The sequence below is a fragment of the Tachyglossus aculeatus genome, chromosome 4 (assembly GCF_015852505.1).
Source record: "Tachyglossus aculeatus isolate mTacAcu1 chromosome 4, mTacAcu1.pri, whole genome shotgun sequence".
Taxonomy (NCBI): Eukaryota; Metazoa; Chordata; class Mammalia; order Monotremata; family Tachyglossidae; genus Tachyglossus; species Tachyglossus aculeatus.
In genome coordinates this window covers 64,136,096-64,280,274 of record NC_052069.1, presented here as the reverse complement: position 1 = coordinate 64,280,274, position 144,179 = coordinate 64,136,096, and the positions used below count along the sequence as shown (strand labels likewise).

At 42.1% G+C, this 144,179-nt stretch overlaps 1 long non-coding RNA gene and 1 other non-coding gene across 2 annotated transcripts; both read right to left on the bottom strand.

The window, feature by feature from the left end:
* Positions 1–8,518: 8,518 nt before the first annotated feature.
* On the bottom strand, positions 8,519–8,646 carry LOC119927573. Its single transcript, XR_005450565.1, has one exon. It is a non-coding gene; the product is annotated as a U6atac minor spliceosomal RNA (small nuclear RNA).
* Positions 8,647–49,210: 40,564 nt separating this feature from the next.
* Positions 49,211–139,122, bottom strand: LOC119926489. The gene is made up of 5 exons (XR_005450336.1): positions 138,970–139,122; positions 100,363–100,469; positions 72,356–72,450; positions 55,376–55,480; positions 49,211–49,399 (listed from the first exon to the last, which is right to left on the bottom strand). It is a non-coding gene; the product is annotated as an uncharacterized LOC119926489 (long non-coding RNA).
* Between the last annotated feature and the right edge of the window lie 5,057 nt (positions 139,123–144,179).

Sequence of the window (144,179 nt, the reverse complement as noted above, 5' to 3'; positions counted from 1 at the left end):
ACCAGACCTCAACCCTCCCCATCTTCAAAGCCCTCCCAAAATTCCCCCTCTTGGGTCTTAGAAAATTGTCTCCTCCCAGTCTTCATTGCCTCTAAATTATCTACCCCCTCATTTTGCCCCCACATTCAAACTAAAAAGTTGACCTATTTTTGAGACTGCTTCACTGTCATTAAATGCATTTATCCTGCCCTCCCAGCAAACATGTAGCACCACCCCCTTTAATTTCACCTTATTGCATCAACTTATCCTGCTAATGTTCATTCTTTTTTTTTTCCTTATGGTTAAGTGCTTATTAGGTGTTAAGCATTGTTTTAAGTGCTGGGGTAGATTCAAGCTAATCAGGTCAAACACAGTCCCTGTCCCACATGGGGCTCACTGTAGAAGTAGGCAGGAGAGCAGGTTTTGAATCCCATTTTACAGCTGAGGAAATGTAAGCATAGAGCAGTCAAGTGACTTTCCCAAGGTCATGTAGCAGGCATCGGCAGAGCTGGGATTAGAACTCTGGTCCTCAGACTATCAGGCCCAGACTTCTTCCATTAAGCCTCATGACTTTTCCCTCTAGGCCATGCTTCTTCTCAACCAGTCCTCACCTTCTAGTCCAGCAAAGTGGTGTCATTGTGAGTAGCCTGATGTGAAATTATACCACTTGGCATGAATGAGAGAGAGTACTAGGAAAAGGTGTGTAGAAATGTCCTGGTTCCCTGGTAGTTTGCAATTGATGAACTGCAGTATGAAAATAAAGCAGAAAAGACACTAAGAAAATGACTTGAGTTTTCTGACATACATGATGATGATGATGAAAAGAGATCAGCATTTATCGGATTTGGTAGCCAATTCTGTTTTCAGGATCACAGGTCATATGTGTAATAGTTTTTCTAGTACTTCTGTAGTAGTAGTAGTAGTATTTGAGAAGCAGCACGGCTCAGTGGATAGAGCACAGGCTTTGGAATCAGGTCGGGGGTTCAAATCCCGGCTCTGTCAACTGTGTGACTTTGGGCAAGTCACTTAACTTCTCTGTGCCTGTTACCTCATCTGTAAGATGGGGATTAAGACTGTGAGCCCCTTGTGGGACAACCTGATCACCTTGTAACCTCCCCAGTGCTTAGGACGGTGTTTTGTACATTTATAAATGCCATTATTATGATTATTATTATAGTAGTCATATTAAGTGTATAAAGTGGGGCTGGTGGCACTTAAGGACAGCAGCGATTGTCTCTTATGGGAGGAACAGGGGTGCCTGGAGCCCAGTCAGGAAGACTCCCACAGGGAAGACTCATTCAAGGAGTGTGGCGGCCAGGATGTGCTAGGAAAGGATTGCTTCCTCACCCCTGGGAGAGTTAAACTTGGCCCCTCATAAAAATAATAATAGCATTCATTAAGTGCTTACTATGTGCAAAGCACTGTTCTAAGAGCTGGAGAGGTTATACAGTCATCACGTTGTCCCACGGGGGGCTCAGCCTTAATCCCCATTATACAGATGAGGTAACTGAGGCTCAGAGAAGTTGTGACTTACCCAAAGTCACACAGCTGACAAGTGGCACAGCTGGGATTTGAACCCATGACCTCTGACTCCAAAGCCCAGGTTCTTTCCACTGAGCCACGCTGCTTCTCCATGCTCATGAAGATTCATCCAAGTTAATGCACTGCTGCCTCCCAAAGCTGCAGTTTCGACAGCCTAAAATTGTGTTTGTGTGTGTATAAACATCTTCCACCAGAAAAGCCCCCTGCCAGGAACAGATGCTGATCAGTCTCCTCTCCCCCGCTACTCTCACACTGCATGCACACTCACTCTGTGTACAGCTTGGGAGTGTGTCCTAAGGACTGGTGAGTGAAGAGGGAGTTTGGACTGGGGTATAGTGAATACTACAGAGGGGAAGACTTCCAGGAGACTTTAAAGAGGGGGGAAAACCGCGGACTGGTGACTCTCGAAGGGAAGGGGTGTGTAGGCTGAGGACTGGGGGCACAGTCTGAACGAGGGGTGGGAGGCAGGAGAATTGAGAGTGAGGTTAAGTTAGATGAGGAGCCCAGAGTGCGAGCTGGGGGAAGCTGGTGAGAGGGAGCTGATTTGTAAACCAGAGGGGGCAGGAGGAGAGCCTACACTTTCCCCAGATGGGGCCAGCTGCAGATATTTCAGCAGAAGGTCAGAAGGACATGAGTTCTAATCCCAGCTCTGCTACTTGCCTGCTCTTTGACCTTGGGCAAATCACTTCACTTCCTTGGGCTTCGGTTCCCTCATCTATAAAATGGGAATTTAGGCTGTGAGTCCCATGTGGGACATGGACTGTGTCCAATCTAATTACCTTGTATTTACCTCAGCACTTAGTATGGTTCCTGGCACATTGTGCTTAACTATTATTATTATTTATTATTATTATTACACAAAATTCTGCACTAAGTTCTGTGCCCCAGTCTCATCTGTCTTGTTGCTGACCACTTTTCCAAATCCTCCCTTAGCCTGAAAATCCCTCCCCATCATAAACCAGATCAGCACTCTCCCTTCCTTCAAAACCTTAAGGTCGCATTTCCTCCAGGAGGCTTCCCCCAGTTTTTCCCCGATTTTCCTCCCCCACCTGGAAAAAGCACTGGCCTGGGAGCCAGAGGACATCGGTTCTAGTTCTGACACTGCCATGTCTGCTGTGGGACCTTGGGCAAATCACTTCACTTGTCTGTTCCTCAGCTACCTCACTGTGAAATGGGGATTAAGACTGCGAGCCCCATGTGGGACAGGGACTGTGTCCAACCTGATTACCATGTATCTACCCAGTGTTTGGTACATAGTAAGTGGTTAATAAATACCACAATCATTATCCATGTACTTAGATCTGTGAATTATTTGATATTTGCTCCATCCTCAACATGGATGAGATGTAGACGTGATCCCCGGACCTGAAGAGGCTCACTAATTTCAAGAATAAGTGAGAAAGGAGTTGGCAACAGTCATAAGGAAAGATAGAACAATATAAAAGGCAAGGACAATGATGAATATGCAGCAGGGGATTCATGTGCTTTATGATTCAAACCAATGGTCACAACTGATGGTGTTGGTTATGGTATTGGCCTTCCCAGTATTCTCAGTTTCAAAGGCTAATACTGATACTCCAGTAAGGAATCTCCATGACCAGCTCCTGGACAGGAGAGATGTCGTCTATGGACAATATTGTTCTTGCTTAGTATTCTGCTCACATTTGGCACTCAGTAAATATCATTGATTAATGGGGTGGGGAGGTTTCTTTCCTCTGTGGTGCACCCTAGAGGTCTCTTGGACTTTTCCTACTTGCAAAAGGGATATATAATAATGATATTTAAGTGCTTCTTATGTGCCAAGCACTGTTCTAAGTGCTGGGGTGGATAATCAAGTTGTCCCACATGGGGCTCACAGTCTTAATCCCCATTTTACAGATGAGGTAACTGAGGCACAGAAAAATTAAGTGACTTGCCCAAAGCCACATAGCTGATAAGTGGTGGACCTGGGATTAGAACCCACTACAAGAGCCCGGGTTTGGGAGTCAGACGTTGTGGGTTCTATTACTGGTTCTGCTGATTGTCAGCTGTGTGACTTTGGGCAAATCACTTCACTTCTCTGGGCCTCAGTTCCCTCATCTGTAAAATGGGGATCAAGACTGTAAGCCCCAAGTGGGACAACCTAATAACCTTGTATCTATCCCAGTGGTTAGAACAGTGGTTGGCACATAGTAAGTGCTTAACAAATACCAACATTATCATTATTACCTCTGACTCCCAAGCCTGTGCTCTTTCCACTAAGCCACGCTGCTTCTATATCTTAGACCTGTACAGATCTGTGTAGACTATAAGGCAGATTAGTACATCATTATCATAGGTATTGATCACTTACTGTTTGCAGAGCACTATACTGAGGATCTGGGAGAGTACAACAGAGATGATAGATACTTTTCCTACCCACAGTGAATTTACAGACTAGAGGGGGAGACAGATATTAAATAAATTGTTTATGATGTATGATTTGTGGATATGTACATAAGTGCTTTGAGGTTGAGGGTGGGGCAACTATCATATAGGTCACAGGTCCAAGTGCTTAAATAATACAGAAGGGAGAAGGAGCTGGGGGAAGAGGGCTAAATTGGGGAAGGCCTCCTGGAGATGTGACCTTATTAAGGCTTTGAAGAAAGGGAGTGAGTAGTCCAAGGCTAAGCGTGGTGAAGAGGTTCATTCATTCAATCGTATTTATTGAGCACTTACTGTGTGCAGAGCACTGTACTAAGCACTTGGGAAGTACAAGTTGGCAACATATAGAGACGGTCCCTACCCAAAAGCGAGCTCACAGTCTAGAAGGGGGAGACAGCCAACAAAACACATTAGCAAAATAAATAGAATAAATATGTACAAGTAAAATAGAGTAATAAATATATACAAATATATATATATATATATATATATACACACACAGGTGCTGTGGAGATGGGAAGGAGGTAAGGCTGGGGGGTAGGAAGGGGGAGAGGAAGAAGGGGGCTCAGTCTGGGAAGGTCTCTTGGAAGAGGTGAGCTCTCAGTAGGGCTTTGAAGGGAGGAAGAGAGTTAGCTTGGCGGATATGTGGAGGGAGGGCATTCCAGGCCAGGGAGAGGATGTGGGCAGGGGGTCAATGGCGGGACAGGCGAGAACAAGGCACAGTGAGGAGGCTAGTGGTGGCAGAGGAGTGGAGGGTGCGGGCTGGGCTGTAGAAGGAGAGAAGGGAGGTTAGGAGGGGGCGAGGTGATGGAGAGCCTTGAAGCCAAGGGTGAGGAGTTTTTGCCTGATGCGTAGGTTGATTGGTAGCCACTGGAGATTTTTGAGGAGGGGAGTAACATGCCCAGAGCGTTTCTGCACAAAGACGATCTGGGCAGCGGCGTGAAGTATGGATTGAAGTGGGGAGAGACAGGAGGATAGGAGATCGGAGAGGAGGCTGATGCAGTCATCCAGTCGGGATAGGATGAGAGATTGAACGAGCAGGGTAGCGGTTGGTGGTGAGATTGGGCTTCAGTGAGTAAACTGGTGCTAGAGAAATGAAGTAATAAGAATTGTGATATTTAAGTGCTTAAGTTCCAGGCACGTCTCTAAGTGCTGGGGTCAATACAAGCAAATAGGGTTGGACACACTCTGTCCCACATAGAGCTCACAGTTTTAATCCCCATTTCACAGATGAGGGAACTGAGGTGCAGTGACATGCCCAAGGTCACACAGCAAAAAAATGGCAGAGCTGAGATTAGAGCCCAGGTCCTTCTAACGCCCCAGCCCGTGCTGTACTCACTAGGCCACAAGTGTTTCTCTGCAAAGTGTGAAGGCTGGGCTGGAGACGAAATAGTGTATGAGAGGATGAGATAATTGAATGCTTTGAAGCCAGTGAGTTTGTTTGCAAAGGTGGATGATGGGTAACCACTGGGGGTTCTTGAGGAGTGGAGAAACATGGACTGAATCTTATTTATTTATTTATTTATTTATTTTTTATAAAAATGATCTGTGCAGCAGAATGAAGTATGGACTGGAGTGGGGAGAGGCAAGGAGTTCAAGAAGGAAGCAGATGCAGTAGTCAAGCAGGGTAGGATGGTGGTCTAAGACAAGACAGTTTTGGAAGGAAAATAGGGGAAGGAGGGCCGGGGGGAACCAGATCAACTTCATAAAGAGAGAGAGAAAAAAGAGGGTGTACCTTACATTTACTTCTCAGACACCATTCAGAAAGGATCTCTCAGTGGCCAGCCTCAATCAATCAATCAACCAGCCAACCAAGATCATATTTATGGAGCACATGCTGTGTGCAGGGCACCACATGAAGAGCTGGGAGAGGGCAGTAGAGGCAAGAGACACATTCTGTGGTGACCTGATCCCTGTTTGACACAAAGCTGGGTGAGAACACTCTGCATAAATCAGGCTAAGGAAGCCTAAGACCTGAAAACCAGAAAGAGCTGTAGGCTGTGAGAAAACAGAAGTTCAATGAGATCACAAGAACTAAGAAGGTCATAAAAAATGAAACTTGTGAGAGTGTATTGATACGTGGGCAGAACAAAGAGCTATTCTGGGACAAGGGTAAAAGCTATAGGAGCTTGTGAAAATAAGCCATTCTCTAGGCTAAGGACATTCTCCCTCTGTGAATGTAATGCTAACGGGGAATGCACAATTTTTACAGACACAGAAGTCTCATTAACTTTTAGGGCATTAGGGTATTGGGCTATTAGGGTGTAAGAACAGGAATATTTTTATTCTTGTTTGTGCAGAAATGTCCTGAAGGAGCTAAAGAGGCTCAAGGGAGAGAATGACCTTATTCCATTTTCTGAGCCATGGGAGTCTGGCCAGTTTTTCCAGGATACTCTTACTGTGGTGAGACTGTAGCTGTACAACTTCTGTGGCTTTATTTTACTGTGTTCCTAAATATTTGGCTTTTATTGTTTTACTGTGGGAAAAAGCACTTCTATTTTAGCCAACAAATTCATAATTTGTATTGTCACCAAATAATTTTCTCTTCCTTTTCCTCACACACTTTTATTTTCTGGTCTGCCATTATTGTATCCTATTCCCCAAAGGCATTAGAAGTTATTTAAGCAATAATTACTGTAAGGGCAGTTTAACAGAATTAGTGTTGTCCCTTGTCTTGAAGAAGTCCCTACTCTGAGAGAGTTTACAATCTGAAGAGGGAAAGAAACAACAGATTTACCAATGGTGAGAGCAGGAGAGAGGAGAATGCTTCAGCTCATTACAGGAATGGGGCAAAATAGATAAACTTAAATAAACATAAATCAAGCTCTGTTGTTTCTTTCCCTTAGACTGTGAGCCCCATGTGGGACCGAGACTGTCTGATTTTATTGTACTGCCTGCCCCACTACTTCACAGTGCTTGGCACATAGTAACAACTTATCAAACAGAGATTAAGAAGGAATATTTGGCTTCTTATCTCAGCCCCTCTCCAGACTATGCTGTCCTGGCGCTCACACTTTCACAGCCTTCTCACAGTTCTAACAGTTGAACAGAAATCATAATCAGTAGTATTTATTGAGCACTGACTGTGTGCAGAGCACTGTACTAAACGTTTGGGAGTACAGTACAACAGAGGTGGTAGACATGTTTCCTGCCCACAGTGAGCTTAAGGTCTAGAGGGATGAGCTTACAGAAATGTGGCTTCGCTGATATCTGAGGAGGGTGGAGATGACTCTGTCGTTTTGGCCTACACACATGAATCCCAATGCATCGTGTTTGAGCCGCAGGTAATCCATTCCCTGTTTGCTTCCACTAGACTCCATTGCAAAATTAGTAACCTCATTACCTTAGATACTGTTTAACCATTCACAAAGCCCTAACTTGTCTTTTCCCTTTCCCTTGCAAAAAAGACATCCCCCTGCCGACACACCCAATCTTGAGTAGGAATGAAGTTATTTATTAAGCATTTTCTGTGCCCAGAATAATGTACTGAGCACAGGGAGGAAATATACAAAGGGGAATGACATTGTCCCTGTCCCTTGGGCTCACAATCTAGGAGTATAAATGGAGAGAAGGGTCTGGAAACACACATCAGGAATGTAGAACATTAAAACAGTGCTGACAAACAAGTCACTCTGGGTATTAACACTTTCTCAAGTGCTCTAAATGTCGTTTTCGTCTGTACTAGTGAAAAGGGGGTGAGACAGGAAAAGCAAGCAGGTCTGATCTTTCTCTTGCCTGGGAGTTCTCTAGGCTGGAGCTGTAGACCACAAAAGAGTGCTCTGCACTCAGTAAGTACTCAAATACCAATGTTTGAGTAAACATTCATTCATTCAATCGTATTTATTGAGCACTTACTGTGTGCAGAGCACTGTACTAAGCGCTTGGGAAGTACAAATTGGCAACATACAGAGACAGTCCCTACCCAACAATGGGCTCACAGTCTAAACATGTGGACAGGTGTCAAGTTGTCAGAACAAATAGAATTAAAGCTAAATGTATGTCATTAACAAAATAAATAGAATAGTAAATATGTACAAGTAAAATAGAGTAATCTGTACAAACATATATACAGGTGCTGTGGGGAGGGGAAGGAGGTAGGATGGATGGGGGGATGGGGAGGAGGAGAGGAAAAAGGTGGCTCAGTGTGAGAAGGCCTCTTGGAGGAGGTGGGCTCTCAGTAGGGCTTTGAAGGGAGGAAGAGAGCTAGCTTGGAACTTGTGTGGAGGGAGGGCATTGCAGGCCAGGGGGAGGACGTGGGCTGGGGGTCGACAGCGGGACAGGCGAGAATGAGGTACGGTGAGGAGGTTAGCGGCAGAGGAATGGAGGGTGTGGGCTGGGCTGGAGAAGGAGAAAAGGGAGGTGAGTTAGGAGGGGGCGCGGTGACAGAGAGTCTTGAAGCCGAGAGTGAGGAATTTTTGCTTGATGTGTAGGTTGACAGGCAGCCACTGGAGATTTTTGAGGAGGGGAGTAACATGCCCAGAGCATTTCTGCACAAAGATGATCCGGACAGCAGCGTGAAGTATAGACTGAAGTGGAGAGAGACAGGAGGATGGGAGATCAGAGAGGAGGCTGATGCAGTAATCCAATCAGGATAGGAAAAACTTGGTTAAATGCCACAAAGTAGGTGGCAATGCCTTAACCATGTATGTGTTGTATAGGCCACTAGGACCTCTTCCATCCTTCTCAAGGGGGGTGCTAACCTTCTCTCCTTTCATACAACACAATCTCAAGGGATTGAATCTGTGAGCCCCATGTGGGATCTGGACTGTGTCCAACCTGATTACCTTGTAGCTACCACAGTACTTAGAACAATGCCTGGCACATAATAAGCACTAAAATACCATACCCCCCCAAAAAAAACAATGAAAACTGTTTTCTTCAAGGTCTTTAGGACATTTTAAAGGTTATGAAACATGATATGCCCTCCGCAAGGCTGCAGCCGCCGCCTCTGTTTTCTCCCTCCTTCCAGCAAATCAAATCCTCACCAGGTAGGTGGGCTGATGTTTTCACCAGTAAGAGCCTAGTAATAACAATAATTGTGGTATTTAAGTACTTAATATGTGCTCAGCACTGTACTAAGCACTAGGGTGGATAGAAGTAATCAGGTTTGACACAGTTCATGCCCCAAGTAATAAATAAAATGATGATACTTGTTAAGTGCTTACTATGTGCTAAGCACTGGGGTAGATACAAGGTCAGTAGGTTGTCCCACTTGGGGCTCATAGTCTTAATCCCCATTTTATAGATGAGGGAACTGAGGCACAGAGAAGTTGTGACTTGCCCAAAGTCACACAGCTAACAAGTGGCGGAGCTGGGATTAGAAGCCTCAGCCTCTAACTCCCAAGCCTGGGTTCTTTCCACTAAGCCACACTGTCCATCATCCCCATCATCTCTTTTGTACATTTAACTCCCTTCTCAGGCCCCCTGTTCCTCCCCCTCCTCCATCCCTCACCCACAACGATCTGGCCTCCTACTTCATTGGTAAAATTAACTCCATCAGGTCTGAGCTCCCCACAGTCACTCATCCCCCTTCTCCAACCTCCCTGCTCCCAACCCTCTCCGCTACTCTCCCATCCTTCCCAGCAGTATCTTCAGATGAGATCTCCTCCCTCCTCTCAAATGCTACTCCATCCACCTGTGCTTCAGATCCCACTCTCTCCTCTTATGAAATCTCTCGCTCCTTCCCTCCTCCTCTCCTTAACTTCCATCTTCAACTGCTCTCTCTCTCTCTCTCTCCACTGGTTCCTTCCCCTCTGCCTTCAAACATGCCCATGTCTCCCCCAACCTAAAAAAAAAAATCCTCACTTGACCACACCTCTCCATCTAGTTATCGCACTATCTCCCTTCCTTTCCAAACTCCTACAACCAGTCTACACTGGCTGCCTCAAATTCCTCAATGCCAACTGTCTCCTTGATCCCCTCCAATCTGGCTTCCGTCCCCTACACTCCATTGAAACTGCCCTCTCAAAGGCCACCAATGACCTCCTTCTTGCCAAATCCAATGGCTCCTACTCTGTCCTAATCCTTCTCGACCTCTCAGCTGCTTTCAAAACTGTGGACCACCCCCTTCTCCTCAACACGCTATCCAACCTTGGCTTCACAGACTCCGTCCTCTCCTGGTTCTCCTCTTATCTCTCCAGCCATTCATTCTCAGTCTCCTTTGTGGGCTCCTCCTCCCCCTCCCATCCCCTTACTGTAGGGGTTCCTCAAGGGTCAGTTCTTGGTCCCCTTCTGTTCTCTATCTACACTCACTCTCTTGGTGAACCCATTTGCTCCCACAGCTTCAGCTATCACTTCTACACTGATGACACTCAAATCTACATCTCTACCCCTGCTCTCTCTCCCTCCCTCCAGGCTTGTATCTCCTCTTGCCTTCAGGACATCTCCACCTGGATGCCAACCCGCCATCTAAAACTCAATATGTCCAAGACTGAACTCTTTATCTTCCCTCCATAATCCTGCCTTCTCCCTGTCTTTCCTGTCACTGTAGATGGCACTACCATCCTTCCTGTCTCACAAGCCGGCAGCATTGGTGTCATCCTTGACTCCACTCTCTAGTTCACCCCACACATCCAATCAGTCACCAAAACCTGCTGGTCTCACCTCTGCAACTTTGCCAAGATCTGCCCTTTCCTCTCCATCCAAACCACTACCTTTCTTGTTCACTCTCATCCTCTCCTGACTGGATTACTGCATCAGCCTCCTCTCTGATCTCCCATCCTCCTGTCTTGCCCCACTTCAGTCTATACTTCACTCTGCTGCCCAGATGATCTTTGTACAGAAACGCTCTGGGCGTGTAACTCCCCTCCTTAAAAATCTCCTGTGGCTGCCTATCAACCTACGAATCAAGCAAAAACTTCTCACTCTCAGCTTCAAGACTCTCCGTCACCACACCCCCTCCTACCTCACCTCCCTTTTCTCTTTCTCCAGCCAAGCCCACATCCTCCACTCCTCTGCCACTAACCTCCTCAACGTACCTTGTTCTCGCCTGTCCTGCCATCGACCCCTGGCCCACGTCCTTTCCCGTCCTGCAATGCCCTCCCTCCACACATCCGCCGAGCTAGCTCTCTTCCTCCCCCCAAAGCCCTACTGAGAGCTCACCTCCTCCAGGAGGCCTTCCCAGCCTGAGCCCCCTTTTTCCTCTCATTCTCCCCATCCCCCAGCCCTACCTCCTTCCCCTCCCTACAGCACTTGTATATACTTGTACAGATTTATTACTCTGTTTATTTTACTTGTATATATTTACTATTCTATTTAATTTGTTAATGATGTGCATATAGCACATCATTATATAGCACATAGAAGCACATGTGCACATAGCATATAGAAGCAGCGTGGCTAAGTGGAAAGAGCCCGGGCTTGGAGCCGGAGATTGTGGTTTCATATCCCAGCTCTGCCAATTGTCAGCTGTGTGACTTTGGGCAAGTCACTTAACTTTTCTGGGCCTCAGTTACCTCATCTGTAAAATGGGGATTTAAGACTGTGAGCTCCCCGCCCCGCCTCACGTAGGACAACCTGATTACCTTGTAACCTCCCCAGCACTTAGGACAGTGCTTTGCACATAGTAAGCACTTAATAAATGGCATTATTATTATTATTATAGCTTTAATTCTATTTGTTCTGATGATTTTGACACCTGTCTACATGTTTTGTGTTGTCTGTCTCCCCCTTCTAGATTGTGAGCCTGCTGTTGGCTAGGGACCGTGTCTATATGTTGCCAACTTGTACTTCCCAAGCGCTTAGTACAATGCTCTGCACACAGTAAGTGCTCAATAAATATTGAATGAATGAATGCTTCTCAAATGGGGCGCACAGTCTAAATCCCCATGTTACAGATGAGGTAACTGAGGTACAGAGAAGTTAAGTGATTGCCCAGGTTCACACAACGCACAAGTGGTGGAGCAGGGATTAGACCCCAGGTCCTTCTGACTCCCAAACTATGCTCTATCCACTAGGACACGCTGCTTCCTGTCCAGGAAACCAAGCAGAGGAAGCAACCCACTTCAGTCCATACTTCACTCTGTTGTTCATTCATTCACTCAATTGTATTTATTGAGTGCTTACTGTGTGCAGAGCACTGTACTAAGTGCTTGGGAAGTACAAGTTGGCAACATATAGAGATGGTCCCTACCCAACAGCGGGCTCACAGTCTAGAATGGGAAGACAGACAACAAAACATATTAACAAAATAAATAGAATAAATATGTACAAATAAAATATATACAATAATAAATACGTACAAACATATATACAGGTGCTGTGGGGAGGGGAAGGAGGTAAGGTGGGGGGGATGGGGAGGGGGAGAGAGGAGGGGGCTCAGTCTGGGAAGGCCTCCTGGAGGAGGTGAGCTCTCAGTAGGGCTTTGAAGGGAGGAAGAGAGCTAGCTTGGCGGATGTGCAGAGGGAGGGCATTCCAGGCCAGGGGGAGGACGTGGGCCGGGGGTCGATGGCGGGACAGGCGATAACGAGGCACAGTGAGGAGATTAGCAGCAGAGGAGCAGAGGGTGCGGGCTTGGCTGTAGAAGGAGAGACGGGAGGTGAGGTAGGAGGGGGTGAAGTGATGGACAGCCTTGAAGCCGCGGGTGAGGAGTTTTTGCCTGATGCGTAGGTTGATTGGTAGCCACTGGAGACTTTTGAGGAGGGGAGTAACATGCCCAGAGCATTTCTGCACAAAGACAATCTGGGCAGCAGTGTGAAGTATGGATTGAAGTGGGGAGAGAAAGGAAGATGGGAGATCGGAGAGGAGGCTAATGCAGTAATCCAGTCGGGAAAGGGTGAGAGATTGAACTAGCAGGGTAGCAGTTTGGATGGAGAGGAAATGAATTGTCTGGATTATCTCTCTACAGAAATGTTCAGCGCATGTCACCCCCCTCAAAAATCCCCAGTGGTTGCCTATCAACCTCCATATCAAACAAAAACTCCTCACAATTGACTTCAAAGCTCTCCATCACTTTGCCCCTTCTAACCTCACATCCCTTGTCTCCTACATTCCAGCCCTCACACTCTACTCCTCTGGTGCTAACCTTCTCACTGTGCCTCGATCTTGCTTGTCCCTCCATCCACCTCTGGCCCAGGTTACCTGTGCCCTGGAATGCCCATCTTCCCTCAAATCTGCCTAATAATCATCCTCTCCTTCTCAAGACTCCCTTTAAGCCCCACTGAAGGTACACCTCCTCCAAGAGGCCTTCCCAGATTAAGCCCCCTTTTCGTCAGCTCCCCCTCACTTCTGCGTCACCTCAACTCACTCCCTTTGCCATTCCCCCTCCCCTGCCACACAGCACTTCTGTATATATCTATAATTTTGTTTTTATATTGATGCCTGTTTGTTTTGATGTCCGTCTCCCCCCTCCAGACTGTAAGCCTGGTATAGGCAGGGATTGTCTCTCTCTATTGTTGAATTGTACTTTCCAGCATGGCTTAAGGGAAAGAGCATGAGCTTGGGAGTCAGAGGTCATGGGTTCTAATCTCCCCTCTGCCACTTGTCAGCTGTGTGACTTTGGGCAAGTCATTTAATTTATCTGCGCCTCTGTGATCTCATCTGTAAAATGGGGACTAAGACTGTGAGTCTCACTTGGGACAATCTGATTACCTTGTATCTACACCAGTGCTTAGAACAATGCTTAGCACATAGTAAGTGCTTACCAAATACCATTATTATTATTATTATTTTTCCAAGCACTGAGTACAGTGCTTTGCACACAGTAAGCACTCAAATATGATTGAATGAATGAGTTTTTGCCAATCATTTCCTCAACTGGTAGATGGGCAGAAATTTCCACCAGTAACGTTCTGCCCAGAGAGCCAAGCAGAGGAAGTAACCCATAAATGCTCTGTACCACCTGGTGGAATATAATCAGAGAAGGCCTCCCAGAGGCCAATCATTTTGAGATACTCAAGCATACCTTTGACATGTGCCCAATCTCATCTGTCCTTTCAACATCCATATAATGTACAGAATTATCTCTATTTTACAGATGGGAAAGCTGGGCACAAAGTTGAGTATCCTGCTTAAGGCCACACAATGAGTGCATGGAAAAGTTGGGCTAGAGCCCAGGTCATCTGGTTCCTTGCCAAGTGCTCTTTCCAGCGTATCACTTTGAAACAATTTGCTTTTAAAGTACATTTCCATCACTTCAGTGGAGGACGTTGTTGTCTACTGGAAATGATTGGAATTGGGAAAACTTCAAATCCAATGAGCCATTTTCCCCAGGCCTCTGAAAAGTCTAACTCTTCTAGGAAGCCCTCCTGAATTACTTCCCCAAATCTTAAACCATGTCAAACCAAGTCATATATATTTCATACCAACATATTTTTAGTACAATCTATGATAATACAGATGTTATACTCCAAGCACTGTGCTATTCTATTCTTGTTCTCCTTCCTCCCCAAATAATTTATCAGTACATTTCACCTTGCCCCAAACCAGATTAGTGCCTCGAAGCCAGGAAGTGTGTATTTTACTTCTGGTAATAAAGAGTAAATGTGAATGTAAGTATTGGGGTAGATGAAAAATGATCAGTTTAGACACAGTCTCTGTCCCACATGGGGTTCACTGTTTAGGAGGGAAAAGTGTATATTTAATCCTCATTTTACATATGAGGAAAGAAATTTAAAGAAATTAAATGACTTACCTGGAGTCATACAGCAGACAAATGGCAAAACTGGGATTAGAACCCAGGTCTTCTGGCTCCAAGATATGTTTTTTTAAATTTCTTATGGTATTTAAGCATTTACCATGTGCAAAGCACTGTGCTGAGTGCTGGGATAGCTAATCAGGCTGGATGCAGTCCATGTCCCACGTAGAACTTACAGTCTCCATCCCCATTTTACAGATGAGGTAACTGAGGCACAGAGATTTGTGCTGTTTTTGCTAGACCAGGCTGCTTCACCTAAGCAACCAGTACAGTGTTCTGCTCTTAATAATGATGGCACTTATTAAGCACTTACTATGTGTGAAGCACTGTTCTAAGTGTTGGGGGGGTACAAGGTGATCACGTTGTCCCACGTGGGGCTCACAGTCTTAATCCCCATTTCACAGATGAGGTAACTGAGGCTCCGAAGTTAAGTGACTTGCCCAAGGTCACACAGCAGACATGTGGTGGAGCAGGATTAGAACCCATGACCTCTGACTCCCAAGCCCGGACTCTTTCCTCTGAGCCACGCTGCTCTTAATAGAGACTTGACAAATGTCACTGTTTGAGATTTGGCTCCAAGCCCAAGTTCTGCTACTTTTTATGAAAGTTTTCCTATCTATTGTTAGCAGTTTTCTCATCTATAAAATGGTGATACTACTCATTTTTACTTCATGAGGACTTATAAAAAGAAATATAATACTGTGTGAGAGGGTTTTGATCTCTTGGGAATAAAGTACCATTATAGGGACCATGATAAATCATTAATATATTTCACATCTTGCATTGGAATAGTCAAGGTAAACACCACAAACTTGGCCTTAGGAATGAGGAGTAGAAAAATCAGAAGAATATCTTCTAAAATGTTAACTGGGCCACCACAGCAAGTAATGTAAACCCATAAATTCCTGCTATTTGAGTTGATTCTGAGTGAACTTCTAGCAGCGTGGAGAACCAAAAGTAAAAGCAAACAAATGTATCGTGGGATAATGGGAGTGGAAATGCACTGACAGATGTTTCACTTGAGAGATCTCTGACACGTGTCATCTGTGGGATCTGACAGATTCTTAACTGCTACATTATTATTTTCCTCCAGAAAGACACTTTATAACTTATGTTTCAGTCTTGGAACACATTACACTAAAGACAACTGTGGTAATTTCAGACTCCCATTAATTCATTAACCGCGTTCAGTTTTAATCTTCCCTGTTCATATTTTCTTCATCTAAAGACGAACAGTTTCTGACCACAGTCCGGAACACATGTCTCTAATAACTTTCCTGCTGTGCCAAGTATTTTTTCATAAAGATGGCTGGGTTGTTAAAGAGCTTAGATATTCCAAGATTAAACTACTGAGACCAGGCAAGCTTGTATGTTTTGTTTTCTAGTAGTCAACTAGGCTGCAGATTTACAGTATGTAAGTAGTTCAGTTAGACAGTGAGGCACCACTGGGGTAGACGATTGCTTATTATGTTCTTGGATTAATGCAGAAATAATGTGTGAAAGATTGCTTCAAGGGTTGAGGTTTCCCGTTGTGTGATCTGCCCTAACAATTGCTGCTGCTGTGAGATACCAAGACTGATGCAAATGGTCAGGCTTGGGACACTTAAGGATGCAGCAAACAAGCTTTCTTCTGTTCACATTTTTGTGGGTATTGAAAACAAAAAAAGAATATTCTGGGGACAGTTCTTCCGTTCTGCTTGAATGAAGCATTTCAGTGAGGACTAAAAGTTCGCTGGTTGTTTCAGTTAAGGATTCACACTGTTGAAGTTCTTCCATTTCTCTGAATTCTCAGTGTTCAGAGAGATGACGTGAAAGAAGAGCACCTGAGCCAGGCTCTCCCAGCCCTCTGGCTGGTCATGGGGTGAGCCCGTTAATCTGAGTTCCCAAGCTAAGCATGAAGGAGTCTTTCTTTTTCTCCCTTCCCAGGATCAGTTTTATTTCCTGGTTTTGTGGGAAGGCAGATTCAGCTAGTTGTAGTCGTCCAAATTCGCCTCTGACGGATGTTCCCATGATCGTTGCTCTGGGGGCAAGCCAGCATTGTGTAGAGGAGGTGTGCATCATCCCAGTTCGGCCACTGCTTAACTCACTGGGTGGCCTTGGGCTGTACCCTCCGAGTCAGTTAACTCTCCAGAAAAATAGAACTAGCAAAGCTCATCGTCTACTTATCTCGGAGAGAAAATGGAAAGACACGATCGCAAAACAGATGGGAAAGGCTTTTGAGGGAAACATGGTACATAAATCCAAGTATTTTATTGAGGTTATTATAGAAATGTACAATCTTGTAAACTTGTTACAAAGCCACATGACCAGTCATTTTTATCACGGTAATAGATGATTATTTTACACTTGGTTAGCTCTCCTTGTTATAAAGTGTAAGGACTAGATTCATCGGATGAATACCAATCTGTTGAGCTCGATTCTCTGCTCCTGGAAACTGCTGCTTGTGTAAGAATGGGGGAAGGGTATCGTTTGGGAAGAAAGCCATCCTAAGTTATTAAGATTGTCAGCCCATGTGGGACAGCCTGATTACCTTGTATCTACCCCACTGCTTGGCACCTAGTAAGTGCTTAACAAATACCATAACCATTAATTATTATTATTATTATTATTATTATTATTATTTGATTGAAATAGCCTTGGGAGCCCCCAGCAGAGGAGAATCTGGCTCAAAGCAATCGTCTTTGTGCCACAGGAAGCCTGTAACTGTAGGGGCAACCAAACACTGAGCTTCATCACCATGGCCCTGTTTATCCCGCAGAAGGATGCAGGGAAGAAGGAAACAGAGTAAGGCAAATGGAGGAGGAAGGGAATTTGGATTGGGAAGGAGGTTGTGTCTCACAAGGAAATACTTTCCAGAAGTAATATAAGTTGACTGGAACTTGGGTTCTATCCATGGAATTAGCTTTGACCTTCACTTTGGGGGAAAACTTTTTTTTTTTTTTTCCCTAGAAATGACTTTGAGGATCAACAAGGCTTGTTCCATTCCCAGTTTCAGATGGATGAGTTGGGGGTGGGGCGGGGAATGGCATGTTGTTAATAGTTTGGATCCAGTTGTGGGGTTTTGGCAAGTTCCCCACTGGCAACTCTCCTGAGAGGTGGGCAAAACCAGTTCATATTAGTAGAATGCAGGGAGGGAGTTATTAGCTGGCTTTTCTCCTGTAGCAGAGGTGCAGCTGACATTCTGTTTTAAGGCAGTGTCTTCGTGTTTTGTCATGAGGTTGACTGGGAAAGTGAAATCTTTAGTCAGCTGTCAGTCAATCAAATTTGAGCACTTTGTGCAGAGCACTGTACTCAGAGGTTGGGGAGAGTACAATGTAACAATATACAGGCACATTCCCTGCCCGCAGTGACCTTAGAGCCTAGAATATTTCAGGCTAAAGAGCCCGAGTAACTCTGGCCCCTCCTCTGGGTGATTGTGGTGCCATGTTTCGAGAAATTTGAATAGCTATCCAGCAGGAGAAGGAAACAGCACACTTTCTCATTTGGGAGAGGGTCAGCCCTCCAGTAGGGGCTATATAGTCCAGCTGGGGTGGGATTGCTACAGAAGAAGAAATGTTTCTTTTGTCTAAATTATTTTAATGCATTTATCATTGGAGGGATGGAATCAAATGCATAAAGGCACTGAAACAATATTCGTTCTTTTTGTAGCTCTCCCACAAAGAGATGATTCACCATGTCGACAATGTGAGCTAGAATCTAGCTTCAACCCCAATGTCAGTGATTCAATAGATGCTCACTCTTCTGCCCCAACTGCTACACGTTGTACATTTACTGTCATCAAAAATATCCTGCAGAAAGTTTCTCTTTAGGCTATGTACTTTCAAGATTCAAGCATTAAAAGTGACCTATAGATCTAGTTTTTATCTCTTTCCCTTTTTTCTTGACATGGATTAGTCTGGGATTGGTTGCTGTTGACATTAATTTCTGGGAACAGTGCAAAGAACATGGCAGATGATCCACAAACACAGAATTAATAAGAGCCTTACTTAATGAGTATACAGACTGAGCAAAAGTGAAGTCTAATACAACATTTCAGTGTTTCAGATGTCTGGACTCGGCCATTCCACAAACCCAACAGTGATGAGGACATCAAACACAGAAACCCTGTCTGCTGTCACTTCTCCAGAAACCAGGTCTGTGGTGTCAAGAAAAAGGGTACGAAATGCTCAGTCAGGTCAGCGCTACAATAACAAACTGCAGAACTGTTGGACATGAGTCTCTTTAGCTGTGAAGTTATTTCTCTTCTGAAGGAAAAAAAGATGCATTAAAAAAGCACAGTCAAAGACCACAATTTGGCTGGCTTCCCCCCAGTCTGGGGAGCTAAACCCTTCTCCTTATAGACTGTGTAGTGAAATAAGGTTTCTTTTTTTAAATAGTAATTGTTAAGCACGTACAGTGTGGTAGGCTTTGTACTAAACCAAGTTTGGAAACAATCCCAGTCATATATGGGGATCACAGTCTCACTCCCCATTTTACATATGAAAGAACTGAGGCACCTGAGAAATTACTTGCCCAAGGTCACACAGCAGACAAGTGGAGGAGCCGGGATTAGAATCCCTATCCTATTCACTTAGCCATGTTGCTTCCCACTGTACCTCAGCTCTTAGCACAGCGCTTGGTGGATGGTAAGCACATAACAATCAGGTAAGCCCCCGTCCTACATGAGAGACTCGTTCTAAGGGAGAGGGAGAACTGATATTTAATCCCCATTTTACAGATGGGGAAGCTCAGGTACAGAGATGGTTAAAGGGACTTGACTGAAGTCACAGATGACAAGTGGTATAGCTGGGGTTAGAACCTGAGTTTCCTGCCTCCCAGTCGCGTGCTCTTTCCTCTAGACCACATCTACCTTAGTACCTGGCCAGTGGTTGGAGGAAGAAGAATCCAGAGGCTAACTTAAGAACCTCCATTAGCCTGTGCTGCTATCACTACCCAGAATCAATCAATCATATTTATTGAACACTTATTTTATGCAGAGCAATCGATCAGTCAATTGGTGTTATAATGGAATGCTTAATGTGTGCAGAGCACTGTATTAAGCACTTGAAAGGCCAGATGGGGCATGCTCCCCTCCTCCCCCAAAGTTGGGCACCAGTGTTAGCCATCTCACAATCAATCACTGGTATTTGAGAGCTTACTAAGTGCAGAACACTGTACTAAGCATTTGGGAGAGTACAATACAACAGAGTTAGCAGACACATCCCCTGTCCACAATGAGTTTACAGTCTACCCATGCCCATCATCCCCATCAGCTCTTCCGTACATTCAACTTCCTTCTCAGGCTCCCGGTTCCTCCCCCTCCTCCTTCCCTCACCCCCAATGATCTGGCCTCCTTCTTCATTAATAAAATTAAATCCATCAGGTCCAACCTCCCCAAAGTCACTCCCTCCCCTTCTCCAACCCCCTGGCTCTCAACACTCTCTGCTACTCTCCCATCCTTCCCAGCAGTATCCTCAGAGGAGCTCTCCTCCCTCCTCTCAAGTGCTACTCTGGTCACCTGTGCTTCTGACCCCATTCCCTCTCATCTCATGAAATCTCTCACCCCGTCCCTTCTCCCCTCCTTAACTTCCATCTTCAACCTCTCACTCTCCACTGGTTCCTTCCCCTCTGCCTTCAAACACGCCCATGTCTCTCCCATCCTAAAAAAAAATCTTCTCTTGACCCCACCTCACCTTCTAGTTATCACCCCATCTCCCTCCTACCATTCCTTTCCAAACTCCTTGAATGAATTGTCTACACGCGCTGCCTCGAATTCCTCAACACCAACTCTCTCCTCGATGCCCTCCAGTCTGGCTTTCGTCCCCTACATTCCACAGAAACTGCCCTCTCAAAGGTCACCAATAACTTCCTGCTTGCCAAATCCAACGACTCATACACTATCCTAATCCTCCTCGACCTCTCAGCTGCCTTTGACACTGTGGACCACCCCCTTCTCCTCAACACACTATCCAAACTTGGCTTCACAGACTCCGTCCTCTCCTGGTTCTCCTAATCTCTCCGGTCGTTCATTCTCGATCTCTTATGCAGGCTCCTCCTCCCCCTCCCATCCGCTTACTGTGGGGGTACCCCAAGGGACAGTTCTTGGTCCCCTTCTGTTCTCGATCTACACTCACTCCCTTGGTGAACTCGTTCGCTACCACGGCTTCAACTATCATCTCTACGCTGATGACACCCAGATCTACATCTCTGCCCCTGCTCTCTCCCCCTCCCTCCAGGCTCGCATCTCATCCTGCCTTCAGGACATCTCCATCTGGATGTCTGCCCACCACCTAAAACTCAACATGTCCAAGACTGAACTCTGTCTTCCTTCCTAAACCCTCCCCTCTCCCTGACTTTCCCATCACTGTTGACGGCACTACCATCCTTCCCATCTCACATGCCCGCAACCTTGGTGTCATCCTCGACTCCGCTCTCTCATTCACCCCTCACATCCAAGCTGTCACCAAAACCTGCCGTTCTCAGCTCCGCGACATTGCCAAGATCTACCCTTTCCTCTCCATCCAAACCACTACCCTGCTCGTTCAAGCTCTCATCCTATCCCATCTGGACTACTGCATCAGCCTCCTCTCTGATCTCCCATCCTCGTGTCTCTCCCCCACTTCAGTCCATACTTCATGCAGCTACCTGGATTGTCTTTGTCCAGAAACGTTCTGGGCATGTTATTCCCCTCCTCAAAAATCTCCAGTGGCTACCAATCAATCTATGCATCAGGCAGAAACTCCTCACCCTCGGCTTCAAGGCTCTCCATCACCTTGCCCCCTCCTACCTCACCTCCCTTCTCTCTTTCTACAGCCCAGCCCACCCCCTCTGCTCCTCTGCTGCTAATCTCCTCACCATGCCTCATTCTCACCTGTCCCGCCATCATCCCCCAGCCCACGTCATCCCCCTGGCCTGAATTGCCCTCCCTCCCAACATCAATCAATCAGTCATATGTATTGAGCACTTACTATGTGCACAGCACTGTACTATGCGCTTGGGAAGTACAAGTTGGCAACATATAGAGACGGTCCCTACCCAACAGTGGGTTCACGGTCTAGAAGGGGGAGACAGACAACAAAACAAAACATATTAACAAAATAAAATAGAATAGATATGTACAAGTAAAATAGAGTAATAAATACGTACAAACATATATACATATATACAGGTGCTGTGGGGAAGGGAAGGAGGTAAGGCGGGGGAATAGAGGGGGGAGGAGGGGGAGAGGAAGGAGGGGGCTCAGTCTGGGAAGGCCTCCTGGAGGAGGTGAGCTCTCAGTAGGGCCCTGAAGGGAGGAAGAGAGCTAGCTTGGCGGATGTGTGGAGGGAGGGCCTTCCAGGCCAGGGGGATGACGTGGGCCGGGGGTTGACGGCAGGAGAGGCGAGAACGAGGCACGGTGAGGAGATTAGCGGCAGAGGAATGGAGGGTGTGGGCTGGGCTGAAGAAGGAAAGAAGGGAGGTGAGGTAGGAGGGGGCGAGGTGATGGACAGCCTTGAAGCCCAGGGTGAGGAGTTTCTGCCTGATGCGTAAGTTGACTGGTAGCCACTGGAGATTTTTGAGGAGGGGAGTAACATGCCCAGAGCGTTTCTGGACAAAGATAATCTGGGTAGCGGTGTGAAGTATGGATTGAAGTGGGGAGAGACAAGAGGATGGGAGATCGGAGAGGAGGCTGATACAGTAGTCCAGATGGGATAGGATGAGAGCTTGAACTAGAAGGACAGCGGTTTGGATGGAGAGGAAAGGGCGGATCTTGACGATGTTGTGGAGCTGAGACCGGCAGGTTTTGGTGACGACTTGGATGTGAGGGGTGAATGAGAGAGCGGAGTCGAGGATGACACCAAAGTTGCGGGCTTGTGAGGCAGGAAGGATGGTAGTGCCGTCAACAGTGATGGGAAAGTCAGGGAGAGGGCAGGGTTTGGGAGGGAAGACAAGGAGTTCAGTCTTGGACATGTTGAGTTTTAGGTGGTGGGCAGACATCCAGATGGAGATGTCCTGAAGGCAGGAGGAGATGCGAGCCTGGAGGGAGGGGGAGAGAGCAGGGGCAGAGATGTAGATTTGGGTGTCATCAGCATAGAGATGATAGTTGAAGCCGTGGGAGCGAATGAGGTCACCAAGGGAGTGAGTGTAGATCGAGAACAGAAGGGGACCAAGAACTGACCCTTGAGGAACCCCCACAGTAAGGGGATGGGAGGGGGAGGAGGAGCCTGCAAAAGAGACTGAGAATGAACAACCGGAGAGATAAGAGGAGAACCAGGAGAGGACGGACTCTGTGAAGCCAAGGTCGGATAGTGTGTTGAGGAGAAGGGGGTGGTCCACAGTGTCGAAGGCAGCTGAGAGGTCGAGGAGGATTAGGATAGAGTAGGAGCCGTTGGATTTGGCAAGCAGGAGGTCATTGGTGACCTTTGAGAGGGCAGTTTCTGTGGAATGTAGGGGACAGAAGCCAGACTGGAGGGGGTCAAGGAGAGAGTTGGTGTTGAGGAATTCGAGGCAGCGCGCTTCCTCTCTTCAAGGCCCTACTGAGAGCTCACCTCCTCCAGGAGGCCTTCCCAGACTGAGCCCCTCCTTCCTCTCCGCCTCATCCCCCTCTCCATCCCCTTGTCTTACCTCCTGCCCTTCCCCACAGCACCTGTATATATGTTTGTACATATTTATTACTCTATTTTACTTGTACATATCTATTCTATTTTATTTTGTTAATATGGTTTATTTTGTTCTCTTTCTCCCCCTTCTAGACTGTGAGCCCACTGTTGGGTAGGGACTGTCTCTATATGTTGCCAACTTGTACTTCCCAAGCGCTTAGTACAGTGCTCTGCACACAGAAAGCGCTCAATAAATATGATTGATAGTGTAAGCTACCTTGCTCTCAGATCTCCTTCTTTCATCTCTTCCTATGCTCCCATTTAATAATAATGATAATAAAAATAATGGTATTAAGTGCTTACTATGTGCCAAACACTGTACTAAATGCTGGGGTGGATACAAGCAAATCGGGTTGGACACAGTTCCTGTCCCATATGGGACTCACGTTCTCAAACCTCATTTTACAATTGAGGAAACTGAGGCACACAGGTGAAGTCATTTGCCCAAGGTCACACAGCAGTCAAATGGCAGAGCAGGCATTAGAACTCATAACCTTCTGACTCCCAGTTCCATGCTTCATCCACTATGCTATGCCGCTTCCCCCTTCAAACCTTTCTCCTCCCCTTTCCTTTTCTCTCTTCGCCACCATCCCCCTTCTCCTCTTCTCCCTACCCCACTCTCCAGTATTTGATAGAATTTGATTTTTCACTTTAAACATGGGCTTCCCAAAAGCACAGACTTATTCTGGGGAGGAGTAAAGAGCAGGGACAGGGCATTCATAATTTTCAATTTGCTCTTGGGACAAAAAAATGGTCTCGAACAATTGCAAAGCCCTCAAGCCATGCTGTATACAATTCTAAGTATTTGCTATTCTGCCACTTAATAACTAGAAGACATTTTAGAGAATTACATTAAGAAAAAGGATATGGGGTGGTGCTGAGCAGTCTGAATGGTGTTATGAGTTACTTTGTAAAATGAATGAAATTCATAAATTGTTTCAAGCTACAATCAAAGCAATAGTAAATGAGGTATAGGATGAGAGTTTATGTGAAAACTTGGAGACAAAAAGTGAGCACAAGCTTGTAGAATTACAAAAATGGGATTAACAAGTGTCAGAAAATAAAAAAAGAAAGCAGAATACCTCCAAAGAGAATGAAAAGCAAAGGATAAAATCTTTTGGAATTTTTTTTTCCACACTGGCAGTCAACCAAGCTATGTTAAAATACAAGAATACTAGGAGTGAGATATTATTACACTTTCTTGAGGGAAGAAAAAAGTCATTTGAAGATTCAAACTGATTTGTGGTGTCATCGAAAGAAATTGCTTTAAAACATTTCCAGATGTTACATCTTTTACTCTCGCTTTGGGGAGGAAAAAAACAGAATGGTGAGGTGTTGTGGATGACATTTTGAGGGTTTTTCATTCCTTAAACCTATGTGTTACAGTATTATTGCAGCTGTTTGAGGCATGTTTTTCAGTATTGAACTTCTAGCCTTGTGGAACACTAATGAAATGAACTAAAATGAATCAACTTAAATCAAGGTAGTGTAGCTAAATGCACTTGGAATTCCATTTGTGGAAAGCAAGCAGAACACCAATTCAGAATAAGAAATCAAGATGAACATGTCAATACCACTGTTTCCTGGTCTTCAGATAAAACCTCTCTCATGGGCTAGCAGACTTCTTGCTTCCTGGGATTGAGTTTGGACTGGCCATTGCTTCAAGTTGATTACCCTTAACCTTCGAGATGTTGGTTTAATACTCTGGCTTCAATAAATGGCATTACTTTCTAAAGGAATCATTGGTAGGGACACCATCCATAAGTCAATCAATCATTGATTGAGTGCTTCTATGTGCAGGGTATTGTGCAGATATCTTGGGAGAGTACAAAGTAACAGAGTTGGTAGATGCATTCCCTTCCCACAATGATCCATCTGATTCTATGCTGGACAGACTGGTTCTCAACTGGTCTGTCCCTTGCCCAGAAGGATATGCCTTTGTCTGGCATCTTTGTTTTCAGCGTGCAGCCTCCCAATGCCTCTGCCATCTGGTGCCACAGCTTGAAGGTGACCCCCAAATTCACAAGGACCTGGGGTGGGAGCACACAAGCTTGGGAGAAATTTAGGAGACCTAGGGATTCCCCCTGCCGAAGAAATGTAAGTTTGGATGAATTAAGATGGACTTTCACAAAATGGTCCATATGACATCACTACATTATGCTGTATGCCTATTGTAAAGCAACTGAAGCATGTCATAGTAGCTAGAGCACGGACGTAGGAGTCAGAAGGTCATGGATTCTAATCCCAGCTCGGCCACTTGTCTGCCGTGTGACCTTGGGCAAGTCACTTTGCTTCTCTGGGCCTCAGTTACTTCATCTGAAAAATGGAGATTGAGACTGTGAGCCTCATGTGGGATAGTGACTGTTTCCAAACCGATTTTGCTTGTAACTGCCCCAGCGCTTAGTTTAGTGCCTGGCACACAGTAAGCACTTAACAAATGCCAAAATTATTATTATCATTATGTGCACCCAAGCACCTTCTGAGGATGCTCATAGTCTTCCTAATCAGCATGCAGCTGTGTGCTGTTCACTCTCCTCTTAAGCAAGATTGAGGAACACCTAACGGATGAAGAAAAAGGAGCTAGATTAATGGCTGATGGTCCCATTTACGAATTACTTTAGGGACTGGGAATAGAGTAGATAAGTTCAGGATTGCCATTTCTTCTAACAAGGATGGGAGTCGTGGGGCCGCTATCATATGAACATCTCTTGGAGACAAAATACCAGGATGGATGGGTGGACCACTGGACTGATTTGTTAGGTGGTGTGCTATCTATGGGATGTTATATACTGGTGAGAACTCAGTTCTTTCAAATGTGCAATCAAAATGGAAAAGCCTTATCCATTTCCATTTTATCTCTGACACTAGGGTAATACTCCCCAGGTGTAAGTTCAGTGGAAATGATATTCCAGAGGGCACTAGGTGGTCTTTCCAGACCTGAAGGGTCTTCAACTATTGTTTTCCATTTGCTGTTTGCTTATCGTTTTTAAACCACCTCTTTATTGTTGCATCCCAGCTCTGCCAATTGTCAGCTGTGTGACTTTGGGCAAGTCACTTAACTTCTCTGGGCCTTGGTTACCTCATCTGTAAAATGGGGATTAAGACTGTGAGCCCCCTGTGGGACAACCTGATCACTTTGTAGCCTCCCCAGTGCTTAAAACAGTGCTTTGCACATAGTAAGCGCTTAATAAATGCCGTCACCATTACTATATGAGGAAATGTATCCTGCTTTCTTAGAGATGATGACCCTTGAATCAACTCCTCTATCAGTTTATTCTTGCTCTTCAAGGTGCACATTCCAAAGTCTGCCTTTCTCGATCTGTTTTGGCCCTGGCAGTTCCACGGAGCCAAGAAGAGGATATATCTGCAGCCCACCCAAATAAACAAGCGGTGCCAAGTTATGAACTCATTTATATACTGCTGTCTTTTCCTTCACAGGATGTGTAGCAATTGAGTCTGCTGTAAAGGTTTAAATGATAGGCCCATGTTTACTCAAGAAAGCTCCAACTGAGACTGTTTGTTACCTTCTATGGTGTGGTGTAAAAGCAACCCCACATGGGGTAGTCTAGGACACGGTATCACCTTTGCTTGCACATCTGAACACTAATCCCATCGTTCAAATGATGAGTTCCAGCAAGGGGGAGAGGAAATTGGAGTGGGCAGACTGGAGCCTGAGTTGTTATATTTATGACTTAAGATAGCTGATTCCCCCAGAGCCTCAGTGGCATGTTCTCATGTGATGTCTACATTATTACAAGGGTGTCTGGAGGCTTAATGAGCTGGTTCTGAAGGACAGAACAGAAGCTCGGTGCTCTCTCTGTTCTGTCAGTTTACCTGACCAGGCCTCAGGCTTTTTATAAGTGAAGAGGGCTTTCCCAATTAACTATTGACTAGGTAGAAAATCTAATACCCAGCAACTGCTTCAAAGCCTTTTCTTCTCAATTCTGTCCTGGATTTCTTCATGTCCCTTTCTTTCTACCTCCCCTCTCCAGCCTCAAAGCCACTTTTTCAGTGCCCTTTTTCTATGTCAATCAGTCATATTTATTGAGCACTTACTGTGTGTAGAGCACTGTACTAAGCATTTGTGAAATTACAATATAATAGAGTTGGTAGACATGTTTCCTAACCACAAGGAGCTTACAGTTCAGAGGATGACACTGCCATCATCATAATAATAATTGTAGTATTTAAATGGTTATTATATGTTGGGCACTGTACTAAGCACTGGAATGTGGATACAAGCAAATCGGGCTGGACACAGTCCCTGTCCCACATTGGGTTCAGTCTCAATCCCCATTTTACAAATGAGGTGAGGGACAGTGAAGTGACTTGCCCAAGGTCACACGGCAGACAGGTGGTGGAGGCAGGATTAGAACCCATGACTTTCTGAGTCCCAGGCCTATGCTCTAACTGCTATGCCACGCTGTTTGTCTTGAGGTGTGCTATGCTTCCTAGAATAATAATAATAATACTAGCATTTATTAAGTGCTTGCTATGTGCAAAGCACTGTTCTAAGCACTGGGGAGGTTACAAGGTGATCAGGTTGTCCCCTGGGGGGCTCATAGTCTCAATCCCCATTTTACAGATGAGGTAACTGAGGCACAGAGAAGTGAAGTGACCTGCCCAAAGCCACACAGCTGACAATCGGCGGAACCGGGATTTGAACCCATGACCTCTGACTCCAAAGCCCAGGCTCTTTCCACTGAGCCACGCTGCAAGAATGTAGAGTGACCTACATTCCGTTCACCCATTTTTTGCCATTCGACAACCGTGGAAATCCACCATTTCCCCTCTCCTGCCACACTCCAGCAACTGCTGAATATGTTTTTAATTCAAAGAAAGATAATGCCCTTCCTTAGGAATCCCTGGAGCAATCCTGCCATCTCATTAACACACTCTTTTTCACTTGCCACCTGGTAATATCCTGTAATAGAAAACTATCAGATTGACATACAACCCCTTTACCATGTGAGACGCACGGCCCAAGAGGTGTGGTTGTCAATATTCTTAATCCAGTTTTGCAGGTGAGAGCAGGTTTAGAGCAGATAAGTATGGAAGCAACATCAGTCAGTCAATCGTACTTACCGCGGACAGAGTTGTGGACTAAGCACTTGGGAGAGTACAATATAACAAACACATTCCCTACTGGAACTGAAAGTCAGAAGACCCTGATTCTAATGCAGTCTGCCCTACTCAGCTTCTGTGCTTCATTTACCTGTATATATGTTTGTATGTATTTATTACTCTCATTTGTACATATTTATTCCATTTATTTTATTTTGTTAATATGTTTTGTTCTCTGTCTCCCCCTTCTAGACTGTGAGCCCACTGTTGGGTAGGGACCGTCTCTATATGTTGCCAACTTGTACTTCCCAAGCGCTTAGTACAGTGCTCTGCACACAGTAAGTGCTCAATAAATACGATTGAATGAATGAATGAATTTACCTCATTGGTTTTCTTATCTCTTAAATTGTGCGCCCTACAGTGGGGCAGGGTTGGCGTCTGGGTAATACAAAGCTTTTTCCCTCATCTCTCAGGCTGGAATGATGCATGCTATAATCAACCAGGGCTAATTAAGCACTTAATATGCATAAGCATTGTACTAAATGTTCTCAAGCTTACTTTCTGTTTGGGGTTACAGGTAGAAAATGACATTGATTAGCGAAGGAGCAAGGGCTTTGGAGTCAGAGGTTGGGGGGTTCAAATTCCAGATCCGCCAATTAGCTGTGTGACTTTGGGCAAATCACCTAACTTCTCTGTGCCTCAGTTACCCCATCTGTAAAATGGGGATGAAGACTGTGAGCCCCCCTGGGGGACAATCTGATCACCTTGTAACCCCCCCAGTGCTTAGAACAGTGCTTGGCATATAGTAAGTGCTTAATAAATGCCATCATTATCATTATTATAAGTGGAAAAAGGGAATGGAAATACAGGTGGGTGTGAGTGCATTGATGTGAAGGTGCTTCAAGTGCCGAGGTAGTAATTAGGCGAATAAGACTTGGAATAAGGAAAAACTAATGGGAGGGAAAGTCTGATGATGGGGGTATGAGTTCATAATGGCTTTAGAAATGGGGAGAGCTTTGGAGGGGAGGGAGTTCCAGGCTGCTGTATTTTTGATTAATTCTCAGATTAGGTGGGAGTGCCAATGTTTTTGTCTTTTGTTTTTGTTGTATTTGTAAAGCACTTCCTGTGTGCCAGGCTCTGTACTAAGTGCTGGAGTAGATGCAAGGTTGTCAGATTGGACACAGTCCCTGTCATGTGTGGAGCTCACATTCTTAATCCCCATTTTAATAATAGTGTTGGTATTTAAGCACTAACTATGTACCAAGCAGTATTCTAAGCGCTGGGGGGGGGGATACAAGGTAATCAAGGTTGTCCCACGTGGGGCTCACAGTCTTAATCCCCATTTTACAGATGAGGGAACTGAGGCACAGAGAAGTTGTGACTTGCCCCAAATCACACAGCTGACAAGTGGCGGAGCTGGGATTAGAACCCATGACCCCTGACGCCCAAGCTTGTGCTCTTTCCACTGAGTCACGATGAGGTAACTGAAGCATATAGAAGCTTTGAAGTGACTTGCCCAAGATCACATAGCAAAGTAGTGGAGCTGCAATTAGAACCCAGGTCCTTCTGACTCCTAGGCCTGTTCTCTTTCCACTAGGCCAAGCTGCTTCTCTTGTGTTTGCATGTTGGGTAGGGACCGTCTCTATATGTTGCCAACTTGTACTTCCCAAGCGTTTAGTACAGTGCTCTGCACACAGTAAGTGCTCAATAAATAAGATTGAATGAATGAACCCAGGTCCTTCTGACTCTCAGGCCAGTTCTCCTTTCCACTAGGCCAAGCTGCTTCTCTTGTGTTTGCATGTTGGGTAGGGACCATCTCTATATGTTGCCAACTTGTACTTCCCAAGCACTTAGTACAGTGCTCTGCACACAGTAAGTGCTCAATAAATATGATTGAATGAATGAACACAATTTCTGGTGAGAGGCACTTCTTGTCGGTGTCAGTGATTTCAGAAAGAGAATCAGGTCTAGAATGTGGCCCAGAGAAACCTCCTTTCAGCAAGGATTTTGGTTATTATAATGCCCCTGCAGCAAAGCCAATTAGGTAATAATAATAATAATAATGATGGCATTTATTAAGCGCTTACTATGTGCAAAACACTGTTCTAAGCACTGAGGAGGTTACAAGGTGATCAGGTTGTCCCACAGGGGGCTCACAGTCTTCTTCCCCATTTTTACAGATGAGGTAACTGAGGCACAGAGAAGTTAAGTGACTTGCCCAAAGTCACACAGCTGACAATCGGCGGAGCCGGGATTTTAACCCATGACCTCTGACTCCAAAGCCGGAGCTCTTTTCCACTGAGCCACGCTGCACTTACCCTGAGGTGACTAGCAAGAACGAGTGTTCACCTGGGCAGCAGGCACCTGGACTCCTAAAGCCTCTGGGAGTCATGAGCTCATATGGGGAAGAAGAGAAGGGGAAAGAGTGGTTTTCTCTTCCATTTTCTCCATTTCAAGTTATTTATCTTCTATGAATCAATGGTATTTATTGAGCAGTTAGTGGGTACTTGGGAAAGTACAAAGAAGCAGAGTTAGTAGTCAAGATTCCTGCACACAGTGAGATTATAGTATAGGGGAGGGGAGGAGACATTAACATAGATTAGGGATTGGGTGAGTAGAGTGTAAGAATATTTACATAGGTATTGTGGAGCTGGGGTGAGTATCTGGGGTGAGCACTTCTGCTTAAGGTGTACAAAGCCAAGCGAATCATTGGTGCAGAGAGGGGAAAATGAAGGGCTTAGTCTGTAAAGTCGTCTTGAAGGAGATGTGATTTTAGGAGGGATTTTGGAAGAGGAAAGAGTGATTGTTGGATATGAAGTGGTGTGTGTGTGTGTGTGTGTGTGTGTGTGTGTGTTGGGGGGGTGGTTTCCAGGTGCAAGGGTTCACTGGGGGGATAGTTGAGATCCAGGTACAGAGAGTAGTCTGGTGTTAGGTTGGTAGTTAGAGAAGCAGCATGGCTCACTGGAAAGAGCAGGGGCTTTGGAGTCAGAGGTCATGGGTTCAAATCCCGGCTCTGCCACTTGTCAGCTGTGTGACTTTGGGCAAGTCACTTAACTTCTCTGTGTCTCAGTTACCTCATCTGTAAAATGGGGATTAAGACTGTGAGCCCCACGTGGGACAACCTGATCACCTTGTAACCTCCCCAGCGCTTAGAACAGTGCTTTGCACATAGTAAATGCTTAATAAATGCCATCATTATTATTATTAGCTGGGTTGTAGTTGGAAATCAGCAAGGTTAGGTAGGAGGGAGAGAGTTGATTGACCTCCCTAAAGCCCATGGTAAGGCATTTCTGTTTGATGCAGAGGTGGATAAGCAACCACTAGAGGTTTTTGAAGAGTGTTGCGATATGGGCTGAACAGTTTTTCAGCAAATGGTCTTAGCAGCAGACAGGAGTGTGGACTCGAGAGGGGAGAAATAGGATGCAGGGAGGTCAATGAGGAGATTGATGCAGTAGTCATGGTGGGAAATGAGTGCTTCCTTCTGTTTGGAGGCAGTCTAGATGGAGAGGAAAGGGTGGATTCTAGAGATGTTGTGATGGTAGAACCAGCAGGATATCATAACAGACTGTATGCGTGGGATAAGTGAGAGAGATGAGTTGAGGATAACACCAAGATTATGGACTTGAGACAGAGGATAACAGTACTGTCTATAGTCAGGGTGAGTTGATGGTTTTGGTGGGAAGATGAGGAGTCCTGTTTTGGACATGTTAAATTTGAAGTGTCAGTGTGACTTACAAGTAGGCATGTCCTGGAGAAGAGAAAATGTGAGATGGAGAGGAGGAGAAAGGTCATGGATAGAGAGGTAGATTTGAAAATCACCCATGAAGAGACTGTAGTTGAAGTATCAAGTTGGAATAAGTAATTTTCTCTGTGGAACTCCTGGCCCTCTGAGGCACTCCCAGGGAATTAACTTTGTCTCTGGTGGGTCTCAGCTACTTCCTGTTCCCTTCTCTCCTTCTTCCCCCTGGTGGGGGTTGGAAAGGCTTATGTGACCCTTGCCAGAGAAACTGAACGAGAAGCTTAGCTACAGCCATTTGTAGTGGACCAAAAATGCTTCCTAGAGGGTTCCGTGGTCATTCTCCAGGGAGTATCCTCTTCTCCACGCTCCCCCAGGAACATGGAGCGCAAGGTCGAAATAAGATGGGGGGATAAGGGAGTGTGTGCAGACAGGTGCTCAAGGGCCAGCTGCTGTGCCTGGGGCATAGGGAGCACAAACCTGGCAATTTTGCTTAATGTCATTGCCAGCAAGCCAGGGGCACAGGGGTTAAACACATGGTGCTATGCTTTCCAGTTGGCCACTGAATGCACGATGACTGGCAGGCTGGCACATAACTGTTCACTCTGGTCTTGTCAAGGACTAATTTTGGCATAATGGATAGAGCACTGGCCTGGAAGGATTAGAGCACTAATCCTGGCTCTGTCACTGCTGTTGAGTGACTTTAGGAAAGTCACTTGGCTACTCTGGGACTCAGTTACCTCATCTGGAAAATGGGGATTGAGACTGCAAGCCCCATGTGGGACAGGGACTGTGTCCAACCTGCTTTGCTTGTATCTATCCCAGCACTCAATACAGTGGCTGGCACATAATAAGCACTTAACAAATAACATTATTATCATTAATTGGTTCTAAAAGTGAAACATGGCACTCGTGAAATTGGCATCATGGTACCCAGAGTCACTGGAGCTGTAAGCCCATATGGAACCCAGGTCTAGGAAGACTCAGACATGGTGAACACATCCTGTTTTTCCCTACCTCTCAGCAGGGACAAGACACAGATGGATGAGAATATAGGAAGGAGTGTGGCCTTTTGGAAAGAGCACAGGTCTGAGAGTCAGAGAGCTTGGTTTTAATAATGATGGCGTTTGTTAAACGCTTACTATGGGCCAAGCAGTGTTTTAAGCACTGGAGGGATACAAGGTTATCAGGTTGTCCCACATGGGGCTGGCTCACAGTCTTATCCCCATGTTACAGATGAGGTAACTAAGGACCAGAGAAGTTAAATGACTTGCCCAAAGTCACACAGTTGATAAGTGGAGGAGCCGGGATTAGAACCCATGACCTCTAACTCCCAAGCCTGTGCTTTTTCCACCAAACCATGCTGCTTCTCTAAATAATGGTATTTAAGCACTTACTGTGTGTCAAGCACTGTTCTAAGAGCTGGGGCAGATCCAAGGTAATCAGGTTGTCCCACGTGGGTCTCACGGTCTTCATCCTCATTTTACAGATGTGGTCATTGAGGCACAGAGAAGTGAAGTACCTTGCCCAAAGTCACACAGCTGATAAGTGGCAGAGCTAGGATTAGAACCCATGACCTCTGACTCTCAAGCCCAGGCTTTTTCCACTAAGCCATCCTGCTCTACCACTTGCCTGCTCTGTGACCTTGGGCAAGTCACTTAACTTCTCTGAGCATCAGTTCCTCTTCTGTAAAAATGAGGATTCAGTACCTGTTCTCCCTCCTACCTAGACTGTGACCCCGTGTGGGATCTGATGATCTTGTATCTACTCCAGTTAGATGAAGCAAATGAAGCACAAGTGAGTTGCCCAAGCTAACCCCGAAGACAAGTGGCGAAGCCAGAATTAGAACCCAGATCCTTCAGAGTCCCAGATCCATGACCTATCCACTAGTCCACGTGGCTTCTCTTGATCTTTTGGCAATACCCAGACTGGGCAAAGGGCACTGGGGTGGCAGTATCTATCACCTCAGTGCTTAGCGAAATCAGACATTGGCACACCACTTTTGGATGGCATTCCTTTCTAGCTACATCATGAGGTCTAGCTTCTCACAGTTCATTATTTTACAGCAGATATTAGCACTGGATGTACTTTATGATAATTGCGAATGTGCTTTACAACATCAGATGGGTAACGTTGACTTGGGGGCTGCCACCTGTGTCCATCTTCCATCCAAAATTACATTTCTTTGCTTCTCAAAGTAGTGGGGAGTGCTTTAAAAATAACCTGCTGTGACCCAGAAAATTATCAATAAAAGGACACTGAAAGACCGAAATGTAATATACTGAACTGGCATTTTTGTGTGTGTCTCAGATGGAACTGTATTGTGTTAATTATGGATTGAGTTTAGAGATATTCAGATCAAAGTCCCTGTCCCACTTGAGGCTCACAGCCTGAGAGGCAGGGGAGAACATATATTTTATCCCCATTTTACAGATGAGGAAACTGAGGCACTCACAGGTAAAATCATCCTGCAGGCAAGTGTCAGAGCTAGGACTAGAACCCAGGTTTTCTAACCCTCAGGCCCATGATCTCTGTACAAGCCCACACTGTTTATCTCCAGGAATTGTCCTGGTTAATAACAATTGTGGTATTAAGTAGTAGTAATCATTTATAAAAATAATTATGGTAATAAGTGCTTACTATGTGCCAAACACTGTTTTATGCACCTGGGGTAGATACAAGGTAATCAGTTTGTCCTGTGTGGAGCTCAGTCTTAATCCCCATTTTTCAGATGAAGTAACTGAGGCACGAGAAGTTAAGTGGCTTGCCCAAGGTCACACAGCAGACAAGTGGGGGAGCTGGGATTAGGACCCACGTCTTCTGACTCCCAAGCCTAAGCCTGTACTCTTTCCACTAAATCACACTGCTTCTTATATTAAATTCTTATTGTGTGCAGAGCACAGTACTACGCACTGGGATAGAATGCACATGTGGGGAATTAGGCAATGATCCTGTACTGCAGGGGGTTCATGATCTAAGACTGTGCCAAGCACTTACTAAGCACTGGAAGAGATACGAGATAATAAGACCAGTTCCCACAAGCACCTCACCACTTTAGTTATTTAATTTAGGAGGCTTCTCTGCTTGACTGAGCCATCCTAAACATAGCCGTGTTTTCCTAAACGTTTATGGCAGCACCATTAGGTTCCTGCGCTTTGAGGTACTTGAATTTTCACATCTCAGAAGCCTGCAGTCTGCTTCATTATCAGGCTTGCTCTGTCATGAGGGACTAATGAAAACCTCAGAGAGAAGAGCAATTTGCACAGGGCTGGGGTTGTAAATGTATCATTTTGAAGGGTCCTTGCTTTCTCACCGGATTTTACAATGTCCTATGCCTACATCTCCTTTTTTTCCCCACCTTGCTCAAATCCCTTGTTAAAGGGATGTTGAGTGGTGGTGGGCACCAAGACCTACCCTGGCCCAACCTACTCATGACCCTTGACCTCTCCCCTCCCATAATAAAAATAATAATAATGGCATTTATTAAGCACTTACTATGTGCAAAGCACTGTTCTAAGTGCTGGGAAGGTTACAACATGATTAGGTCATCCCACGGGAGGCTCACAGTCTTATTCCCCATTTTACAGATGAGGTAACTGAGGCCCAGAGAAGTTAAGTGACTTGCCCAAAGTCACACAGCTAAGTGGTGGAGCTGGGATTTGAACCCATGACCTCTGATTCCAAAGCCCAGGCTCTTCCCACTGAGCCACGCTTCTCTTCTGGGGTGGCACTGGAGAAGAAGAGAGAGCTTGGCTTAGTGTCGCTGGGAGTGATGTGATCAGGTATCCTGGTATATAATAATAATAATAATAATGATAATGGCTTTTATTAAGCACTTACTATGTGCAAAGCACTGTTCTAAGCTCTGGGGAGGTTACAGGGTGATCAGGTTGCCCCACGGGGGGCTCACAGTTTTAATCCCCATTTTACAGATGAGGTAACTGAGGCACAGAGAAGTTGTGACTTGCCCAAAGTCACACAGCTGACAGTTGGCTTAGCTGGGATTTGAACCCATGACCCTTGACTCCAAAGCCTGTGCTCTTTCAGTTTTTGGTAGTCTTGTACTGTGATGTGAAAGCCGTGTGGCAGGAAAAAAAAGAGATGGAGTGATAGAACTGCTCCCATAATAATAAAAATAATTGTGGTATTAAGTGCTTACTATGTGCCAGGCACTGTACTTAGCGCTAGGGTGGATCCAAGCAAATTGGGTTGAACACAGTCCCTTGTCCCACTTGTGAGGCTCATAGCTTTAATCCCCAGTTTGCAAAGGAGGTAACTGAGGCCCAGAGAAGTGAAGTGACTTGCCCAAGGTCACACAGCAGACAAGTGGCAGAGCCAGGATTAGACCCCAAGTCCTTCTAACTCCCAGGCCTGTGTTCTATCCATTAGGCCACAGTGCTTTACCATGGCCAATCTTCATCCTCTACCACTTTTGCTCACTGCTGCTCTCTCTCCCTCATCATTACCTGACTCAGGTGGTAGCAATTGTCTGGCCCTGGACCCCTGACAGCAGCAGAGGTCAGAGGGTCTTGGGAAGAAAGAATGGCTCGGTGGAAACAGCACAGGCTTTGGAGCCAGAGGTCATGGGTTCAAGTCCTGTCTCTACCAATTGTCAGCTGTGTGACTTTGGACAAGTCACTTAACTTCTCTGGGCCTCAGTTACCTCATTTGTAAAATGGGGATTAAGACTGTGAACCCCACGTGGGGGAACCTGATCACCTTGTATCCCCCCAGTGCTTAGAACAGTGCTTTGCACATAGTAAGTGCTTAACAAATGCCATCATTATTATTATTATCAGGAGACAAATAGCTCTGCCATCTTCGTCTTTTCCTCCCATGGCCCTATTCCCGCTTGTACCACCTCTCTCCTTTCCCAATCCCCAGAGACTGATTTTTCCTTTTGATTCCCTTTTCCTCCACAGTGGTCCATTAGCAAGATCTGGAGATTTATCCAACCACATCCTCACCCTTTTCCCTCATCAGCATGGTTGGTTGGGAGGCTGACAGGACAAGAATAGAATAGCCGGAAAAGGATAGGTACTGCATCATCTCACTGCTCTATCCTTTATGTGGTAAAAATGAAGCTTTACATCAAAAACTCCAGGGGTGGTTTGTGATGTCCTATTTGTATGTAGACATATAGTTCATGAAAGTTGAAGATGCCGTTAATGATAATTGTCACTTGTTAAGCACTTATTATGGGCCAAGCACTGTGTACTAAGCACTGGGGTGGATACAAATAAATCACATTGGCCCCAGTCTCTGTCTCACATGGGGCTCACAATCCCCATTTTACAGATGGGGTAACTGAGGCCCAGAGAAGTGAAGCCATTTGCCCAAGGTCACACAGCAGGCAAGTGGCAGAGCCAGGATTAGAACCCATGACCTTGATGCCTAGGCCCATACTCTATCCACTACACCATGTTGCTTCTCAATGATTGTGAAATGATAATGATGGCACTTATTAAGTACTTACTATGTGTGAAGCACTGTTCTAAGCACTGGGGAGGTTACAAGGTGATCAGGTTGTCCCATAGGGGGCTCACAGTCTTAATCCCCATTTTACAGATGAGGTAACTGAGGCCCAGAGTAGTTAAGTGACTTGCCCAAAGTCACACAGCTGACAAGTGGCAGAGCTGGGATTTGAACCCATGACCTGTGGCTCCAAAGCCTGTGCTCTTTCTACTGAGCTACGCTGCAGAGTGTGTGTGTGTGTGTGTGTGTGTGTGTGTGTGTGTGTGTGTGAAAAAGCCAGTGTGGGACCCATAGTATTTGCCACATAGTGCACCCCAAAACGCTGACCTCTCTTTGCTTGTAGTTCCTGGAACTACCCTTAATCTTCTGTTCCAACCAATAGTATTTATCAGACACATGCTGGATGCAAAGCACTGGGTGCTTGTGAGAGATGCTAGAATTTGTAGACATGATCCCTGTCCTCAGGGGCCATATAATTTAATAAATCAATGGTATTTGAGTGCTTACTGTGTGCAGAGCAGCGTCCTAAGCACTCGGGAGAGTGTAATATCAATCAATCAATCATATTTATTGAGCTACCAATTCAGTGGCTACCAATCAATCTGCGCATCAGGCAGAAACTCCTCACCCTGGGCTTCAAGGCTGTCCATCACCTCGCCCCCTCCTACCTCACCTCCCTTCTCTCCTTCTACTGCCCAGCCCGCAACCTCCGCTCCTCCGCCGCTAATCTCCTCACCGTACCTCGTTCTCGCCTGTCCCGCCGTCGACCCCCGGCCCACATCATCCCCCGGGCCTGGAATGCCCTCCCTCTGCCCCTCCGCCAAGCTAGCTCTCTTCCTCCCTTCAAGGCCCTGCTGAGAGCTCACCTCCTCCAGGAGGCCTTCCCAGACTGAGCCCCTTCCTTCCTCTCCCCCTTGTCCCACTCTCCATCCCCCCATCTTACCTCCTTCCCTTCCCCACAGCACCTGTATATATGTATATATGGTTGTGCATATTTATTACCCTATTTGTTTATTTATTTATTTATTTTACTTGTACATTTCTATCCTATTTATTTTATTTTGTTGGTATGTTTGGTTCTGTTCTCTGTCTCCCCCTTTTAGACTGTGAGCCCCCTGTTGGGTAGGGACTGTCTCTATGTGTTGCCAATTTGTACTTCCCAAGCGCTTAGTACAGTGCTCTACACATAGTAAGCGCTCAATAAATACAATTGATTGATTGATTGAGCGCTTACTATGTGCAGAGCACTGTACTAAGCGCTTGGGAAGTACAAATTGGCAACATATAGAGACAGTCCCTACCCAACATTGGGCTCACAGTCTAAAAGGGGCAGACAGAGGACAAAACCAAACATACTAACAAAATAAAATAAATAGAATAGATATGTACAAGTAAAATAAATAAATAAATAAATAAATAAGTAAATAGAGTAATAAATATGTACAAACATATATACATATATACAGGTGCTGTGGGGAAGGGAAGGAGGTAAGTTGGGGGGATGGAGAGGGGGATGAGGGGAAGAGGAAGGAAGGGGCTCAGTCTGGGAAGGCCTCCTGGAGGAGGTGAGCTCTCAGCAGGGCCTTGAAGGGAGGAAGAGAGCTAGCTTGGCGGATGGGCAGAGGGAGGGCATTCCAGGCCCGGGGGATGACATGGGCCGGGGGTCGATGGCGGGACAGGCGAGAACGAGGTACGGTGAGGAGATTAGCGGCGGAGGAGCGGAGGGTGCGGGCTGGGCTGTAGAAGGAGAGAAGGGAGGTGAGGTAGGAGGGGGCGAGGTGATGGACAGCCTTGAAGCCCAGGGTGAGGAGTTTCTGCCTGAGTGAGTTGGTAAGTCCCCTGCCCACAGTGAATTTACAGTCTAATTCTTGCTCCTTTGTTTCACAATCCTTAAGGATCTTCCTCTCCAATAGAAGAATAGAGGATATTGCCCGTGTTTGAGCTATCCAAATGTTTCTAAAGTTCTTTAATCAAAGAGGTTGAAGGATATTAGCATAACATAGGAATATAGAATTCAGAAGCCTTTCCTGCAATACTACCTGGATTGCTAATTGGCCAGTCTTGCTTCCTCCCAGAGGAATGTAGATCCTTTGGATCTTGAAAGAGACAATTACTAGATGGAGAAGGTTAGAAGAATAAGCTTCCTACTCCTCCATCTCCCTTTCAATAATTGTGGTATTTGCTTACAACATTCCAGAAACTGTACTAAGCACTGGGGTAGGTAAAAGTGAATCAGGGTGGACACTATACCTGTTCCACATGGGGCCCACAGTCTTAATCCCCACTTTACAGGTGAGGTAACTGAGGCATAGAGAAGCTAAGTGACTGGCCCAAGGTCACACAGCACGTAAGCGGCAGAGTAGGGATAAGAACCCAGGTCTTTCTGACTCCTAGGCCTGTGCTCTATCCACTTGGCCATTCTCCTTCTTTTAATCCAGTTTCAATTATAACAGGCTCCTAAATGTTTCCCCATCTACTCTACGTCAAGACCAGGGACCAAACAATCTGGGGAAAATTCAAGATGTGTGATCTGAAACCAAGAGAAAGTTCCCTTCTTCTAGGGAACTAGATTCAACGGTATTCTGCTCCTGTTAACAGAAATCATTCTGACACATTAATATCCAAGGTTTCTCCACCTTTGGCTGAGTCAGAAGTCTGGTATTTAAAGAAGCCACTGCTTCAACTGAGGAAACCTCTTTGCTTCCTGAACTGCCCCTGGAACCCTGGGATTGGGAATGCCTCTTCCTTGGCCTTTACTTAGTGCTATGTTTAATCTGTATCAATGCTTAAAACAGTGCTTGACACATACTGAGCACTGAACTAATATCATAGTAGTAATAATGATTTAGCAGAAGGTCCTTGAGCCTTTCGCTCAGCGGACGCTGCTAGTAATTCATGCCGTTGCCGCCTTTGTTTCAGATGGCTGCGTGCTTGTTATTTCTTAAAACTACCCCATTCTGAGCCTTTTAGCAGAGGAGCTCTATGCAGGAAATGGCAATCTTGGTGTCAGGCTATATAGAGTCTCCCAGCCTCCTGCAGAAAGGGAGATGATGCTCCTCTGTGCTTAATACAGCCCTGTTCACAGACTTCTCCCTCTCCCTTCTGCATCCCCCTCTCACTAGGATTTGTACCCCTTATTCACCCCTCCCTCAGCCCCACAGCATTCACAGACATATCTGTAATTTATATAAATGTCTGTCTCCCCTTCTGGACTGTTAGCTCGTTGTGTGCAGGGAATGTATCTACCAACTTGCTTACATTGCACTCTCCCAAGTGTTGTGCACAGGGTTCTGCACACAGAAAGCACTCAGTACATTGACTTATTGCCTGACTGACGGTCTTACTGAAGACCGTGGAACCAGAGTAGGATATGGGAGAGTCACCGGTTAATTTGTTTTGCCAGTCTGGCCTGGGTGTGTAGGGGTTTTCATGGTCTTAAAAACAGCTGCTCACTTTCTCTCTGCCCTATCTCAGATAAGATCAGGGAGGACCCAAATTCAGGCTCCTGGGCTAAACTCTGTTCTGATCCAAATCTCTGACTCAAAGCACACACTAGAGTGCCTGTTATTATATTGTGAGGACCCATGACTAACTACCACCTGCATATTCTCTCCCTGCACTTAATAGAGCACTCTGCATATGGTAAGTGCTTCATTAAATACTATTCTTATGACTATTATGCAACTGCTTTTCTGCTGTGTGACCCTGGGAAAGTCACTTAATATCCTTATGCTTCAGTTTCCTCATCTGTACAACAGGGTTAATAATACCTGTTATCTCTACTGCTTAGACTATGAGCCCTGTGTGGGACAGGGGCTGTGTCCAACCTGATTAACCTCCATCTACCCCAGCACTTGACACATAAAAATACTTAACAAAGAAGATGCTTATTGTTGTTACTGCACTGTGTCTGGAACTCACAGTGGTCCACCTCCCATTTCATTGTAGACTTACTTGCCATGAAAGGTCATAGAGAAGCAGTGTGGTCTAGTGGATAGAGCACAGACTTGGGAGTCAGAATGACATGGGTTTTAATCTCTACGTTGCCACTTGTCTGCTCCGTGACCTAGGGCAAGTCCCTTAACTTCTCCGTGCCTATTACCTCATCTGAAAAGTGGGGATTAACACTGAGCTCCACGTGTGACAGGGACTCCTTCCAACCTGACAACCTTGTATTCATTCATTCATTCATCCTATTGTATTTGAGCGCTTACTGTGTGCAGAGCACTGTACTAAGCACTTGGAAAGTACAAGTTGGCAACATATAGAGACGGTCCCTACCCAACAGTGGGCTCACAGTCTAGAAGGGGGAGGCAGACAACAAAACAGAACATGTAGACAGGTGTCAAAATCGTCAGAACAAATAGAATTAAAGCTATATGCACATCATTAACAAAATACATAGAATAGTAAATATGTACAAGTAAAATAGAGTAATCTGTACAAATATGTAAAAGTGCTGTGGGGAGGGGAAGGAGGTAAGGTGGGGGGATGGGGAGGAGGAGAGGAAAAAGGGGGCTCAATCTGGGAAGGCCTCCTGGAGGAGGTGAGCTCTCAATAGGGCTTTGAAGGGAGGAAGGGAGCTAACTTGACAGATGTGTGGAGGGAGGGCATTCCAGGCCAGGGGAAGGATGTGGGCTGGAGGTCGATGGAGGGACAGGCGAGAACGAGGTACAGTGAGAGTATTTACCCCAGTGCTTAATACCATGCCTAGCACATAGTGCTTAACAAATACCATTTTTTTAAAAAAAGTTGTCAGTGTTGCAATTGCAACCAACACTTAATGGCTCATCAGATAGCAGACCTCTTCTCCCCCTCCTTTCCCTGCCTCCTACCCCCTCCCTTCTCTCCTCTTTTTCTGCCAACAATATGCTTATCCAGCTGTGCAATGTTGTCCTTGTGGGCAGAATTCTCTCGTGGAATGTACAGGTGATCGTGTTTCACCCCAGGGCGTGAGATTTGGTTACTCATAGCAGTGTACCTCATAGAGTTACAGACACCATTAACAAGTATTATGTTTCTCGGCTGTTCTTTCTGAACCAGGCTCCGACGATCTGTCCTGAGTGAATCCCACAGATTGCCCTTAGATTTTTTTTTTTTTTCAGAAAAGACCGTTTTATTTCACTATTTTCTACAGACTCCTGTGAAGTCCAATCACTGCAATGAATTCAGAGCAGGAGAAGTTAATAGTGGCTAGTGGACTGTGTGTGATTTTTGCAGGCGCTCCCAACTCCCTCCCATGTGGACTAGGGATTGAGTCCCCCATCACGTTTTAATCTGTACAATGTATTCATCCATGTGTAAAGCGTATGCTAGTTCTGAGTGGAGTTGGGGTGGGAGAAGGGTAGAGGAAGGAGGAATTGTCCTCCTTCCTGCATTTTGGAGTCCAGAGGATCCAAAAGAAAAACCCAGAGATGGTTCTAGGGGAGTAAGGCCCAGGGTCCAGGCTTGAGAGGACAGCTCTTCCCAGGGATGATGTGCAGAGTTTGGCTGCTCTCTGTGGTGAGAGGAGACAGAGATGGAGACTTGGGCTCTGTGACAAAGATGCTTTAACAATGGGCTATAAAGAGAGGAAAATGTGCAGTCACCAATAGATAACTAGATTTTTACAAAAAGAGATACAGGAATTACCGCAAGTAGATCAGGATTAAATGGCTGTATAAATAATTGAATGGCTCAATGGAAAGAGCACGGGCTTTGGAGTCAGAGTTCCTGGGTTCAAATCCCGCCTCCACCACTTGTCAGCTGTGTGACCTTGGGCAAGTCACTTAACTTCTCTGTGCCTCAGTTCCCTCATCTGTAAAATGGGGATTATGACTGTGAGCCCCCTGTGGGACAATCTGATCACCTTATAACCTCCCTAGCGCTTAGAACAGTGCTTTGCACATAGTAAGTGCTTAATAAATGCCATTAGAAAAAAAAAACAATCAAAGGACAATGGGATGGCCGAGGCCAAAGGGGACCCTTGTTTGGGAACCCCTGCAATGGGCTGAGACCTCAGGGGCAGGACTCGGTCACAGAATTGACTAGACGGTAGTGACAGATTAGTAGTTCAGTACAGAGCTGTGTACACAGTTGGCACTCAAATAACACTGATTAGTAATTCAAGTTCAATTCTCAGCTGATGGCTTCAGCACGATGGCAGAGGAAATATGCCATTTTGGGTTACAGGAGGTGGGTTTGCTGGGGTGATGGAACATAATACAATAGAACTGTTAGACCTGATCCCTGCTGTCAGGGATTTTACAGTCTAGTGGAGAAATTTACAACCATGTGGGACTGTGTCCGATCTGCTTATACTGTATGGATGTAATGGATCCTCCATTCTTTCAGTGCTCCCTTTTCTGCTCCCATGGCCCCCAGCTGGAAGGGCAGAGGTGGGTGGGGAGATGGGTGAAGGTGTACTCATGAATAGGGCTGGGGACTGACTCCAAGGGACAGCTCTGATGGTGTATGCCTGGTCACAGGGGACAAAACTGAGGAATTTCCTCCCCACTGGCCCCTCCAAATGGCTATATCAAGTTTGGCCTAGCTGGGGAGAGTCTGTATGTGTCTGTGATATTAATACAATTACTACTACTGCTACAATTATTTACTACTACTACCACTACTACTATTGAGAAGCAGCATGGCTCAGTGGAAAGAGCACAGGCTTTGGAGTCAGAGGTCGTGGGTTCAAATCCCGGCTCTGCCGATTGTCAGCTGTGTGACTTTGGGCAAGCCACTTAACTTCTCTGTGCCTGTTACCTCATCTGGAAAATGGGGATGAAGACTGTGAGCACCCCCGTGGGACAACCTGATCACCTTGTAACCTTCCTAGCACTTAGAACAGTGCTCTGCACATAGTAAGCGCTTAATGCCATCATTATTATTATTATTATTAATAATGATAGAAAAGGTATTCAGCCGTGTGACATAGTGTATAGACCACGGGCCTGGGAGCCAGAAGGTTATGGACCCTAATCCCAGCTCTGCCACTTGTCTGCTGAGTAACTTTGGGCAAGTCACTTAACTTCTCTGGGCCTGTTACCTCATAGCAGCATGGCTCAGTGGAAAGAGCACGGGCTTGGGAGTCAGAGGTCATGGGTTCTAATACCGGCTCTGCCACTTGTCAGCTGTGTGACTTTGGGCAAGTCACTTAACTTCTCTGGGCCTCAGTTACCTCATTTGTAAAATGGGGATTAAGACTGAGCCCCACTTGGGACAACCAGATCACCTTGTATCCCCCCCAGTGCTTAGAACAGTGCTTTGCACATAATAAGTGCTTAACAGTTACTATCATTATTATTATTCTCTGGGCCTCAGTTACCTCATCTGTAAAATGGGGATTGAGACTTTGAGCCCTACATTGGACAGAGTCCATGTCCAACCTGATTTGCTTGCATCCAGTCCTGTGCTTAGTACAGTGCCTTGCACAAAGTGCTTAACAAATATAATTAATTTATTAAATTCCTGTGACAAGCACTGCACTAAGTGCTAGAATAGTTAGTAGGTCAATATTAGAGTAGTACTAGGTACAATATAAGCAGATCAGACACAGTCCCTGACCGACATGTTTGTAAATTTCTCCACTATACTGCAAAATTCCTGAGAGCAGGGATCAGATCTAACAATTCTATCGTGTTGTACTTTCCCAAGTGCTTAGTACAGTGCTCTGCACACAGTAAGCACTCAATACGATTGACTTGACTGACTTTTGTAGTGCAGGAGTGGGTACACCAGGCCTGGTCCACCTCTGGTGTCTGCAGGAGCAGGCTGTCTGCTCAGCTCTCACCGCTTTCCCAGTTGGTCTCCAGGCCCTCATGTCTGCAAGTTTCCTCACCAATCCTGTGAATGTGTTTTCTCCCTGCCTCCCTCTACTACCCACCCCAGCCTCTGTACAGATCTGTGATTTCCCCTCCCTGAGAACTGACGGCACTCAAGAAAATAACCACTGAGATATGTGTGATGCCCTGTGCTGAGTGAAGACATACGGTGTGTCATTAGGTGCTGAGTTTGCCCAAACTCAGATGCCTACTGAGGGGGCTCTCCCAACCACTCCCATCCCAACTACTCCCAGAGGTGCTATTCCATATCCGGCTGGGTCTGTGCAGTCATGGTGTCACTTCTGAGTGAGCAGGAAGCTGGGATCCCCAAATAATTCCAGGCACAAAGGCATTTTCTGCCATATCCATTCCTGATGGGATAGACCAGCTGAAAAACCAGCTGTTTCAGTGTGGGTGGCCTATCCACAGCCTGGTGTGGATCTGTATCCTCAGCCTTTGCCCCAGAGATTTATGGGTTTTCCCCTGCCACGTCCCATTATTTTCCCAATTCCTGTCCAGATATTGCCTCCACACTCAAAATGAAGTTGGCACACTTAGATGATAAGCCCCTGGAGGGCAGGGATGGTGTCTACTATCAAACAATCATTTATTGAGAATTTATTGTGTGCAGGGCACCATACTAAGTGCTTGGGAGAGTACTCAGGACTCAGAAAATATGCAGTAAATACTTCTGATATTTTATCTGGAGGGGAAGGGAGATCTTCAGGTGCAGATATCATGCAAGTGGAGGTGAGGTTTTTTTTAATCAATCATGTTTATTGAGAGCTTACTGTGGGCAGAGCACTGTCCTAAGTGCTTGAGAGAGTACCATGTACTGGAGATGGTAGACATAATAGACTGCCCTCTATGAGCTTATAGACTAGAGGAGAATATAAACGTTTAAATTAATTATAGGTATGTATATAAATTCCGTGGAATTGAGGGAAGGGTGAATAAAGAGTGCAGGTGTGACAGAAGGGACTGGGGAAAGAGGAAACTTGAGTATTCACATATACTTACGTATATATCCTTAAACTCTACTATTTCCCCTTTCAGTAATTTATTTTAACTTTGTCTCCCTCTGTAGACTCTAACCTCCTTGTGGGCAGGGGTCACATCTACCAGCTCTAATGTAGTGTACTTTTCCAAGTGCTTAGTAAATCGCTCTGCATACAGTAAGAGCTCAAATAGCATTGATCAATTTAAGTAGCCTGAGTCTGTCTGATAGGTCCCACACACAACTGCCAATGATGTCAGTAAAATTTACTACTAACGGTGCCTCTATTTGGTGTCATGATTTTCCTAAAGGTTGCTCCATATTCATTCATTCAATCATATTTATCGAGTGCTTACTGTATGCAGAGCACTGTACTAAGTGCTTGGAAAGTGCAATTCAGCAACAAATAGAGAACAATCCCTCCCCAACAACAGGCTCACATATGACCACTCTATTTCTGATTGCTGTGCATTAGGCCTGGTACCCCTTCTGGAACCATGGGCAGTTAGATAAATATGTATGCTTATAGAAACAGCAACTTACGTACCCCAGTACCCCATAATGAGGGTCAGTAGGCTAGGAAGGGAAATCAAGAGAAAAAACAAGTCATAAGATTCATTTTAATTTTGAACACCTTTTATTTCACTGCTTGTATTTTTGTTCATTTCATTCACTCTTTTCCTAATTGTACATTTGGCCATTTGTTTTCTTTTATTCCCTTGTATGTTTCCAAGGGGCTTGTACAGGGCTCTGTGCAGAGGGCCCTCAGTACCATTGCTGTGCACATGGCAGGTGCTCAGTGCAGTCATCTGAACTTCATAAGCACCCAATATAGTGCTCTGCCTATAGTAGATGCTTGTAAGATTCATTCATTTTGAGTGCTTACTGTGTGCAGAGCAATGTAGCACTTGGAAAGTACAATTAGGCAACAGATTAAGACAATCCCTTCCCAACAACGGGCTCACAGTCTAGAAGGGGGAAGACAGGCAACAAAATAGGCATCAATAGCATCAAAATAAATAAACAGAATTATAGATATGTACACATCATTAATAAAATTAATAGAATAATAAATATCTACATATATACCCAAGTGCTGTCAGGCAGGGAGGGGGGTAGAGCAGAGGGAGGGAGTAGGGGTGATGGGGAGGAGGAGCAGAGGAAAAAGGGGGCTCGGTCTGGGAAGTCCTCCTGGAGGAGGTGAGCTCTCAGAAGGGCTTTGAAGGGGGGAAGAGAGCTAGCTTGGTGGATGTGAGGGAGGAGGGCATTCCAGCCCAGAGGTAGGACGTGGGCCAGGGGTCGACAGTGGGACAGGCAAGGATAAGGCCTAGTGAGGAGGTGAGCGGTGGCAGAGGAGCAGAGTGTGCGGGCTGGGCAGGGCTCCCACCCCCAGATTGAATTTGCAGGGGTCCACGTCCTTCCGGAAATCAGCAGTGAGATTAAAGACCAGAATGGGCTGAGCCTGCGGGACATCGCGGAAGAGGGAGGCCACTGCCATGAGATGCTGTTGATGCGCCAACCAATGTGGCCAGGCATTTCTTTACACCTTATGCCCCTCACCATTCCTACACACTGTCATACCATCGGCAAAAACTACACAGTTGAAAAAGGTCAAAAGAAAATTACACTCAAAAAACTTTGGTGGGGAATATTTCACCATCTTTTTAGCATGTTCTCTTTATAGTGAGCACCCTTTATTAACCTCTCCCTCAGGCTCATAGCACTCTTGTATATACCCATAATTTCTGTACATTAATCTAATTCTTTCATAGTATTAATCCATAATTTATTTATATTTACATTAATACGAATATAATGTCCTTCTGCAATCTTCTTGTGGGCAGGGAACATGTCTACCGACTGTGGTATTTTGTACTCTCCCAAGTGCTTAGTAGAGTGCTCTGAACACAATAAACATTCAATAAATATGATCAATTGAGTTATAGTTAAAACAGTTTTTTAATTTAATGTAGTGGTATTGAATTTTTAGGACTCTCCATTTAAGCTTGTATTTGAAAACTTCCTAGGATATGCATTTTCTTTGCATTTTTGATTGTCAAGGGGCAAGTGTTCAACCCTGTTGGCCTTATAGGCAGGGCCTTGGTTCCACCATGCACTTTTTGTTTTTTTAATCCACGCCCATCCTGATGAGTGTGGCTTGAGAAGCAGTGTTGCTCAGTGGAAAGATCACGGACTTTGGAGTCAGAGCTCATGGGTTCAAGTCCCGGCTCCACCAGCTGTCAGCTGTGACATTGGGCAAGTCACTTAACTTCTCTGTGCCTGTTACCTCATGGGTAAAATGGGGATTAAAACTGTGAGTTGCCTGTGGGGCAACCTGATCACCTTGTAACCTCCCCAGCGCTTAGAACAGTACTTTGCATATAGTAAGCGCTTAACAAATACCATCATTGTTATTATTATTATTATTATCCTCTCACCATCTACAGAGAGAGCAAGTGAGAGTATTCTAGGCTGGCATTTGCTCATCGGGAAAGTTATGCTGGACTTCATGGGCAAGATAATTTACCTAAAAGGAATCCCTATTCATCATAGGAAATAAAGAAAGAATGTCCATTTGTTAAAGAATCATGGATTAGACACAGGTTCAAAAAAAAAAAATCCTGAAAGGCCGTAGCTGTCTTCCAGAGGAAGCATTTGAGTGTTTTAGAGATGGTTTTCCTCTCGAATGTGGTTGCCTAAGGTGAGCCACAGTTCCATTCATTGTTCAGTGAGCTTGTCCCCAGAGTTAAACCCACCGACAGCAATGAATGTTCATTGGGACCTTTGTTAAACTCTGCAAGAATGGGGAGAGAAAAAGACTTCTGTCCAGTTTTGTTGCTGTCTTTAGCAGACAGGCGGAAAGCATGAAGAAAGGAGGGTGGTGGTTGCCGCAGGGTACAATCAACGGTCGATGGTTTCTACTTTAATTCCAAACTCACCGACAGCGTTGAATGTTCACTGAAGCAACCATTCAAAGCAGAATTCCACTGACTCGAAGGTGTCCTGAAATGCCTGAAAAGCCAGAAAGTTGAAAAGTGCCACAGGAGTTCTGATTATACAGTTTAAACAGAGTGAGTTACAACAATAGTATAAAGAAAGAGGGTAATATCTTCTAGGCTGGATTTGGCAGCGCTTCAGATCTCGTTGCTAGGAGAGAAAATAAAATAAAAGTGTGTCACTAATGAAAAAAATTATATATGTTTGTTGCATCTTTGGGTCCCTGTGTTAAATGATCAAATTTCCAATGAAGCGAGGCCACTCAAATTGATTTCATATATTAAATCAAAGCTCTAATATATACATCTGTATCAGGGGGATGTAATACTCCTGGAGCGTGTAATCCCATTAAAATTACCGTTAGGGATCAGTTCAGGGGAACTGAAATCAATTTAGAGTTTCTGAATGATGCCTCCTATTTCAATGGCTTTTCCTCTGTTTAGTCCTTTCTTTATTGGTATTTGTTAAGCTCTTACTATGTGCCAGACACTGTTATAAGCGCTGGGGTAGATACAAGGTAATCAGGTTGGACACAGTCCATGGGGCACTCAGTCTTAAACCCCATTTTACAGATGAGATAACTGAGGCACAGAGATGTTAACTGACTTGCGCAAGTTCACACAGCAGACAAGCAGCGGAGCTCGGTCCTTCTGATTCCCAGGCCTGTGCTCTAACTACTCAGCCATGATGCTTATACTTTATGCCTTAGCCTTAAACTTTCATTGAGGGATCCCAGACACAGATGCAATTAGTAAATGAGCTAATGGTTTAATGTGCTTGCTTGATCTTAAGGCTCAAATGGAATGTCATCATTACAAAGTGAAGAGGAAGACAAATATAGACTCCACTTGTACATTATGGATACTCTTACAACCCTCTTCTGGGTTAATTGACCTAGGATCTTTTTGAAGCATTATTCAAGCTAGCCATGTTCTCTTCACATCAGGATTTTTAAAATTAATGGAGAAGTCGACTATGATAAAACTGAATTTTTGTGCAATTCTGAATTTTTGAATGCACTGTTTTTAATGTTTTTCCAAACCAGGAATTTTTCTTACAGTATCCAACTGGGAAGACAGAATTAAATGTAATCACTTAAGAATTTAGTATTTAAAGTCCACTAACATCATTTTATAGTTTGGAACTCCCCTCAAAGGCACAAAGAGATTTTCTGGGAAAGAAATACAGAAAAATTATCTTGTTACTGATCCATTTGTTTACATTATCAACTCCAAGAGGATACATTGCTGCTGTGGTATTATACTAGTGGAAAGTCAGTTTATAGTCACTTATTAATCATTCCAAGCTTCTCTTGATAAATTTGCTAATATCTGTATAATGACCCCAAAGATAAAGTCCATACAACCTGTGTTCTATTTCCATAAATCCAACATGTGATTAGATCCAACTCATGATATTCTTGATAGTGAAGGGGTGACATATGAAAAAATATGATTTTTTGATTTATCTGATATTTTTCGGGCTTTAAAAGATTCATTCATTCAATTTTATTTATTGAGCGCTTACTGTGTGCAGAGCACTGTACTAAGTGCTTGGGAAGTACAAGTTGGCAACATATAGAGATGGTCCCTACCCAACAGTGGGCTCACAGTAGAAGACTGAGCAATAACAATAACATATGAGAAATAACAATAACTGAGCAATAACATATGATTATGTTTACTTACGGAATGGCTATGTGTGGGGCATAGTAAATGCTTAATAAATGCCATCATCAGTCAGTGTTAACTGGGAAATCACTTCATTTTTACAATAGAGGACATTAGAATTAAATTGCCATTGCTTCAAGAGGCTATTTTAAATTATCCAGAAATTTTAGATGCTTAAAAATAAACAGGGCCTATTTTTAAATAAACAAGAACTATTCTACAGACGCAGAATAATTAGCATCTGTAGGTTCAAATGTAGGTGCTTTTTTAAGTGCTTACTCCGTCAAGCACTGTTCTAAGCGCTGAGGTAGATATATTCGTTAATTAGGTCAGAGTCAGTCACTGCCCACATGGGGCTCACAGTGTAAGAGGGGAAAAAGGGTATTGAATCCCCATTTTACAGTTGAGGAACCTGAGGGGCAGGGATGGTGTGACAGAAATTCATACAGCAGGCACCTGGCAGAGCTGAGATTAGAACCCATATTATCTGACTCCCAGGCTAATTCTCTTGTCACAATCAATCAATTGTGTTTATTGAGCACTTATTGTGTGCAGAGCACTGTTCTAAGTGCTTGGAAGAGTACTCTGCCCATAACAAGCTTACAATCTAGAGGGACAAGTTAACAGACTAGAGGACACACAGTTTCTCTGGTGCTGTACCTCACGTTCATTCTTATCCCAGCTGAGCAAGGCACTTCCAGGTTCAAGCTGGCCATCGTGTTCAGGTTGGAGAAAGGCTCTATAACCTTCTATTTCCAGACTCTAATGAGGCATGTTCCTTCCTCATTTCACCAAACTCCATGGGCTCATGAAAAGGCGTGCGGTGAAACGGGGGTATCGTGAAGGTGTTCTGCTCGTAAAATGTCATCCTTGAAAGTTTTGGAATTCAGTCGTCTTGACAGTCTACATCCTATTTATGTGTAACCTTTAATTTGTGTGGATACAAGCACTAGAAATTGGAATAATCATCCCACTGATGAGTATGATACTCATGAATAAGGTATCTAATAATGAGTCATTCATGTACACTCTTCATGTCATAGAGTTGTATGAATTCTTTCCAACATGGATCTAAATTATTCTACTAAAATTAAGCCAGATTTATATTAAGAGGCTTGCTGGAACATTCAGTTTTGGGTTTTGTTTTTCTTTACTTTTTTGTTTGTGTAAAAGTTAAAAGGTCATAAATAAACCAAAGCACTTTCCTTCTTCGGAGAAACGATCTCAGCAAATGTGAAATGTCACAAAAAAAAAAGCAGAAGTCTAACATAAATTGACAGAGGAATTAGAGGAGGTGGTGTATTGTGCCACTGTTGAGGCCATAGGGACTTGGGCTGTTAAGTTGTCTGTTTTAGAAATAGATTAGAAATCTTGCCTGATGACCTGGACTTAATCTAAGTGACTGCCTTCGCCAGTCCTTCCAGAGGGCAAGTGTGTGAAATAGAGCATCTCACTCTCCGCTCAAGCCTTTCCTCTGGGTAGAGGATTGACCTAAATTAAAGATGTGGATCTAGTGCTGCACAATGAAACTCCATAACGCTGCCTCACCAGCTCTGCCTGCGCTTTTGAATAAGTTGGCTTGAACCTCCTTCCTGGGCCGTCCTGGAAGGTTCATGATTTGATCTCCTGAGGGTGCAGAGAGTTCAAGGCACAGGGGCAGCCTCGCGTTACGAGGTTGGTTTGTACAGCCTTACTTCCTTTATACAAAAATAGATCTTGTCTGGATTCAGAGGAAGAAATAGTTAACAGTTCTTTTCAAAAACCCATCCCTGCTGGTCACCTGCTTTCAGTCCTTTATCTTTTCTAGCTTGAGTCCATGTTTGGCTGCTTCTGCTCAAAGCTAATGTACCGGGTGTCCCGGTGGCCTGAAGAGATGGATGAATAATGAACAATCCATTTCTGATTGTGTATTTGTAGTCAGAAAGGGAGATCTGGCATGCCATACACCAAAAACTTTCAGGAACCAACATTTTGAGTTGCTTCCCCAGGTCGCCTAACCATCATGGCTAACAAGTTAACCTTCAAAACCGTTCAGTCCATGGTTCCCCATACCAACGGTTGCCCATCCACCCCCACATCAAACACACTCCTTACCATTGGCTTTAAAGCATTCAATCACTTTGCCCCCTTCTACCTTACCTCACTGATCTCCTATTTCAACCCAACCTGAACACTTCACTCCTTTAATGCCAGGGGACTCACTGTACCTCTATCTCATCTCTTTTTGCCTCCAACCTCTCGCCTACATCCTGCCTCTGGCCTGGAATGCCCTCCCTCTTCACTCTCTCTGACTTCATAGGCTTATTAAAAGCTCATCTCCACCAGGAGGCCTTCCCCCACAAGCTCTCATTTCCTCTTCTCCCACTCCCTTTTGTGTCACCCATGTCCTTGGATTTACCCCCTTTATTCACCCCTCCCTCAGCCCCATGGCACTTACATTCGTATTTACTTATATTAATGTCTGTCCCCCCCCCTAGACTGGGCAGCTGCATGGCATAGTGGACAGAGAACAGCCCTGGGGGTCAGAAGGTCATGGATTCTAATCCCAGCTCCACCACTTTGTCTGCTGCCTTGGGTAAGTCATTCACTTCTCTGTGCCTCAGTGCCCTCATCTTTAAAATGGGGATTGACTGAGTACAGCACCTGGCACGAAGTAAGCTCTTAACAAATATTATTATTATCATTATCATCATTATGGGCAGGGAACGTATCTACCATCTCTGTAATATTGTACTCTTCCAAGCACTTGATACAGTGCTCTTCACACAATAAGCACTCAAAAATATGATTGGAAACATCATCACCCTCACAAGAAGGGGGAAATCTAAATCAATCATTATAATAATACTAACGATAGCATTTATTTAGCGCTTACTTTGTGCAAAGCACTGTTCTAAGTACTAGGGAGGTTACATGGTGATCAGGTTGTCCCATGGGGGGCTCACAGTCTTAATCCCCATTTTACAGATGAGGTAACTGAGGGCCCAGAGAAGATAAGTGACTTGCCCAAAGTCACACAGCTGGCAATTGGCGGAATTGGGATGTGAACCCGTGACCTCTGACTCCAAAGCCTGTGCTCTTTCCACTGAGTCACGTTGCTTCTCTTTGACCGTTTCATATTGAGGGAAAAGAAACAGGAAAGTCAAGCTTTCAGGGCATTGTGTCCCTTTTCTAACTGTAGCATTTACTGCTGACCCACAGCTGTTGGGGAAGAGAAGTCCAAATTCTATTCAGTCATATTTATTGAGCCCTTCCTGTGTGCAAGGCACTGTACTAAGTGCTTGGGAGAGTACAATATAACAGTAAACATTCCCTGTCCACAGCAAGCTTACAGGTTAGAGGACTGTAAACCATGGGCGTAGAATTCAGAAGATTTGGATTCTAGTCCCAGCTCCACCAGATTCATTCATTCATTCATTCAATCATATTTATTGAGCGCTTAAGGTGTGCAGAGCACTGTACTAAGCACTTGGGAAGTACAAGTTGGCAACGTATAGAGAAGGTCCCTACCCAACAACGGGCTCAGAGTCTAGAAGGGGGAGACAGACAACAAAACAAAACATGTAGACAGGTGTCCGTTGTCAGAACAACTAGAATTAAAGCTATATGCACATCATTAACAAAATGAATAGAATAGTAATTATGTTGTGTGACCTTGGGCAAGTTGCTTAATATCTTTAGGTCTTGGTCTCCTCATCTGTAAGATGGGGATTAAATATGTCTTCCTTCCTTCTTAGACTCTGAGCCTCATGAGGGATACAGACTGTCTGACCCTGACCTGATTCTCTTGTGTCTACCACTGAGCTAAGCAGGACTGGGATTGGCTCATAGAAAGCTCAATAAATACCACTGATTGATTGAGTCTTTCCTCTTCTCTGTCGGAGAGTAAGCCCCTTCTGGGAAGGACGACTTCTCTGTTTTTTTCCCCTCAATTATTAGTCCAGTGCATTGCCCTAAGTGGGCATTCAGTGAATACTCTTACTACTTTGATTACGGCTACTACCCTGCAGCAAAATGGAAGAGTTACTTTTAACCCACAGGGGGATTAGCAAGAAGCAGTATTAGACTATTTATCACTCAGTGGATGAAGAAAAAGGTTTTAATACCCCTAGTCCTCTAATTCTTCCCTTATTGAAAGATAAATTACTTCAGAAGAGGCTTCCCATCCGAACCAACTATTAGTAGAGCTGAGACCTACACACAGTTTTCTCTGCAATCACCCACTAAGGTTGCTTCCTAGTTTCTTTCTTTCTTTATTTTTCTTTTCCTTCCTTCATTTTCTTCTTCCAGCTCCTTCCCTATACTTTCAGATATGGCAATGGTATTAAAGGAAAGATTATTCCCTATACATACGATGAATAATTAAGTGAAAAAAAATAATGGATCCAGATAGGAGAAGACACTATAATAAATCCAGTTAAAATACACAATCCATGTGTAGATCAAAATAGTTTACCTCTTCAGCAGTTCCCAGTTGGCTTTGTGTTTTTCTTCATTTAAGAAAACAAAATTCGTAGCTCCTTATTCACAGAGGTCCTAATATACACTGAAGGCATGCATCCTGAAAGAATAGGTAAAGTTGGCATTCTTACATTTCTATTAAGAATAACTAAAGATATAGTAGCAACATATTGTACTGAATTGAAATTACTAGACACCAAGCTGCAACTAGAAAATTATTTACTAAGCCAAATTATTTTGAGACCACTCAGAAGCAACCCCTTTCACAATGTGAAAAACATCCCAAAGCAGTTGTTGGCTTCCCCCTGCCCACCCCCTAAATAATCTGTTTTATGGTAACACCAGTGCAGGTGTTAGGGCACTGATTAATCAATCAAGTGTATTTATTGAGCACTTACTCTGCGCAGAACACTGTACTAAACCCTTGGAAAAATACAATGCAACTTAATAGTTAATAGACATGATCCCTGCCCACAAAGAGTTTACAATCTACAGGGGAAGACAAATATTAAAGTAGATTAGGGGTAGGGGAAAGAGTATATAAGAAAATTTATGTACATATTGTGGGGTTGGGATGAGGGGTACACAGGGGTACACAGTCAAGTTCACAGTTGATACAGAGGGGAGGGTGGATAAGAGAAATAAAGGACTTAATCTGGGAAGGATTCTTGGAGGATATATGACTTTAAAGAGGGCTTTGAAGGTGGGGAGAGTGGAGGATTGCAATTCTGTAAAATGTACAGTATACAAAGAGTTCTGAATATCAAAGCTGTTTAAGCTTCTTCTCAGGCCAAATTTTGGCTTCCCTTAACCTCAGATATCACATTGGTGGTTGCGGAATATGGTTTTCTCCCAGAGACTGCTGATGGAAAATTGACAGCAAACTTAAAATTAAACACACACACTACCATTACTGTGCCTGAAATAGTTTTCTGAGAGACAGGCTGTTGAATGGTCACACTAAAATAAAAATGGTACATAAATAGGGAAGAAAATGTATCTGCTTCATTAAAATTCTGGACGCCAGTTAAGTCAGTCAAGAATTTGCAACTCCCTTTAAAAGAAGCAATTTATGTTTGTTGAAGGAAACTAAGTCATTTGTGGAAGAATGTGTTAGAGAGACCATTGTAAAATGTTCACATATAAATGTACACATCAAAATATGACTTACTATACAAAATCATCAATTACAAAAAAAACCCTTCTTGATATATTTCCCAAGAATATTTTTGCATTTTAGACTATCGATGACATTTTTTTTTGCTAAGGTTTCTATTTGTCTTGGAAAAGAAAGTCCAGTTTAGCAATTGATTTCTTTTTGGATTACCCTTCCCACTTGTTACTGAAATCCCTTTCTATTTATGGAAAGTGTTGTGAATGTATTTTGGTATTCATAAATTAAAACATCTGTTCTTTCAATCAGCAGCAGAGCAAATGTTCTGTATACAATAACACATTTTTTCCTCATTTTACTTGGGTTGCCAGAAAGCTCTAACTTGGTAGGCAGAAATGAATTTGGGAAAGGAGAAATTAGAGGAAAAAGAATTTATGGCAGATGATTGAATGAGCCATTGAAATATTTATTAAAAGTTATCCTATAAGGGAGACCTTGTAGAGATTCAAGGAAGCTGATAATGTGATCACACTGAGCAAAGGAATTACAAATTGCCTTCCTTTAATAGGAAAATTTCCACTCTTCTCCAAGTCACCCAGTTAGATTTAAACTGACAAGAGAAAATATTTTCAAGTTAAAAATGGCAGGCATGAAAGCGGAGTCATCCATCAATATATGGGTTGTTAAATTTTCAGCTAACCTCTCCGTTGTGCAGCATTAGAAACTGCATTAGAATTATTTTGAGGTTTTTATTTTGAAGCCCCATATTTAAAAGAGAAATTTATTTCTAAACAAGGTTTTGGCACTTGTTTCTAGATTTCATGATGAAACAACCCTAAGCATGGACTTTGCTTAGTCTAGATTCGTTTGTACTTTGACAGAGGGCACACATTTCTAGCCCTCTGTCTTATAGTTCAAAGTACAAACGAATGTGTCTTTCTAGAAAAAGAAAGCTCTTTGGGTAAGCCAGGTTAACAGTGAGAAAACAATACATCAAGGCAGAACAAGACAACACAAGAGACTTTATTAATAGAGAATGAAGGCTGACTAAGCAAAGTCCATGCTTTTATTAAATGTATAACCAGGGGCTGGATGTTTTTACTTGTCACTCACCATCATCCTGGATTCCCTAGCTGCTCGAATAAAAGGTTATCAGCAAATTCTTAAACCATTTACGAGGGTAGCAACCAAGATGTAAAAATGGAAGGGAACACATTCGGGCCGTAACTAAATGTTCACTACATCACATTAGGTCAGGATATTACACCTACGCTTTCCAAGGACATAAAAGATTAGCGTGGACCAGAATGACAATCCTGCTGCAGTTGTGATTTGGAAGATGTAATCATTTTCACCATTTTGGTGCCATTTCTTAAAAATACTGTAGCTTTAATTTTCCTCCAAGACAAACTCACTTAACTGGGTTCCTGGATTAGTTCAAACCAAGGTGCCTGCTTCTATTCCCCCCTCGGCCCCCCACTGTAGTTTCAATTGGATGTGGTATTCTGTCTCGTTTCCTGTCTTAAAACTGCTATTTAAGGTTCCCGGGCAGCTGTTGAGCAGCTGCAGCTTTCCGAACATGAGGTAAATGCTTTTCAGTGGTGAGTGAAGTCATTTCTATAGAGCAGGGAAAAGGAGGAAAGCTCAGTAAAATGCTTCTGGAGGAGAGTCCCATATCATCATATTGATATTGGATTGTTATAAAACCTCATATCATCCTAAGTACTTAAAGTACTCTAACCACAAGAGCTCATAATTCCACGAAATACATTTGTGAGGTGAGTTCAATTGCTAATCATTGGTATTTATTGAGCACTTACTATGTGCAGAGCATGGTACTCAACTCCTGGGACAGTACGAAGCAGAGTTAGCCGACGTGTTTCCCACCCAAGATAATATTAATAATAATGGCATTTATTAAGCCCTTATATATTGAAAGCACTGTTCTAAGCGCTAGGGAGGTTATAAGGTGATCAGGTTGTCCCACGGGGGGCTCACAGTCTTCATCCCCATTTAACAGATGAGATAAGTGAGGCACAGAGAATTTAAGTGACTTGCCCAAAGTCACATACCTGACAATTGGTGGAGCCAGGATTTGAACCTGTGATCTCTGACTCCAAAGCCCATGTTCTTTCCACTGGGCCACGCTGCTTCTCAAGATGAGAGTGAAGCATACTTTTCTATCTATAAAACCAGTGAGATAAATCATTCACCCAAGCTGATGCTTTGTCTGTGGACAGCCAGCTCTGCCACAGCTAATGTTTCCACCACATGCTTTAGATAGACTCAATGTCAGAATTATAACATGCTTTCAAGAAAGCTGAAGCTGCATGGATGCAGTGTAAAGGTATGTGGGCTTGACAACCATCTTGGCTTGAGTTTTCTGTAATGTGGGATTTCCAAGAATGGAACCCTTGTGGCACAGGAGAACCGGGAACATTATGGTCACGTGTTGTCTGTCCCACTTCTGTTTCATTATTACCAATATTTTTTATGGCATATATTAAGCGCTTGCTATGTGCAAAGCACTGTTCTAAGTGCTGGGGAGGCTACAAGGTGATCAGGTTGTCCCATGAGGGGCTCACAGTCTTAATCCCCATTTTACAGATGAGGTAACTGAGGCACAGAGAAGTTAAGTGACTTGCCCAAAGTCACACAGCTGACAACTGGTGGAGCTGGGATTTGAATCCGTGACCTCTGACTCCAAAGCCTGTGCTCTTTCCACTGAGCCACGCTGCTTCTCAATATTCAAACTGTGAGCATTGTAAAATGAGAACCTGAATTATTTTGAATTGGATATCCTATAATTTGGGATTCAGTGGTCTCCAGTTACCTTTCTACTAAAAATATTCGGTCAGGGAGTGGTGTTCTGTCAAATTGTATTTAACAGACTAATCCTGTTTTTCTTCATGCTAGAGCAATATGAGCAAAACCCAAACCCATTATAATCTGTTACTGAGGTCAAAATTTCCTCTGGGTAATGTGACATGTATCCAGAAGTTCAACCTTAGGAATTGGTTAAGTGTGTAATGAATCTCCATTATCTTTAGAGGCATGCAGAGCCGCCATATTGATTTTTCTGGGGGGGTTGTGGTAATAGTAATGTTTTGCATTGATTTAGTACCATTGCTTTTAAGAGTTCAGGTTAATGCATTAAATTTTCTATGTGATAGGTTGATTCTAAAAGTCTAGAAAAGCTACTTGATTGAGTAGTCCAGTCCATGTGAAAATAAAGGGTATTAGGTCAGTATCATACAGGCAAGCCTCATTTATTCAGTCCCTACTTAATTACTTAATCTATAACCTTCCTAAACTGTACCTAAGTTTTTTACTTTCCTACCTCTGTTCCTTCTTTCATGCTGGTCGCTCACTGGGAATGCCGTACCTCCCCAAATCTGACTTACCACAGCTCTCTCCTTTTCTGAGTCCTCCTAAAATTCCACCTCCTCAAACAATCCTTCTCTAATTAATCCCCAATGCCCCACGGGCTAATAATAATAATCAAGGCATTTATTAAGCACTTACTATGTGCAAAGCACTGTTCTAAGCACTGGGGAGGTTACAAGGTGATCAGGTTGTCCCACGGGGGGCTCAGTCTTCATTCCCATTTTACAGATGAGGGAACTGAAGCCCAGAGAAGTTAAGTGGCTTGTCAAAAGTCACACAGCTGACAATTGGCAGAGGCAGGATTTGAACCCATGAACTCTGACTCCAAAGCCCGTACTCTTTCCACTGAGCCACGCTGCTTCTCTGACAGTCTCTGCCACAGCTAGTGTTTCCACCATATGCTTTAGATAGACTCAATGTCAGAATTATAACATGCTTTCAAGAGAGCTGAAGCTGCATGGATGCAGTGTAAAGGTATGTGACCCCTCTCTAGCACATATATATATAACAATCCTCAACACTTGTAGGTATTTTCATTTCAGTTGTACAATTGATTATTCTGATTACTCTATTTGTAGTTAGTTTCTTACCTTTCTCTCCCCACTAGTGCAAGATCTTGTGGGCAGGGAATATGTTGTTCTATTGTCCTTTCATAAGCCTTTAGTGCAATCTCCAGCTTGCCTCTGCCAGCTAGTTCAAGGACTCAGAAGGGGTGCCCATATTCACAGGGTTTTGGGAGGGGAATAAAATTGCTCTGGAAAAGGTCACCATCAAGATGGATCCTCCTGGGAAAATGTTCTTGGTTAGGGTGGCCTAGGGTGTACTTTGCACATAGTAAGCGCTTAATAAATGCCATCATTACTATTACTATCATTACTTCTGCAAAATTGTGTATGTGACTTCTCTGCATTATGCTGCATGTCTGCAGTAATGCAAATGATGACCAGCTCGTCTTCGCAAGGGCTGTTAGTGACCACCCTAACTGAAGGAACAGATAATGATAATAATAATAATAATAATAATAATAATAATAATAATGGTATTTAAGTACTTACTATGCATTAAGTGCTCTTCTAAGTGCTGGGGTAGGTACAAGGTTATCAGGTTGTACACAGTCCACACCCCGCATGGTACATTCATTCATTCATTCAATCGTATTTATTGAGCACTTACTGGGTGCAGAACACTGTACTAAGCACTTGGGAAGTACAAATCTGCAACATATAGAGACGGTCCTTACCCAACAATGGGCTCACAGTCTAGAAGGGGGAGACAGACAACAAAACATGTAGACAGGTAACAGATCAGGTAACTGAGTCACAGAGAGGTTAAGTAACTTTGCCCAATACCACACAGCAGTCATGTGGCAGAGCTGGGATTAGAACCCCCATCCTCTGACCCTGAGGCCCATGCTCTTTGAACTAGGCTATATTACCACCCTACCCTGCAGTAAATGGAGCTTGATCTAATTTAAATTTTCACACTATTTTCTAATGGAGAAGCTTCTGTGCTCTAACCAAATCTGGGTGTCAGAATTAACAAGTACAAATATTAAAGTTGCTAGTATTTTAAAAGAGCTATTCCTGCATTCTGTTATCTGGTTATTCCATTGACCAATAAGGCAAAAATTGACCAGGAGGTGTACAGCAGAATAAAGAAGGTTGTGTATTCTTTGGTGGAAAACAAAGATAGTGGGTGGCACCAACATGGCCTGACAATTCAAACTAAACCGAAGGTATATGGGGCAATTGTCACGTTCAGTTTTCCTTATGGTCATGAATCCTGAACTTTCCTGAGGTATCACTTTAAAATTCTACAGTGATTTTATCATCCAGAGTTGCACAAGACTGAACATCAAGTAAGGAGATCACAAACAATGAGATCCTGGAACATAGTGAAACCACAAGCATCAAAACACGGTTCATCATAATGCACCTAAAATTGATAATTGTGGTATTTGCTAATCATTTACTGTGGGCCAAGAACTGTTCAAAGTGCTTGAGTAGATTCAAGCCATATGGGGCTCACGGTCTAAGTAGGAGGGAAAACAGGGATTGAATTCCAGTTTTGCAGATGAGGAAACCAAGGTCCAGAGAAGTGAAGTGACTTGCTCAAGGTCACACAGAAGGCACGTGGCAGAGCTGGAACTAGAATCCAGGTCTTCTGACCCCTCTACCTGTGCTCTTTCCACTGGGCCATACTGATTTTCACCTTTCCTAGGAGGGACAAATGAGAGGGAAGCAGCATGGCTTAGTGGATAGAGCACGTGCCTGGAAGCCAGAGGATCTGGGTTCTAATCCCCACTCCACCACTTGCCTGCTGTGTGCCCTTGGGCAAGTCGCTTCACTTCTCTGCCTCAGTTTCTCCAGCTACAAAATGGGAATTCAATACCTGTTCTCCCACCTACTTACACTGTGAGCCCCATGTAGGACAGGCATTATGTCCAACCTGACTAACTTGTAACTACTCCAGCTCTTAGAACAGTGCTTGTCACATAGTAAGTGCTTCACAAATACATTAAAAAAATGGAGAAGAGCAAAACCACCAAATAACCGCTCTGTTCTCCACTTAGAGAATTTTCCGTGAAACATTTTATAGTGATTTTTCTTTCGGTGTGAGGGGAGTAAATCTCATGCACTGGTATAACATGTTTAAAATGTGAATTCAGTTAAAAAATAAAAAGGCTTACAATGGCAGTAAGCTTTTTGAAATGCCGAGGGCATCAATCTTGAATAAAAATTTCTGGAGGTAGTTTCTATCACATTATGATTTCTATATGCATGTGCAGAATTTCAGAGAATGCTAATTTCTGTGTCCAAAACCTTCTGAATTATTTTGGGCATTTCAGTGCTTTTCTTTTCACACCTCAAAATTAATCACCAGACAGGAACTACTGCATTTTGGTTGAAGACTGAACATTTAAAGGACACCATACATATTCACAGGGTTCACCAGGATTAGTGGGCTGTCTGGTAAATTATGTGAACCATATCCTGTTGTTTTCTGGTAAATAAAAGCGAAAAAAAATTTTCTTTAGGTGTTTCCACTTCCTCTTTCAAGATCCCAAGGAAAAGCCTGAGGTAGATGGGGATTTTGAGCTCTAGGCTAAGGAGTCGGCACTTCCCCTCACATTGTTCCAAGTGTTTATGGACATAACCAGAATGCTGCAAGGATCAGGTCGAATGAAAAAGCCAAAGAGGCACAGCACGTTGCGAAACCTCACCTTTAATGGGATTCCTGCAGCAGATTAGCTTAATTATAAGGCTTTCCATAAGCCTGCTGATTTATTGCGTCTTTTCCAGTAACACGCTGTAAGCAGAAAACTCAACCTAAACATTTCTGGGCCCCCTTGAGAATTTTTACAGTTTCATTTAAGGAACTAATTAGTCCTGGATGGCTAACCACTGCTGTCTGGGGCAAAGCTTCTCACCATATAATCTTTCATTTCCATTGTGGAAAATGACCTAAGGCATAGGGGGAGGAGGTGGTGAGGAGGTCAGTTTTCCTGCTGTCTTTTTAATAAAACTTTTATTCGAGTTAAAGTTGGCACTCTATTAATGGTATAGTGCTCTGTGAATATCTGGAAAATTATTTCTCTACAGTGGTCAGGAGGGAATTTAAGAGGAAGTGGAGGGATTGTTTCTAGATTGTGTTAGAGAGATAAAGTATTCAAAGTTGACTAGAACTGATTTACCAATAGTTTTATTACTTTTCATAGTTGCAAGAATCCAGCAATGAGGCCTAGTGGATAGAGCACAGAGTTGGGAGTCAGAAGGACTGGGGTTCTAATCCTGGCTCTGCCACTTCTCTGCTGTGTGACCTTGAGCGAGTCACTTCACTTCTCTGTGCCTCAATTGCCTCATCTGTAAAATGGAGATTAAGACTGAGAGCCCTATGTGGGATAGAGACTGTCAAACCTGATCACCTTGTATCTATGCCAGTCCTTAGAACAGTGCTTGGCACATAATAAGCACTTAATAAATATTATTATAATTATTCCCAAATCCACCATCTCACCTATAAGGGAGTCTGGGGAAGAAGTTATCGACCTAAAACTGGGTAATTGAGGAAACTACTTTGCATAATGTCACCTTTTTCAATCCCAGTATTTAAAGATTCTTATTTCCTCTTCAATATTTGAATGGAGAAGGCCCTTAAGATTTATAACAAATTGACGAATTCTGGATGGTCTGATTTTTTTCAGTGCATCATGTGCAGTTTCTGAGGTCATTCAAAATAACATTTGCATGTTCAAAAGGAACTGGCAGCAGAAGCATTTCTGTATGCTCAAGAGTGGTTTTTAAGCACTTAAAAACAAGCACTAGCTAAGCAGTGCATTACATCGTCATTATTCCTGTAAGATTTTCACATTTTGCTTTTGGTCTGTTGTGGAATCTAGACAGACCCTCTTAGAAAAGCTTAAGGAACCTTTAAAACCTTAAGAACTCATTATGAATGTTCATAGTTCAAGCGCACAAGCAACCAATTTTCCCAAGCTGTAAAAATCACCCCTTTATCAATCATTTATTGTGGCTCATTTAGCAGGCAGTTGCCAAAAGATAAAGACAACATTGTGGAGTCAGTGTTGCAGCATTTTTTCCAAATCCCAGTGTCCACCTAAACCCATCCTTGCTTAAAAATCTGGGCCTCCATTAAATGAAGCAAAAAGGACTTCTAAATGGGCAGCGTGCCATGTGAACAGATGGGCACAATTGTCAGCAACCCGGAGACGATGTATGTACATCAAAACTGTGTGTGTAGGGTGGCATTAGGGTTGATCTGGGACTATCTAAACATCTGTCTCTCCTGATATTGGACACTTAAATGAGAGCTGGGAGAACATTATTACTAATGTATGCTGAGTGTTGGAAAGAGGCAGTTATTTGAATGGTCATGACTGAGCCTATAATCTCTCCAAAGGGTTAGCTTTAGATTCTATGCCTCATCTGAATTTGACCTCACTCTTTTGTAATTATATGGCTCCTGAAAGTATTGGTAATTGAATTATAGTGCGTGGTATCCTATATTATGAGTCAACAGGTTTTATTTTTGATCAGATATACACTTTTCAAAATCTTGGGTTTAGAAAAAAAAAAAAGAACCCACCAGGTGGGCTATTTTGGTCTGGAGGGAGAAAAGGAGGGGACAGTCTGAGATTCCCCCAATTACCTTTCCTCCCATCACTCCTCTTCCTGTCCTCAAAACTCTTCTAAAATTTCATCTCCTTTAGGAAGCCTTCCCTGATTCTCTCATTTTTCCACCTCCTTCTGCCACTTCAGCACTTTTATATTTCCTACATACTAGGATACTCACTCCAGTAGCATCTAAGTATGTATCTTTAAAATCTGTTGTTGCCTCTTATCTGCAATTCATTTCAGTATCTGTTTCCCCTGCTAGACTGCAAGCTGCTTGAGAGCAGGGATCATGACTTGTAATGCTATTGTACTTCCCAAAGTGCTTAGTATAGTCCTACACACAGGGTATATACTCAGCAAATATCATTGACTGACTGATTACTGTGCCTCCGGCAATCATGGATAGGGAGGGAAGTCCATACCCTCTTTCACCAGGGTCAGGAAGCTTGGAGGAGATATCTGAGGCCTTGGACCTCTCTCCACGTGGCAACTTCACATGATCACAAGAAATCTTCCCTAAGCCCTCATTTCCCCTTAGTCCCTGTCACCTATGTGCTTAGATTTGTACCCTTTAAGCACTTGATATTCACTTCACCCCCCCAAGCACTTATGTACATGTCTGTAATTTATTTTAATGTCTGATTCCTGATCTAGACTGTGAGCTACTTGTGGCCAGGGAATATATCTCTCTATATTGTACTATAGTGTCCCAAGCACTTACTTCAGTTACTACTTAGTGTAGTACACAGTAAGTGCTCAACAAATACCACTGATTTATTGATTCAACATAATGGCTCAGAGACTCCCTGCCAGAAAGGGAGGAAAAGATGGGTGAAGATGAACCTATGAATCAAGCAAAAACTCCTCACTCTCGGCTTCAAGGCTGTCCATCACCTCGCCCCCTCCTTCCTCACCTCCCTTCTCTCCTTCACCAGCCCAGCCTGCACCCTCTGCTCCTCTGTCGCCGATAACCTCCTCACTGGGTCTCGTTCTCACCTGTCCCACTGTCGACTCCCGGCCCACGTCCTTCCCCTGGCCTGGAATGCCCTCCCTTCACACATCCGCCAAGCTAGCTCTCTGCCTCCCTTCAAAGCCCTACTGAGAGCTCACCTCCTCCAAGAGGCCTTCCCAGACTGAGCCCCCTTTTTCCTCTCCTCCTCCCCATCGCCCCCCCACCCTACCCCCTTCCCCTCCCCAGAGCACTTTTGTATATATATTTGTACAGATTTATTACTCTATTTTACTTGTGCATATTTACTATTCTATTTATTTTGTTAATGATGTTCATATAGCTTTAATTCTATTTGTTCTGACGACTTTGGCACCTGTCTACATGTTTTGTTTTATTGTCTGTCTCCCCCTTCTAGACTATGAGCCCATTGTTGGGTAGGGGCCGTCTCTATATGTTGCCAACTTGCATTTCCCAAGTGCTTAGTATAGTGCTCTGCACACAGTAAGCACTCAATAAATACGAATGAATGAATGAATGAGCACCTGGTGTAACAGTGTCTAGGGAAGGTTGTAGCAGTTTCTGCCAGCAGACAAATGGCAGAGCCAGGATTAGAACCCATGTCCTCTCACTCCCAAGCCACTTCTCTTTCCACTGAGCCACACTGCTTCTCACTAAGTCAAGCTGAGTATCTCTGGAAGTAATATATGAATGGCTTGGCATCTAAATCCAGCATTCCTCAGTCCTTGCCAATAATTTCAACATTCTTACTTGTTTACTGGGTGTCATGAACATACAGTACTTAAGAACTACTTATCACCCATATATCCAGCTTTCTAGTCTTTTCTTCCTCCTCCTATCTGAAATTAATTTGCATTGGCCTTCTCTAAAGTTTTAAGCACCTAAAAGTCAGGAATTATGGCTTTATTGTACTCCCCAGTGCTTAGTACAGCAGTTTGCTCACAATAGATGCTCAAACAATACTCTAGATATTTTTATCTCTAGCAGTGAAGTTTCTTATTGAAATTTATTAGAACTTTGCAGTTTACCAACAGATTTTGACTATAAGCCATGATGAGAAGAAAGAATATGAAACCAATCAGGTCTAAGAAATAAAGCAGTAAGATAAAGTGTGCTTGGAGAAACCATAAAATTAAAGGGTAAATCCTGTCAGCAGAAAAAGAAATGTGCTCCAAGAACATACCAGCAAATGAAAATTATGTGAAAATAGTGTCATAGGATCATGGTAATGGATATTTGGGTGATCTACACACTTTTGTATGCTTATCATTATCAGGACCATTAAAACTAGTGATCACATTTGACTTGAGATGAAATTGCTGGATGCAGAAAATAAAATCATCATTTTTTAGATCTTCCAAAGTAGGTGAGAGGGAAATATTAATTGACAGATGCTGATCCCACTTTTGCAGAGCCACGGATACTTTAGAGAATTTAGATTCTCCTCTGAAATATTTAACTTTGGACCATGATGAATTGTTCTGCATTCTGTAAATGCTGGCTGTTATCCCAGTTCTAACTAAAATGGCTATAGGGAGTTGGATTTTTTTGACTAATTTTTTATGGTCTTTATTAGGAAAACGTCTCTTCAAAACATTGGATCTTATCTTAATGTCACCTAATTTCCAGAAGGATTTCTGGAATAATTCTGCACAGGAAGAACACCCAAAACTGTCTTCAACCCACTCTTAAACTTCTGCTGTTTTACCAGATTTATTTGTTGAAAAAAAAAAAGGAAAAAAAATCCAAGGAAATATCTGGCAGCATTTGGAATACTAAAATTGGCTTCTGGTACCATTTTCTGAGTTGAAGATTTTGTAATGGTGTCCTGATTCTTGTCCTGATTCTCTGGATATGAATGTACATATATGAATGATACATTCATATATCCAGAGAAATAATACTCTAACTTGTTGCTTCTGATTTCTTTACTGGTAACTGGTATTAGGGATGTGCATTTTCTAGACATTCCAGAGGAGACGATTTATGGGGAACTACTGCTACTTTGCAAAAAGCAAAGCGTTATGGAATAAGAAATTTCTCTCATTACACATGCTATGAGAGAAATTCTATCTCACTCTGAAAAGTGATTGAAAAATGGTAGCAGCACACTGGAGAGTTATCATTCAATCAATCCTATTTATTGAGCACTTACTATGTGCAGAGCACTGTATTAGGAACTTAAATAATAATCATAATGATATTTAAAGCAAGTGGCAAAGGTAGGACTAGAATCCTCAACCTCTGACTCCCAAGCCTGGGCTCTTTCCACTAAGCCACTCTGCTTCACTTGGGAAACTATGATATACCAGAGTTGGTAGACTTGTTCCCTGACCACAAAGCACTTACAGTCTAGAGGGGAAGACAAATATTAATACAAATATATAAATTATGGATGTGTATATTGTGGGGCTGAGGAAGGGGTGTCTAAAGGGGAGGCTGATGACGTGTAAGGATGACGACACAAAAGGTAGAGGAAGAAAAGAAAATGAAGGCTTGGTCCGAGAAGGCCTCTTGAAGGAGATGTGCTTTTAATGAGGTCTTTAAGGTGGGGAGGGTGATCGTCTGTCAGATATGAAGATGGATGGTGTTTCAGTCCAGAGGTAGGATATGTGCGAAGGGGAGGTGGCTAGAGAGATGAGATCAAGATATGATGATTAGGCTGGCATTAGAGGAGCAAAGTGTATGGGCTGGTTTATAGTAGAAAATCTGGAAGGTAAATCAATCAATCGTATTTATTGAGCGCTTACTATTGAGGGGGCAAGAAACTTGAGTGCTTTATTAATAATAATAATAATAATAAAGGTATTTGTTAAGCACACTGTTGTAGGTGCTGGGTAGATACAAAGTAATCAGGTTGTCCCACGTGGGGCTCACAGTCTCAATCCCCATGTTACAGATGAGGTAACTGAGGCACAGAGAAGTGAAGTGGCTTACCCAAGTTCAAAGAGCAGACAAGTGGCAGAGCCGGGATTAGAACCCACATTCTCTCACTTGAATCCCGTGCTCTTTCCACTACGCCACACTGCTGCAGCTTCTCCTTAAAGTCGATGGTAAGGAGTTTCTGTTTGATGTGGAGGTGGGTGGACAAACACTGGAGGTTTTTGAGGAGTGGGGAAACGTGGACTGAACTTTTCTGTAGACGAATGAACCAGGAAGCATGGTGAAGTATGGAGAAGAGTGGGGAGAGATAGGAAGCAGAGAAGTCAGCAAAGAGGCTGATATAGTAATCAATGTGGGTTAGGATAAATGCTTGGATTAATGAGGGTGCAAGTTTACATGGAGAGGAATGGGCAGATTTTAGTGATGTGAAGGTTGAAACAGGATTTGGTGACAGATTGAGTAGGTTGGTTGTATGAGAGAGAGAAGTCAAGGATAATACCAATGTTATGGGCTTGAAAAACAGGGAGGATGGTTGTGCTGACTACAGTGATGGGAAAGTCAAGGCAAGACTTGGGGGTCTACGAGGAGTTCTATTTTGTATATGTTGTTTGAGGTGTCAATGGAACATCTAAGTAGAGATATCCTCATGAAAGGAGGAAATACAAGACTGCAGAAAAGGGGAGAGATCAGGGCTGGAGATGTAAATTTGGGAATCATTCACCCAGAGATGGTAGTTGAAACCATGGGAGTGGATGAGTTTTCCAAGGGAGAGTGTGTAGATGGAGAATAGAGAGGGACCCAGAATTGAGCTTTGAGGGACACCCACAGTTATCAGCTTCCAGACCTTGATGTTACATAATCAGGATGAAGAATTTGAGTTGTTTTGTGGCTTTTTAGCAGACTGCAAACTTCAACTAATAGGTTTCCCATTTTCCCAATGTCATGGAGGCCTAGAAGGACTCAAGCATGCAATTCAGTTTCTGACTTTATGGAAAAATCAATTGATCAATGAATGGTATTTACTACTCACTTACTGGGCCTGGAGCACTGAACAAGTCACTGGGTTGAGCACAGAATCAGAGCCTGGGCAAATATTTGCCCATCAATCACTCAATTGTATATATTGAGCACTAACTGAGGACAGAGCACTTGGGAGAGTAAAACATAAGAGTTTGTAGATACATTCCCCTCTCAAAACAAGATTGTCTCCACACATTGTGCAGGGAAGAAACATCTTAAGATCCCACTTGAGATGGGTTGCATTGTTGCTCCATGAGGGCCCTTTGTTTCTCTCCTATACATGAACAGCTTCAGCTGTCATGACCTGGGATCAAGATGGGTGTCGATTGATCCCGGTGGAAAGAAGCATGGCCTAGTGGAAAGAGTATTGGTTTAGGAGTCGGAGGATCTGGGTGCTAATCCCAGCTCTGCTACTTGTCTGCTATGTGTTTGGCCAAGTCACTTACCTTCTCTCTGCCTCAGTTACCTTACCTGTAAAATGGGGATAGGGACTGTGTCCACCCTGATGATCTTGTATCTCTCCCTGTGCTTAGTATAGTGTCTGGCACATAGTAAGCACTTAACAAAAGGCATTAAGAAAAAAAAGTGGGCAATCTTCCAGAGAGATTCAACAGGGAAATCAGAGCCAGAAAGTCGGTTTCAGAATGAGTTCTATGAGGTTGCTTATAAAGTTCTGCAGAGGGCTCAGTACCTGATAAGGAGTGTGACCTTATGGGAAGACCTTGGACTTGGGAGTCAGAGGACCTAGGTTCTAGTCCTGGTTCCACCAATACCTACTGTATTACCTTGGGCAAGTCACTTAACTTTTCTGTGGCTCGGTTTCCTCATCTGTAAAATGGGGGTTCAATACACGTCCTCCCTCCTAATTAGACTGAGCCCCACGTGGGACAGTGACTATGTCCAATCTGATTATCTTGTATCTACCCCAAGACTTAGGATAGTGCTTGACACAAAGTAAGCACGTAACGAATACCATCATTAACGGAGCTCAGTGGATCTGGGTGGACTTATGGAATGAAAATAAGTTACTAACTTATCATTCCCTTGAGGAACTATTTTGGGTAATTCAAACAATCCTGTCATTAAATATTATAAATTAAAATATCTCTACATATCTTATAAAATGCAAATTAGCATTTCTTTAAATATAAATACTGCCCATCTCATTGGTGGAGTCAAAGAATGTGATTTTCCATCTTTATCTGCGAGGGTCCAGAAGCATCTTTGCCCCAAATATACCACTCATTTTTGGAAGTGGGATTTTGGAGGCTGTAGTTTGACCCAGAGAGCTATCCTGCCTTAGCACCTCCTTTCCCTGGAAATAAATCAATCATATTCATTGAGCACCTACTGTAGGTGGAATACCATACAAGGCACTTAGCCACACTGTGTCATTTAACCACAGAAAATAGGAGACCTAACCACTGTCTTCAAGGATCTTATAATAGTATCTGAAAGACAGACATCCCATGGCTTAATGTAAAGAGCAGTGGAAACTGGGTTCTAGTCCTGACACCACCTCATGCCTATGAGGCCTTGGGTAAGTCATTTAATTTCTCTGTACCTTAGTTTCCTCACCTGTAAAATAGGGATAAAATACTTGTCTTTCCCAAGAGCTTTGTGTGAGACAGACACAATGTCTCATCACCCCAGAGCAAAGTCCTTGACATGTGGTAAGTAATGAATGTCATTATACATACAGAGGGAAGGAAAAATATAGCTGGACCTGAAAAAATAGCAAGTCAGAGGTGCTGCCATGGTATTCCTTTTGGCCAGAACTATCTTGGCAATGATCTCTTCTGCCACAGACAAGGCTACTGACAGGATGGAAAAACTGCACAGGCTAGCCTCTCTTTCCCAATTCCAATAATATCTGGCTCATTAGCCAACTAAGATTAGAGGGTTTGATGCTAGCATTTTTGTGGCAATTCACTGAAGTCAGCCTGAAGGTATTGCTATGGGAGTTTAGCAGATTGGGTATTTTTTTCAGATACTTTTCCCCTCAGGCAGAGATTTTGTTTGACCTGGGAGAACACTCAATTACAGCTGATGGCACAGGTACCTGATGATTAGGCTCTTACACTTCACTCCTGGGACCTTTCCAAGACCCCTCTGGACTGCAAGCTCATTGTGGGCAATGTGTCTACCAACTTTGAAGTACTGCACTCTCCCAAGTGTTTTAGTACAATGCTCTGTGCACAGTAAGTGCTCAATAATGTGACATTGAGCTGACAGTGTTATTTGGCTCCAAAAACATTCATCTTCATGGTAATCAATCAATGTTATTTACTGAGCAATTACTGTGTGCAGGGCACTGTACTTCTTCCTTGTTGGATTCAGGCTTGGGACAAAATTTTCTACTGGAAAGTTCTCTTTAAGGGACAGAGGGCTGGATAACGTTGACATACAAGAAACTAGGTTCCTGATGCCTTAGGTTACCTAGTCACAAACATGATCATTACTAACCTTTTTCCAATCTTTTTCATGACGAGCAATCCATCAGGAAACCTGCATCCGCAGAAATACCATTCAGATTTGTGGAGGTTGATATGCCCCTGAGCCTGCAGTCAAAAGAATAGATCATATCACTGGCTATTCCATACTATCACCTAGCAAATAGTCACACTCATCCGCATTCATTCAGGACAGTTATAAATTTGTCAGGAGAGCAGATGTGAAGGCGAATTCAATGAATTTTACTATCCACGTGACCTTCCCAGAGACATAGGTAGCAGAGAATAATAGGCAGGACATTTGTGGAGGGATTCTATGTGACTGTTATTTTTTTTTAAATATATATATATATATATATATATATATATGTATATATCAGGCAGGACAGGGAAATGCTCTTCATTTTAGTGAAGTAGTGCTAAATGAAGTTTGCCTTCAAGAATGACAGAAGAGTTTCATTTAATGTTTAATATGTTGCCAACTTGTATATATGTTGCCAACTTGTATTTCCCAAGCGCGTAGGACAGTGCTCTGCACACAGTAAGGGCTCAATAAATATGAATGAATGAATTTAAGAGACCTTAGAAACCAGAGTCTGTGTGGAGAAATTGATTGTGGCAGTGGCACTATCACATATTGTGATAGTGGTTATAATGATGCCACACACTCTCTTTCCTCCCAGTTGAGTTCTCATGTGGGCACCAACTGTAACCAGTAGGCAGATGAGGATTGGGAATTATATGCAAACCATTTTTTAAAATACTGTGCATGCCCCAATTTATGGCTGAAATAACTGCAGCTTAGTGCTGTTACTGTGCCAGAACGTTATGATCCAGCTCTACTTTAAAGATGTAGTTGAAAGAAAACTGCAACCATAAGTTTTCAAAGGCACCGAAACTTTCCTGTGGCTTCTCTAAGGGGTGTTTGGCATATGTAGCCTGCTTCTCCTGAATGAAGAGTTAAGGTAAATGATCCATAAAGGGAAGCAAACAATTCTTTCTTTTGCAGCAGTTGCAGTTAAAACCACATCTATCTTCTGCTCCCACCACTGTCACATAAACACATCTTGTCTTTGACTCCAGATGCAGGGTTGGGCAAAATGCTACAGTGTGTGTGTAGGGACCATCTCTATATGTTGCCGACTTGTACTTCCCAAGTGCTCTGCACACAGTAAGCACTCAATAAATACAATTGAATGAATTAATGCCTAGTGTGGCTCAGTGGAAAGAGCCCGGGCTTGGGAGTCAGAGATCATGGGTTCTAATCCCAGCTCCACCGCTTGTCAGCTGTGTGACTTTGGGCAAGTCACTGAACTTCTCTGTTCCTGTTACCTCATCCGTAAAATGGGGATGAAGACTGGGAGCCCCACGTGGGACAATCTGATTACCTTGTATCCTCCCCAGTGCTTAGAACAGTGCTTTGCCCATAGTAAGCGCTTAACAATAATAATAATAATAATAATAATAATAATGATGGCATTGGTAAAGCACTTACTATGGGCAAAGCACTGTTCTCAGCTCTGGGGAGGATAAAAGGTGATCAGGTTGACCCACGTGGGGCTCATAGTCTTAATCCCCATTTTACAGATGAGGTAACTGAGGCACAGAAAAGTTAAGTGACTTGCCCAAAGTGCCCAAGTGGTGGAGTTGGGATTAGAACCCATGACCTCTGACTCCCAAGCCCAGGCTCTTTCCACTGAGTCATGCTGCTTCTCACTGAGCCACGCTGTATTATTATTATTATTATTATTACACTGTTGATGTTGTTCAAGGCTGATGGGTAAGGGAATAGAAGGTGCTGTTTCAATATGAGGGACAGATTGAATTTCCAAATTTCTGGGACTAGTTACTTAGAAACTACAGGACTTTCGATTCTGCTTCATAGACTTGTTTTGGGAGGAAGTGAAAAACAAAATTAAATTTGGCTGAGATAAAAAGTTTTGGATCAGACATGGGGAGCAATGTGAAAAATGCTTCAGATATGTTCCCACACCAATGGGGCCCTGAGAACAAATTACAAGACCTTTTTAAGGATGTGGGTTCGCTAGAAGTGGTGTATAAGGAACATACTTACTGGAGTTCTATTCCTAATGGCCATATTTATTGGCACAAATTTGTCACGTATATTTAGTGAGTTGTCAAGGGACAGGTGAGTCTACCGGGTCACGGTAATTAGGAACTCAGCCCTCGGAACATTACTATTTCTCTCTAGTAATATTCAATATGGTGTTGGCTCATTGTGGGCAGGGAATGAGGCTACCAACTCTGTTACAGTCTCCCAAGAGCTTACTACAGTGGTCTGCACACAGAAAGCACTCAGTTATGATTGACTGACTAATTGATGGTGTATCAATTGAATCAATTGAATCGATTGAATTGAAGCCCTTGGAATCAAGCAATGCCCTAAATGTTGTGTTAGTGCTGATGATGTACAATGCCACCATGCCCTGTTCTGAATTAATCCTCCTGAGGTGATGTAATTGAAAGTGCTAAGGTAGATACTAGGGAAACAGTGTGGCCTACAGGAAAGAGCCTGGGCCAGGGACTGACTGGAAGCTCACTGTGGGCAAGGAATGTGTCTACAAACTCTGTTATATTGTACTCTCTCAAGAGCTTAGTGTGGTGTTCTGGAAAGCAGTGTGGCCTACTGGAAAGAACATGTGCATAGGAGTCAGAGGACATGGGTTCCAATCCTGGCTCCACCACATGTCTGCCAGGTGACCTTGGGCAAGTCACCTCACTTCTCTGTGCCTGTTATCTGTAAAATGTGCATGAAAACTGTGAGCCCCATTTGGGACAGGGACTGTACATCGGCCTGATTTACTTGTACCTACCCCAGTGCTTTGAACGGTGCTTGGCACACAGTGAATGCTTATCGAATCCAACAATTATAAATAAATATGATGGATTGAGTTCTAATTCCAGCTCCCTACTTGCTTGCTGTATAACCTTGGTTGGGCGAGTCACTTTGTAACTATCCCAGTGCATAGTTCATACCTAGTGCTTAACAAATCCAAAACTATTATTAACCTAATCAGAAGGAGTAACTGGTCCACCCAAAGCTTGCAACCAAAAAAACAAATATCATTTAGCAAACATTGTATTATTTTTTGATTAACTTTAGTAGCCTAAGATACAGGCATACCCTACAGCATAACCAGACCAAGTTACAACAAACCTGGGTATGCAATTACCTATATTGTTTTCTGCTTTACTCCATGGATACACCGGAGGGATCCTGATGTGTTCTCTGTAGCTGTCACTGGTAAGTATATGCATTTCTACCCCACACCCTCCTAAGTCAAGATAAACAATCTAAAATCAATGTTGGGTTTTTGGTGGTACTTCTGCCTGTAATGTGTCCAATTTTCAAGATACTGAACAGATCCCCTGACTGGAAAAGCAAAGGAGTTGTCAAAAATGGGAGCCAACTTAATTGAGAAATGGATAATGCAGATGTTGATGGGTTAATTGCACCTTAGAGGAATCGTTGTCCCTTAAGGACCTTATTAAATTTTGACAATCCAATGCATCATGAAAGATGCCAAAATTGGTGATAGAATTCTTCATTACCAGCTAAAATTATGGGGTTAAAACATTTTGCATCCATTTTCAAGAAAGTAGATGAGTTCAGCTGTACACTGGAAGACAATGACCTTAACAGAGAGAAGAGTTGAGAGGTGCGGAGAGGTTTAGCCTGCTCCAAGGGGCTTAATGAAGAAATAAAGGTTATATTCAACCTAAAATTGGAAAATTTCTTCACTAGAGTTGAAAAACCACTATCACAGTCAGAAGAACAAGCTACTGTTTCAGCAGTCTCCTGCAAATATTCATAATCACATTAGAATCCCCTATTCATTAAAAGTTTTGAGGTTAGGTTTCGATATTTGTACTTGAATTTTTGTGCATGAAAGTTTAAAATTACTTTTCCAGAGGTCCTGGGCGAGTTAGGGCTGTCATGTGTGGACAACAACACCATTTTTGATGGGTTGAAACTAAAGAGGAGTGTAGGGGGAGAGAGAAAATAAGTGTCCAAATCTGGAGTCTGGAGAAGGTTCGGGAAACTGGGAAAAAGAGGCCAGAGCTAAGAAGAACAGAATGGGGTGTATGGGGACCAGTGGAATCTGCTGTCCTTCCATTTGAATTTGTTGGAATAATTTCCCTCCAAGCTGACATGGAGCTGCTGAAAGTTCCCAGTGACAGGCTGTGGTGCTGTGCGTTTTGATGGCGGCTCTGTCATGAGATCTCAGCTCATTTCCCAAGGATGTAGATGGAGCAGTTGCCTTACTAAGATGAGTAAGCAAAATCACAGTGAGCTCTGAGAATGAGAGAGGAAGCTGTAGGAAAGAATTTCAAGATGCTTTTTGTGGGTGAAAAAGTACCAGAGAGAATTTGAGGAACAAAGAATCAGTTTGAGGAAAGTGTCTCTGATTTTTCTCTTTGTTGCTTTTTAGTCATGCCCTGCATCATTCCACTGTGTGCAGAACTTCAAAAAAAGTACTTGTCGGGTTGTTGTACTATATTGTAGTGCTCTTTCCCATTTAACATTCTTGATTGGTTTCATTATAATTACTGTTATTTTTTTTCAGCACTTATGTGCAAAGCACTATACTATGAACTGTAGTATATATAAGATAATCAGGTCAGACACCACCCCTCCCCAACATGGGACTCACAGTCTAAAGGGGTGGTGGAACCCCTTAATCCACATTTTACAGATGAGGAAACTGAGGCACAGAGAAGTTAAGTGACTTACCCAAGATCACCCAGCAAGCAAGTGGCAGAGCTGAAATTAGAACACAAGTCCTCTGACTCGCAGGCCTGAACCCTTTCTACTAGGCTGTAAAATATTGTTCACTGATCAAATAGCAAGGTGAATATTTATCTCTGCTATAATAATTTGAAATAGATTTTCCTTTGGTGTGCATATGTAAGTACATTTTTTTTAAAGTCTATCTTTCAAAAAGATACTTGTGATGGCATAAAGAGATCTGTCATTGATCTAGGCAAAATAGATTTGACCTAATTCAATGCTAAATCTGATGGACTTCCCACACTCTATTCAAGTCAGTTAAAAAAATACTTTGAAGGAAGGGTGATGACGTATTTAAACCATGTCAAATGAAGTCAAGTTATCTCACTGTAAGAGAGTGCTGTATCACTGGGATTAAGCTTCAATAGTGATTTCCAGAAATACCTAAAGAAGAGTGCTATAATGGGGAATGGGTGCATTGCATTTTTCAGTCTTGTGTCAAGGAATCCATGCAAGCCCTTCATTTCTGAAGGATTGTTTGTTGTAAACTATATTAACATTCTGGGAAAAGCAATGGTCTGTGAAGCCCTGTAGAAAAATAGGTCTAAGAAACCTATTCTAGATCCACAACAAGAACTCAAGAACCTTAGGGGCGAGGAGGTTAATAGAAATATGGAACAGAAAATCCACACTGAATGCTTTCAATTTCCAAACTATTCCAATTAGCTACTGCAGTTCAGTAGTCTCCACGTAACTACTTCAATGGGAACCAGTGAAAATATTCAAATGAATAAATGTTAAATTGATCATTATGGTATTATTATCATTATTATTATTGTATTAAGCATTTACTATGTGTCAAGCACTGTTCGGTATAGAACAAGTTAATCAGGTTGGGTACAGTCTCAAATGGGACTTGCGGTACAAGTGGGAGGGAGAACAGGCATTGAATGTCCATTTTACAGATGAGAAAAGTGAGGCATAGAGAGTTAGTGATTTGCCCAAGGTCACACAGCAGGCAAGTAGTGATGGCAGGATTAGAATCCAGGTCCTTTGACTCCCAAACCCACGTTCTTTCCACTAGGCTATGCTGCTCTTCACTATGTGGCTCAAGTAAAATAAATAAGTGTTAGTGACATCTCATAGAGAGAAAATGCTCAGGTCTTCTAGGTTCTAAGCTCCTTCAGTGAAGGGATCATTTTCTATAACCTGCACATTGTAAGTGCTCAATAAATACCACTGATTGACTGACTTTACAATGAATGATTTTTCTCTCCTGGGATCGAGAGTAATAAAGGAACTAGTCATCAAGAAATATGCCAAAGATTGATGTTAGGAAGACTTGCTATGAAGAGCCTGGAAAAAGTCATGAGTGTGCTGATGTAACAATTGCCACAAAAATACAAATTGTCAATTCTATGGTGTTTCCAGTGACAATGGATCTGAAAGCTAGACAGGGAAAAAAATATGATAGAAAGAACATTGATTCTTTTGAAATGTGGTATTGGAGAAGGCTTTTGCAAATACCATGGACTGCCTGAAAAAAAGCAATCAAATGGATTTTGGAACAAATTAAACCAGAGTGGTTTTTGGAAGGCCAAATGACTCGACTTAGATTAGCATATTTTGGACACAATAATCAGGAGATCAGGAGGGCTAATTCTCTGGAGAAGACACTAATGCTAGGAAAAGTCCAGGGAAAATGTGGAAGAGGCAGACCAGCAGCTAGATGGATGGAAACCATAACAATGATAATGGAAGAATCACCAGAAAAGTTGTGGATTATGGCAGAGGAAAGGATGTTCTGGAGAATGTATATCCATGGAGTCATTATGAATCAGAAACGACTCAATGGCACTCAATAATAAAAAAAAAATGATGAATAAACTTAATCTTTTTCAATACAGTGATGCTGTTAACCCATTCTTATCCTATCATGAGACATCTGACCTTGGTCAAATCACTCCCAATCCTGTGCCTGTTTCCTCATTGGTAAAATAAGGATTTTTGTCCTCATTATTAGACTGTGAGCCCCATAAGGGACAGGGACTGGAAATCTTATGTCTGCTCAGTTCCTGATATTCATTCAATCATATTTATTGAGCGCTTACTGTGTGCAGAGCACTCTACTAAGCACTTGGGAAGTACAAGTTGGCAACATATAGAGATGGTCCCTACCCAACAACCAGATCACAGTCTAGAAGGGGGAGACAGACAACAAAACAAAACATATTAACAAAATAAAATAAATAGAATAGTAAATATGGACAAGTAAAATAGAGTAATAAAGCTGTACAAACATATACACAGGTGCTGTGGGGAGAGGAAGGAGGTAGGGCGGGGCGATGGGGAGGAGGAGAGGAAAAGGGGGCTCAGTGTGGGAAGGCCTCCTGGAGGAGGTGAGCTCTCAGTAGGGCTTTGAAGGGAGGAAGAGAGCTAGCTTGGAGGATATGTGGAGGGAGGGCATTCTAGGCCAGAGGGAGGACGTGGGCCGGGGGTCGATGGTGGGACAGGTGAGAACGAGGCACAGTGAGGAGGTTAGTGGCACAGGAGTGGAGGGTGCGGGTTGGGCTGTAGAAAGAAAGAAGGGAGGTGAAGTAGGAGGGGGCGAGGTGATGGAGAGCCTTGAAGCCTGATGCGTAGGTTGAGTGGTAGCCACTGGAGATTTTTGAGGAGGGGAGTAACATGCCCAGAGCGTTTCTGCACAAAGATGATCCAGGCAGCAGCATGAAGTATAGATTGAAGTGAGGAGAGACAGGAGGATGGGAGATCAGAGAGGAGGCCAATACAGTAATCCAGTTGGGATAGGATGGGAGATTGAACCAGTAGGGTAGTGGTTTGGATGGAGAGGAAAGGGCAGATTTTGGCGAAGTTGCGGAGATGGGACTGGCAGGTTTTGGTGACAGACTGGGTGTGAGGGGTGAACGAGAGAGCAGTATTGAGGATGACACCAAGGTTGCGGGCTTGTGAGACAGGAAGGATGGTAGTGCCATCAACAGTGATGGGAAAGTCAGAGGGAACAGGGTTTGGGAGGGAAGACAAGGAGTTCAGTCTTGGACATATTGAGTTTTAGATGGTGGGCAGACATCCAGATGGAGATGTCTTGAAGGCAGGAGGAGACACAAGCCTGAAGGGAAGGAGAGAGAGCAGGGGCAGAGATGTAGATTTGGGTGTCATCAGCATACACATGATAGTTGAAGCCATGGGAGTGAATGAGTTCTCCAAGGGAGTGAGTGTAGATAGAGAACAGAATGGGATCAAGAACTGACCCTTGAGGAACCCCTACAGTAAGGGGATGGGAGGGGGAGGAGGAGCCCGCAAAAGAGACTGAGAGTGAACGGCCGGAGAGATAAGAGGAGAACCAGGAGAGGACAGAGTCTGTGAAGCCAAGTGCTTGGTACATAGTAAGCACTCGTATAATACCATTATCATCATAATTAACATTACTATTATGTAGTCACAGCGACTCATTTAAAGTTTGTACCCACTGATTTAGGTACTTTTCTAGTTAAGCATTATCTTTATTTCCCTATCCAACCTTCCATTATCTTCCTTCTGCCCGTAAAACATTTTGTGCCTGTCTCCTTTGGTAAATTAAAAACACCTAGGCCAAACATCTAGTACAGTACTTTAACCATAGCAAGTGCTCAATAAATACATTAATTGACTATTATACCATGTAAAAAGAAAATCTAAATCATGTTTTAGCAGGGTCATGTTGAGCCTTTCAAAAATGTTTTCTGCAAGGTAATTATAGTCCAAAAGTACTAAAGGCATTGTACTCGTAAGCAGTGAAGTGAGCTGATTATCACTCTTTGGCTTCTACTGTCCCCTTGACTCTCACCACATATTTCTAAATTACTACAGGTTTTTACTCAGTTATGCGAGAAAGTTATCAGGCTATGTGTCTCTACAAATCTCAGAGTTTACCCTTCCGGTGGCAGAAGGAGAACAAACAGTGAGTTTTTGTTTTAGTCTGCAAGGTTGTTTCTTAGAATCTAAAATAAACTGCCTGCAATCGAAGTAAGTCATCAAGATGAAGACATCTGGAACATGACTAAATACAGTAATGTCAAAATAGAGTGAACCCACTGACTTCCGTAAACTATACTTATGATAATGAGATAACGAGCAATCACTTGCCCTTTTCGTGACAGAATTCTGCATAATGATTTGAGTTACTGGAACAAAAATTCATTTTAGTCAAGTATAAATAAAATGAAATTGCTTCCCGTATTGTTCTTTTTCTCTAACTCCCCTACCATATGTGCATTCAATTTAAAACACCCAAGCTCTTCAAAGAGACACTGTGGCCTGAAAAAAGCCTGGTTTCAAGGAAAAACTACTAAATGCTGTATTACAAATGTTGCATTTGCATTGTCGCCAACATATTTTAATATCAAAAGTAGTGTCTTCATTATAAAGTTCAGCTGGACATTAAGCTCTACTTTGTTTTTTGATTAGCAATGAATAGGAGTCTGAAAGTGTGAAATGAAAAGACAGTGTTAGTAATCATTCATTCCCTAGGAAACTCAGAATCTACAGGCTTTAACAAGAGCCTGTTATAACATGGATTTTACTGTTGGAATTAAGATACAGATTTTGGTCTCCCATAATTGGGGCTATGGGGAGGTACGATAACACCAAAAAACCAAAGAAACATATAATGTTATCCCATGCATTTTCAATGACAAAAGAGAAAAGGTACATTTAAAATGGAAATTGCTATCGAATATGACAGATTCTCTAAAACTGCAACTTCTGTTTTCCTTTTTCAATAAGAACTGTAAAACCAAGCTCTAAATATGCAGTTGGATTCACATCTTTAAGTGTGAAATGTCAACTCCATTCACAAAGAACTGTGAAAACTCAAACTTATTTGTTCATTTCTATACGCCAATGTTAAAAATCATAGTTCAGTTGGGGAATGTGACTGGGTTTAGCCAAAGAATATGAATTCATATGCCTTTGGATTTTTTCGTATTTTTTGCATAAATGAAATTTCCATTTACAAAGTTTCTGAAGACACAAAATATTAAAACTTTCGTGACCTTGGCTATTTTGGAGGAGTATCGCATAAAAATAGAAATTTGGGGACTTTCTTTCCACAGTCTGTGCACCAAGGTATGGGATTGTACTCTCCCAAGTGCTTAGTACAGTGCTCTGCACACAGTTAAGCTCTCAATAAATACAATTGAATGAATGAATAATCTACTATGAAAAAATATCTATTCTTCCACGTCTGTCTTTTTGTTATCAACATTAAATGGTAGGAGAAGATTAACACCAAAGAGGTCCTGAAACAGTCAGTTCACCAGCATAGCATCAGTGCTAATAGCAACGTGGCTTGGGAGATGCAAGCAAAATGGATGACGACAGACTGCCCAAACAGCTGCGGTGTGGTGAACTAAAAGGGGGTACATGCAAGCTCAGAGGGCAGAATAAATTATTTAGAGACCCGATGAAGCACAATTTCAAATGATGAGACACAGTTGTGGTCGGCTGAGAGACCACTGTAACAGACAGACCAACGGCTGAGCAGCAAAGGGGAGAGGGGTTGTTTTCGAGCATAGACTTCCCAGAAATCAGGATCCCAAGAAGCAGGCTCTAAAGCAGTCAGCAAAGTAGGATCTTTATGTGAACTCAAGGCAGAATATTTATTTATGAAATGCATCTTTCTCTTATACCTGCTTCAGAAACCTCACCCAAAAACAGCCTTTAAAATGAAAACCTGGAGGCGTTAGGAAAGTATGCTACCTTGAAATACTTTTAAGTATAAGTATTCTATGTTCATCAAAAACACAAATAGCACTGATAATGTACCCATTGACTTTAAACCTTGATTTAAATGAATCTGACAATATATTATACAAGACTTGCTTTTTAAAGGAAACATGGGTATTATTATGGAGAAAAGAATACAGTAATTTCTTTGATAAGATAGATGGTGATATTTCTCAAGAAGTTCACATTAAGGAAAACTCCCCTGGTAATGTGTATGCATTGATTGACACCTTATGCAAGCCCAAATCCAAAATCACTTGTTCTAGCCAGGGAGATGCAGATGGGCAGGAGAAGTTTCCTGATTTCCCAACACCATTTTCTCCGAAACAGGGACTGAAACCATGTGTTATAAGGGAACTGGAGGTACTGTAAAATCATTTGGTCTATAAAAGGAGTACTATTTTCATCGTGTCAATGAATCTTGGTTAAAAACTTGTTGCCTAAAGATAGTTTTTTCCTAAAATAATTGTTTTTCTTGGGCAAACTAACCTTCTCATAAGCTAAGTTGATAAGAAGATAAGAATCACTTTGGCACAGGGAATTGTATTTTATTTGGAATAAGAACTGTTGTAAATTTTATTGCTCTAAATATGCTGTAACTACATAATTCTCACTTTAAAAAAGGTTTGTGGCACTGATAGATGTTCTGATTATCTGGCAAAAACCTGAATTTAGTTATAACCAATGGTTTTTGCATGATGTTGAATTCCTCAGGGTCTTGTGTTTCTTTTATATTTAGTAATGATTTCTAATTTCAGTCAGTCAATTGTATTTATTATTATTATTAGTTATTATTTATTCACCTACAGTGAGCAGAGCACTGTGCTTGGCATTTGGGAGTGTTTAATAAAGAAAGTAAATAAATTAGGAGGGGAAGTAGGAAAAACATGCAGTTTGTGTGGAGGTAAGGACGGGTTGAATACCTAAGTGCTTAGTGGGTACAGACTCATATGCATCAGTGATGCAGTTGGGAGGGAAAATAGGATAGGGAGATGAGAGATTGGTTAGGGAAGATTTCCTGAAAGAAATGTGAATTTTAGAGAAGCAGTATGGACTAGGGTGTCAGAAGATGCGGGTTCATTCATTCAATCGTACTTATTGAGCACTTCTTGCTTGCAAAGCACTGTACTAAGCGCTTGGGAAAGTACAGCAATAAACAGTGACATTCCCTGCTCACAACAAGCTTACAGTCTGAGGGGGGTGGCTGGAAAGATAGATAGCAATACAAATAAATATAATTACAGATATGTACATACGTGTTGTGAGAGTGGGAGGAAGAGAACAAAGGGAGCAAGTCAGGATCAATCAATCAGTCGTATTTATTGAGTGCTTACTGTGTGCAGAGCACTGTACTAAGCGCTTGGGAAGTACAAGCTGGCAACATATAGAGACGGTCCCTACCCAACAGTGGGCTCACAGTCTAGAAGGGGAAGACAGAGAACAAAACCAAACATACTAACAAAATAAAATAAATAGAATAGATATGTACAAGTAAAATGATTAAATAGAGTAATAAATATGTACAAACATATATAGATATATACAGGTGCTGTGGGGAAGGGAAGGAAGTAAGATGGGGGGATGGAGAGGGGGGCGAGGGGGAGAGGAAGGAAGGGGCTCAGTTTGGGAAGGCCTCCTGGAGGAGGTGAGCTCTCAGTAGGGCCTTGAAGGGAGGAAGAGAGCTAGCTTGGCGGATGGGCAGAGGGAGGGCATTCCAGGCCCAGGGGATGACGTGGGCCGGGGGTCGATGGCGGGACAGGCGAGAACGAGGCACGGTGAGGAGATTAGAGGCAGAAGAGGGGAGGGTGCGGGGTGGGCTGGAGAAGGAGAGAAGGGAGGTGAGGTAGGAGGGGGCGAGGGGATGGACAGCCTTGAAGCCCAGGGTGAGGAGTTTCTGTCTGATGCGCAGATTGATCGGTAGCCATTGGAGGTTTTTGAGGAGGGGAGTAATATGCCCAGAGCGTTTCTGGACAAAGACAATCCGGGCAGCAGCATGAAGTATGGGTATGAAGTATGAAGGATGACGGAGAAGGAAGTGGGAGATGAGGAAAAGTGGGGCTTAGTCTGGGAAGGCCCCTGGGAGGAGATGCATCTTCAATAAGGCTTTCAAGGGGGGAGAGTAATTGTATGTGGGATTTCAGGAGGGAGGTAATTCCAGGTCAGAGGCAAGACAGGTGAGGTGGAGGCACAGTAAGAACACTGTGAGCCCGTTGTTGGGTAGGGACTGTCTCTATATGTTGCCAACTTGTACTTCCCAAGTGCTTAGTACAGTGCTCTGCACACAGTAAGCGCTCAATAAATACAATTGAATGAATGAATTAGCCTTAGAGGAGCGAAGTGTGTGAGCTGGGTTGTAGAAGAAGAGAAGTGAGGTGAAGTAGGAGAGGGCAACGTGATGGAATGCTTCAAAGCCAGTGGTGAGAAGATTTTGTTTGCTACCGAGGTGGATGGCCAACCACTGGAATTTTTTGAGGTTCTAATCTCGGCTTTGCCACTTGTTTGCTGTGGGACCTAGGGCAACTCAATTCACTCCTCAGTTTCCTCATCAGTAAAATGGTGACTAAATAGCTGTCTCTATTCCCCTCAGACTAGAGCCCCAGGTGTTCAGGGACTGTCCAAGCCAATCTTGTTTTTACACCAGTGATTAGAAAAATGTTTGGCACATCAATCAATCATATTTATTGAGCACTTACTGCGTGCAAAGCACTGTACTAAACACTTGGGATAGTATGATATAACAGAGTTGGTAGGCACCTTCCCTGCCCACAAGGAATTTATAGTCTAGAGGGGGAGACAAGCATTAAATGTAATTATTGATATGTACGTAAGTGCTGCGGGGCTGAGGGTGGGTAAATAAAGCACACAAATTCATTCATTCATTCAATCATATTTACTGAGCACTTACTGTGTGCAGAGCACTGTACTAAGAGCTTGGGAAGTACAAATCGGCAACAGGTAGAGGTGGTACCTACCCAACAACGGGCTCACAGTCTAGAAGGGGGAGAACAGTCTAGAAGGCCCAAGTGCAAGGGTGACACAGAGAATAAGCACAATTAGCACTTCCAAATACCACCATTCCTATCATTATTAATGTTTAGTTAGGGCTTTGAAAATGGGGAAAGTGATATATGAAGTGGGAACAAATTCCAGGAAGGAGGGAGTGTGTGAGCAAGAAGCCAACAGAGAGAGAGAGACAAGAGGGAGGAATAGTGTCGATATTTCCCCTTCAAAAAGGTAAAACACTGGTAAATACTGATAGAGTTAGGTCATACATCTGCATGCGTTTGTCTCTGGAAGCTAGCCCATTCCATTCACCTTAGCAAAGTGTGTGCTGAAATGCTTTACCAAATTTGAGTTGATTATTTCCAGATACAGAGTTCTTTGTAACTAAAAGCCTCATGAAGTCTGAACACTTTGTTAGCTGTAAACTCATTTCAATTTTCTTTATAGGGAAGTGTTGTGGGAGGTTTTTGTAACAGCTTCACTATTTCTTGGAGCTTTGGAAATCCAACCAAAGACAGCGAACTTTATCCTGGCTCTTTTCCTCAACAGTAGATTATTGCATCTTGCCTAGTTGCCACAGCAGGTAAATGTTGCCTTTGGGAAATCCTTTCTTGGTTTTAAGCTTAAATGTTCATAGGCACCAAGAATTTTCCCTAAATGAACTTCAGTAGTAATAATATCAAGAGCTCACTTTGTGCAGAGTACTGTATTAAACACTGAGAAAGGAATACAAATGTGATGTAGACATGGTCCCTGGATACCTAGGGGCTCACCATCTCAGAATAAAATTGGGGTGGGGTGTTATAATAATAATAATGATGGTATATAAGCTATGTGTCAAGCACTGGGGTGATACAAGTTAATCAGGTTGGATCCCAGTCCACATGGAGCTCTCAGTCTTAATCCCCGTTTTACAGATGAGGTAACTGAGGCACAGAGAAGTTGAGTGACTTATCCAAGGTCACTCAGCAGACATGTGGCAGGGCTGGGATTAGAACTCAGGTCCTTCCGACTCCCAGGCGTGAGCTACATCCACTAGGCCACAGTGCTTCAATAGAAGAGGGTTTATGACAGATGATTAAAAAAAGGACAACAAAAATACAAAAGACAGAGACACGAAAAGCGTGTCTCTCAAATAAATGAGTGTGGTCCACCATGCTTGGGATGGATTGTTCCCTTTTTGGCTTTGTTGCTCTGGACTCTGTCTGGCCAGGAATTTTGCACAAGCCCGTTTTCCAGCCTTCATCATGGGAGTCACAGTATATAGCATAGTTTGTGTGGTGAGAGGAGCTTGAAATATCCAACACTGCAGCTCTCACAGAGAAGGCTGGATGCTCTTACCACATCGCTCCATCAGCAGTTCATAAACTGTGGCATAAATCTGAAGGGTCTTCAAATCCGGAGTCTTTCCAAACTTGTTGGAAACATTCAAGGGGCCAAAAACCCAGTTGACTAATCTCTTTCTTCATATTCATTATTTTATGCTAAAGACCCAACAAATCAAATAAATATCTGAAAGCTCTGTAGCTTAAGGAGAGGTGGGAAAACGCAGGGATCGATGATCCCTGAAGTAATTTGACTCTGAATTGATAAAATCACCTACTCTAAATCACAATTCAGACTTCAACCCATTTTGAATAAGCATTTTCCGAGTTATTCATTTAAGCAAATGACTGCAGAAGATGAGGTCATGAAAGTACTGTGGCCATAAAAGACAAGAAATCCCAAGCTGTACAATCCTGATTAATTAGTAAGTTACATTTACATTGAAACTATTTCTGAATAGAAAGGATCTGTTATACGTAAATATATTAAACACTATAAACATAACTCTGTTTCGATCCCTCAAATCTTCACTGCTTTAACCTTTGATTCCTATAAATTGGAACGTGCTACCATATTTTGTGTAATGATCAAAATGGCTGCTTCTATTCCTCCTGTTCCAGCCAGGGAATTCTCCAGAGAGAATCGTTTGCTGATTTGTGACTGGACTCCAGATGCTGTAGAAGCAGTGAGCTTCCAGATGTTGGATGGAGAGGGGCATGTTTCCAGGAAGAACATGTACCATGTTGTAATGACTGAATGCAATCTACAAGCAAACCACTGCATGAGGTATTTTCTATTGCTAATGGTGTGGATATATAAAGTATATTCTATTGATGAGATTCTTCAGTTTCTCAGTAGGAAAGACATTGTAACTTGCCCAGTAGATTAGTGCTATGGGAGAAGAGTAGTTTAAATAGTTTTAAAATTGAATCTCCAGCCTAGCCCATTTAGTGTATTATATTGACATACTAATCAGAGGGATTGATAATTTCTAGGCTCCACAGGAAAGGAACCGAGTGTCAAGGGGTAATAAGAAAGTACATTCCTGGTATTTTCACACACATCCAGTTATCTAAGTTAAGATAGCATCCATCTGATGGTGATCCAAGGAAAGTCTAAGGGAATTCATTTGATTTAGCAAGATATAATTTCCTCCTTAATAATACTAATCATTAGGGGAATTTTTAAAGGCCAAAATGCATGAGTAAGGTCCTGTCAGAACTTGAATGGAAGACTCAGATTATAAGAGGCATTTCAGGACCTCACTGCCCAAATAAAGGGTACCCTGTGAGTTTGTTGTGGGCAGGGAATGTCACTGTTTATTGCTGTATTGTGTTTTCCCAAGTGCTTAGTACAGTGCTCTGCACACAGTAAGTGCTTAATAAATACTGTGAATGAATGAAATAATTCTGAAGTTTGCAGGACATCCTGGAATTGACTATGATTCTTTCAGTCAGCAATCCATCTTTTAACGATCATTTCTTATGTCAAGCCAAGCTCCTTGTTGACAGAATGCAGAGCTGGTTCTTTGAGCACCTCATTGAAAAGAGATGAGTGCAGCGGAATGTCGGAAATTGGCTTTGCCTTTTAGTTGATGATAAACCAGTTCTATATATACAACTGAAGAAGCAGTGTGGCTTAGCGGAAGGATCAGGGGCCTGAGAGTCAGAGGATCTGGTTCTGATCCAGGCTCTGTCACGTGTTTGCTGTGTGACCTTGAGCAAGTCATTTAACTTCTTTGGGTCTTTTTCCTCAACAGTAAAATGGGGAATTCAATGCCCGTTCTCCCTCCTACTAAGACTGTGAGCCCCATGTGAGATAAGGACTGTGTCGGACCTGATTAGCTTGTAGCTACCCCCAGTGTTTAGAGCATTGCTTGTGACAAAAGTGCTTAACAAATTCCCATTTTTAAAAAAAGTGCTGGTAGCAAAGAGAAAAGGAAAAAAGGCTGAGGAAGAAGAAAGGATAAGACTGCTGGGAGTGACTGTTACCAGGCTCTAAGATCCAGGATTCTTGATTATTCTTTCATCTTCTCAACTGATCCCCCTACTACTTCCACTTCAAGCACTTCTGCATAATAATAATAATAATGATGGCATTTATTAAGTGCTTACTATGTGCAAAGCACTGTTCTAAGTGCTGGGGAGGTTACAAGGTGGTCAGGTTGTCCCACGGGGGGCTCACAGTCTTGATCCCCATTTTACAGATGAGGGAACTGAGGCACAGAGAAGTGAAGTGACTTGCCCAAAGTCACACAGCTGACAATTGGCAGAGCCAGGAATTGAACCCATGACCTCTGACTCCAAAGCCCGGCTCTTTCCACTGAGCCACGCTGCTTCTCTACCAAGTAAGTACTACCTTTTCTACCCTGTTGTCCTCCTTCTGCAGGACTTACGTATGCATCTTTAAACTCTGTTGCTTTCTTCCTACCTGCAATTTATTTCAGCTTTTGTCCCCCAACTTTAGGGTGTAAGGTCCTTCAGGGCTGGGATCATGTCTACAAAATCTGATGCATTCTCCCAAATGCTTAATACAGTGCTCCGCACAGAGTAAACCCTCAATAAATACTACTGATTGATGGGCGCAATATGAGCCAAGCCTGTACTACTTCATTTGTCGGAACCGAAAACAGCACCTTTTTTTTAATAAACACCCACTTTCTTTCCAGTAGCTTTGCAGATCCACATTTTTTCAGTAGTCAATGATTCCTAATCAAACTAATATACTTTTGGAAAGTCCCTCATATAGTCTAAAATAGTCAGTAAACAGTCATAAGCCTCAAATGAATGAAAACAGATCTTAAGATTATCCTGTAGCAATCCAAAACATTTGCTTTGTAGATTGTGAATCCCTCACTGATTGTGAGCCCTCCAAGGAACAGGGGCCAGGTCCAATTCCCATCTCTGTATACTCTCCTAGTGCTCAGTATCACACACTGCACATGCGTATATATGTATATACCTGTATATAAGGGAATTATATACACAAAAATATGGTAGCACATTCCAATTTATAGGAATCAAAGGTTAAATTATCTGTATATATATATATGTGTGTGTGTGTGTGTGTGTGTGTTTGTACATATTTATTACTCTATTTTACTTGTACATATTTATTCTATTTATTTTATTTTGTTAATATGTTTTGTTTGGTTGTCTGTCTCCCCCTTCTAGACTGTGAGCCCGCTGTTGGGTAGGGACCGTCTCTATATGTTGCCAACTTGTGCTTCCCAAGCGCTTAGTCCAGTGCTCTGCACACAGTAAGCGCTCAGTAAATACGATTGAATGAATGAATGAATGCTTAGTGGATAGGTAAGGAGGCCGGTTCTAATCCTGGCTCCGCCACTGGTCTGCTGTGTGACCTTGGGCAAGTCACTTCACTTCTCTGTGCCTCAGTTATCTCACCTGTAAAACGGGGAGCCAGACTGTGAGCCCCATCTGGGGCAGAGACTTTGTCCAAACCAATTTGCTTATATCCACCCCAGCGCTTAGTACAGAACCTGGCACATAGTAAATGCTAAAGTGCTTCCCCCCTTCTAGACTGGGAGTCCACTGTGGGAAGGGACTGTCTCTCTCTGTTGCTGAATTGTAATTTCCAAGTGCTTAGTACAGTCCTCTGCACACAGGGCTCAGTAAATATGATTGAGTGAATGAAATATCATAATTATTTTTACTATTATTGTTCATTATTACCACTGTATTTAAAGAAGTGTGTCATAGTCCATCAAGTTAAAACCTTTCAAGGAAAATTTAGTTTATGTTACATTTAAAATAGTTTCCATTAAAAATACGTTATGACTCTCCAGTCAATTAGGAGTGATATGATCTTACCCACCCATTCTCCCTTTCATCTTCATTGCATACCCCGTTATTTATTGCAAGGTGTGGCCCCAGCTTCATTTAAATCACACAGAATTTGAGTAATTCAATAGCGCTACTCATAACGTTGCAAAATAAAAAGAAGCCTTTTAAAGCATGGGAGATAACATTCCTTCTCCAAGTCAGATTTCCACAATCTTACCAGCCACACATGCCGTGAGTTTGCTGCTCTCACTCTGAACCCATAGACATAACTCCCATCTCGGGGCAAAGGAAATGACCACCCAACATCTCTCTCAGATGTCAGTGCATCTAGTGATGAAGAGACAATCTCCTTCAGTTCTACTTCTGAATAACAATGATGGTATTTGTTAAGTGCTTTCTTTATGCCAAGCACTGTTGTAAGCACTGGGGTGGATACAAGGTAATCAGGTTGTCCCACGTAGGGCTCACGGTCTTCATCCGCATTTTAGAGATGAAGTAACAGAGGCACAGAGAAGTTAAGTCACTTGCCCAACATCACACAGCTACTAAATGGCAGTGACAGTGAATGATGCTTCCTCCTGTCTGCCTGTCTGTAATGCTATTTCATTGCCCAACTCCCCCTCTAGATTTTATACTCCTTGAGAGCAGGATTCATGTCTTCTAACTCTGTTGTATACTCTCCAAAGTGCTCACTTAGTACAATCTTCTGCATACAGTACTGTTCTGCACAGAGCACTCAATAAATACGATTGAATTAATAAATGTCCCTGATTAATTGATCCAAGAGCAAACTGTACTAAACCTCTACGCTATGGGCCACATTTTTCTTCCACCCTGTAATGGAACCCCAAAAATCTCCTTCGGATTCAGCCGCTATTTCTCAAATTAATGATGGAATTACAGTTCTCAAATGGGTCTCAGAACTTGAAGGATATCGTGGAAGCAACTCATTCAACTTCACATTTATTTTCCTCCTCGGGCACATATTTTCCTAAAAGTCAACTTGACAAGTAACATCCTATCTGGATATTGGCTTTTTCTTTTATCCTGACTTATTCCTTTCACAGAAAGTTGTTGGATTTGCCAAGCTAGAATTTCACTACTTCACAACTGAAATACCTTTCCAAAAAAATGTCAGCTTACTGCCAATGCTTTAAAGGCTCCTCAAAGATAGAACTATGACTTCTACTTTTATTGCGTGTTCTCCGGGTGATGCTTAAATGGACACAGCTAAGACTGCCTGAAATCAGTCAGTTAAGCCTTTTCTTGAAACGGAAACCTTGCATCGATCAATTAATGAATGGTATTTATGAGTGCTTATTTTGTGCCGAGCACTGGACTAAGCATTTGGGAGAGCACATAACAGTTGGTAGACTGGATTCCTGCCTGCAAGGAACATAGTCAAGCCAAGGAGAAAGACATGAAGAATGAGTTTGCACTGGGATGACAGTCCATTGTCCAGGGTGCCCTCCACACTTGGTTTTACTTAGAATAGCTCAAATTTCCTGGGCCTGCAAGAGGGCTGCTTCATGCAGTAGACCCTACTCTTTGTCCAGAGATGGCCCCAGAGTGGCTCTTGTTCCTGGAGTCCTTGGATTTCTGACTATTCTGAAGTTGCCAAAAGATGGGAGGGAGCAGAGCAGAGAACAGAATCACCACCAAAAAGAATCACTACCAAAACCCAGCCCCCTGGGGTGGACCAGGCAGACATCTCTGGGATAGGCCTCTCCAGACTGTAAGCTCGTTGTGGCCAAGGAATTTGCCTGATTTATTTTACTCGCCCGAAAGCTTAGTACAGTGCTGTGCACAGTAAGCACTCAATAAATACCATTGATTGATTGATTGATTCCCCCGGGGGGTTGGCAGCGAGATAGGCTCTTCTAGACTGTAAGCTCGTTGTGGCCAAGAAATGTGCCTGTTTAGTGTTATAGTGTACTCTCCCAAGTGCTTAGTACAGTGCTCTGCACACAGTAAGTGCCCAATAAATACAATTGATTGAATGAATGAATGAATCTCTGAAAATATTCGAAATGGGAATGAGATCTAACCAACCACTCTCCCCTTAACCCCAGGTGAACTCATAGCGGACCACCCCATAGCTTTAAGCACTCCTGCTGGCCTTCCTACTCAAGCTCAGTATGTTCTTCATCTACTCTTTGGCATTTTTCCCACATCAAAGGAGCCAATTTTTGCAAATGAGCCTAATGGGAGATACAATGTTCCCAGCTCTAATTTCTCAGCTTCGTTGAGGGGTTATGAAATAGCCTTCTGTCAATAATGTTTTTTCTTCTGCAGTAAATACCACCCCAAAATAACCTAAAAGCACACTAATATAATTCATCCTTGTCTGAGAAAACTTTTTTATATCTCTAATCAAAAGCAAATTAATTATCTGCCTCATTTGATAGAGTCACGCTTTCCAGGCTTTAGAAATGAAACAAAAATATAAAACTAACATTCTTTACTCCCTGAAAACTGGCATTAGTATAGTAAATATTTTAGCTATGGAATGTGCTTTTGAGATATGGTTGGTTCATTCCCTTCAGAAGAACAGACACAATGGACCCATTCTCTGCCTGGTCCATGGAGGAATTTCATGCATAGCTTGCATTAATGCTATTGAGAAGGACAAACTTAAACTCATCTGCCCTGCAGGAGGACAGTAAACCTGAATACTGGTACTCAAAGCAAAAAGAAAAGTAGTCTCCAGCCTGCAGGGCATAGATCAGCTCCAGTTCAGCAAAATCCTTACCTGTGCGATCCAAAATCCATTCTCTTAGAATAAGAGCAACTAATACTCTCTCTCTCTCCCCCACCAACCCCCCTTCCCCACCCCCCAGTAGTGGAAAGTGGAATCAACTAATCAATAGTATTTATTCAGAACCTACTCTGGGAACAGCACTCTAGTAATAATAATGATGGTATTTGTTAAGCGCTTACTATGTGCAAAGCACTGTTCTAAGCACTGGGGAGGATACAAAGTGATCAGGTTGTCCCACATGGGGCTCAAAGTCTTAGTCCCCATTTTACAGATGAGGGAAATGAAGCACAGAGAACTGAAGTGACTTGCCCAAGGTCACACAGCTGACAATTGGCGGAGCTGGGATTTGAACCCATGACTTCTACTAAGACTTAGGAGAGTAGAATGGAAGTAAGAGACATAGTTCTGCCCTCAGTGAGGTTATAGTCAGAGGTGACAAGGAGTGTTCTCCACACTCTCTCTCTGGTACTCAGTACTCAACTCTTTGGTGGAAGAGTATAGTGGAAGGATAATTCTTTTCTTCCCATTATCCTGACAGCTCCATTTCTGAGGGCCAGGATGCCCTTCTCCTAACCTACAGAGTCAGCCCTAACTGGTGATGCCAACTCAATAAAGGTTAGACATTTAAACAGATTGGTTAAAATGTAAAATTGAAAGCTACCTCTTTGGACACTCATAAACTATTTCATGGGATACTATAAAATCCATGGCCTAGATCACTTGCTGACCCTATGGCCTAGATCATATCAGTTTGAAGCTGAATGAAAACTTCAACAGAGGGCAAGCTGAAGCCAGACCAAAGCCTGAACCCTCTGCTCTGGGCATAGCCTACACTCACCCTGCTGCCACCATCAGCCCGTTGCCCACTATAGTGGTGAACTATAGGATTGTGCCCTGCTGCTTCAAAGGAGGGGAAGGAAGGGAGTCCCTGACAGTAGAATCAGGCTCGATAGGGACCCAGGCCTCATTCATTCATTCATTTAGTCGTATTTATTGAGTGCTTACTGTGTGCAGAACACTGTATTAAGTGCTTGGGAGAGTAAAACATAATAAGCAGACACATTCCCTGCCTACAACAAACTTAAAGTCTAGAGAGATGAGCTTACCTCATTCGCTCCCATAATTTAATGCCTGAGCACTTCCTTCTTCTCAACAGCAATTGATCAGCTGAAGTATTTGCGAACTTTGGGATATTCTTACAATAAGGCTATGTCAGGAGGCCTCTTGCCTCAGCTCCCTGGAAGCTGTTGTTTCCTTAAAACATGCTGTTTCCTTACAAACAGCAATCAGCAGAGGCCCTCATCTACTCTTGTCACTGACAAGTGTGAAACATGAGATTGATAGGTGGGGTACCCTATGGGAAACTAGCAAACTCAGTAGCTGGAGGTAGTGATATGCAATATTAAGATAAGAAATCAATGAAAATAAACAAGTTCAGCCATAAGTTAAAGATGTCACACAAACGCACTGGCAAAGGTAGAACTAATCTGAACTGAGTCAACATTTGTTGAGCCTGTACAACCCACCTTTCCCTTCCAGGAATCTGGGAATTATAATTTTTTTTACTTTAAGGAGAGCTGCCATTCTCTCTATACAGATGACCACTTTTAACAAGGCCCTTATTTTTCTCTGCTAACTCCTTTATAACTCAAAAGTGGTTGATACGATGAGAGAACAGAATAGCTTCTTGTCAAAGTATGCTTGTTCTAAATAATGGTTCAATTATATTTCTCAACTGGGTTTATAGCCTGTGTGCCGTTCCCTCAGGAGCCTGTTGTGACCTTAGCCAAGGAATGGTTCTATACCACTCTAGCTGGTTGGCTAGAGGAACTATCACTCTGGATCCTGAAGAAAAAAAAATCAAAATTTAGACAGAGAAATGATCGTCAAATGTTGATAGTGTCAAATCTTCATTCTAACTATATATGATTCGTCTGGGTAGGTGCTCATCTAAATTGAATTGAAAATGTGTTCATTTTTAATTCCTAACAGAGTTTAATTGTGTAACGGAGTTGCATACACTATCCTAATGTTATTCTTTCCAGGTCTAAGATGGCAACCAAAAGGAGAATTCCAGCCAAAATGTCTTTTGGCCACAATGCAGACAGCCAAGCTAGCATAGGCAGAGCTGACTTCATTACTCAGGGGTGATATTAGCTGGAGAGGTATTGTGATCCATAGCTTATTGATCTTCAAGGGACTCTCATGAGAGGTCCACAAGGATCCCCATAGCCATGGCAGAAAGTACCATGGTGCCAATCTGACTTTGACAGAGATCTTCATTTCTGGCAATTTCCTCCAAGACTATTTCAGAAGCAGCTTTACAAAGTGATTATTCCCTTTCTCAAGGGTATTAAGATTCGACTTTGACACTGGTAGCGAAGAGGGGGAGGAAGCAAGGTGGATCAGGGTGCTGTCAGGATTTTTTTCAGGGATTGATAGGTAAGCAGAAGGAATGCTACCAGAAAGATTCTCCTTTCCCCTTACTGGTTGGGAGCCGAGCCCAACCAACTCCCCAAGGACCCCATTTAACCATAGTTTTCCTCAAGCTAGAGTCTGGGTCTAGATTGCACACCCTCTCCTGTCCCTGTTCACCCTCCCCGACTTGTCCTTGCTCCAGCAAGGAAGGAAGCTGTAGGCTTTTTGAGGGGATTTACTGGGAAGCAACTGCATTGCATTGCTTCTTCATACTCCTCATCGCTACCCAATTTGCTTGTAGTCCTCCATCAGCACTTAGTATAGTGCTTGGCACATAGTAAGTGCTTCACAAATACCACAGTTATTATTAATATTACATGCTAAGTAATTATTAGCATGTAATTATTACATGCTAAGTAAGATTTAGCTATAGCAAAGAGCTCATCAGAGCCCGTGACTTTAACTTTCACCTCTATGTGGATCCCTTTCAGCTCTACCCAGCTAGCCCCAAACTCTCCTTCTCTGTAATCTTGCATTGAGTCCTGCCCCTTGAACAACTCAACCTTGATAGACTTCTAGCATGTTAAGCTCAGTATATTCAAAACTGAACTCCTTCATTTTTCTCTCCCAAATCCTTACCATGAGCTGACTTTCTTATCATCTTCCCTATCTATCAAATCTTTAAATTTGGGATTATCCTTGACATCTCCCTCCCTTCCATCCCTCTATGCAGCCTATTACCAAAACCTATCAGTTCTTTCTCCACTGCTCCAGAATTTGCCCGTTCATCAGTCTTCAAATAGCTGTCACATTAGTTTGTGTGCTTGTCATGCTAGCAACATGGCACAGAGGATAAAGCCCAGGCCTGAGGGCCAGTGGATTTGGGTTCTAATCCTGGCTGCACCACATACTTGCAGTGTGACCTTGGGTAAATCACTTCACTTCTCTGTGCCACAGTTTGCTCAACTGCACAATAATAATGATGGTATTTGTTAAGCACTTACTCTGTGCCAAGCACTGTTCTTGGAGATCCAATACCTGTTCTCCCTCCTACTTAGATTGTGAGCCCCATGTGGGGCAGGAATTCTAACCTGCCTGATTAACTTACATCTACCCCAGTGCTTAGAACAGTGTCTGATGCACAATAAGTGCTTAACTAATACTATTTTAAAAAACTGACTCTTCTAAATCTCAACAGCAGCAAATAAGAGGGAGATCAAAACGAATAAGCGGCAATAAACAACTGAATATTTTGAGGCATATGAGAACTTACTGTTCGTGCCAATCTACCCTGGGTATATCTTTCTCCATATCACCTGTGTCCATGTCTACAGTTCAAAAGGAAACCTCCTCTTCTAGTCTGTAAGTTCACTGTGCACTGGGAACATGTTTATCTACCCTGTTATATTGCAGTCTCCCAAGTCTAATTCTATTTTAGTCTCCCAAGTCCTTAGAATAGAGCTTTGCACACGGTCTTGTTTTATGCTGTCGAGTCATTTCCCATCCATGGCGACTCCACAGACACATCTCTTCCGGAACGCCCCACCCCATCTGCGATCGTTCTCTAGGTACTCAAAAAGTACTACTGATTGAGCAATTGCTATTGTGCCTATGGAAGTATTTTCATGGTAAAGTGTAAAGAAAAGCTGAATATTCCCCCAAATTTCCTTACTTCAAATGATAAATCTTTAATTCGTACATGGCTTTGGTTTTCCTGAAGCACTTTCACATTCCTTGATTCATTTTAACTTTACACCATCCTGTGGGGTGGGAAGAGACAGCTACTGTGATTCCCATTTTAAAGATTAGGAAACCTTGTTCCAGAGAAGTAAAATGACTTACTTAAGGTTACTCAGCAGGTCAGTGGCAGAAATGGGACTAGAATCAACATCACCTCATTCTGGGAGATCATACTGGCTCTAGACTGGGCCACTACTGACATTTCGAGATGTGTTACAAATCTCAGAAATGGCATTTCCCTTGTTCTTATTACTCTTTCTTCTATTCCATTTCTACCTGACCTTTTAGCCCACAATCTGTAATGCCTGCTTTGTTACTCAATATTCCAGACAACTGAGTAAAATTGATAGAACAATTAGACTAGAGCTGTGCTTATAGATTAATCAATCAGTGTTGTTTATTGAACTCTTCCTGAGTGCAGAACCCTATATTAAGCCTTTGGGAAAGTACAAGAGGAGCAAAACAGAGTTCCTGACCACAGGGACTTTAAAATAAACAATATTCATGTGTCTATATTTGTAAGAGTGTGCTTATCTCTCTTCTCCTCCTCCTTTTAGATGGGCAATCCTTTTGGGACCAGGGGTTATATTAATCAATGATATTTATTGAGTGCTTACTGTATGCAGAGCACTGTACTAAGCAGTCGGGAGAGAACAATACAACAGTCTTAGCAAAAACACTCCCTGCCTGTAACAGGCTAACATTCTGGAGGGATTATAACTGATTTAAAATCTGTGTATCTTTCCCCATTATTTATTTATGGTGCTCTGCATTATACATGTCAGAAATAATTTCAAAATACATATTTTTTCAGATGTGAAGCTGTATAAATGGTAAAGTAAGCTACAATTTAATTTAAGGCATATATCAATTTGCAATTTTAATCAAATTGCTAGAAAATCAGTGCATATTTTCTTCAATTCTGAACTCCTCAAAAGCAGAAATCATGTCTACCAAATCTGTTGCACTCTCCAACCAGTAGGCACTCAATAAATACCAGATGATTGATTGCATGAGAAGAATCTAAATTCTCTGTCAACCACAGAATGACAGAGACTAAACACACTAAAAATAAGGTCCTTTGTTTTAGACTAAATTCCCTCTAAAAATTCCCTCTAAAAACCACTTCCACAATTCACTGCGCACATTAGCAGAGTTAAAGGCCTCCAACAGTGTATGTAGTTGGTTCCTACTAAAAATATCTAATTGCAGAGTTCTTACCCAAGGACTGGTTTGGCTCACAGAGCAGACTCCCCTTACGTACATAGATATTCTGCATGAGAGGTTTATTACTGAAAATCTAAAAATGACCCAACTATCCCAAGTCAGCTCTATCCCTGACAGTATGCCCTCTCCTTTCAGTTCATCTTATCTCGTTTTAAAGTGTGCTCTTTGTTTGCCGGCAGCTTCCAGCATGCAACAGTGCTCAGGGCCTGGGAATCACTGTTAACTCAGCAGGACCAAAAAGGGGTGGGATGGGAGGAACCACAGCAAGAAGTGGTGAAGCAAAGCAGGGGAAAGAAAATGTCTTGGGGTTGTAGGGCTTGCACTGGGTGAAAAGGAGAGACCAGTGGACTCAGCAGCTATTGCATCTCAACAGCAGAGTAAGCGTGATTCTGCTGTTCCCAGACAGCGAGCTTAAGCAGTCGAAACTTTAATTTGCCTGTCTGTTGCAGCTGCTTCTGCTGCTACCACAGACAGAGAAATTACAGCTTTCAACCCTTCATTTTATCCCTCTTGCCTATAATCCTCCAGTTCCAGTCTGTCTGACCACTTGATGAAGCGTTTTTAATTAGTGTAGATTTGGGGCCCCTTAAATATGCTTTACATATACAGAAACCCTAGACGAGCTTGGAAAGTCTTGATGAGATGAAAAGCACCCTGCAGGGAATATATTGTGGCACACAGGGCACAGAATAATGATCCTCGTAATTGAGAGTGTCGTGTGCCTTATTAGCAGGCATCATTTACCTGGGGTCCTGCTTGAAAAATGCTAAGATATTTCACCAGGTTTCAAAGGGAGTTCATTTATTTTCTCACCCATATCGCTTTGTTAGACCCCAGAAAGGTCTGCAGGTTTGCCTTGGAAATGTAGTAGACAAAGACGAAGCTGTCATTCCAGGGTTATGTTGCATTCAGTGGCTCCAGTTCACTTGATGGAACTCCCACGATGAGACAGGTGGTGCTTTGGAAACTGACTGCCTCTCCTGACGTATGTTTCAGTACCCTTGTGCCACATCATTAAGTTGACGTGGGATGTATGGATCAAAAGGCAGTAAACACCTTTCATTATGGAAAAGCTTCTCTGCATATACGTGCGTGCTATTCCTTATTTCTAAGCAATGAAATGCACTTTCACATAGTTCCAAAATGGAGCCTTGGTTAATAATTTCCTAATTTTATGGTGTGATTGACTAGTATCTGGGACATACCTTGATCTCATGACGTGCTTCAACAACTTCAGTGGAAATGACTTAAGACTCTGGTCGGACTGCCTTCAGCTCTCTTTACCTGATGGTTGGCAATTCTGACATAATTCCTGCACAAGACAAAAGAAAGAAGAGCTAATGTGAAAGCTCTGGACAAGTTGAGTATGTTAGATAAAAATCATTTTTGACGTTTCGTGGTGCCTGTTAAGGGCTTGTCAACTCTCCTCTCAGTCTTTCCATTGTCAAAGGCTTAGTTTCTAATTCGTGTTTTCGTCCAGAGTTCAGCACTTCAAACATTGAGATCCTTCAAAGGAAGGCTTAATTGTTTTTGATATCTGACAATAAATCCATTTTAGCACTTCAATTTTTACAACTTTATGATAAGCATAAATATCCCCTCTGTGAGTTAAGAACATGAAAGGAAGATCTTGGCACAAGCAACATCGTTTTGTTGATTTGATCCTGTCGGTTCCAACTTTTCAGGTTCTCTGGTGGACTCTTAATTAAGTCAATGGAAGTTGATCAGGATCCATGTGGTTTATTCTTCAGAGACTCTAAACTACCTGAGAGTATAGCACATGTCTTGATGACTTCATCATCATTAACACAGTTTACTGAGCATCTAATTTGTAGAAATCAATGACAGGGTCCCTGCCCACAAGGGGTATACAACCTAATGGAAAAGATGATCAAAACAAATTTTCTAATATACATTAGGTCAAAGATTAAAAGCAAAGATACACATGCTAAAAAAAAACAAAAGTAATTGAATGAAAATCAATTCATATATAGCACATAAAGAAGGAAGAACATAAATGAGTATGATGGAAGATGACTCTGGAGGTGAGGAGTAATAATGTAAGCAGCATATGACCTAGGGGAAAGAGCTTGAGCCTGAGAGTCAGAAGATCTGGATTCTAATCCTGATTCCACCACATACCTGCTGTGTGACTTTGCGGAAATCACTTTACCTCTCTGTGCCTCAGCTATCCCATCTGTAAAATGGGGATTCAATACCTGTTCTCCCTCCTTAGACTGTGAGCCCCAATGTGGGACCTGATTTTCTTGTATCTATCCCAGCACTTAGAACACTCCTTGGCACGTAGTAAGTGCTTAACAAATAGTATCATCATTATTATTATTATTATTACTATCATCATCATTAGAAGAGGAAGCTTTAGAGAGGCTTAGAAGATAGGGAGGGACAAGCTTTGGGAAAGATGGAGGATAGGTGACTTCAATAAAGGAGAAAATGGGTAAGAGAAGGTTAGTTTGGGAGGCATAAAGAGTGTGAACTGGAGTGTAACAGAAGAAGAGAGCAGCTAGGTAAGAGAGGAGCTGCTGATGGAAAGTCTTGAAGGAAGTGGTTTGGAGTTTTTGTTTTATGTGAAAAGAAATGGGTAGGTTTGAGGTTTTTGAGGGTGGAGGTGATGAGTTGCAAATAGTGTCTTAGATGATAGGTGCAGCTCTATATAAGATGAAAAGCTGATGAGGAGAGAGGATGTACTCAAGCGGCAGAGGAGTTGAGATGGGGCTGGGAATGTACTAAGGGGCTAACACCAAAATTACATGGGAGGTGAGAAAGGTTTGAACCAGGGCAATGATAGTAAGGATGGAGAGGAAGCAGAGATTCATTAAATACTTTAATGGGCAAACTGGAAGGATTTAGAGATAGCCTGAGCTTGGAAGATCAATGATGAGACTAAGGTTGTGAGGTTCTGGGAAAGAGAAAATGGTGGTCTCGACAGTGTTGGGAAAGCTAAGAAGAAGAAAAAAGGTTAAGAAACAAGGATGAGGAATTGAATTTTGGATGTATTGAATTTGAGGTGCCAGCGGGAAAGAATTCCTGAATAAAGAAGACACAAGAGATCAGGTGAGTGTTCAAAGCTGGAGATGTCGATTTGGGTATCATCTGCACAGAAGTAGTAGTGTAGACCATGTTAACAGATGATAATGAGTGTAGACCTAAAGGAATGGAGGATCCAACCTAGCTTTTTGAGACACTCAGAGTTAGATTGTGAGGAGAAGCTGAAGAACCAGATAAGGAGACTGAAACAACAGTCAGAAAAGAAGAACTAGAAATAACTCCCTAGCCACAGTTATTCCATTCTCCAGCCTGTATTTCACACACTACCCAGATCATTTTTAAAAAAAATCATTTTGGACACATCTCCCCATGTCTCAAAATCCTCCCCGCTTCTAGACTGTGAGCCCACTGTTGGGTAGGGACTGTCTCTATATGTTGCCAATTTGTACTTCCCAAGCGCTTAGTACAGTGCTCTGCACATAGTAAGTGCTCAATAAATACGATTGATGATGATGATGCTTCTGTACGGGTTCAAATCCTGGCTCTGTTCTAAGCGCTGGGGAAATTACAAGGTGATCAGGTTGTCCCATGTGGGGCTCACAGTCTTAGTCCTCATTTTACAGATGAGGTAACTGAGGCCCAGAGAAGTGAAGTGACTTGCCCAAAGTCACAAAGCTGACAATTGGAGCCAGGATTTGAACCCATGACCTCTGACTCCAAAGCCCGGGCTCTTTTTCACTGAGCCACGCTGCTTCTCTGACTCCACTTAACTTCTCTGTTCCTCAGTTTCCTCATCTGAAAAATGGGGATTAAATCCTACTCCCTCCTATTAAGACTGTGAGTCCCATGTGGAAAAGGAACTGTGTCCAATCTGCTTATCTTGAATATAAGCCAGTGCTTAGTTCAGTGTTTGGTGCATAGTAAGTGCTTAACAAATAACATCATTATTACAAGCATCTCTGCGTGCCCTGGGTGGCCAGGACATAGCTTCAAGAGGTTTGGGTTCTTTCTTTTGCCCGCAGTTCTTCTTGAATTTAAGTGGGGTGACCTTATAGCACCCCCCCACCCCCACAGACACAACAAACAACACTTCACAAGTCACTATTTAGAGAAATCTAACTGCCTCAGCAAGGGCAACTATTTTATAGAAGGCTCTATTTAAAATGCATAAATACATTTTTAATATTCATAATTCTACATGTTCTTTCATCATTTGCTCCCTATTATGCCTGGTTTCTGCAATTCTGGTTTTCAGCTCAATGTATCTTTTATTATTCAGGAAAAAAAAAATCAAGCAGCCTCAAAAAAATCAAGCAGCCTCAAAACGCCTGTAAATGCTACATTCCAATAGAAGCAACACGATTCTTCATGCTGGTTACTTCATATTCCATTCCAAAACAGATTCGCTGTACTCTGCCAGATGGGTTTCTTTAAGGTGAGCTAAGGATAGATTGGCAGACTTCACCCTCATTACAAATTTCTTGGCTCCTCTCAAGCTTGAAATCTTGTAGGGCCAGATTTTCATCTGTGGGCATGCCCGTAGCATGAATTGCTACCAGTCATGCATTTAAGTGAGTTGTTGGGAGCAGACAATCTGTAAATCGGTTATCTTAGACACACTTTTGTGTGTACAAATGGAGGACACAGTAGGTGCATTTTACAAGCTTTCCCTCTGCACAAACAGTTTAAAACTGGTCCACCTGATGTGGAATTTTTTACACTTCTGTATCCTAGATCTCAAGGTTTAGAATGATTTGGAATCATTTATTTGGAAAGTTAATGATTTACAAATGAGTCAATCTGTGTATAATTGAAAAAATTGAAATTTCAAAGCAATGTGCATTCTAAACTGAAACATTTTCTTCAATTGTTTTCTAATGTTACATCAATATTCTCCCAATGAAGCAGTTTGTTACAATGCAAATTATGGTACATTCAATAATTCCCCCATGGCTTGAAGTAAAGAGTTCAAATTTTTTATTAATGGACTGATTTTGCTATTGAAAAGGCATCCCATTTGACTTACAAATGGAACAGCTAAGAGGAGGATAATGACAGACTATACTTGTATCCTTGTATATTGTATATACAAAGAAATACACAGTATACACATGCACACATATATACACAGCATCGAATTAGGACATAAAAATATAAGAGATATTAGACATACATACAATCCATTAAGATAAACCACAATGTTTAAATACAATTCTCAAACAAAAATTCTGAGAGAGGAAAACGTATGATTGAACACCAATCTCTGCTTCTATAGATACAGATATTCTTTGTTCTTTTCTGTTAAGATTCTGAAATAGCTGTGTATAAAGTTTCTTTCAATGCCTCAGGTGACCGCTTGAAGGGTTATGAAGGACAAAGAAAATGAAGGCCAGAAAGACTTAACAACTGACTCTGCAAGGGAAAATGTTTGCGTTTGTGGTAAAACATTTTTTTCAATTAAAATGTCCCCGGTGCAATTTCTTGCTCTATTACCCCTGACAGCCACTGTTAATTATATTTTTAACCTGTTAATGATATAACATTTTCCGAGCCCTATTAACCTCAAAGTTTCCACTGAGAGTGTGCCAGTCTACCAAGAGAATTGCCTGGTCAAAGGAAGAAGGCAGGTTTGCAAGCAATCCCTATGCAAAATGGGCTTTGCAAAGATTTTACAAGAACATTAGCTATCAATGAGAAGTAATCCTCAAAACTAGGAGTCTTTGGGAAAAAAATCTCCCATCTCCCACTTTCTAAAGTTGTTAATGTGAAGGAAAAGTTACCATCCAGTAGTTCATTTCAAAACATTCCTTTGTTTACCTTGGATGAGGGTTGAAATTGGTCGAGACATACAAAATGCAAAGAAAAATAAGCAAAAATGTCAATTTGATCTATAACTCCTTTACTACCTTTTTACATGTAGTCTCAGTTCTATTTTAAACTTTACAAAAACTCTTTTTTTGTTTCACTTCTGCCTTACACACATGTGCGCTCTCTCTCTCTTTCTCTCTCTCTCTCTCTCTCTCTCTCTCTCTCTCTCTCTCCTCCTCCCCCACCCTTTTCATCCAGGGTTCCTCTCCCAGCTTCCTGACTTTTATAATCTAATTTGCTTTGAAACAAAATCCTGATTTTAGCTGGGTAAAACCTGCTCTTCCTTTGTCTTCTGCCTCACTCTTCTGATCTCCTGCAACCACCCCACCAACTAAAGCAAGTGGTGAGAAGATGGCCCAGACAGCTCACACATTTGGATGCCAGTATCAGCAACCGAACAAGCCAAGAACCCCAACCCACGAGCTCAAACTTGCAAGCTTGGCGAGGCGTGGATGCCAAGGTTTAAATCTCCTCTAAACCACTAGCTGCACCTCCAATAACGATGCCCTGGGGTGAGAGTTGGGCATCTTTTTATAGCAAATATAATCTTCGGATTTCAGCCTATCTTAATGAGCATTTCGTTCAAAGGATTGCAAAGTTCTATCTTCCGCGTACTAGGGATTTCTCCAGCGATCGTTCTTAGCAGGGCAGTAAAATCAAATCCAAGAAGTTTCTATGGCGCTCAAGATTTATCCCCTTTGGAAACACGTGCTGCGGACTTTTTAAAATAGAACAGCATGCCGCTGAATGTCTCTTTGCAGACTGAGAACTCTTTAAGGCTAAACAACATTTGTTAAGCTTGATGTAATCAAGGGTAATTTCAATCTTCTTGAAATATTCATTCTTCTCTGAAATTGCACATATGTGTCAGCTTTCAATTATTCTCTCTGGTATTTTGCACATGAAATCTATTTTCCTGGAGAAAATGGAAATCTTTGTGTCTTTGTCTCCAAGCTCACTGCTCTCAGGCGTGTTTTGGCAGGAGCTTTGACTATCTAGGCACTGGGGGAGGGGCCTGCAACCATTTGTCAGCTTTTCTCGCATCTGTAATTTCTGTCCACTCAGCAGTTATCCAAGGGGCTTAGAAAGGGGGAGAGAGTGTAGCTGATGAAAGTCAAACTCAAAATAACTGCCAGACATTAGCAGGCAGAGGGAAAATCCTGAAACGTTTTTAAGGGTTATTTGAACTGGAGGTCAGGAATTCAGAAAGTTCTAAATTCGCAGATTCACAGAATAATTTTTTTTTCAATTTTCTGCTTAAAAAAAGGTTTTATTGTTCTGGTTCTGTTTCAGACTCCTTTGCTTTTTTTTTTTTTTTTGGTAGGCAGCGGCTCACAAACCTCTATTCGAATCTTTCCCTGGTAGCCTTCTGGTTACTTTAGCCTTTGTTTCCTCCCATCAAGAATGACAGCCCGATTTAATACCTTTTTTGATATAAAACATTTTCCCATTGCCTTTTTTCCCCCCTTTCTCTCTAAATTTCCAGATGTTTTCAGATCCAGGGTGTTTCTTAATGCTTGTGTGTGTACGTGGGCATGCAAATTGGAAAGAAATATGCACTGGATGGTCAGATGTGGTTCTATAAAAATAGAAACTTCATTCATAACACTGTGAATGAGATTATATTGTGTGCCAATGGGGTACAAGCGAACTACATTCCCATTAAAAGATATATGATTTCTTTTTTAACTTTTTTATGATATTACAGTTGATCTTTACAGCTAGCTTTCTGTAGGCTATTGAAGAGCTCATACTGTGAGTGGTTAATTAATCAGTGTGACAGATGAAAAAGTAACGAACGATGAAAGAAAATGCTACTTCAGTAACTAATAATAGGGAAGGAGACTGCGGTGATTTAAGTTTTGTGTATGTGTGTGATAAGGAGCCCTAAGCTGTGTAAGGCAACAATGTATTTTAACTCAGTTTCCGGCTTTGCCCGAACATTAAAGGAATCATCAATATTTTGCCTTGAAGTGTCTAGACAGGAGTTTAAAGAACCTCTCCTATAGTTTGAAAGGATCCTGTTTCCCATAATTAATAACAGGAAATGAGTAAACAGGCCTTTACTGACTATTGAAACTGCAACCGTAACATCGACACAGAAACACTAAACCCTAAAGTGAGCCATACAGCTTGGTCTTGAGATGTAAGGGGGAAAGTTTGCAAAGTACATTAAAGACTGACTTACATGTAATGGACTGATAGGCTGACAATGCAATGCTGGAAGAAATGATATTATATTTGAATTGTTCAGAGCCATTACTGATCCTTTTAAAAGTTCTATCTGGTAGGACTCAAGATCACTTCCTTTTTGTCAAATTTGAAGGGTGGCTTGTGTGTTTATTTAACACAGGCAAAAAGAATTTAAGACATTTCCTGGAAAGTTTTTGTTTTTTAAGACTGTGCTTTTAGTTTTTAAATTTTTTTTTTATCTTTCTAATTAAGGGAATGTAATTCAGAAAAATACTTAATACACCTTCTTAGTGTGTTCCTAGAGACAGAAACACAAAACAGGACTATCGCTGAATGATCTTTGTTGGGTTTTACTGAAATTTAAGGTAATCTTAATCTGTCAGATGAAAAGTAATACTAAAATAGTTAACTCAGTGTTATGCTTGGAGCTCAGGACAGAAATCACCCATGATAAAAATGTCTCCACCTTCCAACTTTAATATCTACTGAGTACTGTCGAATCCAGAAAGCAGAAGTATTGTGTTTGGTGGCTTCCCCACTTGTCAGAAGGGCTGGATTGGGGTGTAAATTCCGTGTCTTTCTAGTGTCAACCATTTAATTTACAGTTAATTATTAGGGGTGAATTGCCAGTCACTTTTCAAGCACTTTAGAAGGATGGTAAACCAATTCAACCAAAAATGATGATAGAGAAATTTAAGCCTGTTTATAGAGTTTTTGTGTTTGTTTGGGAATTGGTAGAACATAGGTGACATAGTGAAATAGTGATGCAAACTAAACGCGGGTTCATCTGTAATACATTTTTGAAGCTCCTTCGCAGGCTCTAATGGAAGCCAATGAATGATATATAATAATGATCTTTACATAATGATCTTTACTAAGTAATATTCATAAATGAAGACAAATTTCTTTTCTGATTTAAAATACTGTATTTGTTTTAACGTCTAGATTTCTTATGGAACTAGTTTTGCTTTTGTTTTACTGATCAGATTCCTTTTTAACTTCTTCAAATCGGAGGCCCCATTTCAATATGTCCGGTACACTGAATGCAAAACATAGACATTGCCAAGCAAATACGGTAGGAGAGTGAACAGGAAGGCGGCTAAGTAGACACACATAACTCTCCAGTGACCTCAAACTCTCTCAGAGACCTCTGTGACCTGGTCAGCCTAGGGGGAAAGGACCAAAAAGCAGGAAGGTTGTGTCCGGTTCTGGATGTGTGGGGGAAGGGGTTAATGGTCATCCCACTCATTTTGTGACCTACACAGAAGTAAGAGTAAACCCAACCGTTTTCCACGCACCATCCAGATTTCAGCTTTTAAATGTCTTGTGACTTTCAGCTCCGACTTTTGTCGTTGGAGCGAAACTAACTGAAAGGAACCCTGAACTACAATGAAACAGTTGACTGGAACATTTGCTAATTGTCAATAATGACTGGGTGACACAGCAGATCGGGAGATTTTTAATGTATTAACAAATGCGTGGGATGAAGCAGCTGTATATGAAAACAAATGTGCTGTGAATGCAAAAGTTTTGAATTTTCCATTGAATTTGAAATGCTTGATTATTTTTGCTTCAGTGAGTCAGTAAATGTTCAGCAGTTTGACTTGTAAAGCATTAATGATTCCAGCAAATGACCCAAATATCACTTGTTTTTAGTACACCCTTAGTGAGATGGGTGGCTAAACATTTAACGTTATGGGAGAAAAACGACATTTTCAAATTGATTCAGTGAGCTTCGAAAAGTGAAAGCTCCAGTCAATATATTGAGAAGGAGTCTGGCCTAGTGCCGAGAGTACAGGCCTGGGAATCATAAGACCTGGGTTCCAGTACCATCTAGGCCACTGGTCGGCTGTGTGACTTGGACAGCTCAATGTTACCGTGCCTCTTTTACCTCATCTGTAAAATGGGGATTAAATCCTCCCTCTGATTTAGACCGTGAGCCTCATGTGGAACAGGGACTGTGTCCAATCTGACTGTCTAGTATCTACCCCAGCTCTTCGCACAGTGCTTGGCATAAAGAGAGGATGTAACAAATATCATAACAAAAATTCATTCTGGGTGGTGGTTTTTGGATGAATCAAGCATCAAAGGCAACAGGGAAATGGAGGGCTCAGTATCTAACTAGGGTTGCTATAAGGGTTTAGAGCAGGATTCGGAGTGTCAGAGACACTGTTACTAATAATTGTCCATCAACCAATGAATGTATTTGTGAGTGTTTACTGTGTGCGGAGTACTGTACTAACTGCTTGAGGGAATAGTAGAGTAAGAAGACACAATCTCTGCTCTCAAAGATTGTACAATCTTTCAAGGTAGATAGTTATTAAATTCAACACAAAAAGGGCATGACTGCATTTAGGGTCAGCAGCAGCATCATTGTTTATTGAGCACCTAATGTAGCCCATTTGGGAATAGAAATTAGATGTAAAAGACACAATCCCTGCTGTTGAAGATCTCATACTCTACGTAGAATAAAATTGTCCTTTGGTTTAAATAAGGCACTGCTACCCATGCACTTAATATGATACATGGTACATAGCACTTAGTACGATAATAGTTATTATTACCCTATTCAGAGAGTGAGCCCCATGTGGGACAAGGATTGTGTCTGAACTGATTAACTGATATCTACCCCCAGCACTTAGGACAGTGCTCGAAACATAATAAGCACTTAGCAAATACCATCGTAACTCCATAATAATAATTAAAGTTATTAATGGTGCCATCTTTCCTACACATTTGAGATGAGATTTTCTCGCATACTTGCACCCTTTAACCAAAAAATGCAGCAGGGCACCTTTTCTGTCACCTTGCCATTTTGGTTGAATATTGCTTAGATGTCAGTGACAGTAGAAACAGTGACATCAGTCAGTCCATCGTATTTATTGAGCATTTACTGTGTGCAGAGCACTGTACTAAGCACTTGGGAGAGTACAATATAACGGACACATTCCTTGCCTACAATGAGCTTACAGTCAAAAGGGGAAGACAGATATTAATATAAATAAATGAATTACAGATATGCACATAAAGGGCTGTGGGGCTGGGGTTGGGGGTAAAGGGAGCAAGTCAGGGTGATGCAGAAGGGAAAAAGCACACCGATAAAAATTAGACACAGTTCCTGGCCCTTACAGGGACTCAGTCTAAGAATAAACGGTGGCGGGAGGCTGGGTGATTAATCCATAAGAAAATATGGAAGGAAAGTGAAAAGGTATGTCCTTCTGCCCTTCAAGAGTGTAAGTTGTGGGCAGGGAACATGTCTACCAACTCTGTTGTACTCTCTCAAGTGCTTAGTACAGTGCTCGGCATACAGTAAGCACTCACTTCTAGACTGTGAGCCCACTGTTGGGTAGGGACTGTATCTATATGTTGTCAACTTGTACTTCCCAAGCGCTTAGTACAGTGCTCTGCACACAGTAAGTGCTCAATAAATATGATTGAATGAATGAATGAATCGCTTAGTACAGTGCTCTGCACACAGTAAGTGCTCAATAAATACGATTGAATGAATGAATGAATGAATAAATACAACTCATTGATCGATAGTCTACCATTTTTGTATTGTTTTTAAAGTAGTGGAGGTGGTTTGACCACAATGGATCACTTACAAACTCCCTGATGAAACACAGTCTAGAGGTTTCAACTTTTGCCAAAGATCGTGATGTAAATCTGGTACTGATAATGATTATAGCATTAATTAAGCATTTACTATGTGCCAAGCACTGTACTATGCTGAGCAAGATAGAAGAAACAGTCTCTGTTCCATGTGGGGCTTCACAGTCTAAGGAGGAAGGAAAAACAGGTATTTCATCCCCATTTTATAGATGAGGAAACTGAGGCATGGAGAAATTAAGTGATTGCCCAAGGTTACACAGCAGGCAAGTGTTGGAGCTGGGATTTTAACCTAGATCCTTTAAACCCACTAGGCTACATTGCTTCTTGTCCACTCTGGTGCAAGTTGACAATGAAACTCATACCCTCCGCATATACCTGCCTCTGACCTAACATTTTCTCAGATTACAGAATGGATTTCAATAAAAGGCTTTGCTTTTGGACTTTGGAATCTGAAAGGAAAACATGAAATGAACCTCAGAAGTGTATGCCCACTTTTTATGTAATACTTGTCTTCTCCCAGAACTCAAAAATGAAAAATAAACATGAGCAATGCACTGTTGCACTCTCAAAAATGAATTTTGGAATCAGAAATGTATGTAGAGCCCAAGTGTTTGAGCTGTAATGTTTTGTCCAGATATAGCTTTTTGTATTTTGTATTATGCAATCGTTATCCTAACACCTTCTTTAATCTATTTACTACTTAGTGACTTGCTTCGGGAAAAAAACCCCAAAATGAATGTTTCCTGTTTTTTTCTCTTCCCTCTTTTACACGTGCCATTCTGTTAAAGTAGCTCTGACTAGATTCCAGGGTTATTCAGTGTGAGTGGAATTGGCATTGTTTTCATTTTGATTCCGTTCCCGCAAATTCTGCATTCCTATGTCCTTGTGGGCTCCCTTGATCCAGTTGGCACCTGGTAGACTTCCAGCACTTGCTGTGAGACTTTTGATATTGCCTTGGGCTTCTGGCAAAGCTGAAATAGTCATAGTTTTCACTGGGGGGACGGGGACTGGACGTTGTGGGGGGGTGTTAGTGGGGAGAGGGAAACAATTGAAATCCTACTACACTTTCACACTTCTCTCTGGATGCCTTCAGTGGCTACAAGAAAGGTTCATTACCATTACAATCTGGAACCAAACAGTCAGGCTCCACCATTGTCTCCCCAAACAAGGAAGTTCACTTAACCTTCAACTAACTCTTTGGGATTTTTTCATTGTTCGTTTATGTATTTTTGCTAGGCTAGTGGCATAAGCTTCCTGCCCTCTTAATTTTGCAAGGAAGTATCACCTATGGAACCCTGAGAAAAGCATGTTTTATTGTTAATAAACCGCAATCTGGTCCTCTGATATATTCAACAAATACCACAGTCAAAACAGAATAAATGCTTCTCAGGTTCAAATACTGACAAATAGAGGAGGGGGTGGCACAGAGGGAGTCTTATATTAAAATCCACTTTCAGTTTTATCTGTGTCCAAAGAATTACAATAAAGGATTAGAGGCATTCCTTCCTGAACACACACACACTTAGTTCAATCTTAAACTAGTAAAGCCACCATTTTGTTGTCTCCTGATCCTTACAAAATGGTGGCATTGAAACACAGTCTGCTTCAAGCCTCTGAATCTATTATCCTTTGCCTGTTCATCTACACACCATGCTACCCTGTCTTAGGACATAAAATCATATTTGCTTTCTGTAGTAGTAATACAATGAATTTTTAAATGAGGGGGCAGCTTTAGAAAACGAAGGCACAGATGCATTAGGTCTTCATTGATGTAAATTAGAATATTAATCTGTCTTGATTTTCAGAAAATAATATGGCATCTCACTAGGCACCTGTTGAATATCAAAACAAACTCCCATCAAATGACTCGATTTTGGTTCAAATATAATCGTTGGGCCAGCGAACTTGGCAGCGCTCTGCTCTATTGGCAAGAATGCTTTTACAGTATTAGTGGAAAGCAGGTCATGGTTTAGGATGAATTTTTCTTTAGTGATTTTTTTTTAACATTAAAGCAAGAAAGCAAAAAAGATTTGCCTGGAACCTCACTGAACCGATGTTGGGTGACTGCACAATTCTATAGCCTGGAGTTCAGTATTCTTAAAGTGTTCCCTTTTATTGAAAAGTACACTCAACAGGCATGTCAAATTGTATCTAAGGGGACAGGACACAAATCAGGGCTGCCTATTGCACTTGTTATTCTTTTGCTGAATAAGTATTCATTGGTCTTATAAACAGGGTGTGTGCCCTTTTATTGGGCAGCCTTGGTCCTGCCTTGGCTCGAACTCCTCCCAGGAAGCAAAAGAGGCAGTGACCATTTATGGATCTGAGCAAAATGCTTTGTTAAATAAAAAAGAAACATTTTTGCTCTTTTTAACATTCTTGGCTTTTTCTCTGGATAACAATCTACTGGCATGAATAATGATTTTATACATACATTATAAAGCAACATTCCCCCTCTTTATAAACTATGTGTTTTAAACACTTTTAACAGTAATCTGTTTTCCTTCAGCAAAATATATGAATGTTATGAGCAAATTCTAAAGCAGAGTTGGGTTTTCGGGACTTAAATATTAACAGTACAGCATCTTATTTTAGAGGCTTTTTTCATGAGACGGTTTTTATCCTTTGTTTCCTGTTACGTTAGTAGAATTTCAGCTATATATCTGTAATCTAAACGATGCTGTTTTATTATGGTTCTGAAAGTCCATGCCAGACAGACATTTGAAGGCCAACACTTTTCAGTGATTTTGAAATCTCTCAGAGAGTTGAATGATTTTTTTTAAATTCCTAATTTCAAAATATCCAGGGAATGAACCCCACCACATACTATTCACTCTGTTTCAGTCTCCAAGTCCCATTCCTTAGGGTGATGAAAACAGGAATGGAGGAGCCTTTATTGATAAGATGAAACACAGACATCAACTAACCTTATACTAACTCTTAACCTACCAAAAAAAAAAAACCTTTCTGAGGTCCTCAAATGTCTAGATAAGGTTTCAAATTTATGGCTTTCAATCAGTTAGACTCTAAGGTAAATGAAATTATCTAAATGCATCAAGAAAAGGAACTGTTCTCCAAATTTAATGAACCCGTATTTTGGAAATGGAGTCACAGCCTCCACCCTAAATGAGAGGAGTAAAGGAAGATCTGTTCCTTCACCAAGCCATACACTTCTCAAAGTACACTTAATTATCTGGAAAAAAAACCCATAAACACTTTCTTCCACCTCAGTCTGCTTTGACTTCAGTCACTCACTACTTAAGGCACTTGAAGCTTGTAGATCTTCACAATCTTTTTCAGTGTCAACCAACCTGGACATACTTTCTGGCTAGTAAGTCCTCCTTTTGCCTTTTCATCCTTCAATTTTTCCTTCATTTCCAAGGGTGGCATTATGCCTAAAAAGAAGATAAATCCATAATGCCCTCATTTTTCCTAAATTATTTCTTTTGTCCTGTTCTCATTCCCTTTATTCTCCTCTTCTTCATCACATAGCTTTCCCGTACATTTTCTTGCAGTGTTGAAATCTGGAATGGAGAAGCCCAGATAGATAAGATAAAACACAGACATTGACTAATCTTTCCCTGACTCTCAGCAGTACCAAAATCCTTTGCGAGGTTCTCAGATGTCTGAAATGAGAGTAGGGAGGGAGGCCTAGGCAAGGGGTAAAGGATACTGAGGACTGTTAGAAGGGTTGCGTGATCATTTAGCTATGGCAGAAAGAAACTAGATAAGAGGAGAGGCAGGGTGCCTTGTGGAAAGAAAACAGTACTGGAAATTACGAGATTTGGATTCTAATCCCGGCTTTGCCACTCACCGGCTGGTTGACTGGACAAGTCACTCAACTTCTCTGTGCCTCAGTTTTCTCATTTGTACATGGGGAGTTAAATAAAAACCTGTCTCTCTCCCATTCAGTCTGTGAACATTATGAATGAAAAGGACTGGGTTGGATCTGATTGTATCATAATTCCCCCACCACTTAAACCAGTGCTTAGTACATAGTAAATCCTAACATACACTATTAGCAGTACTATTATTGTTATCATTATGTTGTGCTCTATTATCTTTATCCTCATGAGAGTACTAGAAGCATAGACTTTGGAAGGTTTTTTTATGGTATTTAAGCATTTACCATATGTCAAGCCCTGTTCTAAATGCTAGGATATGTACAAATCAATCAGAACAGATACAGTCCCTTTCCCAAATGGTGCTTGCAGTCTAAGTAGAAGGGAGAACAGGTATTGGATCCCCAGTTTACAGTTGAGGAAACTGAGTCACAGAGAATTAGTTACTTGCCCAAGGTCACACAGCAGACAAGTGGTGGAGCCAGGATTAGAACTCAGGTCTTCTGATTCCCAGACTCCTGTTCTTTCCCCTGGGCCATGCTGCTTCCCAGAGAATGTGCAGGAGTTGTCCATTACCCTGCTCCCAGCCCAGTTTCATCTACCCTTTTCTGATGGGAGAAACAATAGACTGTGAGCTCACTGTGGGCAGGAAATGTGCCCATTATATTGTTATACTGTATTCTCCCAAGTGCTTAGGACACTGCTCTGCACACAATAAGTGCTCAATAAATATGATTGACTAACAATAGCTTCTCCTCAGGCTTAGAGACAACAGTTAGTAGGGCTTAACTCGAGGTTTTATCCTGACAAAGAGGTGGTTCTTCTAATTTTATTGTCACCCTACTGGTCTAGTCAACTCTCTGATACTGTCTTGCTTCACTGACCCATGTGAACCTCAACTGCTACCACTGCTTTGTTTGCTGTCGCAGCTGGTGTGAATATGCAATGCTAACTCAACAGTGATTCTTTCTTCCAAAGCCACCAGGCACTAAGCGTGGCTTAGTGGACAGAGCACAAGCCTGGGAATCAGAAGGACTTGCGTTTTAATACCACCTCTTCCACGTAATAGTAATAATAATGGTATTTGTTAAGCGCTTACTACGTGCCAAGCACTTTTCTAAGTGCTGGGGTAGATACAAGGTAATCAGTTTGTCCCACATGGGGCTCACAGTCTTAATCCGCATTTTACAGATGAGGCAACTGAGGCACAGAGAAGTTAAGTGACTTGCCCAAGGTCACGCAGCAGACACGTGGCAGAGCTGGGATTAGACACATGTTTGCTGTGTCACCTTGGGCCAGTCACTTAACCTCTCTGTGCTTCAGCTACCTCATTTGTAAAATGGGGATTGAGTGCGAGCCCCATGTTGGGCAGGGACTGTGTCCAACCTGATTAACTTGTACCTATCACAGCAGTTAGTACAGTGCTTGGCACATGGGAAACACTAAACAAGTACCATACTTATTATTCCCTGATCCTCAAAGGACCAGGCATCCAAAGGGTGATCTAGGATAAACTGGGATGTTCCTTTTCTGCCCCAGCACCAGTTATCGACTAAATGTCATCCGTTGATAAGAGAATCCTTCCATGGATTGCTGATATGTAGAAGTGAGGGAGAGGGAAAGGAGCAGAACAGGTCTGTTTTATTAAAAGATTTTTGGTGAAACTCAGTTAATGTTCATGAAATCAAGTTTAACAACTGAAAAATATTGTCAGGATCCCCAGGGCTTAAGGTAAGAACTGAATTCACATTTGACCTGAAAGAAGAGGAACAATGCATTTTTATCTGCTCCTGGTTGGATAGGCAGGGAGTTGCAGCAAAAAAAAAAAAAAAAAAAATCATGCTGTAAGATAAATGGCTTGCACTGGTGTAGGCGAGAGAGGTTTTGGGCTGCAAATCAACAATGTTCATGTTTAAAGATATGGCCTTTTAGATTGTTTACTCGAATGAAACCTTCACAAAATATTACTAGCCACTCAACCCTAATTTCAAAGCACTTAGCCTTATCTCTAACAACATGACCGCAGGAACAGTTTCCGTATTCCACAGGACATTAATGCGCTGATGAAATTCTAATAGCGAGCTAAGCTCATGGGCAGGGAATTTGTCTACCAACTCCGTCATATTGTTCTCTCCCAAGCACTTAGTACAGTGCTCTGCATGGTACAAGCATTCAATAAATACGATTTGATTGTTTGAATGAGCAATGGAGTGAGGAAGACTAGGAATCAGGGTTTGCAATCAAGACTTTCCCCAAAATATCAGTTCAGTGCCAAAGCACTACAGTACTGCACTTGGATACTACTGAAATGGAGAGAATATTGAGAACAGATTCAACTTTTACAGAGTAAAAGAATATCTGTGTTGAGTTAACCAAAGTTTTGGTGACTTTCTATACCACCTGCATTTGATTTTACACTGAAATTATGTAGTGTGCCTGAACTATTGATTTTCATCTCAATGTTCTATGAAATATGGGATCTCAAAATATTACTTTCTCTTACCCTGTATCAACAGTAGATCTCCAAAGTACAATGCATGACTTTGCTGAAACTCAAATGACATATTTCATTTCTAACAAATGCACAGCTAAAGGGAAAAATGCCCCCTGTTAGAATTCAACGTGGTGCATTTTTTTCCCCTTCTGAGAGCACCTTTCACTTCAGATATCTGCTCTTCAAATGCAAAATGGCAAAGCTTCTGGGCAGGATGGAATTTACACATAGTTACGTGGATTTCTGTAAGGCGCCAAACAAACCCAGACAATGGGGACCAGAAATGTGAACTTCAGCGAGCTCCTTTAAGATAACGAAACTGAGACTTATTTACATTTGGCCTTAGAGCTTTTTCAGTGGAGAATTATGAGTCAGGAAAATGCAGACTCCAGACAGATAAAATATCGAGCTTCCAGAAGGCAACCCCGGTATTCTGAGATTGGTTTCCTGAGAAGCAGTGTTTTCCCATTTCTTATTTTCCTTGTTGGATAAGCGCCCTACATTAGAAATCCTGCCCGGGTCTTACTGAGCTTACAGACTTCCTGCCTTGATTATCACCAGAAGTGAGAATGGGAAGGATTTACCCTGGGAATCCCAACATTTCCTGAAAAACCATTTGTATCCTCTTGGATGCCTAGTATGCCACCGAGACTGGAAATCCAATCACTACAAGTAAGGAATTTTTCAACTTTGGCATGGATCAGCTGGAAGCTGTTGTAGCAGACTATAGAGCACTACCTACCTTCAATGGGACTGTGAGCCACTCAGCGAAAGCTACTTCTCCGGGCCTGGCAGCATTTCGATGCTCCCCAGCTCTAACTTAGCCTGTCTAGATTCTGGGAGCTGCCTCGGAGAATCCCATTAGTTGGGCAATGGTGGAGTGGATAGGAAGGGGATAAGGATGGGGAATGGTGGAGGAAATCCTGGATGGATTTCAGATTCAGAATTGAGCCTAAGGCTCCTGGATAGGACTGTGGTGCCTGATGCATGCCAGTGTTTGCATAGTGGTCCCCGGGCTAGCCAAGTATTGGAATTGAGGGTTGGAGTTGGCCCCGTGAAGACTTGCATCAAAGAGTTGATTAAGAGAATGCCTGGTGAACTTGTTGAGAAGCCCAAGTGAAGCAGTGTGGCTCAGTGGAAAGAGCACGGGCTTTGGAGTCAGTGGTCATCAGTTCAAATCCCGGCTCCCCAATTGTCAGCTGCGTGACTGTGGGCAAGTCACTGTGCCTCAGTTACCTCATCTGTAAAGTGGGGATTGAGTGTAAGTCCCCTGTGGGATGACCTAATCACCTTGTAGCCTCTCCAGCGCTTAGAACAGTGCTTTGCACATAGTAAGCGCTTAATAAATGCCATCATTAGTATTATTAAAGGCACTCTAGAAACGCCACCTAGTGTATTCTTTAAGTAGTGCATTGTGCACAGGCCTGGGATTCAGAAGGATCTAGGTTCTAATCCCGCTCCAACACTTGTCATCATCATCATCAATCGTATTTATTGAGCGCTTACTATGTGCAGAGCACTGTGTCATCCTGGGCAAGTCACTTCACTTCTCAGTGCCTCAGTTCCCTCATCTGCAAAATGGAGATACAGACTGAGAGTCCCACGTGGGGCACGAACTGTATCCAACCTGATTGCCCTGCTTCGAACAGTGGCTGGCATAAGTGCTTAACCAATTCAAAGATAGCAAAAAAAAGCAGTAGAGTAGGGGAAGCAGCGTGGCTCAGTGGAAAGAGCACGGGCTTTGGAGTCAGAGGCCGTGGGTTCAAATCCCAGCTCCGCCACTTGTCAGCTGTGTGACATTGGGCAAGTCACTTCACTTCTCTGGGCCTCAGTTCCCTCATCTGTGAAATGGGGATGAAGACTGTGAGTCCCTTGTGGGACAACCTGATTACCTTGTACCTACCCCAGCGCTTAGAACAGTGCTTTGCACATAGTAAGCGCTTAACAAATACCAACATTATTATTATTATTATTATTAATCATATTCTGTCTGAGGCCACTGAAGGCCACATTTTCTGCTGTTTCTCATCCAGCTTGCTGATAGCTATTAGAGTGCCTGGGGAAGGCATACATAAGCATGCTTCTCTGGAAGCTCATCTTCTCTAGGGCTGGGTCATGTTTCACATTTCTGTAGAACCTGTCATGAAATCCTTATAGAATGTCCTCTTAGCAGCCCTCCAGTGGAATGACTAGCAGCTTCCTTATTGCTCTCTCAGAAATTGTGGGGGGAATTATCCAGAATTTAACCATTTCTTTACTGGATTGGCAAGGGCAGGATAGGGCTTTTACGCCACCCATTGAGTTTTAACGGGGTGTGTGAAATCAAAGAATCTTTCTGTTCTTCTAGAGACTCAGGTAAAGTTCTAATTGCTAGCACTAGATTTTCTAAATTTCCAGGTGAAGAAGGGGCAGTGTCTCTCAAAGACAATCTTGTCTTTTGACTCATCTTCCAGTTCTACTTGGAGGAAAAAGAGTCAGGCACAGCATTACATGTTGGTGGAAGAGTTTGGGGTGGGGAGAGAGGCCTTCTGACCCAGGAGTAACTGAGTGAGCCAACGCAATCAATCACTCAATCAGTGGTATTTAGTGAGTGCTTATTATGTGCACTATCCATTCCCTGCCCATAAGGAACCATTTAGAAAATGGGCCTCTGTCATGTCCAGAATGAGTTAATTTAAATAACATAGTTCACCAAACCACTTTATCAAGGGAACTTTCCTTTGTCAAATTCCACAAATAAAGTTGGATTACTAAATTCTTCCAGAACAACCAGGAGTTCAAATGCAGTTATCTGGACTTCCTTAAAAAAGAAGTTTTCCTAATTATAATCCAAGCTGAATTCAGAAGGGAAATACATTTCAAGTTGGCACACATTACCATTCAGCTATTCACTATTCTGCATAAATGGATATTTCAAGGAGTCTTCAGACTTACAATTCATGTGTTGATCTTTTTGTAAGCACACAGCTCAATCTGCCACACCGCAGGTCTGCCATTTTGTTTGTCTCGTGTTGATAAGAAAATCAGTGTCTTAACTTGGAAATGGAGTCAGGTGCCAAGGGAATAAGATTTCAAGTCTCAAACCTGTACTAATATGCTTTCCTGTGCCCTGAGAAGGGGCTGCATGCTTGGCAGTTTCCTTGAATTCTCTCTCAGAAACAGAAAAAACAGAAAAATTCAAAGTTTTCAATCTTACTCATATAAAAGACCCAAGATTTGCTGGAATAAAAACCTTTAACTTTTGATTTTTTGAAAGTGCACATGTAGCCAGGATTGAGGATCTGGATCATCATTTTTTTGATCCCCTGCATTTGCTGCTTCCTTTAACTTTGAAGTCAGACTTTTGTGCTACAAAAAAACCTCTAACAGCTGAAGGAATATATAGTCTCACTCATTCTCTTAGAAATGAAAGCAATTGGAGACTCCTTTTCTCACACTTAAAAGCTAGAATATTTGGTGCCAGCTATAAAGTTGTTGTTCCACTTGAAAGCCCACAATTGTATCATTCACAATGTTATCGAAGAAGGTAGAGCAGAAGACCTTTTATGATTAGTAACCAAACTACTTAAAAGTCTCAGTTAATACTGTCAATGCTCATTTTTTGATGTGACAAATGCATTGTTATTACACTCTTTCTGATCCTAGAATGCCATTAGCTTTCTTGGTTCTAAGAATGTTTGATCCAGTCAGTCATTCATATACTGCGTGCTTACTGTGTGCAGAACATTGTACTAAGTGCTTGGGTGAATACAGTATAACAGAGCCATTCCCTGCCCACAATGACCTTACAGTCTAGAGGGTTAGAGAGACAATATAAATAGATTACATACATGTACTTAAGTGCTGTGGGGCTGGGATAGGGGACGAATAAAGGGAGCAAGTCAGGATGACATAGAGGGACTGAGAAAAGAGGAAAGGAGGGCTTCGTCAGAGAAGGCCTCTTGGAGAAAATATACCTTTAATAAGACTTTGAGGGTGGGGAGAGTAATTGTCTTTCAGATATGAGAAGGGAGGGCATTCCAGGCCAGGGGAAGGACAAGACGGGCGAGAGTTTGGCGACAAGATAGATGAGGTCAGAGTATAGTGAGAAGGATAGCATCAGAGGAGCGATGTGGAGAGCGTTAGAGGAGCAATTAAAGGATGCATGAGTCTCAAAGTATTTTGCAGTAGTAAATTGACTTATAATTGTTCAAAAGCTGAGTACATTTTTGCCAAAGCATTAGAGGAGCAATTAAAGGATGCATGAGTCTCAACGTATTTTGCAGTAGTAAATTGACTTGTAATTGTTCAAAACCTGGGTACATTTGTGTCAAAGCATAATTCATTCTAAAAGTAGTTTTGGGGAGGGGGGTAAAAAAGAAGAAAGATTATGAAGCACAGTGCCCTGCATACGGTAAGCACTCAATAAGTGTTATTAATTGGTTGATTGACAGAGCAAAATATAACTCTGAGAGCAAATGCATCAGGGAAAAGGGATGACAGTAGGTTACCCAAGCTGCTCCAGGATAGGGAACATAAAGAAATGGTGAAGCACCACCCTCAAATGAAAGAAGATTGCAGTGGACTCTAGGGAGATCCCTGTAATAATAATAATAATAATAATAATAATAATAATAATAATAATAATAACAATAATAATGATGGCATTTGTTAAGTTCTTACTATGTGCCAAGCACTGTTCTAAGTTCTGGGGGGATACAGGGTGATCAGGTTGTCCCACGAGGGGCTCACAGTCTTCATCCCCATTTTACAGATGAGGTAACTGAGGCACAGAGAAGTTGTGACTTGCCCAAAGTCACACAGCAGACAATTGGTGGAGCCAGGATTTGAACCCATGACCTGTAGCAGACAGACCAACTCATCAGGTAGAACCCAAGGGACAGGTTGCTCTTTAAGAGCAAAGGCTTGATGAGGATGTGAGGAGGGAGAGACTGTAAGTGCCTCCTCTGGGCTGTAAGCTCCAGGTGGGCAGGGGATGTGTCTATCAACCCTGTCACATTGTACTCTCCCAAGCACTTAGTCAAGGGCTCTGCATACAATAAGTGTTCAGTAAATGCCGTTTATTGATCGACTGAGTGAGAGTTGAAGCCAGAGATGGGCCTTTGTAGGACAAGCCCACTAGTGTAGCAAGAATCTATCCTTATTAGAAAATGATGCAGGAGGATGGGTTATTCATTAGACTTTTCATCCACATTCACATGCATGGGTGGTATCTCACAGTTACCTCTTGCTTTTAAAAAGTAGTGGAAAATAAGTTAAAGCTCCCCTTAACTATCTATAAACTTCAACAGTACAAATCATTTGATTTTTACTGTTCAAATGGAAATTGAAAATAAAAGAGAAATGAGTTCAAATAATCAGTGGTGTGAATTATTTTACAATTCTTGTTCTACAGATTTATTAGGTTTGATCTTTTTAAAATTGTAATAGGGTGTTATCCATTCTTACTTCAGAAAAACCAATGGCAAGGAATTGTTTTGAGGGAAAAAGTACCACATCTTATTTGTTCAGTGCTTACATAATTTTGGAACAATGATCATCTGGCTGAGGGTATGTAATGCAGAAGTGACTATCTGAAGCCATCTAGCCAATGGCCACATATCTTGATTTCATTAGTCATTTAGGATTTTTGTTTTTTTATGTTATTGTTCCAACACAACCATAGCCTGAATCATGTAGTTAAAAATGAAACAAAGACACCGCCATGAAGTAGTCAAATTTATCATCATCATTATTATTATTATTATTATTTCTATTATGCTGTACATACACAAAGCATAATAAAGTATATAGACTCAGGACAAGATACAAAAAGTGAGTATAGGAAAGAAACTTGCATTTGGATCTGGAAAGGATTTTTAATGACGATGAAAGTGACACAGTTTCTAGGGATATCAACAAAGGTTTGTTCCTTTCTTCTTAAATGAAATAGATCCTACATAATGGTATTTCTTCAGGTTCCAGTTGACAAACATTAACTATATCATTTTAAAGAGATAACTGAATTCCTTAGACTTGTAGTGCCTTCTTGTTCTGCTGACCCTAATTGTAACTTATCATCACAGTTTCATTTCCTTTGGCCTTTAATAGAGATTTCATCTTAGGAGACTGAAACTGAACACAGGATCATTGGAAATATGTTTAAAAAGCTGGTTGTTGGGCAGCATATTCTAAAAGGAATGGAAACTGTTCTAAGTGCTGGTTCAGAAATAGATGTGGATAATGAATAATGCCCTCCTACTTTTGTAATAATAATAATAATGACATTTATTAAGTGCTTACTATGTGCAAAGCACTGTTCTAAGTGCTGGAGTGCTTACAAGGTGATCAGGTTGTCCCACGGGGGGCTCACAGTCTTAATCCCCATTTTACAGATGAGGTAACTGAGGCACAGTTACAGTCTCTTGTATAAGGGACTGCCATTCTTGAGAGAGTTTCAAAAGAAAAAATCAAGGTTGCTTCTGTTAAGATGGCTGGAAAAAAAGACACCGTAAACACTTCATTCATGTTCCTCCTATGAGAGGCATTCATTTTAAGGCACACTATCATATTTAGATATATTAGTTGACCAAATTTTAAAGAATCAGAGGAAGCTCCAAGATATGAGGACAGATATCCTCTTAATTTGTTAGCAGCACTACAATTTTTCCTGGACTTGGTAAATAATTATAGATAAGCAGAGGAAAGGTCCTAGACATTCTGCTTTGAAGTGTGTGTCTCCTAAATTGGGTAGCTTTGATCCCAAGTACAGATTGATCAAGCATCTTTTTTGTATAGCTGAGAGGAAAAATATGGTAACCCATGAACTGACCTTCTAATCTTATCTCCTAAAATTTAATTGACTTAATGCTATTGATTTATGCATACTCTTCATATATTCGAATTCAATCTGGCAACACAAGATTATGGCTATAATTCCTGTTCTGCAGATAAATCTCACATTCTTATTTGAATATAAAATCTAACAATTCAATATTTTAAACCTTCCAACCAGTAAAGATCAAATCTGTGGATTGTCAATACTGATTGTCAAGAAGAGAAAAATGGAAATTTAGCTGTAATGGAAATTGATCATCCAATTATTATCCTTCTAATGGGAGACAGGGAATGAGAGATAGAAAAAGAACAGAGAGAGCAAGGGAAATTGAGAAAGGGAGAAAGATAGGAGAAGAAGGTAGGGGAAAGAAAAGTGTGTGTTTATAAGGACATTTGAATTTCAATTATCCATAGTACATATCCGGCTTTGTTTTTTTGAATATGACACTACTATTGGTGAGAATCAGTTTTTGAGTGTGGATGTGAGTAAAATGACACCCTTTCTCACAGTTTGCACATAAAGATAGCTATTTTCTGGGCCAAAGGATCGATTCCAAAGAGCACATGTCTCGCTATCAAGGCTGCTTCTTTGATAGCAAGATCTTCATGTTAGCCGTAAAGACAGCAAACCTCTCAATTGCTACCTGCCAAGTTGGTTGCCCGCTGCAAATGGTCTCCCAGCAGCCCAAAGGGGGACAGCAATAACACTCATCATTGAAATCCACAGGTAATCCAAAAAAACCCTTCATTTTACCCAATAGTTTCAATCTCTTTCAAAACCCACCATTTTACCAGAAGTATTCAAAATGAAAATTTCAGTTCACCACTCTGGTTCAGGACTCCTTCAGGTTAAAATACTTTCTGCCAAGAGAAGCATTATCATTGTGTCAGTCAAGTTAATTGTCAGTCAGTCATATTTACTGAGAGCTCACGGTGTGCAGAGCATTGTACCAAGCGCTTGGGAGAGTGCTCTATGACAAGACAACAGACATTCACTGCCCACAATGAGCTTACAGTCTAGATAAGTTTTATATCTATATATGCTTTATGTTTTAATTCTATGCTATTATTAGTAAATGTGAAAGGGAATAGTGATATTTGGTGGGATGATTAGAATTGTGGGGGCAAATAAGTCAAAACAATCTATCTACAAGGCTACCTTAGCAAATCCTTTAATGAATAGTAATGGAAAAATTTCCAGAATTGGTTGTACTTTGCTACTTACACCATGAACGTATTGGAATCCCTTCCTCCCCAGCTTTCTTAAAAACTGAGATTTTGTTGTTCAGGAGATAGTCTCAGCAGTTTGCTTCCTAAAAATAATGTACAGGAATTCTTAAACTCATTCAGAACACTGGGTCATCCAGACCAATATTCACAACATGATTCTTGGAAAAACAGCCACCTTCTATACTAATGGTAATGAGTATACTATACAACAGCTCTAACCTTTCCTGCTATAATCCCAAACTTTTCCTTGGGTGACCAATTTTGGATCTCTCATCTATGATTTTACTTAAACCCTTCCTGAACCTACTGATATTTTGACTTGGACAACTTCCTGTGATAATGAATCCCATATGTCTACCACCTGCTGAGAGGTGAAGTGTTTCTTTGTGTTTGTTTTGAATGTATCATCTCCAAGCTTCAATAGGTGCCCCTTCTTCCAACTGTTATAACACTGGATGACCAAAGAATTCTAGTTTACCTGTCCACACCTTTCACAATTTTGAAACTTTCAATCACATTCCTTGTTGGTTTTCAACTTTCCAGACTGATGACTCCTAACTTTTCACTATGGAAGCCTGATTATCTTGGTTGCTCTTCTCAGTATGTTTCCAGCTTTATATGTCCTTCCTAAAATGTGGAGATCAGAACTGAATGTAATATACCAGGCATGGGATTACCATTGTGCTGTAGTTAGTTTATTTGTATTTATTTATAATAATAATGATGGCATTTATTAAGCACTTACTATGTGCAAAGCACTGTTCTAAGCACTTGGGAGGTTACAAGGTGATCAGGTTGTCCCACAGGGGGCTCACAGTCTTAATCCTCATTTTACAGACGAGGGAACTGAGGCACAGAGAAGTTAAGTGAACCTTCCCAAAGTCACACAGCTGACAATTGGCAGAGTCAGGATTTGAACCCATGACCTCTGACTCCAAAGCCCGTGCTCTTTCCACTGAGCCATTCAATTATTTATACAGCCATTTAATCCTGATCTACTTGCAGTAATTTCTGCATCTCTTTTTGTAAAAATGTATTTATCTATCTCCCCCATTAGACTGCAAATTCCTGGAAAGTAGAGAATGTAACTAGTCCTAAGAGTAGTGTGATGTATCATTTATTGCACTCCCTCCAAGAAAGTTATCGAGTCACCGGGTTTATATTAGACATTCCTGTTTTCAGTTGGCATCTCCCCTGAATGTATAAATAGGCACCATCCTGTTGGTTATTTTCAATTTTTTTTTTTAGAGACCAGTCCTGAGTCATTGGGAAATACTACAACTCAGAAATCTGACTTTTCTTGAGAATCAATAGCCAGGATCTCAATGACTGTTCATTGAGCCAAAAAACTGTTCTAAGGGCCAAAAAAACCCACGGGACTGGGAGTGAACACATCAATCAATCAGTAGCACTTACTGTGTGCAGAGCACTGTACTGACCACTTGGGAGAGTACAGTATAATAAGCACTTAGTACAGTGCTCTGCACACAGTAAGCGCTCAATAAATACGATTGAATTAAACAAACGCATTCCCTGCCCACATTGAGCTCACGGGCTAGACATTAATATAAATAAAGAAATTGTGGATATGTATATAAGTGCTGGGGGACTGGAAGGAGCAGGGAAGGGAGACAAATAAAGGGAGCAAATCAGAGTGATGCAGCATAGCTGGGATTTTAATCCGAGCTATATTGGTAGCCAGCTCTATGACCTTGGTCAAATCACTTAACCCCTCCGAACCTCAGGTCCATCATCTGGAAAGTGGGAGTAAGATGCCTGCTCTCTTTAAGGTTGTGAGCTATTTGTAGTATAGGGAGTGGGTCTGATCTGATTATCTTGTCTTGACCCTTGCCCTTCATACAGAGCTTGGCGCCTTCTAAGGGCTTAATAAATACTCCGATGATTATTATGTAGGACTTTTGCCAAATGACCAAGTAGTCCTGGGAAGTAGTTCAGATTGGAGATGAACTTGGAGGGGAAACTCTCACAGCTCAGAGAAGTAAGAAGCGAGAAGATCAAGAATATTGCGTACCTTTGCAGAATAGTACTGAAAAGTAATTACTATGAAAACCTCAATCAATTGCATTTATTGAGCACTTACTGTGTGCAGAACACTATATTAAGCTCTAGGAAGAGTACAGTATAACAGAGGTGGTAGACACATTCCCCGCCCATAAGGATCTTACAAGCTAGGTGGGGAGAGGGACATTAAAATGAATTATGGATACATGCATAAGTGCTATAGTGCTGAGCATAGGTTGACTAAAGGGTAAAAATCCAAGCACAATGGTGATGCAGAAGGGAAGGGGACTAAGGGAAAAGAGGGCTTACTCAGGGAAGGCCTCTTGGAGGAAAATGTGATTTTAATATGACTATGAACACAGGGAAAAGTGATAGTCTATCAGTACAGTGCTCTGCACAGAGTAAGCACTCAATAAATACTATGGAATGAATGAATGAATATTAAAGGGGAGGGAGTTCCAGGGTAATGTTAGGACTTGGACAAGGGGTCAGCAGTTTGACAGATGAGATTGAGATACAGCAAATAGGTTGGTGTTAGAGTAGCGAAATGAACAAGCTGGGCTGCAGGAGGAAATCAATGAGATAAGATAGGAGGGCACCAAGTGATTATTATGAATACGATATACAACAAAGGACAAAGCTTAAGTAATATAAAATTCTTAAATAAAAGAATGCATTATTGACTGGTCACCTCATCTGAAAAATGGGGATTAAGACTGTGAGCCCCACGTGGGACCACCTGATCACCTCGTATCCACCACAGAGCTCAGAAAAATGCTTGGCACGTAGTAAGCGCTTAACAAATACCATTAGCCGCGTGGCTCAGTGGAAAGAGCCCGGGCTTTGGAGTCAGAGGCCGTGGGTTCAAATCCTGGCTCTGTCACTTGTCAGCTGTGTGACGTTGGGCAGGTCACTTCACTTCTCTGGGCCTCAGTTCCCTGATCTGTAAAATGGGGATGAAGACTGTGAGCCCCTCGTGGGACAACCTGATTACCTTGTATCTACCCCAGCGCTTAGAACAGTGCTTTGCACGTAGTAAGCACTTAACAAATACCAACATTATTATTAGTAGTAGTACGCTAAAGTTTTAATCAAAACATTCATAATAATAATAATAATAATAATGTTGGTATTTGTTAAGTGCTTACTATGTGCAAAGCACTGTTCTAAGCGCTGGGGGAGATACAAGGTGATCAGGTTGTCCCATAAGAGGCTCACAGTCCTCATCCCCATTTTACAGATGAGGTAACTGAGGCCCAGAAAAGTTACATGACTTGCCCAAAGTCATACAGCTGACAAGTGGCAGAGGCGGGATTCCAACCCATGACGTCTGACTTCCAAGCCCGTGCTCTTTCCACTAAGCCACACTGCTTTCCCTACTGAGTGAAATGGTGACTATGAATTTTTTCTTTAGCCCATGTCTCCCAAAACATTCTTTATAATGAGCAGGTTTTAGTCATTGCTAATTCTATAATTTTCAGTGAATCCATGGTCCCAAAAGAGGAATATGAAAATGCTTTGGGTGGAGTCATCTCAAATATCTAACTACTCAAGATGTTCATAAATGCCTTGGAGCAATATGATCTGGATTTCAATTTAAAGCGGAGTGCAAAAAAAGTTGTCTGTCTTAAGATGGGAAAATACCTCCATTTTAAAGCAAGTTGATTAACAAAGTTCATCGCACTGTAGTACAGTTTCAACTGGAAGAAATTTTAGTGTTGGTTTAATATGGTAAGTAAAGAGCATTTTTAGAATATCAATACATTAGACAATCTAGGCAATCCATAAAACCAAGGTGAGGATTTTTTTAAAAACTCATACTACCTTACTCAGTCCATTTAATGTACAAGGAAAACTCAGCATGGAATTGATAAAGCGTTCATGTACCACGTGCCGATTTTGCAGAAATATTTATTTTGTGAAAAGTGTAACCTAAACTGCATCCAGAATTATTTCACAAATAGAAATCTTCCTACCCTCACCCGTTTTTAAACTCTATTTTTGACAGGAAATATTTTTCATCTAAAAATAGGAGTCAAGAAGTTGAAATGGAGAAGAAAATCATTCTCACTAGTGAGGGAAGCAAAAGCAGGCCAATCCCACCCAACAGCTGAAGACTTTGTAAAGTCCAAAACAGTGAAGTAATTTTATGCTCAAAGGGGTAATTTCTTTCTCTTTATGAGAAATTTGAAGACCAGCTAAATTAGTGATACCTCATTTGGTGTTTTCATTAAAGGTTAATATTTTATGTTTTTCCTTTTTCCTTTTTTTCCTTGCACTAGCCTTCTATTTTTTTTTAATTAAAAAACAGGAGGATCAAGTGCCCTCAATCAATCCATACTAGTTATTGGGTACCTCCAGTGTGCAAAATACTGTTCTCCATGGTTGGGAGAGTACCATAGAATTATGACATTTTCCCTCACTCTCCTAAGTTTCCAGTAACTAACCTGTGAGTTCATTCATCCTCCCCTTCCCCATCCCCCGTCTTACCTCCTTCCCCTCCCCACAGCACCTGTATATATGTATATATGTTTGTACGTATTCATTACTCTATTTATTTATTTATTTTATTTGTACCTATTTATTCTATTTATTTTATTTTGTTAATATGTTTTGTCTTGTTGTCTGTCTCCCCCTTCTAGACTGTGAGCCCACTGTTGGGTAGGGACCGTCTCTGTGTGTTGCCGACTTGTACTTGCCAAGTGCTTAGTACAGTGCTCTGCACACAGTAAGCGCACAATAAATATGATTGAATGATTAATGAATTCATTCAATCATTTTTATTGAGTGCTTACTGTGTTCAGAGCACTATACTAAGTGCTTGGGTGAGTACAATGTAACATTAAACAGACATGTTCCCTGCCCTCAGTGAGCTTACAGTCTATAGGGGGGAGATAGGCATCAATAGAAATTACTTACAGATGTGTATAGTGAGTTGTCTTCAAATGCTAAAACAACATTCTAAATAGTCTACCATGTAATTTGATCTCATGTGTGATAAACTAGACATCTTTTTGACTCTCTTTTGTTTGCTTTCCTTCAGCTCTCACTAGAATAATTTTTACACAAGATATCTGAAAACATGGAAAAAAACATGAAAGCCTCTAATGTTCTTCCAAAAAGCCACACCACGTTGTGGACATAAAAATAATTGTAGGGTTTTTTAACTATATCAAAATCTAGTATTACAAATGTTTAAAGATGACATTTCACACTTAAGCTTTCACAGTTCACATTTAAGCCTCCTAATCTCTTATCTGATAGGCTGTAATTAATAACAATACAAGAACAAATTTACTTTAGGTAACTCAGTTATCTAAAGTATCTCCTTTATTTCTATTACAGAGTACTCTTGTTTCTGTGTTTCACATTTCCTTAGCCAAGAGAATTAATTTAGGAAAAGATCAATAGCGCTGCTCATTAATGTGGAACGTTGTACAGTATTGCTAAAATTCACCGTAATGGCTCACATGCCACACCAGTTTAAATGTCACATTCGATATTGAGGACCTAAGACCCTTAAGAACTTAAGAAAGATTTCTTTCCAAGGCGAATGAGATCTTTCTTTCCTAATTATGATGGACGCTTAAAGAATAACTAAGTCAAAGTAGTCTAATAATTACAAAAATAATTGAATTTGGACTTTGCATCTAATACACTTTTCTGCCTAGATTTGGCTGTGCACCCTGAACGGGAAACCTGTACTAAGTTTCCAATAAATGGTAAAGCACTTGCAAAAATGCTGCACCTGGAGCAGGGAGGAGTGAAGGGGGCATAGGTCAACAGCAGGCATGAAGGCATTGACTAAACAGACTTTAGACTCAGTGAAAAGTCCAGACAACCCCTGCAGTGTCACCTTACAGCTCTGGTTTTCTTCTTTTCAAGACTTAGCGATCCACAAACACACCCAAAGACCCCGCAGCTCAGCTTTCTTTTTTTTTTTTAATTCCCATTTTCTCCACTTAACCTGAACATTTGAAAAATTAACCCCTCTGTGCCGTGTGACCAACCTAAAGCATGAATGTGTTCCCTGTTTCTGTTAACATTAGGGCAGTAAGCGAGACCGCCCCTTGCAACTTATCCTTCTGGAAACTAATTGGTGCGCAGGATCCAAAATAGTTGCAATGGAAAATATGAATCTGAGTTTTGGGTCAATAATAATAATCTGGAAAATTACCAGCCATTTAAAGAGCAACCTAAAGTTCTGCTGATCGTTCTAAACGCACGGTTTTTGGAAGGTATTTCTGAACCAAGACATTCCCCTTCTTGCTCCAATCAGAAAATGGAGGTTGAGCCCGGCCACAGTTTACTCCAGGCACTTTTCCTTGGCAAGGAAGAATGCACCATCCCATTTCCAGAGCATTCCATTGCACTCGAAGAACTCACGAAGAAGCATTTCTACCTGCTGACCAACAATAGGAGTCTCAGAGAAAATGAGGGGTGTCTTAAATTCTGAAATGCAAATAATTCTGTTTTTTATAGTATAGCTTCATCCAGCTAAAGCCACAAGATTAACCTGATTTTAATCATTTTAAGGAATCTCATTATTCACATCCTCAGGTTAACATGACATATAAGTTGTTAATACTTGTCAGGTGCCTACACAGCCTTATTAAGTCAGGAAAAGCCATCACAACACAAATTCATTCATTCAATCATATTTATTGAGCACTGTGTGTAAAGCACTGTACGAAGCGCTTCAGAGAGTACAATATAACAATATTTCGGTGTCTCCAGATGATACTGGTGTACTCTCCCAAGCGATTAGTACAGTGCTCTTCACACAGTAAGAGCTCAATAAATACAATTGAATGAATGAATGAATGCTGTCTTACTGTTCTGTCCTCTCTGTATTGCTTGTCTGAAATTTCCCAGAATGTTTTACTCATTCTAGAGACCAATGGAGAAAGGTCACCGATTCAAATCAATTTTCTTTTTTCCTGATGGGGTTTTAGACACTTGAACTGCACTGGCAAAAACCATGGAAGTGTATCTGAGGCAAGTTATTTGTCCGGGGGATAGATCCTGAGCGACAGAGAGGTACAATGGTGATAAAGGGATTTTCGCTTTTCGAATAGCATATCATCAAATCTGCACACTAAGAAAGAAATCAAATTGTTTCAGGGACTTGCACGTTATTCAGAAAGAATCCTGACTGCACTCTAGACAGAGGGATAAGCATATCCTTTTCAGTCTGGCCCTGTGGCAGCTCTATTTCTGAGCCTATCCATTCCTAACAGGGATTGGTTGTTATCTGATCATCGGGATGTCTAATGGAACCATGTGTGCATGGTTCCATTATGATGTGCATATGTGCATTATGATGTGCATATATCTATAATTCTATTTGTTCTGCAGGTTTTGACACCTGTCTACATGTTTTATTTTGTTGTCTGTCTCCTCCTTCTAGACTGTGAGCCCATTGTTGGGTAGGGACCATCTCTATATGTTGCCGATTTGTACTTCCCAAGTGCTTAGTACAGTGCTCTGCACACAGTAAGTGCTCAATAAATACAATTGAATGAATGAATGAATGAACCAGCAATTTCCCATCTTTTTCCAAATGAATTTTCATAAAAGCTACAGATTTGCTGACAAAAGGAGTATGTTCTTGGGTCATTACAGTAGACTTTGCTAAGGCATTGGTCAGTGCTTGCAATTTCTAACGAAACTCCCTTGTGTCATTCTGTCTTAATGTTTCCCAAATGATTGTGCATTCCAAGCTCCAAACTGAGAAAATATATGTGAAGTTTGCTGCAACCGTAACTTAACTAAACACATCTTTTCACGACTCAGAATCATTAATGATAACTTCAATAAAAGTTTTAATCATAATATTGACTTTTAACAGTTATTCCACTTTTTGAGGCAAGTGCAGCAATTGCGTGTGGATTGTGAAGCTTTCTGGATGCCACAGAAAACTAGACGAAAAAATGGATCTTCGTCTTTACCCTTCAGCCAAAACAATATCTTCTTCTGAACAACAACCAAAGTTTTCACGCAAACCCTTTCCTAAATTCTGGAAAAAAACGATGGATTAGTTGGACACATGATCCAACTTGTACTTCCCAAGTGCTTAGTACAGTGTTCTGCACACAGTATGTGCTCAATAAATACGATTGAATGAATGAATGAATCCCTTATTAGGTCTGATATTTTTATCAGTCTAATTAAGAAATTAGGAAGAACCTCCTATAAACAATGCTAATCAAAAGTCTGAAAAGCTGAGAAAGTCTGAACCATCCAGGGACCACTTAGTAACTATTGTTATTGCCTTTGCTTCTTTGAAAGAATGGAGAGTGATTTCAAGGTTTTTTTTATACATTCTTCTTAACCTTGTTACAATCCACTATGAATGCTGACTGCAATATAGTGATATATTGTATCTTGCCTGGCATGAGAAAAACTGTTAATACTAAAAGGGCAAGCTTATCACACCCTATCTCAAATTTCAAGTGTATGGTCAACAACAATGAAAAGAAAGTATTGTCTAAATGTCTTTGGAGCATTATAAGCTTCTAACTTTTTGATCACATTTTGGGAATTCTTTTTTGTTTAGAATTTGTGGAATTCCATTTAGAATTATGCATAATTTAGAATGTGAAAGTTATCATAACAAAATCCTCCATTCATATCATATTCCAACGCTAATGTAAAAATTTTTCCCTGTATTTCAGAGTATTAGCCGAGAACCTGTTTGCCTAACCAACCCAAGAATGTTTAGATGTAGGCAAACATTTTCTTGGTTATTACTGGATAAATTATAGAAGGAATAAATGAATCACTTGTACTCAGATTTAGCTAGATTTCTCCTTGTTTCATATCAAATGTAAATGAAATATGCTCAATTATATTGGCTCTGGCTAGTAAAGGGAAAGACAAAGACGAGATTGATTGAGGGAGCCTCACAATGGTTCTACTGATTCCTCTACTTGCCCTTCCTCTGCACATGGTCAATTAGAATTGAAAATCCTGCACTGATTTCATTCGTTGGAATTTTTAAGCAGGTTGGAAAGAAAGATGTTATTGAAAGGAAAAGTCTCATCTAAATAAGAAAAGAACACGTGGCCATCTGGTCTAGCTATACCATGCCGAAAGTCATTTCAACTCAGCTGCAGTCTTGAGATTTGGAGAGCTTGGCTAAAAGATCCCGCAAAATCTGTTTCCAGTCAAATGCCCTAAAAGTTTTCCATCTCTAACTCTGCAGCCCACCACTCCGTCTCTATCTGTGATGCATGAGCTCATTGACTCTGCCAGACAAGACTGAGGCACTGACAGGCAAGGTTGTAGTCACTCTCAGAGCACTGTTCCTGCAGAAAAGTAGCAACAGGGCAAAAGATTTCTGGAAAGCCAGGAAAATAATCTTGAATTGTTACCACTCTTCACGGGTGGGTCAATAGTTACCCTTTAAGAATGAAACATATAGTAGCAAAACCAGTTTCCCCTGGAACTTGAAGCTGCTGTTTATACGGTGTTAAATGGGGTGTATACATTTCATGGAATTTCAGGCAACAAGCTAGCAGACCAAGTAGAAAAGCTACCAAGCTTATTCTCCAGAAAAATATATATTTTTAATGTCAGTCTAAGAATTATGATTCATTTAGATTTTGGCTGGAGATGGGTAAAATGTTTGGTGCACTGTCAGCGAAGTGGCCGGATTTTTAGAAATATTTTTCTTTATGATCAGAAAATGACTTTTGGGAAAAGTATTTCTGATAACTATGTCAGACTGACTTTCCACCGTAAATAACTTCCTTCCAATGACACATTTTAAAATTCAATTTAAAATGCTTCTAAGAACTCAGGTCATTATCAAATGCAGAGAAATAAATGCCCACTTGGGGTCGGAGTCAGAGAAATAAATTATGCCTGATAAGTTTACATGTGTAATCAGTGATAGGTTCTGTTTTAGTTACTAGTTCAAGGAGAGGAAGGAAGCTTAATTTGGAGTGTGGAGAATATTTCAGCATACAGAATGCAAATATTTCTTCTTATTTCTGATGTCCAGCCATCAGGGCATCTGCCTAGTTTCTGGTATGTTCACTGCTATTCCCCAAAGCATTAACAATGTATAAGAAATGTATTTATGTCAATTGTACTTTCTCAATAGTGCATTTAAAATGATTTGGTCTTGAGAGGGAGTTGTACGGCATGACTGCTTCAATCAAAGACATTTTCTTCATTTCTTTGAAATTACCTTTTGTTTATCCATACTTCCATTAGACAGCCACAGGTGCTGCTACCATAAAGTTAGCAAATTGAAATCCTCCTTTTATTCCAATTTTCATTTTTCAATAACCTGTTAGTCCATCTAAGGACAAACTTCAGTTAATTCACCTGAGGAAATTTCTATATACAGGGATTAGAAACTCAGATAAAGGACTTTCCCAGAAACGTAAATGTGATTAACTCCACAAAGGACACAACATACAGGGTATCACCTAACATGTACGATATAGTTTTTAATTCAATATATCAATAGGGATACCATTTTTCAACAAGAATCATATAATGAAAAAAAATTATTTTGACATTGTATGTTAAGCATGGCCACTGATTTTTGAAGATTTTTGAAGATCTGATTTTGTAAAATGGCTTCTTTTCAACAAACGTGTAAAACGAGTAAAGAGCAAATATTTTAAAACAGAGTAAAATTATTTTTGAAGAATAAATCTTTGGTGATACTTCAGTTTCCCTATAAAGCTGGGATCACATTCTTGCAGAACCCCATGTTAAAGCAAACACACATTATAGTACTCAGACCCTGTCGGTCACCACCATGAGTGTGCTCACAACCATTTCTTCCATGGTGCTGTATCCAGACACACAGACACTATCAGAAGAATGTTCCCTAATTGTGCTATCACGTTCTATCCAAAATGTTTAGCGAAAACATGCCTTCTGGCAGGACTGAGAGTAGTGTTGTAATAAAATTACTCAAGTAGCACACCTTAAAAATCCTCTCCTATTATCCAGAATATGCATTATACATGAGTTATTCACTGGTTAGAAATTGTCAGTTGTGAGACCTTTTTAAATAGCTTTGCAGATACAAAAAAAAAAAGACCAGTCTGCCATTTTTTTAAGTAGTCGATCCTTCACCATTGAGATGTTGACGGGTTGTGAAAATGATGAAATCAACATTTTTAATATGCTTCTATACTGAGTTGTGCCAATCCGTAGAGAAATGGCTCTTTGAAATGTTGCTTTAAGTACTTAATACTTTTCAAAAATAAATAGCATAAAATTTTAAATCATCTTATATCTGTGTAACTCCTTTCACCTCAAATCACTTCCTCAATTTTCCCAATTTTCTGTCACATTATTGAAATTCGGCCATTTCTCGGGTGAGGGCATAGCAAGCATCCAGCAAAGCCAACTCTAATGGGAAGAATTCTCCATGCTTACATTTATTGAATCAATATGCGCACATCATTGCATTCTAATCAAAACATTAGTAGTTTTCTGGTATCGGCTGCTGTTTTCTTTATGTTCTTCATGTAATTTCAGAAATACTTGAACTTCCTATGGGCCCAGAACACACTTTCCTCCAGATAGAGACAAGTGGAAAGGCTGTCCACAGAGAAGGGGATTTTGGAAATTCAGACATTGGCTGCCAGTCTGCACTACTCCAGTATGTAATGGCTATGGCATGGGATGATGGTCTGAGTGTGTATGTGATGCTTTCAAGAACAGCAACAACAAAGATGCTGTAACCCTCTAGCTGGTCTTGGGGGGGACTTACCCATTGGTCTCTCACCATTTCCAGGCGTCCTCCTAGCTGTAGTTCATGAAAAATAGATTTACAGATGAACAAATTATGCCTCGTTCATTGACACATTTGTAATTCTCAATAAACCTGAGGGGAACATTGGGAAGCATAGCTCCTCACAGAGCATGGCTAGTCTATGTGGCGGCTAGTCGACGTGGGCTGATCTATACCTTATGAATTCCTTCCAGACCTGCATTTGGAAATGTAGGACATCGCATCTTGGTAGCAGTGAAACAGTTAAAGCCAAAGCCACGCAGGGTAAGAGAAAGGGGATATTGTTGCCTTTAATCTTTCCGCAGTATGTATAAGACTTCCATCCCTGATCTGCACATAGCCGTGGAGAGGATTGGGAGGCATTGCGTGCAGGCTCCTTGATTGTGGAAGGAAAAAAAAAAAATCTGGCTGCAGTCCAGACAGGCTATAGCTCTGTTGATCATTATGTCTAGCCTTCAGGTGTCTCAGCTCACAGTGGGCGGTGGTTGGGGGAGGGGGGCCATAGCATGAGGACAGACAAAGAAAAAATGGTGTATTTTTAAAAGATTGTATGAAAGTCCTACCAGCGTCATCTTCAGGAATTAATCCTGTTGTCTGATGCTCCTTAATTAGAACACACAATTGCCAGGTCGTGCTGATGTATTTAAGCCATAATTAGGAATGTCCACAGTCTTTCAACAAATGTCTTTATTGGAGTTAATATTAAGAAAAGCACAGGTTTGAAGCTACTCTCTCAAGCATTTGCTTTCCCAATCTTTACCACTATGGAACCTTGATCAATAGGAAATAGATTTAATTCATCATCAGACTGTTCATATGTAACTTTTTAGATATTTGGATGATTCTAGAAGTAAAGGCACAATGCTCTAGCAGACTGCCATATCCGCGTGAAAAAAAGGGAAGCAATAACTCAGGACTGTGCTGTGCCTATTTGCCCTGGTTTTCTTTTGTACAGAAAAAACAGATCACTTTGTTCGTGGCTATTATTTGTGAACTCCAGAAATTGTACACAGAAAGTCACTCAGGCACTAATCAAACCTCCTTGCCAGCCAGCAAGGATTTAAGTGAACCAAAATTATTTTTCCTTCTGGCATTCTTTTGAACTGAACCCCTCCCCCAACCACTCTTCTCACCAACACACACACACACACACACACGCACGCACACGCGCGCACACACACACACACACACACACACACACACACACACACACACACACACACACACACACACACACACACACACACACACCCCATTAGGCATTTCAGAAGAAAAAAAAAAAAAAATTCTTTATCCTTGGAAGACTGCAGCCTGAGACATAAAACTGCCTCTTCAGCCCATCATTACTCTGACCAATTTCATACTGCCTTAGTGCTGTTTGGGCTTTGAAGTCATTAAACGTGAAACCAGTTAAACAACCATATATATTGTAAAGCTGAAGGGATAGGGAAAATCAGATAAAAAAGAAAGCCCCTGGCTTCAATCCACTGTTGAAAATTTAAGAGCTATTTGACCCCAAGTGCCTGAGCTGTCTTTCATAGCTAATTATAATAACTGTCAGATATCTGGTAAGTCTAGAGTGGCCTTACCAGTGGAGTCAGCAAAGTTTGTCTTCTATTTTTCTTAGGGACACATCAAGCCGGAATAGACACTGAACAAATAGAAGTGAACAAAATACATATGTGTTTGCCCTCATTTTTTCTTACGAACAAAGCAGAGGGCTGGCTAGATTGCGTGCCCCCCTCATGCAGAGTCAGATCTCAGGGAAGACTGACTTTTATTTCCATTTTCATCACAGTGAAAACATGCAACAACTTGTCTGGGAAAGGCTGTCCTAGTTGTAGCAGGTAGGCATTTTCCTGTCGACACGCTTAAGCGTGAAACGAGGCTTCAGATAGTTCAGAGAACATAGAAAGTGTTTTAATGCAGCTTTATGGGGGGGAGAAAAATGAACACTTACGGTTTGAAAGAGCAAGTCACTCTCCTTGGAAGATGCACAGTAGCCTTGGGCAGAATGTGCCCAAAGCAGGTGGAGAATCCAGGCTTAACGCAGGAGGTAAATGGGAAAGCGCTTCAGAAAAGTCACTCGGAAGTCAGCCTCTGTGCTCAGACATCCATTCCCCGTGTGAAAGCTGCACTATCTGCAGTTCTGAATTGTACCAAATACAGCCCATGTGAAAGACAGGGGAACAGTCATGTGGGAGACAGCCATGCATCCTATTGGTTGTGAAGACATAACTTAGGCATTCTTTCCTTTCCACCATTGGTTAATAGTTAAAACTGAAAGCGTCTAGATCCTCCTAGTGAGCCTGTTTTTCCTTTCTGTGTGGAAAAGAATGACTGTAGGATTTTACAGTGACAGAATTAGTTAAGAAAGGGACTGAGGTCACCCTTTCACAGAGGCTGGTGGGTGGGGGCTGAAAGCTTAGCTTTTTCAAGTATTTTCTTTCCCCTGCAATCGCGCCTGTGTTTTTCTTGTCAGGAAGATGGTTTGCCTTTAACAGAGAAGTGGCAGAAAGACACTAAATTAGCATTATGTTATGCTCAAAGAATTTGCCAATGCTGATGCTACAAAAAAACAAAGAAACACTTTTTGACTGATTTGGGAGGTTGGACTCTATCTCCTGTGGGAAGCAGGAAAGACGTTCAAATGTTAATCTTCTACCTCAGGAGAAAGCAGGAAGAGGAAAATAATCAGTATCATCCTAGGATGTGGTACGTGCAAGAATTGGAAATAGATTACTATAAATTTAGTAAAATCAACTCAAGATTCTTTTCTTAATAAGTAATCTTGCCTTTGACCTGATTCAGTTGAGCAGTAACAACACAAAATACTGCACTGTTCCTCCCGGCCCGACTTCCAATTTCTTGTCACAAAGTATTTATGAAATCTGTGAGCGTGCCAGGCAGATTTTTTTTTTCCAGTTTTCACACTTTGATCCTGTGAGTCAACTCACGCCAAGGAGCTCTCTTTTTGTATTTGACAAATTATGACCCAAATCCCACTGGACTTCTCTTCCAAACACTCAGTCTACCTGGATACATAGAAACAAAGCTAAGATTAGCCTTGTAGAGATCAGCAGTCTCCATAAACACAAGCCAGTAAAACCAGATTGAGTTTTTTCACCCCTACAATTTTATGCTTTAACATTTATGGTAATATTATAATTTGAGGAGAGGGAACATTTTTCTTTGATCTTACAAACAGCTTCCTGGAAGGGCCCCAGGCTGGGAACACATATCATCAGACCTACCAGGACCGCTGTGGTCTGGACCTAACCGCTCTCAGCTCCTGCTTCTTTCCTCCCAGGTCTGTCCCAGGCTCAGATGTCAATCAGTACATATCGAGAGAGAACGCGGCATACGCACGCAGATTTATTCATTCATTCAATCATTTATTGAGAGCTTACTGTGTGCAGAGCACTGTACTAAGCACCTGGGAAGTACAAGTCGGCAACATATAGAGACGGTCCCTACCCAACAGCGGGCTCACAGTCTAGAAGGGGGAGACAGACAACAAAACAAAACATATTCACAAAATAAAATAAATAGAATAAATGTGTACAAATAAATAAATACATAGAATAATAAATATGTACAAACATATATACATATATGCAGGTGGTGTGGGGAAGGGAAGGAGGTAAGGCGGGTGGGATGGGGAGGGGGAGGAGGGGGAGAGGAAGGAGGCGGCTCAGTCTGGGAAGGCCTTCTGGAGGAGGTGAGTTCTCAGTAGGGCTTTGAAGGGAGGAAGAGAGCTAGCTTGGCGGATGTGCGGAGGGAGGGCATTCCAGGCCAGGGGAATGACGTGGGTTGGGAATCGACAGTGGGAAAGGCGAGAATGAGGCACGGCGAGGAGATTAGTGGCAGAGGAGCAGAGGGTGCGGGCTGGGCTGTAGAAGGAGAGAAGGGAGGTGAGGTAGGAGGGGGCGAGATGACGGAGAGCCTTGAAGCCGAGGGTGAGGAGTTTCTGCCTGATGCGTAGGTTGATTGGGAGCCACTGGAGATTTTTGAGGAGGGGAGATTAATGTGATGATGTTGTATGGAACAGCAGGAGGATTTTATTTTCCCTGCCTTAGATGCATGAAGCTGGCCCTGATTAAACTATTTGCTCTTCAAAGGCAAGGACCATGTCGTCAGTGCCCAAACCTAGCACAGTGCTGTGCATACAGCAGGTGTTCAATTTATACTGATGGTAATGATGATCCAGGGATGATCAGGAGAGAAGGGGTTGTGGATTGGGGAAACTGAAAGAGCGCTTTACTGGAAACAAAATTGTGCCTAATGAATGAGAGGTAAGAGACAGCATGGTGTGGTGGATAGATTATGAGCCTGAGAGTCAAAAGGTCATGGGTTCTAATCCCAGCTCCACCACTTGTCTGCTGTGTGACTGAGGGCGTCACTTTACTTTTCTGTGCCTCAGTTATCTGTAAAATGGGGATCAAGGCTATGAGCCCCATGTGGAACAGGGACTGTGTCCAGCCCAATTTGCTCGTATCCACCCCAGTGCTTAATACAGGGCCTGGCACATGCTAAGCGCTTAACAAATACCATAATTATTATTATTATTATGACTGGTGTAATTGCGTAGAACCTTGAGATTTATGTACACACCAGCTCATGGGCATCCCCAGATCTTAGGGTGAAGGTGCACCTCTAAAATGGTTTGTAACCACAGTGAGAGTTGATTTTAGTTTACTTCTCTGACCTCCACAGATGAAAGTCCAGCATAATAAACTGTTGTTCTCCTTGAATGGAGGTGAATTCTCTCCTTATCTGGCCAAGTTCTGGAGGCCAGTGGGTTTCCACGTATCCTCCATGTAGCCTGATCTGAACTGTTGAAGATACAGTCCCATGAAATGCTTCCAGAGTCAATCAGTCAGTAAATCAACCATATTCATTGAGTGCTTAGTGTGTGTAGAGCACTGTATTAGCGCTTGGGAGAGTACAATATAACAGAACTGGTAGACACATTCCATGCCCACAACGAGCTTAGAGTCTAGTGCAGTTTACAGAATCTCCTGGGTGCTTAGCTCATCATGGCCAGGGAACATATCCACCAACTCTGTTATACTGTAATCTCCCAAGTGCTGGTACAGTGCTCTGCACAGAGTTAGTGCCACGTAAATATGATTGATTGATATTTCAGCATCAAGAACCTCTCCAGGACCTACTTTCATAGTCGTTATGGGCAGGGAACCTGTCTGCTAATTCTGTTGTATTGTACTCTCCCAAGTTCTTAGAATGATGCTTTCTACATAGTAAGTGCTCAGCAAATACAATTGATTTAATATAATCATCCCTTTTGTCTTATGCTGTGAAATCATCTCCGACCCATGGCGACTCCATGGAACATCTCTCCCAGAACACCCCACTCTCCATCTGCAATCTTTCTGGAAGTGTATCCTTAAAGGTTTCTTGGAAAAAATATGGAAGAGGTTTACCATTGCCTCCTTCAATGTAGTAAACTTGAGTCTCTGCCCTCGACTCTCTCCCATGATGCTACTGCCCAGCACAAATCATCATCATCATCATCAATCGTATTTATTGAGCGCTTACTATGTGCAGAGCACTGTACTAAGCACTTGGGAAGTACAAATTGGCAACATATAGAGACAGTCCCTACCCAACAGTGGGCTCACAGTCTAAAAGGGGGAGACAGAGAACAAAACCAAACATACTAACAAAATAAAATAAATAGAATACATATGTACAAGTAAAATAAATAAATAAATAAATAGAGTAATAAATATGTACAAACATATATACATATATACAGGTGCTGTGGGGAAGGGAATGGGTTTTGACTTGTAATAACAATAATAATAATAATGATGGCATTTGTTAAGCGCTTACTATGTGCAAAGCACTGTTCTAAGCGCTGGGGGGGATACAAGGTGATCAGGTTGTCCCACATGGGGCTCACAGGCTTCCCCATTTTACAGATGAGGTAACTGGGGCTCCGAGAAGTTGTGACTTGCCCAAGGTCACACAGCAGACACGTGGTGGAGCCGGGGTTTGAACCCATGACCTCTGACTTCAAAGCCCGTGCTCTTTCCACGGAGCCACGCTGCTTCTCATAGCAGAATTGCCTCCTACTAGCAGCTCACAAGCCAAGCTAGGAACGGAATGGGTATGCTTCTGCTTGACTCTCCCTCCTATAGCCGAGACTGGTAGAGAACTAGAAACTTTCCAGGTGCGATCCTGAGAGGGGCATCCCCTTTGAGGGGAGGGCTGTTGGCAGAGGGACCAGGCCCTTCTAATCCAGAAACCTGGGGAGAGTGGCCCAGTGTTTGAGGGACTGGAGGTGTAAGTCAAGGAACTGCTCATTGCACTTGGAAGATTTGTAGCAAAGTTTTAGGGGCCTGACCTCTAACCCTTAAATTAAAAGGAAGGAGAAAATTCTGTGCTGTATTGATTTGGAGAAATTCTGCCGATAATTCAACTGTTTCCAATGACCTAATATTTTACCTGATTCTTAACTCGACTTTGTCTTTTGAGTTCTATTTAATCATGTAGAAAGAGGGTGTCCTGTTAAAAAAAAAAAAGCAAAGAGAGAGAGAGGTCCTGAATTTTTACTCAGGTAACAGATAAAGATAACTCTTTTGACTCAGGAAGCACTTTGCCATTTTTTCATATTTGGTAATGTTTGGGTTCTATGAACAGAATACTAGACACAGGGAAGACATAGGGTCCGGAATTATGATTCATTCATTCAGTCATTTTGAGAGCTGTTTGCAGAGCACTGTACTAAGTGCTTGGGAGAGTACAATATGACCATAAACAGACATATTCCCTGCCCACACTGAGCTTACAGTGTAGATGGGGAGACAGACATTATAAAGAAATGAATTACAGGTATGTAATAATAATAATAATAATAATAATGGCATTTATTAAGTGCTTACTATGTGCAAAGCACTGTTCTAAGCATTGGGGAGGTTACAAGGTGATCAGGTTGTCCCTCGGGGGGCTCATGGTCTTAATCCCCAGTTTACAGATGAGGTAACTGAGGCACAGAGAAGTTAAGTGACTTGCCCAAAGTCACACAGCTGACAATTGGCAGAGCCGGGGTTTGAACCCATGACCTCTGACTCCAAAGCCCGTGCTCTTTCCACTGAGCCACACTGCTTCTCTACATACATAAGGGCTATGGGGTTGGGAGGGAAG